The following is a 118,111-nucleotide window of genomic DNA, read 5'->3' on the forward strand; positions in this document are numbered from 1 at the left end:
AGATCATCTTAAATGCTGATTATTGCTATAAAGAAACCTAAAGGAAGTCCATGATCTTAGAATAAGACCATTCTCTGCAAACCTCCATGTATGTTATCCATCTGAAAAAATCCAAATGGGAGCTTCTGAATCATTTGTGATCCTGGCAACACCCCACTTTTCCCCCTAAAACTCACAGCCTTGCCATCAGTCCAGTCTCTAGGAATAATAAATTATCATACTCTTCATCACTATTTATGGCATTGGTCTCAATGACCAGCCAAGGCCTTCTAACATATTGCTCATTCCCAGTCATTAATCCCTATACTGTGTCATTCATCCCTTCTTAGCACCCCAAATTTTTCCATTGAGCCCTCTAGAAGTCAAGATAGGCAATTAGCAAAACCACACTTTCTTTTGTCTTCTTTACTCTTTTACCTACTTTGTCTAGCTGAAACCTGTTAGGCCATAAGGACCCTGCAGCCATCTCAAGTAATGGGAGTTTTTCCTCCCACAGCCTTCATATTACAGGGCCTAGGGGGTGGTAGATGTCTTTCTTGTAAATTATTGATGTTTCCAGAATACTTTCCTTCTCTCTTTTCTCCAAAATAGTTACCTTTGGATCTTACCATTAGCCTATAATACCCACTACCCATTCCTGAAGTTATGTTTACTTTACTCTCAACCCAATCCCAGTTCATTTCCCTTTAGTCCTTAAAATTTTTAACTCCTAAATTACTCTCACTCTGTATAATACTACTGTTCTTGGGGATATTAAGATCCACACTGAAGATTCTTTCAACACCCTGGCCTCTCACTTCTTGGTTTCCTCTCCTCCGGGGACACTTTCTCTCTTTGTTCCTAATCAAGCCTAAAGTCATTTTATATCTTCCATTACCATTACCATTAACCCCTACAGAATCTCAAATTTATATATCCCATCTTCCAATTTCTACATCATTTCTGCAATCCTAACTCAAATACCCTTCAACACCACTGAGATCTATAATCTGTAGATCCTACCACCATTTCATCGTCTAGGATTCCCTTTTCTCTCTTCTCAGGTGCTATGATTTGAATGGTTTCCCCCAAAAAACTCTTAATGCCTGTGAATGCAACCTTATTTGAATATAGGGGCTTTGCAGGTGTAATCAGGTTAAGATGAAGTCACTGGGGTCGCACCTAATTGGAAATGAGTAGTATCCCTATTAAAGGGAAATCTGGAAACAGAAGCAGAGAAGGTGGCCGTATGAAGACAGAGGTAGGGACTGGAAATATGGACCACAGGAAAGCCTGGTGCTGTAAGAAGTTGGAAGGGGCCGGAAGGAAACGCTAGACGTTTCAGGAACCTGACTCTGCCAACAACGTTGGTTTTAAATTTTGTCTAGTTTCTAGAACGGTGAGACAGTAAATTTCTATCGTTTTAAGACACCCAGTTAGTGGTACTTCGTTGTAGCAGTTCTATGAAATGAATACACCAGCTTAAATTATACAAAATCAAATTATAAAATCATGATAAAATAAAATTATTCCCTTGCATACACTCTGAGTTCTCATTTTTCTTTATTGTACTTGCATTAACAATAAAACATCATTAATTCCAATTTTCGGCCCTTTCCATGACTACGCCTGCTCAGTGAGACCTGGCTGGAGAAAAACACACAGCTATATTGATTGCGCTCACTTAAAACATGTGATTATTAACTGCAATTGAACTTTTGGCTGCTGAACAATAATGAAATTCTATTTTTTGATTACATTTATTCTTCCCTTCTTCCATAAAATTCCCTATTTTTTGTCCCTTAACACCTTCAATACATCTTCTCTAATCCTCTTAGCTACCTATTTCAATGATACAATATAAAACATCATTAGAAATTTTCCAAGCATAAAAAAAAAAGAGAGAGGTGAGCAGAGTAGCTCAAGTTCTAGAGTGTCTGCCCAGCAAGCATGAAGCCCTGAGTTCAAACCCCAGTACCGAAAAAAAAATTTTTTTTTCCAGGAAGAGGAGGAGAAACCTAAGCTAGGACACCCAGTCCCTCTCACTATGTGATGCTCTATACTACCTTGGGGCTCTGCAAAGAGTCGCTACCAATGATAAGAGTCTCACCAGCTGCTGCCACCTGAACTTGAACTTCCCAGTGTTCTGAACTGCCTTTGGAATTGACGTCACTCATCGGGAAATAGGATCCTCATAAGCCAATGCAAGAGGATTCAGTAACCACACAGAATCCCATGCTGTTTGTGTGTAGAGGTTTTTACCATTTCTCAAGCCCTGGCAACACAGAGTAAAGCCCTTCACCTCCACAGTTTCTTGGAATTCATAACACTCAAAGTCATGGACATGATCTCATTTTGACTCTGAATTTCATATGCCCCAGAAAAAGTGGTATCATCCCCACTGGTGGATGAGAAAAGAGGCTATTTTAAGTAGGACTTCCTTAGTATTATACAGAAGTGACAGGGCCAGCTTGTTATACTTAACTTCCAAGTGTAAACCCACTGTGCTACAGACATCACCTGTCCTTTGTGGAATGAAAGCTGGGAGGGGACTCATTGTTCCCACTTATGATCTAGGACACTCAGGACAAGAGACATCAAATCACCAGTCAAAATTCTTCAATAAATAAGACGTGATTCTTCTCAAAGAACTCCATTCCTATCATTTTGGTATTGTGCTTTGTGATTATTGTCTTACACTTACTACTTCTTCCAAGTCTAAAGTTACTTGTGTCACGGACAAGCTAAGAAGGAAGGGTGTGGCCCAGGAGAGGCTTCATAGAGAAAGGATTATTAGCTAGTCACTTTAAAACAGAACCACCTCAAGCCATACTGAGCAAGAGAAGTGTCACATGTTCTCTCTCATATGCAGATTGCAGTTAAAAAAAAAAAGACACTGGTATAAAATGGTGAGAACCAATGGGAGGAGAGATGGTTGAAATACTTCACTAGCATGTATGAAAATAATGAAACCTGTTACTAGAGAAAAGGTTAGATCAAAAAGAATTAACCTAGAAGGTAACACCCACACACAGGAAATCAATGTGAGTCAACTCCCTGTATAGCTATCCTTATCTCAACCAGCAAAAACCCTTGTTCCTTCCTATTATTGCTTATACTCTCTCTACAACAAAATTAGAAATAAGGGCAAAATAGTTTCTGCTGGGTATTGAGTGGGGGGGGGAGAGGGAGGGGGCGGAGTGGGTGGTAAGGGAGGGGGTGGGGGCAGGGGGGAGAAATGAACCAAGCCTTGTATGCACATATGAATAATAAAGGAAAAAAAAAATGAAACCTGTTAAAAATTATTTTTAAGTGGAGTGATAAGGATTAAAATAAGCACATTATATATGCTGGAAATATTATAATGAAATCCCTTTGTACAATTAATATACACTAATTTTTTTTTAAATCTCAGAGCTCCTTTTCTTTTTTTTTTTTAATTAATTAATTTATTTATGTGGTGCTGGGGTCTGAACTCAGGGCTTCACACTTGCTAGGCAAGCACTCTACACTTGAGCCACTCCACCAGCCCAATATACACTAATTTAAAGAAGGAGAAAAAAGCAGGATAAAAACTTGGCAAAGAAAAAAAGGAACCATTTCAGAAGGCTCAACCTGGAACCCAGTGCTAAGGCCTGTTGGTGTAGGATTCATGGAACTGCAGTGAGGAACCCCTGCGGGAAGGCTGGGGCCAGAAGGGGGGAGGAAGCTCACTGTTGATGAACATACAGTATAAGTCAGGCACTTGACCAGTGCCACCTCATTTAATCCTTCTGAGATACTAACTTACAGATGAAGAAACTAGGGCTGGGGTTGTAGCTAAGTGGTGAAGTCTGGCTTACCATGTTTGAAGCCCTGGGTTCCATTCCCAGAACCAAAAGTAATAAATAAAGATGGTGAGGGAAAAAAAAAAAAAGAAACTTTCCAGAAACTTTCATGACTGATTGTTTACCACTCAAGTTTTCCCCACTTTCACTACTGCACATAACTCTATAATGAACATCTTTGTGTAAAAAGATTCTATGTTGGATTAATTTCTTAGGACTTATTCCCCAAAGTAGAATAATTGAATCAAAGGATATTAATTTCCTAAGATAGGAATTGCTTTCCAAGAAGTTAGCAAATTAAGGCTGTAGACTTTATGATAGGGAGAGTATCCTGATTATCCAACTAGGCCCAATCTAATCATAGAAGCCTTAAAAGAAAGACTTTCTCTGGATAGCAGCAGGAGAGAGAACTCCATCACATGACTACATCAGCCCACCTGTCTACATTTGTCCTCATAGTCTGTCTTCTATGTGTGTTCCCAGCTAAAAGCCACCCTTTCAATCATGCACTATATACCATCCCCTCTCATCTACTCAAAAACACTATTCAAAAATTTCCTTGTTCTCCTCTATCATAAAATTTCTCCTCCCATTAGCTATTTCTCCTTAATTAAAAAAAATGAACCAATACTTCTTTAGTCCTCTCCATTCCTTTGAAAATTGACATTTATTCCAGCTGTCATGATAGCTCCAGTTTATGCTTAATTAATTTTTGGCTTAATTATTAATGGTGCCCTTTTCAAATGTGTTTCACTTTGGATTGTAAACTATGCTGTTAGTAAAGCTACTTGAAAGACCTATCTGTGCTCATTTTCTCTTGAGCCTCACTGCAAACAAGTGTTCCTTCACTATTTCATTGACACTACTATTTTCGGGTCATCAATTATGTCCTATTGTTAAATCCAATTGTCAATTATCATTCATCATCTTTTTGAGCTTTCATAGCATTTAACACAGCCAATCATTCCCTCCTTTTCAAGTTCTTCAGTTGGCTTTTGGGGCTACCATACTTCCCTGATTTTCTTCCTGTTATTGAAGAGGATATATGTGTTCCAGCAGGTAGGAAGGAAAAAAGAATACGTAGGATCATCCTCTCCCTTTAAGGAAACTTCCCGGGAAGTAGCATGTAACTCCAATGCTTGTGCATCTGGCCATCTTTGCTGCACAAGAAGCTTGAAATTTCATTACATATTATCATTATTCAAATACACACACACACACACACAAAATGGGGGACATGGTGGCTGAGTTTGATGGCTCCAGAACATAATCCTAGCTACTTAGGAAGCAGAGATCAGGAAGCCAGCCCCAGTAAAAAAAATTCCTGAGATCCCCATCTCAACCAATGGCTGGGGTGGTGGAATAAGCTTGTCATCCTAGCTACTTGGAGAAGCACAAATAAGGTAAAGAAGGTAGTCTAGGCCGACCTGGGCATAAAGTGAGACCGTATCTCAAATAAATAAATAACCAAAGCTAACAGGGCTGGTGGTATCCATCAACTGGTAGACTGACTACCTAGCAAGGGTGAGGTCCCGAGTTCAACCTCACCTCCAGTATTGCCAAAATAAATAAATAAAAAGCACACACATACATATTCCAGGCAACCAGCTATGGAAGATGGTGAGAAAGAATATTGGGACAAAAAGCACAGTAATTTTCAAGTTTTCTACTGGAATGTATTTTTTTTAAACATGAGAAAACAATCCTACTTTTAAAATATAATTAGATAATAGTGAAAGATGAGAAAGTTAAAGATTAACAAAAATACTCTAGTCTCAGATTGACAGATTACTCTTCAGCTTTTTCTTCAGTGAAATTTAGAATCCATTTCATTGTGTAATCAAATGTATTGACTCCAGTCAAATGTACTAGTAATATTTCTAGTAAACACGACAGCTATTTGCTACAGCACTGTATATATAACTGAGAGGTAAAATACTGAGGTCTCAAAAAACAAAATATACCACACTGAATTAAATATCTTTATCCTCACTAGTAATTATGGGAAATAAATTTAAAAAACAAAACAGGGAAATAAATTTAAGGAACAAAGCATAGTTACCATCAGCTTTTACAAAATATAATTGTTTCGGTTTTAGTGATGATGCTCACTACCGGTTGAGAGTACTTCTAAGAATACAAACTTTGTTAACCTTTTGGAAAGCAATTCTTTTGGAGATGGTGTCTCAAAAACTATTTGCCCAGGCTGGATTCAATCTGCAATCCTCCTGATCTCAGCCTCCCAACTATCCAGGAGTACAGGAATGAGTCACTGGTACCTGGCTTTACACAATAATTAAAATTGCATTTATAAAAAAAAATCACATAGAGAAGTGCTCATATGAGGAAAAAATATTCTATGACTGCATAAGTATAAATGCTCAGTATTTTGTGTAATTAGGAAACAAAATAATGAAAAGTAACATTAAAAAATACTTAGTACACTCAAAAGGTCTATTAAAAGGATGTTTTAGCCTTTGTGACTATGAAATGCACCCAGCTGAGGTGGAATTTTTTTTTTTGGCGTATTGGGAAGTTTGAAATAAGGGCCTAGTGCTTGGTAGGCAGACACTTTACCACTTAAGCCATGCCCCCCACCCTTTTATGATTTTTTTGGTAGGGTCTCACATTTTTGCCCAGGGCCATCCTGGATCACGATCCTCCCATCTAGCTGAGATTTCAGACATGCACCACCATGCACAGTTTATTGGTTGAGATGAGGTCTTTTTCTTGGGCTGGCCGCAAACCACAATCCGCCCAATCTCTGCCTCCCAAGTAGCTGGGGTTGTAAGTATGAGGCACTGAACCTGACCTTGTTCCAGAAGCTTTTGGGTGGGGTTGGAGTTTGAACTCAGGGCTTAGTGCTTGCAAAGCAGGCACTCCCAAAGCAGGTACTCTACCTCTTGGGCCACACTTCCAATCCATTTTTTCTTCTGGTTATTTTGGAGATGGGGGTCTTGTGAACTTTTTGCCCAGGCTGGTCTTGAACTGCAATTCTCCCAATCTCAGCCTCCCAAGCAGATAGGATTCCAGGCGTGAGTCACCCAGGAACTCCTAACCTACTGTACCGTGAAGTAAACTTGCGGTAATTTATTATGGCAGCAATAGGAAACTATAAAAAAGAGTGGAATGAAGGTGGACAGTTTAACAAATGGCTCCAGTGGACTGTGAAAAAGTAGTATCATATATTCTTTTTATGTCATAGACACAATACGCACAGCTTGGAAGAAACCTTAATAGTATTAAGGTTATTCCAAGGAAGGGCTTGAAAAGTCAGGACAGTTATCAAGGATACAGAGTCATTCTGTTATATAGTCATGTAGTAAAGGAGGGAGGAAGTTTACATCCATGCAAGGTCTGCTGGGACTCTGGGTGAAATTAAGAGTGGTAACTAAGGAATGGATGGCTACATATAAAGACTGAGCCAACCTGTGGCTCAGGTGTGTGTAGCTTTGTCTAGTGCCACCTCTTTCCCTGATCACAGTCCTCAGGGAGACTGGTTGGGATGAGGTAGAAGCTTACTTTCCTAGTGCTGGATGTAAGTAGCCCTGTAACTGGAATAACACAGGCAGTCTAGATTTACATCAGGTTAGATGATGGCCACTGCTTGTTGTTGTAAATACTTTTCTGGAACACAGCTATGTCCATTCATTCACATATTGTCTGTAGCTGAGTTCACTCTCTAATGGCAGAGTTGAGTAGCTGCAACAGAGACCACAAAAACACTTATTCTGACTCTTTGCAGAAAAACATTTGCTGGCTTCTTACTTAAAAAATGCTGAGCTTTAAGCACAATGAAGTAAACAAGATTTATACTGAGGCAAAAATATATCAACTGCAAATATACAGGAGAGCTCTGACTCGGGAATGTGCTTCAGTGAAAAAGTCTTGATGGTTACCGATCATATACTCGAGGACATACTTCAAACTACAAGTAATCCTACTTTCAGGTGACCCTGGAAGGAAAAGATGTCCACACCAGTAGTTGCAGTTCTGAAATTAACCACTCGTTATGTTCTCGTCTCCATCTGTGGTCTGCCTAGTACCTTCTAACCTGTGACTGCCACCACTTAATTTCAGACTTTAGCTTACATGTCACTTCTAAGAAGCTTTCATTGATTCCTCAAGGTTACATATACTTACCTCACTATAGCATTTAGCATACCATGTTGAAATAGCCTCTGTCTCCCCCATTAGATTGAATCCACATGGGCAGGAAGGGATTGCAGGAGTGGGGATTGAACCCAGGGCCTTACAAGTGCTCTACCACTTGAGCCATGCTCCCAACCCTTTTGTTTTTAATTTGTTTTCAAGATAGGGTTTTGCTAATTTTGCCTGACTGTCCTCAATCCTCCTGTCTCTGCCTCTTGAGTAGCTGGGATTACAGATGTGCACCACTACACTCAACTTACATAATAAGTTTTTAAAAATAGGCTTATTGGGTTAATGAATGAATACCAGTCCCATATATTCCTCATCAATCTGTCTGCATAGTGTACTGAAATGCACCTTCCATATTTTTCTGGTAGGCAGAGTACAAGTTTTAAGTGGGCATGCTCCTTTGTGTGACCATAAATTCTAACAATGGTGGTTTAGGCAGGAATGTGATACATTTAATCACAGTGAGATGTAAGGGAAAATACTCTTGAGGAATTCCTGGGAAGGAGTTTACTCAAAAAAATGTGTTAAGAAGACCAAGCGTCAAAAAAAAAAGTGTGGAGTAAAATGTCTTTTTCTCTCCTTTGCCTTTGCATGTGGCTATGTTCAAAGAGGTTTTGCTAGGAGCTGCTTGTAACCCTAAGGCTGATTATGAAGATAAAATCCTTTGCATTGAGGGTGGCAGAGATCAAAGATGGAATAACCTGGATCTTGATAATATCGAGGCGTCGGGAACCATCCCATCCCCAGGTGTACTGCTACCTTCTAGGTTAATTCTTTTTGATCTAACCTTTTCTCTAGTTCCTGGTCCCCTTTTGCTATTGGCCTCAGTTGCTTTTAAGGTATCTGCTTTAGTTTGTCTGCATTGAGGACAACAAATGCTAGCTAATTTTTTAGGTGTCTTACCTATCCTCACCCCTCCCTTGTGTGCTCTCGCTTTTATCATGTGCTCAAAGTCCAATCCCATTGTTGTGTTTGCCCTTGATCTAATGTCCGCATATGAGGGAGAACATATGATTTTTGGTCTTTTGGGCCAGGCTAACCTCACTCAGAATGATGTTCTCCAATTCCATCCATTTACCAGCGAAAGACAACATTTCATTCTTCTTCATGGCTGCATAAAATTCCATTGTGTATAGATACCACATTTTCTTGATCCATTCGTCAGTGGTGGGGCATCTTGGCTGTTTCCATAACTTGGCTATTGTGAATAGTGCCGCAATAAACATGGATGTGCAGGTGCCTCTGGAGTAACCTGTCACAGTCTTTTGGGTATATCCCCAAGAGTATTTACACGACTTTTGAAGCAATACTTATTGGGTTTTCCTTTGCTTATAGACAACGCATGCTATCAATGCATCTCAGGAGGGACACTGGCAAGCTGAGTGAATCTAAATGCCAAGTTAAGATGGGGGCTTTGTAAGCCACGTAAAACTGTGTCATGAAGGATTCAACAACAATATTAATAATGAATTCTTCCTGAAGACAAAAAACTGGGTGAGGGAAAATTATTAATGATACACATAAAACCTGTTAAGTAGTAACTGGGCCCCCAACAATATTATAAGAAAGGCTCACATACATGTGTATACAGTAGTTCTACAATATTTGTGCTAATGCTGAGAAACCTATCATTTTAAATAATGACATGCTTGGGTGTGGCATGTTTTCAGGTTGATACTACAAGAATGTTATAAATTCTAGAAATTTATAGAACGAAGACACACAAAAGTGGCTTGACTATCTCTCTTCAGAATGTTTCCCCTCCATTTTCTAATTTTTTGTATTGAAAATCTCTTGTTCATGTGCAAAGAATGGAGAGAGTAAAAATAATCCAGAGTGAAGAAAGCACCAAATATTATTATCATCCCTATGCCAACTATGCTAGGAAGAATTATAAAGTAGATATACTGAATTCAAACAAAACTTCCCCAACATTTCTGGCATAATAGATGGTCTCCAATACCATTGAGGGTCACTTTTCAAGTTAAAATTGAGTCACAACTGATTCCAATACACAACACGTGCACACACACACACACACAAAAACACATACACACACACCGGGAGATCATTTAACTGAATTACATGTGCTAATTTTTCACATTAAACTGAAGAATTTATCTATAAGCCTGTTTTTGCTTTAGGTTTTAAAACAAATGACGTAATCATCAGATGATTTTTTTTTTACTTTCTCAAGTGCCTCATTATTGGAATTTTGTTCAACACAACTCCTTGATTTGTTTACTATGATTATTTTTTTTAAAGCTCCTGCTCTTAAAACGTATCTATTTTAAGACAGGTGCCTGTAACCCTAGCTACTCAGGAGGCAGAGATAAGGAGGATCATGGTTTGAAGCCAGCCTGGGAATAATTCTAAAGATTCCATGTTAAAAAAAAAAAAATCACAGAAAAAACGGCTGGTGGAGTAGCTCAAGGTGTAGGCCCTGAGTTCAAACTCCAGTACAGCAAAATAAATGAATAAATAAATCTTAGTTGCACTAATTTTAAGTATTGTGAAGGATGGACTTTCATTACACCCCCACATGATTTCATTTCACCCATACCCTTCAGGGATTGTTTTCTGACAATTGTTTTTTTTTTTCTTTTTCTTTCTTCTTTTCTATACTGAAGATTGAATCCAGGACCTCATACATGCCAGGTAAGGACTCCACCACATCAGTCATGCCCCTAGCCCTTTTGTTTTTGAGATAGGGGCTTACTAACTTTACCTAGGCTGGCCTTGATCCTCCTGCCTCCTCTTCCCAAGTAGCAGGGATTGCAGTGTGTACCACTATGCTTTGCCAGATCTCTCCTTTTCTTATTTAAACCTTTATTCATGTGCCCATTTTTTGTCATACCAACCAAAACACTTGCTATTTCAAGACAGGTTAGTCACCTGACTGTACTCTCCTAGCTTCCATAATGCTCAAGTATTTCTAAACATAATCAATGAGGAGTCAAGTCAAGGACATGAGACATCTCACTAGCCATTCACAGTTTAGTTATAGTTTCTAGAACAAACTGACTTTTGATTAATGACATAAAACCTAGATTACTCTTCTTGGTCACTTTTTTCTACAACTAAAAATTTATCACACAGATTTTATAATATCTACAGAGCAAAAAAGAAGACATTAATCTGATTTCATATTTTTCAGCATTTTTCTCTTTGAAAAAGTTCAAAATCTCCGATGTGCTGAGACTATACAATGTTGGCCACGAATGTGCTACATTTCAATGTTTTAACATTTACGTGAATTCCTCTCCACTTTATTTCATCATTAGATTGCATCTAGTGGTTTATAAAAAGGATCATGCTTACATTTTTTGCATCATCACAACTTTTGCACCTCTCAAGACCATCTCAGGCATCAAAACAAAAATGCATCAAGTATTATAACTTAATGAAATTAGACTTTTTAAAACATTACTGCCTTAGTGGTTCTATACACTAGGTAATTCTAACTTTTGGTATTTAATGTATTCTAAAATGAAAATTAAAATACAGCTCAAACTTTACTTGGTATAGCACCTTAAGGAGCAAGCTAAAATGACACTGTTTGCACTATAAGGAATCAGGCACAACTGAAATCAACTGAGGAACGATCTCACAGCCCCTACTTGTTTGGTCATTTTTCCATTCTGTTTTAGCAAACCAGACAAGCAGATCTCAACAGTCACAACATCATATGTCACAAAAAACCCCAGATGACATTCTGGCACTGTAGCAGCACTATGAAGTGATAAACTTATGTTCTATTTAGTGACAAATCAACTGGAAGTTCACACATTCTGAATTCTGAACACAGTATGGCAAATATTCGCATGCTAACCCCTGCTCCTTTTCCCCTTTGGAGACAAAGAGTTTACCCTCTTTTAATAACTATACCAGCAAAAACACCTCTTTGCCTGTGTTTCATCTCCCTGAAGTCCAACTGAGGAAAAATCCAATACCTAAAAAACCTCCTTGATAGTTTATTCATTTATTTTAGTCTGTATATAATTTACCGAGCACCTACTATCTTCATACAATATATAAAGAATCAGAAATACAAAGTTTAATAATGAAAGTGACAAAAAACACAATTTCTGTCCTCATAGGGTTTACAATCCAGGCCTGGCATTATCAAGCATATATAAAACTATAAAAGCATTAGCACTAGATAGAGGTTTGTGGTCACACGAGTAGCTGGCCTTACTCTATTATCTCAGTTTGCCTGAGGAAATGATGAACAAGCTGAGATCTAAGCGACAACAGGAATTAACTAGGCAATGAAGAGGGACATCTATTCAAACTAGTGGAACAACATCAACATAAAGTCCTATGATGGACGAAGCACTGTAAGTTGCATTCCAGATACTAAAAGAAGGGCAGTGAGGATGGAGCAGAAAGGAAGTGAAACATGGTACAAAATAAGGCAAAGTTGTAATGACAGTAATAGCTAATGTTTATTGTTTCTTTAGGTGATAGGCCCAATGGTTTTAATCTTTTCATGCATTAACTTATTTAATAGTCAGAACTACTATACAGATAGTAGCAGTATACATGACATCACAGAAAGACCACCTACGAGGTAAATGCAGCAATGCAGGCAAAAATGCTGACAGCAGCTTAGACTAGGCAGTGGTGAGAAGTCAAGATTTGAGAGATGTTTACAGGGTGAAATGGACAGGACTTGGTGATGAAATGATGGTGAGAGAACCTAGAACTTATATTCACAGTTACCAGTTTGGGAATCAGAACTGAACGGTAGTGCCTTAATTAGACGAAATCAGTAGAAAACTGTTAAGTATAACTTTAAAAGTGACATGCACTGAGCAACAAAAATTAAAATACAAAAAAGGGTTCCTGGTTAAATTTTCCCACATATATTTGCCCGTAACCATACACAATCAATTCTTACAAAGCCAGTTCCATATGGTGGTACTCTGAGATTCTAGGATATGAGAAAATAAAAAATACATGTACCTTCAAAATGTTTTTGAAATACATGCAATGAATAAGCAAAGAAAATCTACATCAAAGCTCTACTGTCAGAACAGTGTGATATTGGCATAAAAAGTAGGCACAAAGACCAATGGAACAAAATAAATAGCCCAAAAATAAGGACATGCATTTATGATCAATTGATCTTTGACAAAGATACAATGGGGAAAAAAATGTCTCTGCAACAACTGGTGCTGGGAAAACTGGATATCCATATGCAGAAGAATGAAATAGAAGCTCATCACACTATATTAAAAAGAATCAACTCAAAATGGATAAACTACTTTAACATAAACCAGAAACTGTAAACATACTACAAGAAAACAGACAGGAAAAGCTGCATGACACTGTCGAAAAGATTTCTTTGATATAACCCGAAAAGCACAGGCAACACAAGCAAAATCAGCACAGCAAACAATCCAGAGAGCGAAGAGACAACCTAGAGAATGAGAAAATACACAAATGATAAAGGGTAACGATCCAAAATACCTAAGAAACTCAAACAATAATGAGAAAATAACCCAATTAAAGACAGGCAAAAGACCTAAATAAACAGCTCCTAAAAGGAAATGTTCAAATGGTTAATATTGGCATTTTAAAAAGTTTATTATCATTGATCACTAAAGGGATACAAATTTCCTTAATGAGTTATCACTTGACACCTGTCAGAATATTAAAAAGACAAAAAATAACAGGTGTTGGTGAGACTGTGGAGAAAAGGAAACCCTGTGTGCTGTTGGTAGAAATGTAAATTAGTACAGCTATTATGAAAAACAGTATGGAGGTCCCTCAAAAAATTAAAACTAGTGAACTACTTTCCAGCAGTCTTACTACTGGAAAGATATTTAAAGAATATGAAATCTGTACATTGAAGAGATAACTGCGATCCTGTGCCCACTACAGCAATACTCACAAATAGCCAACATATGGAATCACTTAAGTGTGCACTAATGAATAAAGGAGATGTGGAACATATACAGAACACAATACTGTTTGGCCTTTACAAAAAAAGGAAATCCTGGCCAGGTGTCAGTGGCTTGCATCTATAATCCTAGCTACTTAGGAGGCAGAGATCAGGAGGATCATGGTTTGAGGCCAGCCCAGGAAAACAGTTCACAAGACCACATCTCAAAAATACCCAACAGGAAAAAAAGGGCTGGTGGAATGGCTCAAGTGGTAGAATGCCTGCCTAGCAAGCATGAGGGGAGGCCCTGAGTTTAAACCCGAGTAGCACAAATATAAAAAGGAAATCCCATAATTCATCCAACATGGATGAACCTAGAGGGCCTTATGCCAATCAAATAAGCCAGGCACAGGGATACAAATGCTGCATGAGCTCACTTGTGAGTGCAAAAAGTTCTGCCCATAGGAACAGCGGGAAAAATGGCAGTTAGCGAAGGTTGTGTGGGGTCAGGAGTGGGAGCTGTTTGCAAAAGATAAGAAACTTCAGTTAGAAGGAACAAATTCAAGAGATTGGATGAATACAGTTAATAATAATATGCTATTTTTTATTTGAAAAGTGCCGAGAGAGTAGATTTGAAGTACTGTTACCACACACAAAAAGTACGTGAGGTAATATGTATGTTAGATAATTTTGATTTAGCCATTCCACAAAGTATACGTCTATCAAAACGTGTACACCATATCATTTTTACTTATGATTAAAAATAAACATAAATGCTTCCCCAAACAAAAATAAAAAGCAAAGCACAATTACCATTTCCACACACCAATCATTAGCATCTACTTGCTAGAAATTTAACCAAAAAATTCAAGATATGACAACTATTTTTCTAATTAATAGTCATTTTTAAAACCCTGATGAATTTATTATAGGTTTACTCCTGTATTTATCATCCTGCTAAATAGTTTGAGGTTAGCTTAATGAAGCAAAAATGGTCTATCTTTTAAGTAACTTGAATAATACATACAACAGTAGCACACACTAGCGAAAATATTATAGTCATCTTAAAAGGAAAACAGTTAAGACAGTAATTCTTTCCCTTCACCCAAAATCTATAAATGATTAAGTGAAAATAAAAGCCCAGGCTACTAATTGTGATTTTAGTCAACTCACTTTTTTTTCTGAGCCTTTTATGGTTTTTTCTTGCTTGTTTGGTTTTGGTTTTTTTCTTTCCCCCAACTTTCAACTGAATAATACCTACCTTGTATGGTTTGGATAATGTTTTTGGAGGTGCTTCATGAATTTTAAACCTCTACAAAAATAGTACCCCTTATTTTAAAAAATCCAACAAAACACAATAGAATACTCAGAATATTATCGTCTTTGCTGTTTATGATTTTCTTGGGAAGGCCAAATACATTTAAAAGGAATAGGAAACATTCAACTTCTACAATATTAAACAATTATATACCATAGAAAAATTTAAAGTTTATATAGCATAAGTTAATCCTGAGAAACACTGTCAGCTCAGAAGTTAATGTCCATCCCATTAATCCTTCTTTTTAATAATATAATAGAAACTGTTTCTATATATCTACAAATAAAAGGCTGTCTACTAAGGACCTAAGCTATACATTTTAAATCTTTAATTAGACCTCTGTATTTAACCTAAGGCTATTATACAATTTTAGATTAACATAGTTTAACATGATTTTTTAAATACTCTGAGGTAAAACATTAACAATTTGTTCTTAGCTATATCCTCAGTACCTGTATTTTTCAGTAATGTCAATTAAAATGGATGATACAGAAGGAAAAGAGTCAATACTTGTGTAAATGAAATACGGACTTTCCCCACGCACTCGATATAGGGGCAGCTATGGAAGTCATGCCAAACGAGCAAAGCACCATAACGTGTTGCCATGTGATTTAGAATTTTCAAGTATCTTAAAGAAAGAGTAGTACAGCTGTTCCACGTTCTATTTTGGAAATGTTTATGTTTAGGAATGTGAATTTCAAAACAGACACCTCTGTAATTCTATTAGAAATTTTTTTAAATCTTCAGAAGCCTCTGTTTCTTAAACACTTGTGCACTTTTATTTCAAAAGGCACAACTGAGTTTTCTCTCGTGATGTTTTCAAACCTTAATCCTACAAAATAGAATTCAAAATGTACCAATGACTCTTATTATAAACTATAAATATACGTATGTATATATTGTGATATGGTGTATGTATGTATATATATCACATACAGCTTTAGTCAAAACTAGCATTATAAATTCAGTATGTGCAAACACCCTTGTAAAATGATACAAGAATGGTATGAAATTGTTTTATGTGTGTGAAAAGCAAATTCTTCAAAAACATTCTTCTTAAAGAGGAAGGATAGAGAAATAATATAAATAGTATTAATTAAAATTTTTATAGTTACAAATGCTACCAAATTAAGTAGGATAGTTAAATTACTCTTTTACTTCTAGCAATAAATGTTTAAAGGAATGTACAGGCAATGTTTTTTAAGTTACTTGGTCATAAACTCTAATACTTGTGCTTTTATTTTTACATTTGTACCATCTTTTTGTTAAAAATTATACCTTCCACTTATTTAAAGTTTACCCGTCATTTAAAGTGATCTTTTTCACATATTCAAGTTACTTTATAAATTCATTAAGGTGAAGATTTCTCAAAGTTCATAAACTCATAAATCATACAATTTATTATTCTGATTGGACTTTTACAGTAATTAAATAATTATAGAGTTAATACATAATTTTAATAACATTTTAAGTATAATACTCATTTTATGTCAGCCCTAAAAGAATTTGAAAATTTGTAAATAATACTAAATTATTAACAAATAATGAGAAAAATATTCAGCAATCTGGATAAACACAACAGGTTTTCATATTCTTTTAAAAAAATGCTTATAATGAGATATCAAAATTAGGAAATGACATCTTCTTTTCATTAAGCATGTAATTATATTACAGTATATGCTGAAAGAGGGTTCAAAACCCCCAAACACAAAACAACCGAAAGCTGCCAATGCTCGTACCTAGTGCCTCTACAATGGCTTTGGAAGAGTCACCACTCCACCACATTCTATTTCATTTTATTTTCATGAAAAGGAAAGTCTTCCAGTAGTTGGAAACATCCACACCGCAAACATAATCTACCATTCCACAGCTGCAGACTGAGTTCGGATGGCCACACATGCTACTCATCTCTCATCTTCTTTATATGGTGAAGAAGGGCATCTTTTTCCGAGTGAGCCTCTGCAAGAGCTATTTTAGCTTTTGCCAGTTCCTGTTTAAGAGATTCATTCTCTTCCATGAGCTGAAACGACACATTTAGAAAATAAAAGAATTTAATCTCTTCCCTTCCAGAAAATATAGACTATTTTACATATCATCCACAGGTGTGATAGTTGAAATAATAAAAATATCCAACCTGGTTCTCACTAGCACTTGAGCTAAAAATCACCTTGACAAGTTATTTGGAAAACACTAATCATACAATTAAAAATGTTACATAAGTTCTGATCTACCAACTCAAAATACTAACTCTTTATTTCCAAATTGAAATAAAACTGTAAAACCTTAGGCCTCTCTGAGGCTTTGACGCTACTGACCTCCTTCCTCCTGAGCCTCTTCCCTTTTGTGCTATATGCCATAGCTCTTTCATGCTTATCTCTTTCAATCTATGTCCCTTTTCATCTTCTTAAGAACTCTTAAAAATTTCATATTCTATTAGGTTCCATACTTGGTTGTTTTCTCTTCATTTAAGTCACTCTCTTGGATGATGTCACTTCCTCCTGTGGCTCAACTTGATCACAGATAGCCTGACTAAGCACAAATCCCTCTCCTGAGTTCCAGACTCACATTCTGAACATATTCCAATAATCACTTTCTTATAGATGGGCCAATAGGTCTGCCCTCCTCTCTTTAAGACTTAATTAAGTATTTTGTCCTCTTAGAGCCATTCAAGTATGAGAATATGATGAAACTAAGGACTTTTGGCAATGACATAGACACATTAAAACACTTGCTTTTAATTTCAAAGAGTTCCCAGATTTTCATATTTTAGTCCAAGATTAACATTTTATGCCTTATAGATCAAATGAGGTAATTCCTTATACCTCCCCCAATCTGTAGTGTAACACTACAGTATGCTCTGACACTGATTGCAAACTGTCCTTCCCACTAGACTTACTGAGTTCTTCAATAGCAAGGGATAGTACACTGCTCAATTTTACATTGTCATGACAATAAATCCTTGACAAAGAGATAAATGAACTCATTCTGTAGTTCTATCATTGAAAAATAAAACTGAACATTTGTTTATATAATGGCAGAAAGTCAGAAGCAACTCGAATCTTATCAGATGCTAAGAGGGTCCAGAAATGATAACATCTACATCCACATCTGTAACACTCAGCATTAAAACAGGTATGAAGCAAATGTAGCAATATGAAAAAAATGTTTGTTAAGCAATATTACTCAAAAATACACTTGAATACTAATTTTCTAAACATGAAAAGATCCTGAGAGGAAAAATCACAAAAATACTGATAGTACTGCAGGACAGTGGGAAGGAATAAGTGTTTCCTTTATCTTGCTCAACGCCATACTGTAGCAACTAGCACAGTGTCTAGGCATAATAGCAGGTACTCAATATGTTTTATTTAAATAAGTAAACAAATAATATTTTAACTATAAGTATCTTAACATTTAATTATTTGAATTGATGAAATTAAATCTGAATCAGATTTTCCATCTGAATCAGATTTTCCATTACCTGTTCCCTAGTGAAATCAAATGGGTATTCAGGCCAAGTAACCACTGGGCTTGTCTGAGTGGCTTGAGTGACACTGTGTTGTTTCTTCAGATCACACTTTCCACTGGTCAGCAGCACTGAGTCACTTTTCATATTTTCTTTCATATCATTTCCAGTGTTAAACAGATGAGAATCTGATCAGACAAACAGAATGCTCATGTAACATTCCCAAATGTTTGACGAAACTTTACCAGTTTTATTGTGAAAAATTAATTTAAAATGAGCAAATATTAGTATAAGGACAGTATTCTGTGATAGAAAACATATTAATAAAATCAAAAGCTCATTCTTTGGAAAGACAAAAAAAACCTAACAATTCTTTAGTTTAACTAGCCAAGACAAAAAGAAATTACTAAAAGCAGAAATAAAAAAGGGAAATTACTATCAACCTTACAGAAATAAAAATGATTATAAAGAAATATCTTTATGCCAATAAATCTGATGACTTAGATGAAATAGATGCCTAAGGAAGATACAAACTACCCAAATAGATTCATGAAGACAATGTATATAGACATATAGCTGGCAAAGACATTTAATCACTTGAAAAAAACAAAGAGCCAGTGGCTGACGCCTACAATCCTAACGACTCAGGAGGCAGAGATCAGGAGGATTGTGGTTTAAAGCCAACCCCTGGCAAATAGTCTGCAAGACCCTATCTCAAAAAAACCCTTCACAGAAAAGGGCTGGTGGAGTGGCTCAAGGTGAAGGCCCTGAGTTCAACCCCAGTACAAAAAAAAAAAAAAAAAGCCCAGGCCCAGATGGCCTTACTTGTTTTAAACAATGCATTTGATAAAATCCAACATGCTTTCAAGATAAAAACACAAAAACTAGGGACAGAAGGGGACATTCTAGTCTGATCAAGGGGATCTATGAACATCCAAAGGCTAATATCATACTTAATGGTGAAAAGGACTGGTAACTTTTACCTTTGCCAAAATCAGAAACAACACAAATATGTCTGTTCTTATCAATTCAAACCATTCTAGAGGTTCTAGTCATGGCAACTGGGCAAAAAAAAAAAAAAGAGAGAGAATTAAAAGGCACTCAGATTGGGAAGGAAGGAAGGGAAGGGATAAAACTGTATTTATTCACAGATGACATGATCTTATACACAGAAAAAAATTAAGACTGGGTGCCAGTGGCTCATACCTTTAATACCAGTTACACAGGAAGCAGAGATCAGAAACATTGCTGTTTGAGGGCAGCCCAGGCAAAATGAAAGTGAGACCCAATCTCAAAAAATACCTGACATAAAAAAGGGCTGGTGGAGTGGCTCAGGTGTAGAGCTCCTGCCTAGTAAGTCTGGGGCCCTGCATTCAAAACCCCAGCACCATTAAAAAAACAAAAACAGGAAAAGAAAAAAAAATTAAGGAATCAAGTAAAAAAAAACTATTAGAACTAATAATGAGTTCAGGAAGGCTGGAGGATACAAAATGAATATGCAAAGACAAATTCTATGTCTATATATTTGTACTAAAGAATCTTAAAATGAAATTAAGAGAATTATTTAGTTTAAAATATCTTTTAAAGGAAAAGGCTTAGGCCCTGGGTTGGATCCCCAGAATCCTTAGGAATAAATTTAACAAAAGTGAGTGCAAGAAATACTCTGAAAATATTGCTGAAAAAAACTAAAGATGATTTTGATAGATGGAAAGATTCCCACATCCACACTCTGGAAGACATCATAGTGTTAAGTCTCCAACTGGTCTACAGTTTTAATGCTGTTTCAATCAGAATCAGAGCTGGTGTCTTTGTAGAAATTATTAAAATGATTCTAAAATTCACGTGGAATTGCAAGGGACCCAGAAGAGACAAAATAATCTTGAAAAAGTATGATCATGTTGATGACTCACATGCCCCAATTTCACTCCAAAGCAAGCTGGTAATCAAGATGGAGCAACAGGGTCTTAAGGATCTATAGATAAATGGGACAAAACTGAGAGTCCAGAAATAGACGTGTGTGTCTACAGTCTTTACCTAAACACCAAATAAAAAGATTAACTCAGATATATGATGTTGATTTAAAGAGGGAGATGTAAGAACTAATTTCCTTAAAAGATAACATAGGGTAGGCTGATATAGTGACTCATGCTTATAATTTCAGCTACTGAGTAGGCAGAGATCAAGATTGCAGTTCAAGGTCAGCTGCAGCAAAAGATTAGTGAGATCCCATCTCAACAAATAGGCCAGGTACGGTGGTTCATACCTATGTGTGGAGGCATAAGAGGATCATGTTCTGAGGCCAACCCAGGGCAAAAAGTGTGAGACCCTATCTGAAAACTAATTTAAAGGGGGTGGGGTGGGGGGGCCACTGGGGTGTGGTTCAAGGGCTTGGTTCAAGGGAAAGGCCCTGAGTTCAAACCCCAATACCACCAAGAAAGAAAACATAATGGTAAATCTTAATGATCACAGATTCAGCAATAAGATTCTTAGATAGCAAATCCAAAACAAAAAGGCCACAATAGAAAACAGATAAATTATATTAGATTTCATTAAAAATTTTAAAACTTTTATAATAGCTGGTGGCTCACACCTGTAATCCTAGCTATACTCAGGAAGTAGAGATTAGGAGGATCACGATTCAAAGCCAGCCCCAGGCAAATAGGTCTTGAGATCCTATCTCAAAAACACTCATCACAAAAAAAGGGCTATCAGCGTGGCTCAAGAAGAGCACCTGCCTAGCAAATGTGAGGCCATGAGTTCAAACCCCAATTCTGCCCCCCCACAAAAGTACATCCTTTGTGCTTCAAAGGATGCTATCAAAACAGTGGAAGCTCAGTAGTACACATCTGTAATTCCAACTACTTGATATGAGGCAGAAAGATGACAAGTTCAACACTCATCTTAAAAATTAAAAAATGGCACAACCACTTTGGAAAAATCTGGCAGTTTCTCAAATGGTTAAACACAAGTTACCACAGGACCCAGCAATTCCATTCCTAGGTACATACCAAAGAGGAATGAAAATGTATGTCCACAAAAATTTGTACAGTAATGATTATAGCTATATCACTTACAGCTCAAAAGCAAAATGTCTATCATAATAACTCAAAGGTTTAGGTCAATCAAGTGATGGATAAAATGTGCTATATCCATACAATGGAATATGAATTGGCCTTGGGAAGAAATAAAGTACTGATATATGCGATAACATGGATGAATCTTGAACATTCTGCTAAATGAAACAAGCCAGTCATAAGAGACCATATGTTGAATGATTCCACTTACGTGAAGTGAACAGAACAGACAAATAAGTTAGCAGCTGCAGGGGGCCTGGGAAGGAATGGAATGAGGCTTCTAATATGGGGATTTGGAGAGTAATAAAAATGTTCTGAAAGGGACTGTCATAATAGTCACATTATATGTGAGTATATTAAAAACCAGTTAATTGTATATATATTAATTGTGAATGCTATGTTATTGTATGTGAATTATATATAATCTAAAAGGCTTATTGAAAATAATTATATACAATAAGGCAGGGACTATATTTAGACATTTTTTTTTTCTTTTTGGGTTACATAGAACTCTTTAGGTCACAAGTGAACAGAGCTCAACTCAAGCTTGCTTTAAAAATGTATTTTGTTCTGTAACAGGAGCGCAAAGTGAAGCTGTAAGCTTTAGCGTGGTTGGATACTGGGATTCACTTGATGTCTTCAGGAGCAGCATTTCAAAGAACATAACCCTCTCTACTTCTCAGGTCTATCTTCTCTTTCCTGTGTGGTTCAGTCATAAGACAGCAAAGGTAGCCCCAGGTGACCCTGTACAAATGTGTTTTATAACCTGTGACTCTTCTCTCCCTTTCCCTCTCCTCCCTCTCTCCCTCTCCCTCTCTCTCTCTCTCTCTCTCTCTCTCTCTCTCTCTCTCTCTCTCTCTCACACACACACACACACACACACATACACGCAAAAAAAAACCCAAAAAACAACAGAATACTTTGAGTCGCAGTCAACTCCAACTCATGGAACACTTATCATGGCCCAAGAGCTGAAATCTTTTAATTGGCCAAGCTCAGTCCTATTCCCACTCTTGTGATAGGGTCATGCCATTGTATCATTGCTCCGTCTTTCTAATAACATGGAATGAGGGAATGAGGGAAGGGCAGCTTGCCAAATCAAATTATATCCAGTACACAAACAAGCAAAATCTGTACAAACACTTTTAAAGCTTTTGTTCATATTGTCAAATTATCTTCTGTGATGGTTCCATCATTTTCACTCCCTTTCTGTATCGGATCCTTGTCTCTAGCTACATGAATAAATGCCATCAAATTGAGTCTGGGTATGCGCTTGACTTATTTTAGTATAGCGGTACAAAGTCAGGAACCACTCATTATAGTATTGTCTTACATCAGTTATGTTTCTTGGTAATATAACTAGAAAAAAATTTAAAAAAAACATTATATTGGTTCAGAATAGCACATCATTCAACTTGGTAAAGACTCAAGAGAAGTCTGAGTAATATGTCATGGGAAAGCCAAGTTCTTCTCTACTCTTTCAACCTCAAAAGACAAAACAGCACTCCTCAAATAGTACTTGATTAATAGTTTATAATGTACTTTGTTTTTCAAAGTTTAAAAAGCAACGTCAGACACAGAATGCCAATTACAGATAAAAAACTGATTATAGCGGCTATAGCAAAGACAACAAAGGACCAGGGACCTACATCTCTCATGGGCTCCTAAAAACAAAAAACACTGGCTGAACAATTCTGAAATTCATTTTATGTCAAACACTGGGAGGTGGAGTGAGAAAAGGGAAGGAAAGAGAATGGAGGAAGAACGAAGAGGAAAAGAAGGACTGGGTTAGAGAAAGAGGACAAAAATGGAGAGTGAGAGAAAATGAGGGAAGAGAGGAAAAAGGGAAGTACGTGTAAAGGGAAATAAAGAGGTAAAAATGTGAAGGGAGATATTTAAATGACTTTAAAAAGGGAAGGCAGAAATAGGTAAGAAAAGGAAGAGGAAAGGAAGCAATAAAGGGGAGGGAATGGGGAAGCAGGGGAAGAATTTGGAAGGTTTGTTGGGAAGGTGGGAAGGGATAGAACCAGTAAAGGACAGGGGTGATGGAGTCTATTTTATTTGCTTTAAAACAACTTTTGTCAAGTTTTTAGGGACACAATTCTACCATTACAAACTTTGATAAACAAATCTATGCCCCTCATAGCTGAAATGTATAAAATCTTTACAGCAGCATAAAGTTTTTTCCCTAAGGCAGATTCTGTTACTTTTTGATCTTAAGCCTACCTAAACTTCAATTTCTTCATTTGTAAAAAGAAGTGATAAGAATATTTGCCTTAACTATCAAGAAGGTTTATAAGAATTAAATGTGCTAAAATTTAATGTAAAAGAATTTTATAAACTAGAACTCATTATTCAAATATTAATTCTTACAAGTAAATGGTAGGGGCCTGGCAAATTTTTTACAATAAACTTTAAGAGTTCTCTGTTTATTCAAACAGGATATTTCTACTTATTTTTATTCTCTGATCACAAAGATACTCTTTTAAGTTAATAGGTCTTATACCTTTAGTGATGAAAAAATCTTTATTCTCAGTGAGCATAAGGCAATGATTCTGAATGGATTTATCACACTTTTAAGTATGTAATAAATGTAAATATATTTCAATATAAATATACAGTGCACCTCTCCCTCAAAACTTTTCATTGAGAATCAAAGCCATAATGGTCCAAAGCTCCTTTTGGGTCTATGCCAGATCCTGGGTGTAGGGGGGATAAACTGTTCAGAGGCAGTGCACTGAAGTGGAAAAAAAAAATTAACAAGATGACTTTATATACACAAACATTTTGTGTCTTTTTTTCCTAAATGATTAAGTTACCTAATTAGTAATATTTCACTGGGGGAAGGAAATTGTAATGTACCTTTCTAATTTTCTGAAAAGTTATTTAAAGTTTCTTCTTACAGTCTTTACAGAAAACTGGTAATTTTTTTTTAAGACTTTCCAAAGAAGTGTGAAGTACAGAGATAAGCAGCAAAAAGGGCATAAAAGCACATATTCTTTAATTATGGACTTTTAATTACATTCATAGCAGCTGCAGGTATAGCCTAGAATTCACTAAATGGAAGAGGAATATTAGGTAAGCTCCATTCTAACCACCAACTAACACAACTAATTTTTGAAATAGCTACTGATGAGATTACTTTGAATGCTCATGCATGCTAAGTAAAACTTCCTTGGGTATGAGGGGGAGACAGGAATGATAGTATAGCTTGAAATTTCTTAAAGAACCATTTGAGAACCAGTGTCACTAGCTCACACCTGCAATCCTAGCTACCCAGTAAGCTGAAATTGGGAGGATCACAGTTCAAAGCCAGCCCTGCCTAGCCAAAAGTTCACGAGACCCTGTGTCAAGGGGGAAAAAATGGGCACAGTGGCATGTGCCTGTCATCCCAGCTACATGGGAAGCATAAATAGGATTGTGGTCCTGGCCGCCAGCAAAAAGCAAGAAACTACCTCAAAAATAACCAGGGCAAAAAGGGCTGGAGACATGGCTCAAACAGGAAAGTGCCTACCTAGCAAGCATGAAGCTGTGTTCAAAACCCAGAATGCCCTCCCAAAGAACCATGTGAGAAAGTTAGGCCAAGCAAATCATTCTGCAAATGTCCTTCTAAATTCTAAGAAGCAAATAAAATTACTGTTAAGTGTTTATCATACCTGACATATTGGTTTGCGCTGTATTTATGAGACATTAAAATCTAAATTACATATATGTAGCTCACTAAGCTATCTATGCATTACATTGTATACTTCATACATCAAGACCCTAGTGCAATTAATTTCTAAATCATAAGAAAAATAACATATCACTTAATGTGCTTCATGAATGACATTGTTTTTAGGAATACTGTGGGTTGAACTCCAGGCCTGAGCACACTAAGCCAGTGCTCTACGACTTGAGCCACACCTCCAGCCCTTTTTGCTTTTAGTTATTTTTCAAATAGGAGCTCTCATTTTTGCTCCAGAGCTAACCTGGGACTGTGATTCTCCTACCTATACCTCCCACCTAGGTGTGATTCTATTGAATGGGTACTACCAGTCTTGGCTTATTGGTTGAAATGGAGTCTTTGACTTTTCTCCAGCTTCCAAGTAGCTAACTCCAGGCATAAGCCAGTCATGATACCTGGTTCAAAATTTCTCTTTCTTTCCTTTTCTTTTAAGCTTACTTCTTTATGTTTAAGATCTGTTCTTTCCAGGGCCAATTAAAAACTATCTTAAATTATCTTGAATTTTGTATAATATTAACAATCTAAGTAATACGATTTGCTTTCTTTTATATCATTTAGCTTTGAAAGGTGTATCTGCAATTTACAAATATAAGAATTACCAGTGAAATTCTATGTTAAAGGAAAATCCAAATAGAATTCTCAAATATATATACAATTTTCATATATATACAAATATATATGCTTTCTACACAAGTGATTTACTTTTGCCTTTAGCTACTATATCAAATAGAGCTAACAACTGGTCAATTATGTGCTTGATTAACTGTACTGCACAATACAGATAAGAAAAACAGGAGGAAAATACTAGGGAAAACTTATTTTTAAGTTAGTTTTTATTCATCAAATTGATACTTAATACTGTATTTCTCTGTGTAAGTAACAGAATATTCTAAATTTATCTTTAACAAACAGTAAGTAGCAAGTCAGGTACAGTATATAGTGATGAGAAACACCAACAATGTTAGACCGGAAACCATTTTAGAGCAGGAAACACCAACCATTTTAGACCGGAAACACCAACAATGGTTAGAACGGAACCATTTTAGAGCAGGAAGTTTGTTGGAAACAACCAAATCTTATTCCCTTGCTAGTAATTCTCCAAGCATTACTCAAGTAATATATCAAAATTTGCCAAGTATAAATACTTTTATTTTCTGCCACACTTTTGTGTTAATGATAAACTTTATTGCACTGAAATTAAAGAAATGGCCTAACTCTGTTTTGGAATCTGTTGAAATTTTCTTTGAGACTTAATGAATAGAAATTTCATGGGTATTTGAAATTTCCTGTTTGTCAAATCTAAAGATATATATGTACACACACATGAAGCTGTTAAAACAGGTTATTCAATTTCCCAAATCAAATTGTCAAATTAAAGTTTATGGACTCTGAGAGGCATGTTAAAGTCTCTATGATTTTAACATCTCAGTATGATATGATTCTATTTCTTTGTCTTTCTGTTTATTTTTCTGGGACAAGGTCTTACTACGTAGCCCAGGCTGACCACAAACTTGTGATCCTCTTGCCTCAGCCTCCCAAGTGCTGGAACTGTAACTGTGTGCCACAAGGCCTGGCTTCCTATGAAGGTTTGCTTCATATTTTTTAAAGTTAAGATAAATTGCAAAGGGATATGACAGAGTGGTCTTTTATCAATATTTGGTAGTCTTTATAAATATGAAATTTATCTCTCCATTTTAAACTTTGTTTTTAATTCAATTTTACATATTTCCTTTTTGTTGGTATGTCTGTACATATTTTTTTATATCATCCTATTTTCGATGTTTCTATATTGTTTTGTTTGGAGGAAGTATCTTCTATGCAGCACATACCTAGAATATTTTTTTTTAACTCTTGGTGTCATCCTCTTTTAACAATAATTTAAACCATTCATATAGACTAAGATGACTTAATTCTTGTTACCAAATTTAGTATGCTCTATTCACCATGTTTTCTTCTAATTCCTTTTTTTTTTTCTTATCTTTGGTTGGACTGATTGAATAGTTTTGGTATATGTGGAGGGGCGGTTCCCATACCCTGCAGTCATCTAAGGTTAAGCATACAGCATTAACATATGTTATTTAAGATTATCCTGTTCTATCAAAGTCTACTGCTATGTTTCCTATCAGGCAGAAAAAAGAAACAAAAACTTAAGCATAATTTTACTTCCCTAAATCCCCTTTTTCCCCATGTAAATTCTACTGACATTATCTGGAATTTTAGTTGCACATTTAAAAAAAACTGTATTCTTATACATTAACAATTATTTAGACTAAAGTTTTATAAGTTTCTTCATTAATTTTATCTATCTACTAGTTTCTTAATTTTTTTTATTTTCATTCTTTCCATTTAAAAAAAAAACCTTCCTTTATGTTGTCTTTAAAATAGAAGTTCCATTTCAATTTTTTTTTAAAGATATAAGTATGGAATTTATTTAATTTGAAGATACAAAATTAATTGTTACATTAATTTCTATATGAGTTCAATATAAATTGTAATTACAACATTTACCAGAACAAGTATAAAATATTAGTATACTTGCATGCACATGTATTTCAGCAGCACACACATGCATGGTACATTCAATTTCAGTTTATATCCCCGCTTTGAAGATATCACTTAACCAATGTTATCAGTGGAAAAGTCTCATGCAAATGTACCTTTTGCTTCTAATTATAATAGTTTTCATAGGCTTTTAAGCATTTGTTTCACCTATCCATCATTTGGATAATTTTCTGTGTCTGAAGACTTTCACACTTTACCATTTTGTAGGAAAAGTTGCTTCCTTCAACAAACACTGGAAAATCCTAGTTACCCAATCTCCTAGATTCCCTACCATGAATGTGACCTAGTACTGCCAATTAGACTGTAATCAGCCTACATTTTCTTCAAATACCAGTGACAAGAGAAGGGAGGAAAGAGAAGTGAGCTCTTTTTCTTTCTGGAGGGAGCAACAGAGACAATAACTGCAAGATGAAGCTCTTGGTGTAAAAGTGAAATGGTGTTGGCTGCAGCAATCCCGTTAAGAGTGAATTTGTGACACAATCATGGCAGTATTAAGATCTGTAAAATCTACTATCCAGGACAAGCAGCAGTACCACCCATCAGGAAACCAGACTGTGGTTTAAGCCATGGATCCTTGGGGGCAACCCTCAAGCTTGGTTCCCCAGAACTCCCATGGTTCTAAAACTACACTTTCATATAATTCATCCATTGTAAGTATAATTCAGTGGATGTGAGAATGCTCACAGAAGGTGCAGCCATCACCACAATCAGTTAACATTTTCATTACCCTCAAAAATCTCCATACTGGGGCTGGGAGAGTGGCTCAAATGGTAGAGCACCTGTCTAACAAGTGTGAGGCCCTAAGTTCAAACCTCAGTACCACCAAAAAGAAAAAGAAGAAATTCCCACACGCACTAGCAGTCTCTCCATTTCTTCCCAATATCAGCCCCCCTCAGACATAGGAAACCACCAATTTACATTCTGTTTGCCTAGATTTGCCTATCCTGTACATAGTCTGTTATTTTTTTGTGATTGGCTTCTTTCAGTTAGCATAATGTTTTCAAAATTTACCGTGTTGTAAAATGTGTATCATTCTTTTTGTTGCTGAACAATGTTGTTGTACGGTGTGGGGAGTGGATTATGACAAGCCTACATTTTAAGAGAGATTAAGGAAAACATAGGACAGTGCGAGTCTAATGAAAGAGACTTTAAAGAACAGAAAAGAAGAAAGACTTTAGAAGTAAGGCCTTGAGGATTCTAAGATGGCGGCTAGAGGGAGGAAGCAGAAAGAGAGCCTCCTATAGTGAAATCTCAGAGAGATGCCGGAGACACACTTTGCAGACATAATCACTGAGAAAAGGCATAACTTTGACCCTTCCACACCTCTGGCCAGCACAGAGAATCTCCACTTCACGTTAAACGGAGAAACAAGGAGGACCCCCAGGCCGCCAGTCGCTGGCGCCCAGACAGCTTGGGAAGACGTGGACCAGGTGAGCTTCGCGGTACTGCAGTACTCTCACAGACAAGCCTGGGCCCGAGCAGCATAGCCCCCTGGACAGACCAACCTCCACCCGGGGAAAAAAGAGAAACTGAGTAATAAGCAATAAGAGCAATAAAGACATGCTGGAAAGAGGGTGAGGCACACTGAGCGCTGAAGATTGGGGGAAGGGAACCTTTCCCAGGACTGTAAATAAACAAGCCTGGCGGGCAGGAGAGGCTCTGGCAGGAGCGGGGGCGGGGCGCAGGCCCAGCAACCAGGAGCAGGAAAGCTGGTGAGAGTGGCAGAGGGAGGAAAACTCCACAGGAGAGGAGGGAAGACCCACCTCCCACATGAACTGTAAATAAACACGCAGGCCTGACAACGCAGGTGCAGTGTCACCTTTCCCAGTGCTTGGAAAGGGGAAAGCCTGTAGCAGAGGCTCCCACACAGGAGAACTCTGAACAAACAAAGCCTGCGGGGGCCAGGTGAGTGCTAAGCTCACCCCAGAGATCTGCATAAACAACTCCTCCAGCAACAGCAGGCTGACAGCAGTGGGCAGGCAAGCCACAGCTGCAGAGACCATTCTCAGAACTCTCTCCAGACTCTTTTTTTTCTTTGTCTCCCTACCTTTGATAAGATAAAAACTGAATTACATCTGCAAGCGGAAAAACTTACTGAAATTGTATTGCATTTGAACTTGGGACACTAGGTGGGTTTGTGTGTGTGTGTGTGTGTGTGTGTGTGTGTGTGTGAGTGTGTGTGTGTGTGTGTGTAGTTTTGTTCTACTTTATGCATCCCCTTTGATGAGACAACTACAGAACAACATCTGAGGCACCATCTCCAGGATTGGAGACTGAGACGGACACCCAAATTATTAAGACGGAAACTTCATTGCATTTGAACTTGGAGGGTTTTTTGTTTTTTTTTTTAATTTTCTATTTTCCACATTATTTTAATTCATTTTTAATATATAGATATTTCTTTCATTTACTTATTATTTTTATTCTTACCTTAATTTTTTTTTATTTTTGATTTTCAATCCTCTCTCTGTCTCACTAATGTCTGTTCAGTTTACTGTCAATTAGTACACTAATGCTCCCTGTTTATACCTTTGAAACTTTCTTGTCTGAAACCTTGTTCTGCTTTCTCCCTCTTGTCTGTGTATTTGTTTTCCCCTTTTCTTTAACTTCTTGCTTTCCATCTCAGCTCACCCTTCCATTCTAAATATTACCATTGTTATTATTACAAGCTAGAAAATACTTAATTGAACACAGTACAAGGACAGTAACAACACCAAAGACAATGACGGGAAGACAGAAAAAACAGGGAAACCAGTTGCCCCACAGCAAAAAATTAGTACAGGAACCAGAGGGGAATGAAGAAAACAGAAACTCAGATCCAGACTCCAACAAAATGAAGATAAACTATGCCAAAGGACCCAATGAAGCCCACAAGAATAATTTAAAAGAAGACATACTACAAGTACTCAATGAGAATTTGATAGAGATGATACTGGATAGGGTCAACCAAAATGTACAGGAGACACTCAAGAAATTCCAAGACAACAAAAATAGACAATTTGAAAAAGCAAAAGAAGAAATAAAGGAAACCACAGAAGCACTGTATAAACACCAAAGTGAGAGAACACGATGAATAAACGGATAAATGAACTCAGGACTAAAATAGACAACATTAAAGAGGAAAACAGTCAAGATATGGAAAACCTCAGAAAAAAGAACAAAACAGAACTGCAAAACAAAACAGAAGGCCAATCCAGCAGAATAGAACAAACAGAAGACAGAATCTCAGAACTTGAAGATGAAATGGTAATGAAAGGAAAAACCGAAGAACTATTAATTAAACAACTCAAGACCTGTGAAAAGAAAATGCAAGAACTCACTGACTCCATCAAAAGACTAAACTTGAGAATCATGGGCATCGAAGAAGAAGAAGAGGTGCAAGCGAAGGGAATGCGTAATATATTCAACAAAATAATAACGGAAAATTTCCCAAATCTAGAGAAAGATATTCCCATACAGATGCAAGAGGCCTCCAGGACACCAAACAGACCAGATCAAAATACAACTACTCCACGACACATCATCATTAAAACAACAAGTTCAGAAACTAAGGAAAGAATATTGAAGGCTGTAAGAGAGAAAAAACAAGTAACATACAAAGGTAAACCCATCAAAATCACAGGAGATTTCTCAACAGAAACATTAAAAGCAAGAAGAGCATGGGGTGAGATCTTCCAGGCATTGAATGAAAATAACTTCAACCCCAGGATACTCTACCCAGCAAAGCTATCATTCAAAATAGATGGAGCAATAAAAGTCATCCATGATAAGCAGAAACTAAAACAATATGTGACCACAAAGCCACCACTACAAAAGATTCTTCAAGGGATTCTGCACACAGAAAGTGAAACCCAACTTAACCATGAAAAGACAGGCAGCACCAAACCACAGGAAAAGAAAAAGCAAGACAGTAGAGAGTAACCTCAACTTAGGTACACACAAGCAAACCTTCAAACAACTAAGACAACTAAATGACAAGAATCACCACATACCTATCAGTACTAACACTTAATGTTAATGGACTTAATTCCCCCATCGAAAGATTGAGGAAGACTATAGAAAGTGGAGAGATCTCCCATGCTCATGGATTGGCAGAATCAACATAGTAAAAATGTCGATACTCCCTAAAGTAATCTACATGTTTAATGCAATTCCCATCAAAATTCCAATGACATTCATTAAAGAGACTGAAAAATCTACTGTTAAATTTATATGGAAACACAAGAGGCCATGAATAGCCAAGGCAATACTCAGTCAAAAGAACAGTGCAGGAGGTATCACAATACCTGACTTCAAACTATATTACAAAGCAATAACAATAAAAACAGCATGGTACTGGCACAAAAACAGACATGAAGACCAGTGGACTAGAGGACCCAGATATGAAGCCACACAACTATAAGCAACTTATCTTTGACAAAGGAGCTAAAAATATACAATGGAGAAATAGCAGCCTCTTCAACAAAAACTGCTGGGAAAACTGGTTAGCAGTCTGCAAAAAACTGAAACTAGATTCATGTATATTACCCTATACCAAGATTAACTCAAAATGGATCAAGGATCTTAATATCAGACCACAAACTCTAAAGCTGATATAGGAAAGAGTAGGAACTACTCTGGAGTTAGTAGGTATAGGTAAGAACTTTCTCAACGAAACCCCAGCAGCACAGCAACTAAGAGATAGCATAGATAAATGGGACCTCATAAAGCTAAAAAGCTTCTGTTCATCAAAAGAAATGGTCTCTAAACTGAAGAGAACACCCACAGAGTGGGAGAAAATATTTGCCAACTATACATCAGACAAAGGACTGATAACCAGAATATATAGGGAACTTAAAAAACTAAATTCTCCCAAAACTAATGAACCAATAAAGAAATAGGCAAGTGAACTAAACAGAACTTTCTCAAAAGAAGAAATTCAAATGGCCAAAAAACACAGGAAAAAATGCTTACCATCTCTAGCAATAAAGGAAATGCAAATTAAAACCACGCTAAGATTCCACCTCACCCCTGTTAGAATAGCCATCATCAGCAACACCACCACCAACAGGTGTTGGCGAGGATGCGGGGAAAAAGGAACCCTCTTACACTGTTGGTGGGAATGTAAACTAGTACAACCACTCTGGAAAAAAATTTGGAGGCTACTTAAAAAGCTAGACATTGATCTACCATTTGATCCAGCAATACCACTCTTGGGGATATACACAAAAGACTGTGACACAGGTTACTCCAGTGGCACCTGCACACCCATGTTTATTGCGGCACTATTCACAATAGCCAAGTTATGGAAACAGCCACGATGCCCCACCACTGACGAATGGATTAAGAAAATGTGGTATTTATACACAATGGAATTTTATGCAGCCATGAAGAAGAACGAAATGTTATCATTCACTGGCAAATGGATGGAATTGGAGAACATCATTCTGAGTGAGGTTAGCCTGGCCCAAAAGACCAAAAATCATCTCATTTGTGGACATTAGATCAAGGGTAAACACAACAAGGGGATTGGACTATGAGCACATGATAAAAGCGAGAGCACACAAGGGAGGGGTGAGGATAGGTAAGACACCTAAAAAATTAGCTAGCATCTGTTGCCCTTTACGCAGAGAAACTAAAGCAGATACCTTAAAAGCAACTGAGGCCAATAGGAAAAGGGGACCAGGAACTAGAAAAAAGGTTAGATCAAATGAATTAACCTAGAAGGTAACACCCATGCACAGGAAATCAATGTGAGTCAATGCCCTGTATAGCTATCCTTATCTCAACCAGCAAAACCCCTTGTTCCTTCCTATTATTGCTTATACTCTCTCTACAACAAAATTAGAAATAAGGGCAAAATAGTTTCTGCTGGGTGTTGAGGGGGTGGAGGGGGAGAGGGAGGGGGCGGAGTGGGTGATAAGGGAGGGGGTGGAGGCAGGGGGGAGAAATGACCCAAGCCTTGTATGCACATATGAATAATAAAAGAAAAAAAAAAAGAAGTAAGGCCTTAAAGAATAGAGAAGAAAAGAAGCAAAGTAAAAGAAGAGTTAATAGAGAAAAGAAGCAACGATGCTGTTGTGCGCCTCCATCCGAGCGCCCAGCACACCTGGCCCCAACTTCCTGCATGTCTGTCTTCTATCCTTTGTCCTTTCTGCATCTCCAGTCGCCCCCATTTAGGTCAGTAGGAACAGGAGCGTGAGAAAGCTCCTGACAGTATGGATATACCCATATTTTGTCTATCCATTCACTGCATAACAACATTTGGATTTTTCCACTTTTTGCCTATTATGAATATTGTTGCTATAAACATTCATGTTATAAATGCTTGTGTAAAGTTTTTATGTGGACACATTTTCATTTTTCTTGCGTACATACCTAGGAGTGGAATTGCTGAGTCATAGTTAACTCTGTTTAACTTTATGAGAAACTGCCAACCTACTTCTAAGGCATCTGTACCATTTTATAATCCCAACAACATATCAGGGTTCCAATTTCTCTACATTCTTGCCAATTATTATAGACATCCCAGTGGGTATGAAGTGGTATCTCATTGTAGCTTTGGCTCTCATTTCCCTAACTGCTAATGATGTCAAACATCTTTTCATGTGCTTATTGGCCATTTATATATCTTCTTTGGAGAAATATCTATTCAATTCCTTTGTCCAAAAAAAAAAAAAACTCCTTTGTCCATTTTAAAATTCAATTATCTTTTTACTAATAAGTAAGAATTCTTCATGTAGTCTAGATACCAGTTTATCAGACATGTAAATTGCAAGCATTTTCTCCCAACCTGTGGGTTGTCTTTTCATTCTCTTGACAGTATCATTCAAGGTACTAAAGCTTTATTTTAATGAAGTCCAATTTATCTTTTTTTTTTTTTTCGTTACTTGTGCTTTTGGTATGGTATCTGAGAAGGCTTTGCCTAACTCAAGATCAATATATATTTCTAGTTTTCTCTTAAAGAGTTTTATGGCTTTAGCTCTTACATTTAAATTTCTAATCCACTCAGAGTAAATTTTTATACACAATAAAATGAAAGGGTTCATTGTCATTCATGTGGATATCCAGTAGCTCCAGCACCATTTGAAGAAAAGGCCACCTCCCCACCCCATTGAATTATTTTGGCAGCCTTGTCAAACCGTAAAAGTAAGAGTTTATTTTTGAACTCTCAACTCCCTTCCATTCCAATAATCTTTTAACAAGCTCCTTTTCTACTCAATCAGCTAAAGAATATCTCTTGCTTATAATTATGAATGCTGACTGAAACTGTTTTCTTCAAATGTTTGAGAATTATTAGATATATGCTAATCAGTTTCCTGACTATGGATGGTGTTTCTATTTGCCACTGTCAACCCCTAGTAGCTGTGGGATTGGGGCGGGGGAGGGGCTTGAGCTACTGGGTAAAATACACCCAGTTTTAGCAACTGAGGATGGAACCATTCTCTTCTTAGATCTTAACAGCTGCAGAATTTATTCTCAGTCAATACATAAACACTACTGTAGTCTTTTAGTAGACAGGAGCACAGGTGAAGATCTCAAAAAGCAGGATATAGACACTATTGCTTCAGGGTTCTATTGTAATCTCATCATGCTGATGGGGAGATTTACCCTCTTTCTAATGAGGAAATGTGTTAGATAGTTCTTCTGAACTCTCTTGGCCCATTTCTTGCCTCTTACCAGGTAAGAAGGTATGACTTATATGATTAATTAGGTAAGGGGGAAGAGGGGGAATACCCATATAAGCATGGTTCAGTTTCTTCTCACTTTGGTAAATGCCTCATTTACCAGAATCAGGGTACATTCTGGTTCTGCTTTCTCTGTAACATTGACCTGTAGCTTTGAGACCTAAAACATGTGGAACAGAGAGCTGCGTGGGAAGTCTATCTTCTCACAAATCTAAGATATCTTCTCTACCTGAGTTTTTAACAGTAATGAAGCTGACATTTTGGTTTTTGTTGGTCTACCTCCAGTTGGTCCTATACTCTAAAGGGGATGACTTTATTTCTCAAAATGCTCCTACCTCAGCAATAGTCTTTTTTTTTTTTTCATGGGTTTATAGACACAAACTACTCTGGTTCTGCCTCTCTGATTTATTCTCTGGTTAAACTCTTAAGAATTTCTGCTTCTCCCCCCATGGTCCTTATTGTTCTTTTACAGTACTATTTATGACTTTGTTTTCCATTATTTAATGAGGTTTTTAAATAGGAGATGAAGTAGGTCAATAAGCCACTAAAATACTGAGGACCAGAACATCTAAATCTATGAACTCATGCTCTTTCTGCTACTTCACACTACCTTGTAAGATGTAAGTCCTTGTATTAAACACCGTAAAAATCTTCTTAGAGTAAAGACATAAGCATTAAAAAAGAACTAAATATCTAGCAATGTACCATAAGTAACTACTATATAGAAAGTACCATAAGAATTGTAAGAATTCACATCAAATTATAAAGAAGACTTCATTTAAAAGAAGAAGTTTTGGGGTGGGGTACAGCTAAGTAGTAGAGTACTTGCCTCACACAAGAAGCCCTGGATTCAATCCTCAGGACACATAAACAGGTAGGTAAGTAGAAAGGTAGGTAGAGCAAACTTGAGATAACTTTAGAAAGATGAATAAACTTTACATAGAGGATGAGCAATTCTAATAAGGAATAACACAGCAAAGAACACAGACATGGAAAACTGCAAGTTCCATTACAAGAACACTAGGCTGGGTGAGTATATTCAAAAAGACACTAGGAAATAAAGAATTCAAGTAAGAAGCATATCTAAGATCAAGAGCCATGTAAGACCACGAAAGCTTTTCTCATTTTCATTCAACACACATTTGCAGAACGGGTATGAAGTCAATTATAGATGAATTATTTCCGGGGTCTATAAGATGATACTTTATTACAATGTACTAAAAGTGTCCCTCCATCATCTACTACATATACACACACATATAAAATAAACAATGAGTGAAAAAAAATAATCAGCATGTAATTAATTTAACTACCAAATTAGAGGTAATTATTTTTTTATACATACCTCTGATATGAAAAGAGCCATCATCATTTCTCTCTACCACAAGATGATCAATGTGCAGAGTTACAGGAGTTGGTTCAAGGGATATTGTACTACTCCGAGGACTGTCATCCTATAGATAAGAGAAATATTTTTATATTCTGGTTAAAGTAGTGATGAAATTAAAATAATAATATTAAATAAGCATTACTTCAGTCAGTTCTATTTTTAATGATTTAGAAATATATTTATGTGTTTTAGTTGATATAGTAAGAAAACTATTTTATTTTGACTTTTTTTAATTTGTAAGGATTTTTGTATCATTTCCCATAAGGACCAATAAATTAATTATAATAAATGCTAACAGAATACTACACTGAATGTATATTCTTAAACATGAATCAAAGTCCAGGTAGGCAACATGAACATTTATAACATGAAAATATAAAATTATCTTTTAACATACTTTTAAATTTATTTTTGTGTTAGAAACTTGTATCTTCATTGGTATTACAGTTGCAACAGTTTCATCTTCCAAAAAATGCTGAATATTCATAAGAGAAGATGTAAGAAACTCAGTGCTGAAGTTTTCTATATGGCATTGCAGAAACCCATTTTTTTCTGCAAGCAAAGAGTGTATTATAGCACCAGGCCCACTTTCAAACCTCAGAGAAATCTCAGGAGAGGATTTGGAATGAATTACAGCTTTCTGATCAGAACCTAAGGAAAATAAACATTAAAAAATCATAATTACATAGCAATACAAAAAATGTCATTATTATTTGTCATTAAAAGGTTATAGTCACTTTGTATATTAAAGCAATAATAGATGAAACAGTCTTCAAGTTTACTCCCAATTTAAATGATATTCTATAGTACATATAAAATACCACACATACCACAATTCTACCTTTTTCCCTTGGCGGCTATCTGCTACAATAATGTTGACTTTTCTGTATTTTCTAACTTTTTTGGTAATAGGAAAATAGGTAATAGGATATAACTCATATAGTTAGAGTGTGTTCATGTGAGCATCTACTTGCTAATTTTAATACATGGATGACTGTGATGAAGAAACAGAAATGGCATTTAAAGTTATTCTTAAGCTATTTCTCAAGAAGCCTGAAGTTTTGCTTCTTCTTCATTAAACTGGCTACTTAAAATATTGGAAAAGTAAATAGAGAAGACCTCATTAAAACATCCCTATTAGAAGACAAACTAGCAAAGCATGGTGGCACATGTCTCTAATCCCAGCACTTGGGAGAAAGAGGCAGGAGGATCTCAAGTTCAAAGCCAGCCTGAGCTACATAGTAAGAGCCTATCTTAAAAAGAAAAAAAAGCAAAAAGACAAACCTAAATCTGAAATTACAGTGAAGAATATATATACACATATACATACTCCCTTCCCCATTATTCCTTCCTTTTCCTTTCTTTCTTTTCTTCTTATCTTCAAAAACCCAACTAAAATTAGCCGTGGTGGTGCACACCTGTAATTCCAATAGTTAGGAGGTTGGGGCAAGAAAATCACAAGTTTTGGAGAAGCAAAGCTGGCTCACTGAAGCCAGCAGTAGGACAGTAGGACCCTGTCTCAGGAAAAACAACAAAAATAACTGAGACAGTTAAAAGTAAGGTATTAGCACTGACTAGATAAAACACATACATAAGACATTTCAAAAATAATTCCTTAAATTAGAAACAAAATAATAGGAATGGGGGGGGCAATACTAGGGTTTGAATGCAGTTCCTCACTTAAGCCACACCCCAGCCCTGTTTGCTTTAGTTATTTTTTTCAGATGGGGCCTTGCTTTTGGCCTGGGGCCAGACTTGGACTATGAGCCTCCTATTTACAACCCCTACCCCATAGCTAGGATTACAGGCATGCATCACCCACGCCTGATCTCCTCCTCCTGAGTAACAAGGATTTAAGATGTGAGTCTCTGTCCCCAGCCTAGGATAGTATTAAATAACCTATAAATCAGACAAAAAAAAAATGCCATCTAGAAATAATCCAAGAATATACAATTTGAAAAGTGCTGGGGTTGGATATAGAACAAAGTCTAGCTTTTTTTCTTCAAAGACTAGTTTTGAAATTTTATTTTAAATTATTTTTTGTCCACTATGAAATTTTTCAATTTTAAACTTAGTTCCTTCCATTTTGCATGTTAATAGGATTTACACTTATTAATATAAAATTCCTGAAATTTTTTTAGTAGATACATGGTAAACTGAAAGGCCTAACATAGAAAAAAACCAAGAGCTAATTCTTTTCCTATGGTGTTGGCTTACACACAAATGGTATACTTATCTGCAGTTCCCAAGAAGGTGAGTGAAGTAAGAGCATATTTACTTGATACCTTGCAAGACTAAATTTATTTCAGCATATTTTCTATCAGACATAGAATTCTATGTCCATAACAAAGAAAAATATTACAATTTATTGACTTTTTAAATTTTTTTCACAATTGTCCTTGAACTCAAGTATACCAAAGACAGGACTATTGCTAAGCCGTATATAAAATATAAAATAAGTTTAAGTCATGTTATTTTGTGTGAAAAGTAGTTTAAAAGAAAAAAGATCTTACCAACTGGACGATTACAGAGGTAATGTCGAAGACTGATATTGCCTAACTGATCTGGTGTCACCTGGTTCACCTGAAGACAGATTTCTGTATCTTCTCCTCGGATTTCAATTTCCCCATTTATACCAATAATTTTAAACACCACTATTGACATCTATTAATGATTGCATAAATAATATTAGCATATCAAGTAATTCAACACAAAATTTTAGAAATAAAAGAAACAATCACTAGCCTCTAAAAATACAATTGTGATTATCAAATCAAAAATACGTTTATCACCTAGAGAACACAGTTGTTGCATTATACAGGTTGAGTATGCCTGATTAAAAAATCAGAAATCCAAAACTTTTTGAGTGACAACAGGATGCCACAAGTGGAAAATACCTCTCCATAAAACTATGTTTTGTGAACAAGATTACAGAAAATATTGAATGAAATGAACTTCAGGTTATGTGTACAAAGCTGGATATGAAATACGGATGAATTTTATATTCTGACATGGGTCCCATCCCCAAGATGTCTCATATATATGCAAATATTCTAAAATCCAAAAACAATCTGAAATCCAAAACACTTCTGATATTAGAATTTTGGATAAGAGATATTCAGTGCTTCTGCTTCTTTTCTGTTCAGTCAAGACAAAAATACTTTAGATAGCAAAGATTAATTATATGACATTTCCATGTAGAATGAATTTCCCTGGGTTAGGAGGGCTTAAAAGAGATAGTAGCATATTTCCTTTGTGGAAAGCCCTTCATTAGCTGAGTGTGATGGTACACACCTGTAATCTCAGCACACTGGGAGACTAAGGAGGAGGATCACAAGTTTAAAGACACCCTGGGCTACATGGAGAGACCATATCTCAAAAAAAAACAGTATCCGTCATTATTAGAACTAACTACCTCTCTTCATGACCATTGAACTTTTTAAAATTATATTTTTAAGTATACTCTTTCAAGTAACTAAAATATAGCTAAAAATAAAAGACAACAAAGAAAAAAGAGACCCTCTCCCTCTTCAATATCAATAAAACAAATTTACAAAAGTAAAACAGAAAAAAATACTTGATAAGCAAGTAGGAAGTATTTTCAAGAGTAGGAAAGGCATCTAGAGCACAATCTAGAATGTATTTTACATATTACTGTCTTAAAATGTGTACATATGAAAAATGAAACAAAGTTAATGCCTTTGTTTTCCACAGACTCCCTCTGCAATTACCAGGTCATCGTGACTTTCTTGAGCCCCCTCTGAGTTTGTACTGATAGCATCTGGAGATGTTTCACCACAATTCTGCAGATTTGCTGGGCTCTGGTAATTTGTAGTGGAGTTCTTTTTAATTCCTGAGATAATACAAAAAAAGTAGTAAATTAAAATCAGTTTTACACATGATCCAACAATGTTAGGCTTATCTATTCAAAATGGACTATCCCTTCAACTTATTCTCAAGCATAGCATTGTTAAAAACAAATAAGATAAAAAAAAAAGTTAATAGAAAGAAGTAAATCACTACTTTTTTGTGCAAAAGCAGGGATATTTGCCACAAGAACACTGTTTCTGAAGTACATTTGGATCACAGGGCAGACATCCAATTAAGGAAGGTTCTATAGCATAAAAGGAACAGGAAGCAACTAGAGTTATCTATAAATGTAGAATATTTTTCTTTCTTTGTTGTTTTTTGGCAGTACTGGAGTTTGAACTCAAGTCCTCACACTTGCTAGGCACATGCTCTACCTCTGCCTCCTGAGTAGTTAAAATTATAGGTGTGAGCTACCAGTGCTCAGCTGGAGAATAATTTTTGATGACCCCTATCAGTACCTCTTCTACATTTAACTGGTATGTTAGAAAGGGCACGGCTATGATTTAGGGTTAGATTAAGGATTTTTTGTTTATATATGATAATAATCTTTTCCCAAGTCTGAAGAGACAGTATAGCATTATAGGTTAAAAGCTTGGCTTGAGTCAGGCTAGCAGACAAATCTGCTTCTACTTCCTGGCTACATAACTCGGAACAAGGTAACTGATTTCTCTAAGCTTCTATTTCTGAATCTATAAAAAAGGGATTAATACTACCATGACTAGTTTGATAATTAAATAAAACAACATATTGTAAAACTTTCAGCAGTGACTACAGTATTTAATCAATGTTTGCAATTGTTACTGAATATCATCTACCATGTGAGGTATCTCCCACCAAATCAGAGTACATTACATAGGGATCTAGGATTTTTCTTCTGTCTTTTATGTGAAGTATAAATTTGGTTACGAATACTTCCTCGGGCCAGAAAGAACAGTCATATTCAGACTACCTGTTCAAATGCTAATTCCACTACTCGCTTGTGTGAGCTTGGGCAAGCTGCTCAACCTCTTTAGGCTTTGTTTTCCTCACCTTTAAAATGCATGTAATAATAGCCCTAACTCAAATTTATGTAAAGATTAAATAAAACACATAATGCTTTAGACAGTAATTGGTACAGTAAGTACCTACCAAGTATTAGCTTAGAACAAACAAAAAATAATAATCCAAGCTCTTTTTATAATAATGTGACTATAGGCAAATTACCTTTGGAATCTCAGTCTCCATACCTGTAAAATGAGGGTAAAAATAAAAACTTGTACCTCATAGGTATGATTTGAGGAAGTTTGGCATGTAGGCTCTCGTACCAGAATACTGGCATTTAAACAACTTACTAGCTGTGTTACCTTGGGTTAGATACTTAATTTCTGTGAAGATAAATAGTATATTACTGGCAAAACTGCTGAGGGATAAATGCATTTATACACACAAACACATACACAGAACAGTGCCAAGACACAAAAAATGTGTTAAATAAATGTTAACTACTATTATTATAGAGCTGTGGTTCAAATTAAATGAGGTCAACTACTCAAGCATTTGGCTAAAGTCTGAATGTGTCCTTTACAAAATTCATGTTGCCAATGTGACAGGATTAAGATAGGCCTTCAAGCACTGAGGGCCCCTCCCTCAAGATGGGATTAAGGACCTCATAAAAGCAGTTTCACTTAAGGTGTCTTGCCCTTTCTCCATCTGTCATGTGAGGACACAGCATTCCTCTCCTCTGGAGGCACCAGACAGCTAAACTGCTGGGGTCTTGATCTCAGACTTCCCCACATCCAGAACTGTGAAAAATAAATTTCCATTCTTAAAAATTACCCAATCTGTGGTACTCTGTGCTAACAACATAAAATGGACTAAGATAGCATCTGACAATAAATGTTAATTGCTATTACAGTACCAATATTAAAAATATGTATGCTCTTATTAGTATTTATTATCTCACCTAAGCTGTTTTCAATTGCACCAATAGCCTTAATTCCCTTCAAACAGAAAAAAATTCATGCTTGCCTCTAGTCTCCCATGTTTCTGTCTGTGGAACTATTCTTTGAGTATGGTATATGATTTTATTCTCGTTCACAAAGTCCCCAATGGCTTACCAATGGGAACACATTTAATACTTTCTAAATCTTTCACAATGGCCTTTAGAGGGATACTGGTTGCCTCCGAATGAAATGGGGTAATCATGTAGTTCCCTCACACACCATCATGAATGTGAAAGAACTCTGCTTTTGTAAATATAGAGCTCCAGTCTGGAAAAATTCCAGTCACAGGATCATACAGTTGACAATCCAACATGCAAATTAGGACCATCTAATCAAATTTCCAAATAGGAGACTCTGTAATAGAGGCTGATAGCCTTAATGTCAGCTGCTTTGAAGATTCCAAGATGGTGGCTAGAAGGAGGAAGCAGAAAGCATGCCTCCTAAAGTAAAATATTGGAGAGACGCTGGAGATACACCTTACAGGAAAAACCACTGAGAAGAGGCAAAACTTTGACTCCTCCACACCTCCAGCCTGCACATAGCATCTCCACTTCATGTTAAACAGAGAAACCAGGAGGGCCCCCAGGCCACTGCCAGATGCCAGCACCCAGACGGCTTGGGAAGATGTGGACCACAAGGTGAACTAAGCGGTACACAGCACTCCCACAGACAACCGTGGGCCAGATCAGCATAGCCCCCTGGCCAGACCAACCCCCACCCAGGGAAAAAAGAAAAAAAAACTGAATAATAAGTGGAGAAAATATTTGCCAGCTACACATGAGACAAAGGACTGATAACCAGAATATACAGGGAACTTAAAAAACTAAATTCTCCCAAAATTAATGAACAAATAAAGAAATGGGCAAGTGAACTAAACAGAACTTTCTCAAAAGAAGAAATTCAAATGGCCAAAAAACACAGGAAAAAATGCTCATCATCTCTAGCAATAAAGGAAATGCAAATTAAAACCACACTAAGATTCCACCTCACCCCGTTAGAATAGCCATCATTAGCAACACCACTAACAACAGGTGTTGGCGAGGATGCGGGGGAAAAAGGAACCCTCTTACACACTGTTGGTGGGAATGTAAACTAGTACAACTGCTCTGGAAAAAAATTTGGAGGCTACTTAAAAAGCTAGACATTGATCTATCATTTGATCCAGCAATCCCACTCTTGAGGATATACCCAAAAGAATGTGACACAGGTTACTCCAGAAGCACCTGCACACCCATGTTTATTGCGGCACTATTCACAATAGCCAAGTTATGGAAACAGCCAAGATGCCCCACCACCGACGAGTGGATTAAGAAAATGTGGTATTTATACACAATGGAATTTTATGCAGCTATGAAGAACGAAATGTTATAATTCGCTGATAAATGGATGGAACTGGAGAACATCATTCTGAGTGAGGTTAGCCTGGCCCAAAAGACCAAAAATTGTATGTTCTCCCTCATATGTGGACATTAGATCAAGGGCAAACACAACAAAGGGATTAGACTTTGAGCACATGATAAAGTGAGAGCACAAAAGGGAGGTATGGGGATAGGTAAGATACCTAAAAAACTAGATAGCATTTGTTGCCCTCAATGCAGAGAAACTAATGCAGATACTTTCAAGCAACTGAGGCCAATAGGAGAAGGGGACCAGGAACTAGAGATAAGGTTAGATCAAAAAGAATTAACCTAGAAGGTAACACACATGCACAGAAAATCAATGCGAGTCAACTCCCTGTATAGCTATCCTTATCTCAACTAGCAAAAACCCTTGGTCCTTCCTATTATTGCTTATACTCTCTCTTCAACAAAATTAGAGATAAGGGCAAAATAGTTTCTGCCAGGTAGTGAGGGGGAGGGGGGAGGGGGGAGGGGGGAGAAATGACCCAAACATTGTATACACATATGAATAAAAAAAAAAAAACAATAAAAAAATGTCTGCTGCTTTATGACTCAAATGACTGCATACAAATAATTGCTGGATGTCAGTTATAAAGAGACAGAAGTATCTGGATAAAAGAAGCAATAGAACAACCATTATGAAGTTAGGTACTCTAGGAGTATGTGTATGTATAAATACAGTAAGTCTCCTTTTTGGATGTAACTAACAATTATTGAATATAACTAAAAATGTTTAAATATCACATTTCTTGTGAGATTTGTTTATATATAATAAGAATTCCTAAACTGTATTGCTTTACCTTTTTCCAAAAATATATGACTATCACTTCCATCACTTTCTAACAACTGCTCTTCCAATATCATGCTGTCAAGTGATATGGTGTCCAACGAGATTTGTGAGGAACTTCTTTTCATGGTCTTATAAGAAACACAAAGTGGAGCCATGTTGGGTGGACAGTGTTCCTTAGGCTTTCCACTGTTAACAAACAAAATGGAAAATTACTACACATAAAGAACTTTATCTTAAAAACACTTGTGACAAAGTTAAAATATATACGTAACATCCACAAGTTTTTAAATTAATTTCAATTAATAAACTCAAAGGCTTCTCAAATTTGAAAAATCTACTCTATTAATAATGCCACATTTTGCCATGAGGTTTTCTGCCCCCAAACGAAATACACTCATGTGCACACACACCCAGAAAAACAAAGAAACCCCAAATTCCAATACACTGTTACCTTAAAGATGACTGAGATTTAAGTGTTCTAATTGTGGGTGCCTCTTCTTTACTAATTCCCAGGTTCTCAGAGAGTGAAGCTGCTTCTGGAAGCAAATCTTCAGCTTTGAAGATTGACTCTATAGTTTCACTGCCTTTATTAGTTAAACTATTGGAAAGTATGCTTTGATTACCATCATTACCAAATGATGGCATATTTGAGTCTTCTCTGTAGTTCAAAACACTGTTTGAATCTGTGTAAGGTAAGTCCTTTTTGTCACTTACTTCTAATCCATTTTCTCCTGAGCCACTCTTATAAACAAGTCCACTGCTTTCATCTTCACTTATTTTCCCTAAATGTTTATCTGATAAATAGTCCATAAAAGAAGTACCTTTTTGCAGATTTGTATCACTAGCTGATTTAAAAAGCAAAGGATCCTTTAAAGGGATGTGGCTAAGGTCAACACTCATAGATCTGTTGTCTGACATATGATTTATAGTTACACGTCTCATTGGATTTATACCACCAAACTGTTTTCTTTTTGAAGACAAAAGTTCTCCATTTTCTGTAGGCAAATAATCAGAAACCACTGGGCTCATGCTTTCAGAAACAGGAGATTTAAGAGTATTTGTGTGATCCACTGGATGTAGCAAAAGAGCCAGTTCTGCACTTCTAAGTAAAATTCCAATGCAAATGGATGTCTGACTAGCAGGACTTCCAGTCACAGCTTCCACATCTTTCCTTAAGTTATCTGAAAGCAGAATGAGAGACTCATGCAGGAAAAGCAGGAACAGATACTGGTAGTGATTAATCTGCATACTGACATGCTTATGAACATGAACCAGGACATGAATATCTGCATCTGATGAAGAGGAAAATCTTACAGATGTATCTGATGAAGAAGGTTTTTGACCACCATTTGTCAAGGGCTCAGACTCTGTACTATAGTACTCCTTCAAAAGCTTTTTCCGCTTCAGTCGGCCAGCCAGATCACTAGATTCACTTTGGGATGTATTTAGAGACACCTGATTACAAGTGTGGAGCTCTTTCTGTGACTCTGCATATCTTGTTGGTTGACAGATCCACACAGATAGGGGAAAAGAATCTACAAAACTTATTGGTCGTCCCTTTCCACTTTTCATCCCTTCATAATCTATCCAAAATTGAGAGAAGTGCACAGCCCAAACATCTGTGGCTGCTGAAGTTTTAAGTGTGTGTTTATTCAGTTTGGGAGTTATATTCCCTTTATAAACTTCATGCATTTTGGTATCTTGTTCGTGAGCATGTCTCTGGAAGATTGGATGTAGAAGATTAAAACTGCCACAAGATTTAGGGAAGCTAGTGTATGTTTTACTAAAAAAATCACAATCCTTGAAGTCTTGAAACGAAGCTTCCAGATCAGAATGTCGACAGTTTGGACAGTGCCTTGTATTTGTGGCAATCATCTCAGAGCTCTGAATAGAAATGGCGTGTGGCTGATCTTGATGACATTCAGATTTCATCTCAGAGGGAATGACAAACTAGAACGGAAAAAAATGAATCTTGGTCCAACTTACAAATTCATGTATCTTGAAGATAAAATAAGAATATGAATTAACTTAGAAATTCTTTTTCTTGACATTTTCTCTAAAAATAATTCTTTCCTTTCCAGATGTAAAGTACTAACTCTCTCCCTTTCAAATTCTTTTATAAATTGAGTAAAAAGGACTTAAATGATTATCACTAAAGAAGAGAACATTTTTTTTTTTTTTTTTTGCAGAACTGGGGTTTGAACCTAAGGGAGTGGGCTTGCCAGGCAGGTGCTCTACCTCTTGAACCATCTGACAGTCCTTTTTGTGTTAAGTATGCTTGATAAGGATTTCTCTTTTGTTGCCCATGCTGACCTTGAACTACCATCTTCCTGATTTCTGCCTCCCAAGAAGCTAGGATGATTAGGTGTAAGCTATTGATGCCCAGCTTTTCATTATTTTTCAAATAGAGTCTTGCTTTTTATGCCTAGCCAGGCTTGGACCATGATCCTTTTATTTATGTTTCCTGCATAGCTGGGATGACAGGTGTGCACACAGCACTCAGCTTTGTATTAGTTGAGATGGAAGTCTCATGGACATTTTGCAGGGCTGTCCTTGAACTGCAATTCCCTGGAACTTTGCCTCCCAAATAGGTAGAATTACAGTCTTGTGCCACCAAAGCAAAAGGGGCTGGGTGCATGGCTCAAGTGGTAGACTACTTGCCTAGCAAGCATAAAGTTCTGAGTTCAAACCCCAGTACCAGCAAAAAACAAAATATGAATTAATAATGTATACAGCATATATTTTATACACAATAAATTATAAAATAAAAAAATATATTTGAGCTAAAATATTTTTATTAAAATGTTCCCTGAGTACACAGAAAAAAATGCCAAGTCTGGAAAGACAATTTTTTGTTAGAATATTTTAAATCCAAATGTTTTGAGAGATGACTGGATAAATGAATAGATGTCATTAGAAACAGTTTTCTGGGAGAAAACTATTAAAAAAAATAAACTTAAGTTTATTTAAGTCAAACTAGTGAAATAATTTTCAAGGGATAATTAAATCTAGTCTTCAAAATGTTCCTAACAAAGAGCTCAAAGTGACTAGTTTTAATACTGCTTATGCTCATTCAGTCTTAAACAATTATAAATGTCATAAAACATGCCCTTTTATTTTGAACTTTAGATCTTTGAGAGGATCTTTAAAATATTTCTTCCATGCAACTGTTGAATATTATTTGCATCATTTCACAGAGATTAAAGGCACACAGTCTGCCAGCAACAGACCTAGGAACTCGAATTTTCATCCATCTCCAAGTCTTTATTTTATTTACTAAATGATACTATCTTTTTACTGAACAATACTACCTGTTTGTTCTTTAACATCTTCCCTTTAAAACTTAAATACAGATGGAATTCAGATTACCTACTACTTAGCTATAATAAAAAGCAACTTCCCATTACCTTGGATACTAATAGTGGAATGAATGTAAACAAATACAACTCATATAACTTAAAAGTTTTGTTATATAACTTACTTTTCTTAGAAGAAAATTTATTAGTTCTGAAATAGAAGCAAAATCACTAAAGATTTAAATTTTACTGCTGTAGCTTTCCTCCAAATGGATGGAAAAAGAATAATCATAAGAAATGTACAAACTGGGGAGAAAAGCAGTCTCTTAAAGCGTCTATAATTGAGGATAAAAATTGAATCTGAAATTTTAAAATCATGAAGATGATTTATATCTGAACATCCCTCTCATATCCTGGAAGTTATACTGCAATCAACTTTTCTTCCTTAAAAAAACGGTTTTGTTCTCACAGCCACTGATTTATATAATACCTTTAGCATTAAGCCATCAACTCGAATATCAACATGCTCATCAGATTTTGAATTGTCATTCAACTTGTACACAGCCATGAATTGGTTAAGACTCTGTTTTAAATCCAATAGAAATTGATTTAACCACAGAATGCTTCTTTCATCCACAGTAAACTGTAGTGCATTCAGCTGGCTATAGAGGTTGGGAGATGGAACTGTAGAGAAAAAATTTTAAAAACTGTTAATAAAGAAACAGTTCTAAATGTTCCCTGAGAACAGAAAAGATACTTGAGAAAGTTTTATTCTTTCTTAAAAACTTTTGAGATGTTATATTTAAAGTGATAAAGACATAAAACATTTTTCTATGCTTCATTAGCTAAAAAATACACTCAATCTAAAATTACACATATAAATAGGAAATACTATTTCTACCTTTTTCTAAGATTATATTTAAAAAAGCAAACCTCTAAACACAATACCTTCTTAGGGGAACATGACTTCAAATTTGTGGTCCTTGATTACCTATTTCTGTATGGATTTTACTATCTGCACCTGAATTGCATCCCATGAAACTGGCATGCTAGGCAGAACTCCTTGAGAGAGGGCACATGAATAGTTTTATTCCACACTTTAATCAAGGTTTAGAATACTGCTTTAGGGCTGATGGACTGGCTAAAGTGATAAAGCACCTGCCTAGCAAGCATGAGGCCCTGAGTTCAAACCCCATTTCTACCAAAAAAAGAACAGTGCCTTAAGTATATCTTGAATACTCAAACAAATACTCATTTTCGTAGCTCTCCCAAAGTAAATTAATATTTATAATTATTATACATCACTTCTGAAACTCACAAGTACTTCTATCATAAAAGCCATGTTAGTTTCAGAACAGTTCAAAGATTTTTATTCTAAAAACTCAGGCATGCTTACTTTTACCAAAGCTAAAAATAATGCATATCTAGAACTTTTAGATTGAATTAATGTAAGGAAAATAAATACAAGCAGGAAACCAACAGAGCAAGAATATTGTATTAATGTCCTGCATATATTTTCTTTTGCTTATTTTTCATTTACTCATTCCTTTAGCAAAGAATCATGAAAGTCAATTATATTCTGTGCATTGTGGTAAGGATAAAGAATATAAAAAAGAAAGCATGATCCCTTTTCTTAAAAAAAGATTCGGTTTATTACATGAGAAAGATATAAGACCAAAAAAGTTGTAACTCAATCCTATCAGAGATGTGTAACAGTGATGTTGAGATGCTTGTCTTTGTAACAGAAATGAAATAGGATGCTAAGGAAATTGCATCACTCTCTAGAAGAAAAGAAAGGATAGGGAATTTCAATATATACACCAAGTAAAGATAACAGCCACAGAGAAGCCTAGAAAGCAAATGAAACACTCAAGGATAGAGTAGAGAGAAAGAACTGAGAGTAGATTGGGGATTAAGAAAGGAAACCAGTATGCTTAGCACAAAATTTCCAATAAGGGTCTATTTATGAAATAGATTGTGTAGCTACTAAGAATATTTGTTTTGGTTTTTTTCTGAATGCTGGGATTGAACACAGGGCCTCAAGCATGCTAAGCAAGAAGTACTCTATCACTGAGTTGCACTCTCAGCCCCAAAGATACTTAAAATGAGCTTACAGAAACCATTTATAATATGCCCATATCATTAGCGGAAAGGAGCAGGATGCAAGATCAAACTGTAAAAGAAATACATGCATTAAAAACAGGACTAATAACACTACACTTATTGTTATGGGTAGATTGTGTCTCTCCTCCCAAATCCCTATGTTGAAGCCCTAATGCTGAGTACCTCTGAATGGGACTGTATTTGGAGACAAAGCCTTTGAAGAAGAAATTAAGGAAAGTAAGTTCATACAGGCCCTAGACCAACATGACTAGAGTCTTTGTAAGAAGAGATTAAAGTAGACCCACATAGAGCCAAGACCATGTGAAGACATAGGGAGAAGACCAAAACAACAAGCCAAAGAGAGAGGTCTCAGAAGAAACGGCTTTTGATTTATGACTTCAAGCATCCTGAAGTATAAGAAAATAAATTTCTGTTATTTAAGCCACATGATCTGTGACATTTGATATAGCAGTCATAAAAAACAAATACATTTATGTTATAACAGAAGTCTCTAGGTTGCAGACTTAGGGACAATTTTTATTTCTTGGCATTTTCCTCTTTTAAAAATATAAAATACATACATTATTTTCACAATAGTAAACAAAAAAAGTTAACATACTTTAAAAGTTAGACTGGTTAAAATTGTTTAAAACAGAGATCAAGTAATATGAGGATTGAAAATGTACTCTTTTACACTGGGGATTCACTATTACTATCTTCTCTATTTTTGCTTATGTCTGAAATTTTCTATAGTAAAATGTTAAATTCAAAATAGCTAAATGTAACTCAGAAATTCCACTACTGTGTATCTTGGGGGTGAGAGAGGCATGAGTGGGTAGGGTTTAAAAGGGTAAAATATAGTTTGGTAATTTTTGCAGAAAAAACATACAGAATAGAGAATGGGAATTATCATGTTAAAACTGCTAGATTTGAAGTTATGACTTCTAATCCTGGAAACTAGACTTTTTTGCTTGTTTTTGGTGGGACTGGGGTTTGAACTGAGGACTTTATGCTTGCAAAATAGGCACTCTACCGCTTAAGCCACACCTTCAGTCCATTTTCTCCAGTTATTTTAGAGATGGGGATCTCATAAACTATTTGCCAGGCTGGCCTCAAACTGCGATTCTCCTGATCTCAGCCTCCCAAGTAGCTAGGATTACTAGCTGGTGTGAGCCACCAGCACCTGGCGGGAAACTGGTCTTAACTTTGAAGAAAAATTAGTCAATGATGTATTTTATTTAAGGACAATAATTATTGGTTAGAGTGCAATGATAAGATTATGCAGTTGCAGACAAATGGCTATTGGGGAGACACTGTAAAACAAACGGAAAGAAACAATGAATAGAAGACTATGCTTGAGTTCCATTTGTGCCACTTCACTACCTGTAAGATGCAGAGAAAATGTCCCAACATATCTTAGTGCTCTCATCTTTTTAGCCAGAAAGGTGGCTGAGTGAAACAAATGAGAAATATACAAAAAATGTTGAAAAGTAGAAAGACTGAGGATTACATGCCAAAAGTCTGGCATAAACTAGAAATAAAGTGAAAAAAATAGATGTCCATTTCTAGAAAGTAATTTTCAGAATGCCTTACTCACTAAAGCTAAAAATATTGCATAAGCATCATAAATTCCTATATCAATAAATCAATATTAAGCAAACAAACATCTAAATATTTGGGGATTTCACTTTTAAAGAGAAGTCATAAGTTGTTTTTCCTCTAACAATATAAGCTATTTCATCTGAACACCTTCTCTCAACTATGATTCTCTTAGTTGAAAACAGAAAAAGAACCACACAAAGGCAAATTTTTAGCCTGAAGAACTCAGTTAAAATGAGGCACCAGCTTACAAATAAAAATTCATTAATTTGATGTTTATTTAAAAAGATAAGTGCCAAAAGTTACCCAAAATATCCTCCTGGGGATTTAAAAACAGCCCAAAAATTTCTCAAAAGTTAAAAAGACAATTTCAATTATTCACTTTTCAACAAAATAGAATTTCATATTGCTGACATAGAATGGAGTTTTAAAAAAGGTAAAAAAAATTTTTTAAAAAGGACCATATTCTACAAATAACCTAGTTATTTCTTCATTCTGTAATTCAATAAGGAGCTACTAAGCACAAAAATGAGTCAGACCTCAGGGAATAAATACCATGTAATCCTGCCAACAAGGGCGCCACAGCAGTTAGGGAAAAGGGCATATAAACAAATAATATGCACCAATATTATATTAAAGTTATGTACTATATACAACGATAACAAGAATAAAGAATAATGGGCTTTTACTTCTTTTTCCATACTTATAAAATCCAAAATCTTAACAAAAAAATATTCAAATAATGGACAAATTAATACCAAAGCAGTAAACTGTCTTACTTGGAAAATCCTTTCCATCTGGATAGTAATATTCTGTGAATTCTATATAGACAGCTGACATTTCTTGTGGAAGATACAGGGATTTTTTATTGCAGGAAATCATACTTTTGGGGGAAGAACGACATTGTTCTGCTGTGGAGACCTGAAGAAATAATTAAGTTTGCAGAAGTTATACTGAATCTAAAGCTCTTTCAAAAGAATTTATGTGACTTGGATATCACTTTCAAAATCTTCTAAAATTAATTCCAATAATTTGTCAATGGTAATTGACAATGAAAATTTTATTATATATTTAGCTTCACATTAAATTACCATAAAAAAAAATACCCACCAACTATTCGGAAAACTCTATAACCATTTTGGATTATAAAATCAACTTTATACATTATTCCTTGCAAACCTGAGTCTTAAAATAACAGGAAAATAAGAATAATGATATAGTATAGTAAATGGTAGATACAGAATGCAGATTGGAATTGTAATAAACATGTTATTCTGTTTTTTTTGTTTGTTTGTTTGTTTGAGACAGTTATATAGCCCAGGTTGGCCTGGAACTCACATTCCTCCTACCTCTGCTTCCTGAGTGCTAGGATTACCAGCAAGTACCACCATACTCAGCTGAACACATTATTTTATTTTCTACTACTTACTTTTGATTGTTCTGTTTTAGACTATTTGTGTATGTTTCTTTATTGTATTATCTCAGCCATTTGAGATAATGGGTGATTCCCTTCCTTCATTAATTGATGACTTTACTTAAATCTAAAAATTTAAAGTCCACTTTAAATAAGCTGCTTTATATAAAGAGAATGTAAAGGAAGAAGCAATGGCGCAGTGAGAAAATAATAAGGGTTTCTCAAAACTGGCAGTACTGACGTTTTGGGCCAGACAGTTCTTTATGAAGAGAGTGTCCTGTGCATTGCAGAACGTACAACAGCATCGCGGGACTTCACCCCCCAGATATCAGCAGCACCACTTTCAAGGGTGAGAACCAAAATGTGTCCCAGTTGAGAACCACTGAATTAAATGAAAACTTTTCAGGTAAAGCTACAGGCTTATCAAAATAAACCAGGACAACTTATAAATGATGATATGAACCCGAAATTTGCAATCTTCTTTTTAAAAACAGATCACAGTCAGGTATGGTACTGGTACTTGTAATACCAGTACTCAGAAGGCTAAGGCAGGAAGATCACAACTTCAAAGCCAGCCTAGACTATATGTATAATAAAATCCTGTCTCAAAAAAAAAAAAAGTCATATATTCTATTTTCTTGGTCCCAAGAACTGACATTAGACCATGTTGTGTGATTATAGTTTGCCCGCATAAACTAGGTAGTTGAAATGGGAGAGTTCTTATCCATAAAATCAGGTTCATAGTCTGGCCAATACTCAATAGGTCCACTAAAAGTGTTTCTTCCACACAGACTATTGTGTAGTAAGAAATCTGGTCTTCCAAGAGTTCTAGTCTTTGCTCCTGCAAGATAACTAGAAACTATAATTGCCTATTTATGGTAGACAATTGATAGTTTAAACTAATAAGATGACTCTGGTGGGGCTGGTCACACTTGATATTCTTATTTGTTTAGAGAGGGGTGAAGGCCTTGGGTCATCTGCTATCAATCCACAATAAGATTGAGTTCAATTACATAGATAATACTTTACGCATATTACTACACGTCTGCCCTGGGGGGCTGGAGACTGAACCCAGGGCTTCATGCATGGTATGCAAGCTGTCTATCACTGAGCTATATCCCCAGGCCTAAGATTCACATTTGGAACCCTTCCAGACTCTGCCCTATGCACTGTTTCCTATAGCTGGTTCTTATTTGTATTCTTTCCTTATAACAAAAGCAATTATGAGCATAACAGATTTCACTGAACTCTGTGAGTCTTTCAAATGAACTGTTGAACCTGAGGGTAGTTTTAGCAAACCCCCCAAAACTTGCAGTTTGGTGTCAGAAGTCTTAGACAGTGCTAGCAGCCTGAAATAATGTGCCCTTGTCTTCATAGTTTAGCTAATTCTGGGTAACCATATAAATAAACATTAATGAGCATATATTTTCTATTCCATCACATTAGATGGCCAAATTAAGTCATTTCACAAACTGGTCAAGATGTTTTCAAGTAAAATTGCAGAATTCATTATTAGAGTCACTCATATCAGATACTAAAAGTATTCTTGAAAAAACTTAATTAAAAAAAATAAAACATACCTGGTATATATTGAAATCTGCAAGTCTAATCACAACAGAACTAGACATTAGCTTAGCTTTTGATTGTTGAGATAATACTGAAGGTGTTCTAGAAGCGCCTTTCAGAGTGGAGTCCTTCTCTGTAGAAAGCAAAAACTCCTTTTATTACAAAATTATTACTTTTTTTTTTTTGGCAGAACTGAGGTTTGAACTCAGGGCTTTGCATTTGCTAGGCAGGCACTACCACTGGTGCCATGTCTCCAGCCCTTTTTGCTCTGTTTACTTGAGATAGGGTCTCATTTCTTGCCTAGGCCAGCCTGGACCACCAACCTCCTATTTTATGCTTCCTACCATCACTGGGATAACAGTCATGTACTACCATACCCAGCTTTTTTTCCATTGAGATGGGGTCTCACAAGCATTTTTTGCCCAGGTTGGCCTAGAATCACCATCGCCCTAATCCTAACCTCCTTCATAAGTCAGAACGACAGACAAGTAGCATCAGCTTACAAAATTCCTTTTTAATAGTCACTCTTTTATTATTAAAAAAGCTACCAGAAATATAGATGAACAGTAATTTCTCAAACAAGATAATACATGTAGAAATAGTTTATAAATTATAGTGATACAGAAATGTAGGTTTTGTGATTATTTATTTTTAAGCAGGAACCATATTTTTATTATATTTAAGTCACTCTCCTACAATGTTAAAAGTGAGATCTACCAGTCGCTTAAGAGTCTAAGCCAAAAACCAAAAATGAGGACTGTAAAATAGGTAGTGTCAGGGGGGTACCAGAGGGAGGGAGGAGGGTGAAGGAAGGAGATTAAGGTGATGGTAGATGGACTTCATATACCTATATGAAACAGAACTAAGAAACCTCTTGCAATTGTTTTAATTAGGGTGGGGAGGGAGCTGAGGGGGAGAGATGATGGGGGCAATGTGACTAATGTAGTATAAGTCTAATTGGAATTGTCACTGCAAGTCCCTCCCCACATAATGAATATATCCTAATAAAAAATTTATATATATATAAAAAAGAGTCTGAGCCAGGTGCATTGGCTCACACCTATAATCCTAGCTACTTGGGAGGTGGACATCAGGAGGATCTAAGTTCCAGGCCAGCCTGGGCAAAAAGTTTGCAAGATTCCATTTCAACCACTAAAAGTTGAGGCATGGCGGCATGCACCTGCCATCCCAGCTACACAGGAAGCATAAATAGGAGAACTGTAGTCAGGCCTGCTTGGGCATAAACACAAGACCCTATTTTAAAAATACCTAAAGCAAAAGAGGGTAAGGTATAGCTCAAGTGGTAGAACACCTGTCTAGCAAGTACAGGGCCCTGAGTTCAATCCCCAGTACCACCAAAAACAAAATTCTACCTGCGTGTTAGCTCTTATTGGTTATATTAATCTTAAAAACATTTTGATCTATAAGCTTAGGTTGGTCTGAGTAAAGGGTGCAAGATTTTTATACATTAATTAAAAATAATACTTATTTACTAAAAATATACTATGACCACACACACGCACGCACACGCACACACACACGCACACACTTAGTATCGGGGGAAGGCCATATGTTGTTAGGTAAAATACCTGTTTGTGTGTGCTGGGGAGAGGCATGTGTTGGGGATTTAGGAGGTGAACCTACATTATGATCCTTCACAGCCTGTTTAAGCATTTCAACGTTGCACTCAAATTCATGTAACAATTCATTGGCCCATCCATTTTTTGTTTTGGTTGCATCACTAAAATACATCCAATGATTACAACTATCTCCTGTAAAAGGAATAACAGATTATTTCACAGAAAATGCACAATTTCCATTTAGTCTGTTACAGCAGTGCTTTCAATGAAATTTACTTATTTTGCTCAAGGATGTCTTTTAATCTTCCAAAATATGTGGATACTTCACTTACTACTTCTCTAAAACAAGAGCATGACAAGGAACAGAGGACAACAGTGTTAAAAGCAAATAACCTGGAAGATTTTCCATCTACAGCCCTTGGTAGACTAGCACTCAAAGTTTCAATTCAAAGCCAAAGGATTGGTCCATCTTCACTGGATGCTCAATCATGTAGCAAGCTTCCACTGGACAAAATCTCAGAAAATACCATCAAAGATTTGTTGTAAAGTAATGATAATCTAATCCATAAAACTGATAAAAGTATGATCATTAAAACATTTAAGAAAATAACAGGGGGTGGGGGCAGGGGGGAGAAATGACCCAAGCTTTGTATGCACATATGAATAATAAAACAATAAAAAATAAATAAAAAATAAAAAAAACAGAATTTCTCAAAATGGACATTAGTCATAGAGAGATATATGCATGTTTGGGAAAAGAAAATATAAAATATGTAGCAATTAAGGAAAGTAATATGTACATTAAAAGATTTTTAAAAATAAAGTCTATATTGTGGTTGAAAGTCTTATCTTCCAAAATATGAATAATTTATATAATTACTTTCTTACAAAGCCCTTCAAAAGAAAAGCAAAACAAATAGTACAACTTTTAAATTCTGTCAGGTACTAACATAGAAATGATAATCATTGGTAGGCAGAAACATGAATATAAAAATTTCATTGGTTTCTGAAAGTCTTGGAAAATGCATTATAATTTTTTTGGTTGTTTTATGTTTTTGTAAATAAGAAAACAATGTAGCATAGCTATGTTCTAAAGCTAAATTGCTTAATTTGGGTATAAATAATATTTTTTGTTTTTATTATTTGAGAAAAAAGAACCTATCAATACTTCAAGATTAAAGTAACTATTAAATGTAACTTGGATGAAATTTAGAAAATATGAAACTGAAAATGTAAAATTCAAAACATTGATTATTAAATTAATAAAACACTGACTGCTTTGTCACAACCAACAAAACAGCACAAATATATGTCAGCTTTTTAGATGTTTTAAATCCATTATTTAGAAAATTGGTGATTTCAGGGTTTTCTTTTGTGTGTGTGTGTGTGTGTGTGTGTGTGTGTGTGTGTGTGATGATGGGAATGGAACCCATGTGTCTAAAACATGCTAGGCAAGTATTCTACCATTCTATTCCAAGCCAAGAATTGTCAATTTCTAACAATTCTAGTTTCTAACAATCCACGTGAATCTCAATATAAAATGTATGAGTATTTTCTAAGGCAATCCTATTTTCTCGGTAAAATACTACCAAGAGAAAAATAGTGAAGATATCTTGATGTCTTTTCTCTTTAGTAAATTAGATTAAAACAAAAAGATTTTTTTAAAAAAATGTAAATGATAAATTGTAAAAATAAAAATGTAATTTTAAGGCAAGATTTACATATTTACATATTTTACATACCTGCTTTATGATAAGGATAATAATCTATGGTCAGCTGTGTAAAAGACAGTTGCATAGCACCTCCAGTAATACGTCTGTTTGATTCTGGAAAAAGAAAAAGATGGAATTGAGGAAAAAAAAAAAGAGAAAGAAATATTAAGCAAGTATCAAAAACAGTTTGCCATAAAATATATTTAGCATAATCAGGAGTACAAGTAGTAGTAATCTGCCTCTCTTTTGTACTGGATAATATATTAAGGAATTTAGGAAATGCAGTTCAATCTATTAAGTATTCACTGAGTCTCTATCATTTGGTAGGTACTGGACTAAAAGATGATTCAAGAACAGTATCTAAGCCTTTTAAGAATTTATAGATGACAGTACCAGAACTTTTGTACTTGTAAGCCCTAACCATATTGTTTTTCATTTCATTTTTGCAACAACTCATAAGATAAGTGTTTTTATTACATTCATTTTCTAGATAAGAAATTGAGGTTCAAAGAGCAACATTGGAAAACTAGTGAAGTTCAGAAGTGGGATTTGAACCTAGAAAATCTTAAACCTCTTCACTATAAATATCATCCTGCCTCTCACTAAAGCGGAAATTGAGTGTAAATCAGATCAGGTATGTTGTCTAAATTCACACGGGAATAGTATGACCAAAAGTAGATCACAATTGGGTGCTGTTGGCTCATGCTTATAATCATCCTAACTCCTCGGAAGGCAAACATCAGGAGTATCGTGGTTCCAAGCCAACCCGGGCAAATAGTTCATAAGATCCTATCTCAAAAATACCCAGCACAAAACAGGGCTGGTGAAGTGGTAGAGTGCCAACCTATCAAGTGTGAGTCCCTGAGTTCAAATACCAGCTCCATTAAAATAAATAACACCAAGTGAAAAGAAAAAGTAGGTAAGTTGGTATAACTCCAACATAAAAATCAAATTTTAAAACACCATGAGCAATTCAACTGCCTGTATTAATCTGTTAACTCTTAACTTGTCTCAATTAGAATTTTCAGTATAGATCCATAATCCACTGGAGCTAAATGTTTTGAAATTCAGAGTTTTTAGATTTTATGAAATTAATGTGGGGTGTACACTGTATATTATGTAACACTCTGATCACTTAATAATATTAAAAAAAACTAATTCTGCAGCAAAGCTTACAATATTTACAATAAGTGGATTAAATGAAGATAATAAATAACAATGTCTTGGTCAGGTCAGATTTTGCCACCAAATGACCTTTTGCAAACTGACGAAAACACATTTTAGAGCCTTCTGGATTGCAGAATAGCAGAAGTGACTACAGACCTGTAAAATGAGGCGATATTTTGGTGGCATGGACCCTTAAAATCATTCAGCTTATCCTATGAGGGAATGACAAAGTCTAAGGAATGCAAAAGAGCTTTGCTTAGAACTTAACTTTAACACCTCATTTTGTTACTTTGGGTTGTTTCAACTTTTTTGGCTTTTCCTTCTAAATCACTAAATCAGAAGATGATAACTATAAGCCAAATGACACAAAGGTTGGCAAAGGAAATGACAACAAATGTCTCTACGAAACAGCCAGGACTTGATATTCAGTTTCTCAGCTTTAACAAGTTCAAACAACAGTTTTCATGGATACAGATTCTGATTCAAGTCTGAGGTACACAGGTCAAATATCTCTATTTTCACAAGATCTTCAGCTTAAGTCTAATGTTCACCAAGTTTGAGAAACACTGTCTTTGAGATGAGCCTACCTGCTGAACTTCCCCAGCACTACGGGGCCAGGGACACTGTATGACAAAGAAATAGAAATGCCCAGCATCTAGGTTAGAGAACCACAGATTTTCAAAGTGACCAAGTACAGCTTCCTGTTTACCCTGTTAGCTCAGCCTTTTAAATAAGGATGAATAAGAGGAACAATAGCCAAAAGAAAAATGTTTCAAACTAAAATTTAGCTTCCTACTCAAATTTTGGGAGGAAAGGGGCAAGGGGGTACAAAATGTTAAAGAGCCATTGCAGGTGTATTTGCATGCACACCGGTCCAGAAACAGGCAGATCAGTCACAATGCAGAAAACCCAAGTGTAAATAATTAGGGAGTATGAGCTAAAATTTAATTTATGAGCAATTTCAAAATTATGAAGAAGTTTATTCAAAGTCAGGAATCCAAGATATTTTATTCAGTAGTCATCTATTCAATCTTTGATTTTTAAAACCTAATTTTACCCTTAGCATTAGTAACTAACAGTTTATTAAGCTTAAGTACTAACTACTAAAGTCAAATTAAATTTTATATCAATATAATTCTTCAAATTATACCTTTCATTTATGTATCCATATGAATGATAAAATTATGAAAAATTATCTCAGGTACAAACTACATAACATATATAACAAATAATCCAGTTTTATACTCAATCCTAGAAAGGCCAAAGTAGTTTGAAATAAGCAGATTTCAGTACCTTTTTCTTTCGCATGAATATCATCACATATGTGTAAATCTAAATGGGAAATCACTAAGTGATGGGAGGTTTCTTTCACATCAAAGTCACTGAAGAGTTTCACAATGGCATCGTTCAGATCAGGAGCATTTGATGCTTGGGGTGTCTTCACTTGCTGGGCCGATGGGGTCACTGTAGAGCTCTAGAAAGATTCAAAACTGCATTATCACTGCCAAGTTATATTGTGGAAATGTCACAAACGAGCCTAAATATTTTCAGTCATAAAGTCATGAAGAATACATACAGTATATTTTCTTTTCTATCAATAGCTCAGTTCCCCTAAAATAGTTTCTGAATTATATAAGAATAAACTAAAACTTTAAAACTATATAATTTGAATATGAACTAAAACTTTAAAACTATGTAATCTGAATATATGAATAGAATACTGCAATATAATAGCTATGTTCACATATTTATAGCTCCATAAAAAACACAGTTATTAACTACTAAGAGCAACTCAGCTGAATGTTAGCTCTAAATATTAAGAAGAAAGTAAGCCCTGAATACAACTACTACATATCTGGCAGGAAAAAAAAAAAAATCACATCTTTGTAGAAGGCTTTGGGATTTTATTTAGTACTCTCAGTACTCTGATACCTCTCAAGAGATCTGAGTATGTCCTTTGAACTTGGAAAGCTGAAGAAACCAGAAAGTAGAAGAGATAATTAGATTTTAAGTTCAAATAGTTTTCTTCCTAAAGAAAAAAGGCACGGAATACTGTTAAAAAGTAAAGACATATATGAACCTCTAATAACCTAAAATGACTATAGATGACATATACGTAAGATATACTATGAGATGATGTCTGTAAGTATACTGTGAAATAATCTGACACATAAGCCACAGAACTGTACATGAAATTTTGATAATAATTATCAAAAATGAAGACCAAATTTTCCATTTGAAAAACTAACTCTCAAATTTAGAACAATTAATAAAATATATTTATGGAAAATCAAAGTATATATATTTTGTACATATATTTTTGTACATATTATAGCTTTTGAGAACTATGACAATACTATAAAGGTATTGCAAAGTAGATTTAATTGAGACTCAATTAAAATGGCTGGTAATTAAAGAAGTGGAAAAATGAGGGTTGGGGTGTATGGCTCAAGAGGTAGAGTGGCTGCCTAGCAAATATAATGCCCTGAGTTCAAACCCCACTACTGAAGGTGGGGAGGAAGGGGAAGGAAGAAGAAACTGCCATTATTGCCATGAAACTTTAAATTCTAGGGACTTTTAAGCAAAATTTTTGAGTTGTTAAAATAAGCTGATTCCAACTGAAAAATCATCTTATGTTTTTCCAATCTACTTTAAATCCCTAACAGGCTAGTATTAATAAGTCTGTGAGAATACTAGTACTGTAGTAGTCCCCCTTTAACCTCTGGGGTGGGGAACATTCCAAGATATCCAATGGATGTTTGAAACTCTAAAAGTACTGAATACAATATATACCATATACAAGCACTGGAACATCACAACAGTCCTTTTTTTTTTTTTCTTTCACAACAGTCTGATATCCTAGCCAGCCATGAAGCAGCTAGCAGAAGCATACTGCAAACACTGTGGATACACTAGAAAAAGAGGTAATTGATGCCTTGGGCAGGACAGGGAGACATTTCATCACCTTACTTGCAAAGGTACACAATTTAAATCTTTTAAATTGTTTATTTCTGGAATTTTCCACTTAATATTTTCAGACAATTACTAGTATTGTGGGGGCCCCACGGGGTCTCACTTTGTAGGTTTTCTTAGAGGATTTGAAGATGTCTCACTGGATAAATATTACATATTGGCAGAATGATACAAGAACAACTATCAACTCTATCTACTTACTTGTTTTTATGGCTTAAGCTCTGGAACACATTGTTTACATAAAGAGATAGAGTGGAAAGGAATTTTGTTTTAGCAATGTGACTCAATTCTTTAAACTTTCGAGTTACATGCTAGGACTCACAATGTAATCTATCATATAAAATTATTTCTAACAGGGAGGTATTTGTGGGAGGGGGAGGATAAATGAAGGAGATGAAGGTGAGGGAATATGGTTGATGAGTTTCATACATATACGAAATAAAATAACAAAATCTCTTATAATTGCTTTAAGTGGGGCAGGGTGGGGGTTGCAGGGGAGAGATGGTGGGTGCCATATAACCAATATACCATGTACAGCTGTAACAGGGTCCACAAAAGGAAAAAAACTTTTTGCACAGCCAGCTTGTCTGCTGGCTAGTTTACTGTTTGTTGATTAAACTAACTTTCTTTCCCTCTTCGTCTAATTGCTGGAGAATCCAGTAATGGAAATCGACTTCCTTTGCTCTTCAATTAGGCCGAGTAGCTCTCTACCCCTTATCTCTCTCTGAACACCAGAGCAGTAAACCTGCCAGCCAAGACATAGAGCTTCAGAGAAGTGGCACTGGACACTTACAGAATCAAGACCAGTGGTGGTGGTAAACATGCATCTGGTCACATAGTCAAGCTGAGCCCTGAACTCCCCTTTAAAAGGTAGATGTTTTCTCTCAGAAGTGGGATGACAGTGTTTAGAGAGCTTGACTCTCCCTGACATCCTCCTCATCTGATGAATAATAAGCCTTATTTCCTTTTCCTCAAAACCCTAATTTCATTATTTGTATATTGTGAATTGGCATCAAGACCAGGCAACAGGTTTGTAGAAACCAGGCTATTGGGAATTGGCACAATAAATTGCGCCTGTTCAATGAATATATGCTAATAAAAATTAAACAAACTATTTCTAGCAAGCCAAAAGCTGAAATTTATTAGATCCTCCTTTAAATGTGTTTAAAAAATGAAGAAACAGAAATCACTTGACTTGTTACTTTGTCATTAGTTATTAATTTCCAACATGAACTCCAGTATTTCAAATTGCCTATGTGTCTTGTTCTCAGAAGTATTTTTTCTTCCTGGACAAACCCATCATAGACTCAGGATGAGTAAGAAAAATGCCTTTCATTGGTAAAGTAAGATAAGAGCAATTATGGAAAAGGAATATGCTTACAACAAGCATATTCTCAGGCAGATCAAGTTTAAGAAAAAGCACAATGGTGGAAGGTGTAGAACTCAATTTCCTTATAATATAAAACTAAAAAACTTGGAAAGTTGTAATACATCCCCAGGGGTATGTGTACCTCACCCCTAAAAACACTGCTCTGGTAACACCAATCTCCTTATCTTTATTAGAAAATCCAATGTTCTTTAACATAATACACTTGTGGATTCTATTTTCTCTTCTGAAATACCTTTCCTTCATGCTTGCCTATGAAGTATTCCTCTTTTTTTTTAAGACATAATCACATTATCTTCTTCGTTAAACCTCTCCAAATTTGGCTGTTAATTAAAACTCCTCTGTACTTCTATAGCTCCTACACCTCACCTTCCTTTACTTCTTCACCCTGACATTTATGTTCAATTACAGTATGTTTCATATTTCACTCCCCCATTACATTCTAAGGTCCAGCAGGGTGAGAAGATACTTATTTTTATATTACAAAGTGTACCTCTGCACCTTGTGACAGCAGGTATGCAGTAAACAATGCCAATTAGGTAGTCATCAAAAGCCTAAAATGTATGCCATTCTCCTGCATCAAGACAGACCACCAAAAAGCTATCTCCTTAAGAAGGATTATTCTGCTTCCAAAAATATTGCTTCATAGAAGTATGGTTTTACAATATTTTCTAAGTTTTTATTAGGGGTCAATATAAAATCCACTTGTACTTTTGACAAAATGATCAAAGACACTACTCACTGGCGGTTTCCATGTCCCTTCTACTAAGATCTTCATAAATTAGCACTCAGAATGTAATATTGGGAAAAAGAAGAAAATTTTTTTCTCTTTAGACAAATCAGGAATGTTCTTGATTATAAGAAAGGGATGATTAAATAGCTCCTCATGCTTTCCACACTTTTTGCCTTTGCCACCAGAAAACTCTTAACAGTTTTGTTTTCAACTTCAGCAACTCCCTACAGTTTTAATTCTCTGTGCTATTAAGCCTCACACACCCTCTCTCATCTATAATTACCCAGGTTTTATTCCCATTTTCCTTTACTTTAGAAGTTTTAAGATTGTATTTTTTATTTTCCTAAATCCAGGAATTTAACATCAGATATTTTTATGTCATCAATATCTCTAGTGCTTTATACAGAGCTTCAAGCAAAAGCACTAGACACAGATTAGTATGCTTAATATTTCTGTGCAAATATACATATCTATGTATATCTACATAGATATTCTATGTAAATAAAGTTATAGTAGTAAGATACTTAGGAAAAGAAGATTCTTAGTCTCAGTCTTACAATCAATTTCATATAAAGAAAACACAAACTAACCACTCTAATTTTGAAAAGTATTTAATGTGAAGTCTTTTTTGTGTTAACTTGTATCATACCTGTGTAGGTTCGGGAGCCATACTCTTCCTTTGTTCTGTTGATTTTTCTATTGCTTCACTAAGAGATTTCGCATACTGTACCATAGCCTTCAATTGGGAATCCGTTAAAACCCACAATAAATCATCCAATATTAGAACTAATTTTGTTGCTATGACATTGCAGTCCTTCAACTGTCAGAAAAAAATGATTTATAAAATTAAACTCAGAATAAAACTTATAATATACTTTTATTTTTAAAAGTTCAGTTTTTTAATAGAATTAAATATGCATACTTCTTTCATTTAGCAAACATTTATTGAGTTCCTATAATACAGACCATCTCTTAGTGATAGAGATAAGAGTATTAACAAAATATTGACAAATTCCTATATTTCAACAAGTACAAATACCATAGTACTTATAATTTTGCATTTATAGATGACAAATGATATAATCACCTGTTAATTAAAAGGGGAATTAAAATTAATCAAAAACTAAAATGCTCTTTTATCCACATTGTATATTTCAGAGTACCTATGTTAAGCACTATACTCTGAGAAAAAATATTTTTGATTTAACATGATATAGTTATTTGTGCCCAGAGATACAAAAAATATTGTTCAGTCTTTAAATGAGACATGATTTAATAAAAGTCATCACTCTTCATTAAATTCCATCTCTAACCATAGTGGGCTCTCAAGCTCCAATATCTTAAAGTACTATTTTCCTTATTTATCTAGGTTACCAGCTACATTTTAATAACTTACTAAAAGTAAGAGTTTTGGTTACCAATAATGAAGGTGTTGCTGGTTATCTATTCCCAAGCAAGATTCACAATAGGAAAAATAAAATTACTTTTCTTCTTTTTTTGTGCAAAGGATCAAACCCAGGATCTTACACACACTAAGCACTCTAGCATCAAGCTACACTTCCAGCTCAAGAAATGAAATGTATTATAAGACAGTAAATGTTCAAATAGTATTTGGAGACCGAAAAATGTATCTAATTCATAAAGAATAAAAATCTTTGAACACACAAGTATTTGAAAGAGGAATGTTATAATCACACTTGCTTTCTACAAATCCTGCTTGAGACACTTTACTTTCCTTTACTTGGTGCTGTTTTAATAAACTACTTATTATTCTATGCCAATATTTCACCTAAAAAGTTGGTTAAAATTTCCTACCAATTCTAACAATTAACAAATGGGTCAAAAAGGTAATCCAGTTGACTTACTCTTCTTTTAAGTGTGACTCTGATTTTTGACTGATTAGTTATTAATCGAACAGGAGCACACATAATTTCAAGATGTGAACTTTGGGTAGCATCTGCCTCTATTCGAATCATCTGCCAATTCATTTCTTTAAATGTCAAAACCTAAGGAGAACACAAATTAGCTTCACATACTCACACAATGCAAAATGAGAAAAATGTAGATTTATAAAAAACAAAAAATGTACCTTTCAACTAATTTTTGTGATATTCTAGAAATATTCATCATGCTGCTTTTATTTTTAAAACTGTATGCTTCCATCAAATTCAGTAACATATTTTTGTAATTATATTCATCATTTCTAAAATTGTTAATACATTTTTTCTAAGATATTTAACATAAAGTACAAAAACCACTTGAAACATGACCAAAAAGCCTTGAATAATATATTTTGTAAAATTAAAATTCATTTAAGTAGTGAAAATTAAGATAGGGACCATTAATTCTACAAAGTGAAAGATTTATTACATTAAACATTAAAATATACACATTTTATAAATAAATGGTTAAGAATAATACAAAGAAAAACATATTTAAAAGGCAAGAAAAGGAAAGCTAGTAGTATGTGAATATGGAGAAACCTAAGATTTTATTCATTCATTCATTTCCTGGGAATCAAAACCAGGGCCTTGCACATGCTAAGCAAGTGGTTTACCACTGAGCCATATTTTAAATGTCTTTGTCTTATTTATCACTGACTAAAACATTTAAAAAAAAAAAATCTTTACCTCTCCTCTCTGTGGATCTTGAATCCTAGTAAATCTTAAATCTCCATGTTCCCAGTTTGCATTTACACTATAGATCCTTAGCTGAGAAAGTTCAAAGGATGCATTGAAGGCTTTTGCTCCAATTCTGATGACAATAGAATTTACAGAAACAGTAATTCCCTCAACTACTTTTTCAGCAAAGCCGTATTCACTGGAAAAACAAGCAAACAAAATATAATGCACTAAAGCCAAAAAAATCAATCATTAAAAGAAAAAGTTATTTGTTAATATTCTCATGCAAGCATGCAAGTACACATATAAACTGCCTTAATATTAGTTAGAAGAACAAATTTGATTTTTGTTAAAACAATAATCTAAACTGGTTACATGTAAATTATAAAAATGTTCTCCTCAAGCTGGGCTTGGTGGCATCTAATGCCAGCATTTGGGAGGCTGAGGCAGGAGGACCAGCAAGGGCTACATAGTGAGAACCTGTATCAAAAGAAAAAACATCTCAAAATGTAAAAGATTTTAAAAACTGGAGTTACTCTCTATATTACTTTACTAACATCAATATCCACAACTGTTAACTCTCAAAAAGCCTCAGTCAGTTAGCATCTATAAAGTAGACAGGAGAGCTAAATTTGTAACAAAAAAGCGACAGAATATAATGCCAGAATTTAAGAATAAGATCAGAAAAAAACTTCATATTCTCCAATTTGATAAATATTTATACTATGTAAATGATGCTGGGACATTAAAAAAAAATTAGTTGTAGCCTTATAGGGCTTATAAGTTACTTGGGGGAAAAAGGAAACCACATATCCTAATAACTAACACAAGGCAATCTGTAATCAAGAGCTTTAACAAAAGGAATCAGCAGAATACTTAGGAGAAGAAGAAACTGCTTTTAACTAAGGAGAAACACATTTTTTCCACAGAAAGAAATGCAAAGGAAGGAAACCTGGTAACACAGGAAAGCATGAGCAAAGTCTCATTTCAAGAATGAGTAGTATGACTATGACTGGAACACAGACTATCAACACAGTCTTGGAAGGAGTGGTTTACCCAACTGGCCACCACTTCCATTACCATCAACACACCCATAATGTACATATTCATGTCTTCAACCCAGACCTCTTGCTGGGACTTCACACTATGAAATTCAAATGCTCACCAGATAGCACCACCTGGTAGCCTAGTACATTTCCAATTCAACACTTCTAAAAGTGAACCCATTCTCCACATCCTTCCCCATCCCACCATTCTTCTTGACTTCCTATTTTAATTAATGGTAAATTACTTAAACTTTCTAAGTCTCAGATAACTCAGTATTTTTCCTCTACAAAATGAATTTTTGGGGGGTACTGGGGTTTGAATTCAGGACCTCATGCTTGCTAGGCAGACACTTTCAGCAATTGGGCCACTCCATCAGCCCTTGAAGTGAACTTTTTTTTTAAGACAAGGTCTCACTATGTTATCTACACTGTTCTCAAACTCATGGGCTCAAGTGATTCTCCTACCTCAGCCTTCTGAATAGCTGGGACTACAGGTGTACACCAGGTATACAGGTAAATACAGGTGTATACCTGGTATACAGGTGTATATCAAGCCCAGCTTGATGGCTCATCTTTTAAATCAGGTAATACTTCATAGATAATATATGGATTATATGAAATAATGCATAGCCAAACATACTGTCTCTTAACTAATGTTGAATACTTTATACTCATTATTTATAGTATTACTAATAGTAGTAAATTATTATTAAACTATTAAAAGTCTATGAACCTTAGTTTCCTCATTTGTAAAATAAAAATAATTACTGACTCAATTTCACTATAAAATAGGATAGTAAATCACTCTGGATGTAGAAACCAAGAGCAATTAACTCACTGGCATCCTAGAGGAGACCTGCTTTGTTCCTCAGGGAAGATCCTTAACTAGAAAACTTCTTAGTTAGAAAGACCATTTCTATAATGATTACGCTGGAGCATCCTTTAGAATAATCCAACAGTTTGCTTTTTTTTTTTTTTTTTGAGTGCTAGAGATTGAATCCAGGGACTTTTGGATGCTAAGCATGTGCCCTACCACTGAGGTGTACTCTCAACCTGCATTCTAACATTTAAAACTATATAGAGAGGGCAAGAAGCATGGATCAAGTGGTAGAGAGTTTGCCTCACAAGTGTAAGACCCTGAGTTGAAACCATAGTACCACTAAAAAAAAAAAAAGTACACAGAACTAGAACAGATGGGTCTGAGAGTTAGCTCAGGGCTAGAAAGCATACCTAGCATGCATGAGGCCCTAGGCTTAATCCCCCTCTATAGACAAATAAACATTATAGGTGAAGATTGAATCAATGACTAAATTCTCCATTTTTTAGGTTATGTAGTTCAACACAAATTAGAAAGGTAAAATTTGTTTACAAATGGTTCTCTTCTCTCTTTTTGAGACAAGGCCTTGCTTTGTAGACCAGGCTGCACTTGAATTTACAATCTGCCTGACTCAGTCTCCCAAATGCTAGGATTATAAGTATGTACCACCATGCCATGTTCAGACAGATCTCTTCTGAGTTGATTAATCCTTATGGAGATGGCTATCTCTGCAGGAAGTGACAAAATCAATTTTCTGAATTTACCAAGTTTACTAGACCATTAATCTATGCAACATTATCATCCCACGCCCCTCCACCCAGCAGGAAAGACAAACCTGTTACTTAGTAATTTCTCTATGTTAATCTCTCAGCTAGAAACAAAATCAGAGCGATCAGTACTTTTATGAGTTGCGTGACTATAAAGAATTGTTAAAAATACATATTCATATTTTTGACATTCACTACAGATGTACTGAATCACAATTTCAAGAAGCTTGAAAGACTGTAGATTTAATAAGCACCTCAAATGATTCTTACAATTGGGCAAGTGTGTTAAATATTGGAATAGATTAACCATGATGCCAAATGTCGAAGTAAAAGGATTACCACCATGGTTACAAAGCCAGAATAATAAAGTTTATTGATAGCATAAAAACAGGAATTAGGAAGCACACTCTCAAGTACACTAAGCACACATGGAAAAAAATGGTTCATTTAATTAAAATAAGTCTTTCATTTAATTAAATTTCTTTCTCATTTAATTCTGCAACATTTAATTGAAGTCTTGTTTTAATACTGATTTTTCTTTTCCCCTTTCACATTTCTGCTTTTTTCCTCCAATTCTTTCTGACTCCAGCCAATCTAAAGACCAACAATTCTGTCAACCTGAATTCATAATCTGAACTTTAAAATTTCAAATTGGTGGATGGGATGCAAAATACAAAGAAATTAATATGAAAGGCCTTTTCCCAGTCCTCATTACCCAATGTCAAATACAAACTATACATATGATAAATGTGGCTTCCAGTCAGCTCTTAGTGGAATGGGTCAACGTCAGATACTCATGTGAAAAGTTATTCACCAGTCTGTAGGTATTATCATAGAACGCACTAACATAAATGTGATTTGACCTTAATGGAAGTGAAGGAGTGTAGGACAGTGATTGTGTATACACATGACCACATTCACCCTCAAGAATAATTTTATCAATGGCTTTATACAGCACCTAGAACACTGTAAATATCATAACTTGAGGAGGCACTGGTCACATTAAAATCTATGTGAGCATTTTATATAATTCCAAAAATAATGCAGAAATCTTGCCTTATAGAAATGATGTACAGTACAAGATACAAATTTATTTTTATTTTTTATTCATTTGCAGTACTGAAGATCAAACTCAGGACCTAGACAAATATTCTATTGCTAAACTACATTCCTAGCCCAATCCAAACTTATTGAATGCAAAATAAACATGTAATTTTTTTTAAACAACCATTTCTCTTTTTTCTGGGGTAGGGTAAAGGGGGCATTGCTATACTGATGTTTGACCTCAAGTCGTCATATTTGCTTGGCAGGTGCTCTACCACTTGAGGCACACCTCCAGTCCTTTTTGTTCTGATTATTTTGGAGATAACAGAAATACACCACCATGCTCAGGTTTTGGTTGGGGCGGGGCGGGGGGGGGGGGTAATCTCATGAACTTTTTTCCATGAGCCGATCTCAAACTGGATCCTCCAGATTTCAGTCTCCCATAGATAGGATTGTGGGTTGAGCCACCAACACCCGGCTTAAAGAGCCACTTTTAAAGAACTACTTTAACTTATCAAGGTTTAATGAAATGGTCCTAGTGGTTCAACCTTCTCAGTATCTGAATTTAATCTATCAAAATCCAATCTGTGAAAAGTATGACCATCTTATATTTAATGAACTTTAGAATACACCCAAAGATCTATCATTTATTAAGGCATCATTTAATGTTTAACAATCATAAAAGTTTTACTGATTCATAAAAAATTATATGCAAAGAAAATACAAGAGTGCCCCTTATCTGAGGAAGACATTTTCCAAGACCCACAAGAGGATGCACAAAGCCAGACAGTACTGAACTCCATATACTGTATTTTTCCTATATATGTATACTTATGATTAAGTTCAAGTCATAAATTAGGCACAATGAGAGATTAAAAATAAGTAATAATAAAAGAACAATTGTAACAATATACCATAAGTTATGCAAATGTGATCTTTCAAAATATCTTAATGTACTGTACACACCTTCTTGTGATGTGAGATGATACAAAGCCATGTGACAAGATGAAGTGAGGCAAATGACTTAGTGTTACACTACAATCTAAAGATTACTTGATCATAGCACTATGATTCCTTAAAGGTCCAGCTAACACAGACAGCTACTAAGTGACTAACAGGTGGGTAGCCTATACAGCATGGATAAAAGAACGATTTGCATCCCAAGCTGGATGGTTCAAAATTTTATGCTACTCATAATGGCATGGAATTTAAAAATTATGAATTATTTATTTCTAGAATTTTCCATCTAATATTTTTGGATTGTGGTTGACCATGGGTAACTGAAGCCACAGAAAGTAAAACCATAGATAAGGGAAAACTACAATCTTCAGAAATTAAGGGATTACCTCATTTATAGAATGCCTAAATTCTTCTTCCATTTTCTTTTTTTTGGTACTGAGGTTTGAACTCAGGGCCTATACCCTGAGCCACTCCACCAGCTCTTTTTTGTGAAGGGTTTTTTCAAGATAGAGTCTCACAAACTATTTGCCAGGGCTGGCTTCCAACCATAATCCTCCTGATCTCTGCCTCCTGAGTAGCTAGGATTACAAGCATGAACCATCAGCAACCAGCTCTTCTTCCATTTTCTGCTGTGGCTCTGCCCTTGGTTAATCATACTACTTAAAAGTATGAAAATCATGAAGAATAAAAGAAGCTAAAATTCACCTACTTCTGCAATATATATAACTAAATCTATAAAATGTCTGATGGGAAGATGATTGAAATAGAAGCTATATGAGGTAAAAAGATTTTAATTTCTTTATATCCTGTTACTGTCATAACTGGAACTGACTATAGAAAAGAACACCTTAGGCAGACCACAGATTAAAGGACATACCTTACCTTTGTCCTGAGGCAGTTGCGATTGGTGATGGGCCATTAGGAGCTCGTGGTTCTTCACATGTACTCATTTCCATTATTACTTTATCTAGAGACTAATAAAAAGTCAAACATGTAAATAATTAGCTACTTCACTTTATGTATATTACAGAAACATTAAGACTATTTTCTCTTTCATTTATTTAGGAACAAAGTTCTAAAAATGCCAAAAAGGAAAGCAAAGACTTCAGTCCTATCTCAAGGCATTTATTATCTGGTAGAGGAGTTGTGCATGCATACTCTGAGTATGGGAGAAAAAATTCAGAAGTAGCAACTAGCTGATGTGATCATCATATTTTATGAAGTCTCTAATCCTATTAATTGGTAAATTATATATTAGCAAATAGGACTGAACCATACCTAAAAAACTCAACTGAAACCTGAGATTAAGACCTAAAATTATTATTTTAATTAAGAAAACTAGGAAATAAGGAAGAAATGTGAAAAAATAAACATCTCATAATGGAAAAAGTTCTTTCTCAGGGTATTTTTTTCTTGAAGATCTAATGTCCTTAGCAATAATCCCTACCATAATTCCAGTCATTCTTCATTCTCTTATTTTATATCCAGCATTTACTATTATCTCAAATTATTTTATTTGTCCAGTCTTCTTTATTAAAACATAAGTTCCCTCAGAATAAAGAGCAGGTGCTCAGAAAATATCTGTGGAATGGGCTGTGGATACAGCTCAGCTTAGTATGCTCAAGGCCCACGGACTTCAAAAAAATTATGTAATTAATCAAGAAATGATAGAATGACCAATTTTATTTAATTTTCCTTAAAAAGCAAAGCATATTAAAGCATGTATTACTGAATTTACCAAAGCAGTAAAAGCAAAAGCACAGAAAAAAAAGCACTGGATCAAATGTTATTAAAAGAAGAATTCTATAGTATGTCAAAAAAGAACTAAATGACCCAATAAAACAGACCAACTAAGAACACCAAATTCTAGACCTGAAAAGCTTTAAATATTCTCTCATTTTGAAGGTCAAACTTCTTGGGGTGGAGGTGTAGCTCAAATGATAGAACACCGCCTAGCAAGTGTGAAGACCTGAATTCAAATGCCAGTACCAAAAAAGAAAAAGAGAGCTTACACTTCTTTACATAAGAAAATAGCAAAATGACATAATGAAACCCACTAAAAACTGTTTAAGGGGGGGAGGGCATGAAAGGGGGTTCAGAAAAAATATTAGAGGGAATAAATTTGATCAAAGTACATTATATGCATACATGGAAATATCACAATGAAAGTCCTTTGCACAATTAATTTACACTAATAAATTTTTTTAAATAAAATAAAGTTCAGCCAACCTTCAGTGGCTCATACCTGTAATTCTAGCTACTTGGGAGGCTGACTGGGAAGATCACGGTTTGAGGCCAGCCTACGTATAGTACGAGATGCCTCATCTCCAAAACAACCAGAGCAAAACAGCCTGGAGGTGTAGTTCCAGTGGCAGAGAGCCTGCTTTGTAAGCGTGAAGCCCTGAGTTCAAGCCCCAGTCCCAAAAAACAAAAACAAAAATAAACTAAGTCCAATCAAAATAAAAGGAAAACTAATGGGTGGGAAATAATTCAGGAAATCGTTTTCATGAAAACAAAAGATTAAAATTTATAAATGCCTGTTTTTGAGGTAGTTTCAGAACTCACCAAACAGATAGGATGTGTTTTCAGTTTTGTCCATGGGATCTATAAATAGAAATATTGCTTTAAAGTGAATTATTAAAAAACAGTGTAAAACATTATCAACACAGATGTTCTTTTTATGTATCGATAGACACTAACCTGTAACAGACGGCTTTTCTCTCAGAATACAAAATAAACTGATTAGCTTTTTCGTAATTTTGAAATTACATTATCTATTTCATATAAGAAAATATTACTAGCTATATTTGCTTAGTCAGCTTTTTAAATAAGACCTTCAAGTTATTTTAGCTATCTGTTTTTCTTAGTCCTTAAGACATATTTTAACTTCATAAGTTAAAGTTAAGAATTCTTAGGAAAGCATGGTCACTATTCTGCTCATGAAAATTTGTTTAATCCTGGAATTCTGACCAATATTTCTACAGCCATTCAAAACAAATACAAAGGCCATTAATGTAAAATATAGGCAATATCAAATAAATAATGTTCAAACACACCTTGCACTATTTGAGTTTATGGAAGACAGACCATAATTAAAGGTGACCACCAAAGGAAACAGTATCCACTTCCATAATCTTTCCTTATAAAACTAACTTAATTTTATGAAAAAAAAAATCAACATTTGGTATTTCTACTATGCAAATTCTCAATCTAAGCCTGGTCTTTAAGAGCAAGAAGTGATACAAGTCAGCACATGACTACAATCAAAAATAAGAACAAAGGGATGGTGATAATAGCAAATCAAAAACTTTAAAAATTTCCCAAAATGAAGAAGAAACAAATGAAAAGAGATAAAATTCCAAATAAAACCATAACATATATGTAAGAAATACAGTTGTTATATATGTCTTCATTTAAGATACAGTACTTACTCACTACAAATTTAAATTGTCCCATTTGACAATAAATCCTATGGAAGAAAACGCTGCATAAATATGCCAAGTTGCAGCAATTATTTTATTACAGGTGATTTTACTTAAAATATAATGAAATTAAGTTTTAAACAAAATCAAAATTTATAAATAATATATTAATGTAAGACTTCAATAACATTCATAAGGTACACAGTCACAATTGTTTATACAAAGACATTTTTTTCTAAATTGTGTTAATTAAATGCTTTTTTATAGAGTTATCTAACAGAAAGTATGTATTTCAAAGGACAAAGGTAAAATAAAAAATGAGTACAGAAACGACCCTCCACAGACATAAAAGTCTTACCCTAATGGATGCTTTATTACAAAAAACTTTGTTAATAGCAAGCCACGTGGGCAAATCCAACATATTCTGGAGCACCTCTTCATCCAGCTCCAAATTCTTCAGTTCACCTTCTCCTTTCAGGGTACTTAGATTTATCTTGTCAGGAGATAAATTTTTGGTAAATCTGAAAGACAATATATGCTACACTTATTTTAGTGTTGGTTACTATACCCCCAAGTCATCCCTGCAAATAAACAGAGCACAAAATCATTGTGATAGGCTCCACTTAAATTCATCTGCAATGTCTTTTACTATTGTTTTGGTCTCTCATATACGTAACATAGTTCTCTTACACAAAGCCTAAATTTTGGTGACACAGATACGGTCATACTCCCATAAACAATCAGCTGATTCTTACTGCCCTTTACACTACATTAGTATTTTAGTGAGTATATACTACTGTTTCTCAGGCACTATGCAAGACAGTGGAAGGGCTTTCACCCTTCTCTGCCATTTTGTGCACTTCACTACAGACTGCACAGAAAGGGACAGATAGACCTATGCTATCAACCAAACTGCAATGAAGATAAGGGAACAAAGGACATTTTAGGAGAAGCAGTCATCCATCATTCCAAGAATGACGGTCAAAGGACATCAGTATTCCTTTAGAATCATCTGAAACATACATCTTGTTCTAATGTTCTCTGAGAAAGGAGATTATGCAACTCTATTTAGCAGCTGATTGTAGTGCTCTCTATAAAACATCAATTATTTAAAAACCTGTACAAATACCATTATTCCAAATATCTATAGAATTAACTATGGTAGTAAAGGTAATGAAAAAGTGCTTTAAAAAGTGCCAAAATCACAAAGGAAAACTAGACTTTGAACTCTTAAGATTCTCTGTATTTGCTTAAAAATCAAAGCCCTTTGAAACTTTAAAGCAAACAATTGGAAACAGTAACAGTCAACATTATAGTGAACATTTAGGTTAACACTGTATGTGCCAGGCTTTTTTGCATTGCTATAGCATCTGATTCCCAAGATAACTTGTTAGGATCAATACTAATTTTATCCCCACTTTTCAATGAGAAAACATAACAAGAAACTTATTATTTACCCAATCCCACAACTAATAATAGTAATACTAATAATAAAATGTAAATTCACTTTGAAATACTTTCAGGTATATTATGAATCCTCAAAAACACCTCCAAAATGAAAAATTGCTAACTTTGTCAAGCAAGTACTTTTCAAAAGTAAAACTGACAAAACTAACTATTGATTAACAAAAGTATTTTTGCTTTTTTTAAGTATTAAAGTAACTAAATGCACTGGGTCATTTACATGCCCTCCACGTCAACAAGAATACCAATCAATACATACACATGCTTCCCTAGTGACTCCAAACCACAATTTCTTGAGGAAGATTCTATCTGAATTCACATCTTCTCACAGAATGTCAACTAGAAATAAAAGGTTCACTTTTAACCACTATTTGCCAACAACGCTAAGTTATGTTATACTTCCCATTGTGCTTGATTCTATACCATGGTATGGATGTTTTGCTAGGTTACCATTCCTAAACATAGATAATCTTTTATTTTATCTACAATCTATTTTATAATCTACATTTTACCTGACACTTCCCCGAGGCAGAATATTAGGGGTAGAACAAAGCATTCAATGAGTACATATTGAGTATTCATTTCAGATGCATACATTGGAAAACGGTACACTTAAGGTTCCTGTCTTTGTGGAGTTTTCAGTTTAATTAGTCAGACAGAAATCAAATAGCATGACTAAGAGAGAATATCGCAGGGTCCTAATGCAGATTTCTTTGTGAGAGTTTTGAGCTGCTATTTATAGGATGAGAAGTAGTTAAACTAGGAAGAGAAAGAGGCAGGGAAAGTTGTTAAACTAAGAAGAGAAGGGAACAGAGAAAGAAAGTATTCCAAGAGAAATAAAATGCATGAAAGTTCTAAGACACAAGTGAACATGGTATAAACAGAACTGAAAAAAGATCAGCATCTGCAACGCAGCAAGAAGTCCAGGACATGGTGGCTCAAGTCTGTAATCCGAGCAACCCACGAGGTTGAGATTAGGAGGGACACAGTTTGATGCCAGCTAGGGCAAAAAGTTAACAAGACCCCATCACAAATAAGCAGGGCATGATGGTGTACACCTGTGATCCCAGCTATGAGGAAGGCATAGGTAGGAAAACTGCAGTCCAAAGAACTGCAAGAGCCTATCTGAAAAATAACTAAAGCAAGTGGCTCAAGGCCCTGGGTTAAAAAACAAAACAACAACAACAACAAAAGACTACCTTCATCATAGAGATTAACAGAATAGGAGCAAAGAATAAAAGAAAAAACTCAGATTCTGATAACTATGGAAGAAATACAGCAAAATAAGATAAGAAGTGTAACTGGAGGAGGTCATCATCTTGGTAAGGTTTGACAGGAAGTCTAAGAAAAGACATTCAGGAAAGCCCTGAAGGAAGTGAAGGAGCTAGGCAGGCAAATATCTGGAGGAAGCATTCTCTAGGAAGAGAAACAGCAAGTACAAAAATGACATGGCGCAGCCCAGGCAAGAGAGAGAGAGAGAGAGAGAGAGAGAGAGAGAGAAATGAGACCTCATCTCAAAAATATCCAACACAAAAAAGAGCTGGCCGAGTGCTCAAGTGGTAGAGTGCCTACCTAGCAAGCATGAGGTCCTGAGTTCAAACCGAATTTAAAAAAAAAGGACATGGGTCTGAAGGAGGCCAATGTGGCTGGAGAAAATGAAGAGGGGATTTGTTTCTTTCTTTCTTTCTTTGAGACAGGGTCTCCATATGTAGTCCATGCTGTCCTTGAATTCATGATCTTCTTCATCCTTCCAAGAGCAGTGATTACAGGGATGAACCACCACACCAGGCTGGAACTTTCACTTTTAAAAAATCACTCTATTGTGAATATATGAAAAGAGGGCATGGACAGAAGCAGAGAATCCAGAGAAGAAGCTACTGCAATATCCAGGTGAGAGGTACTGCCTTGGGCCAAAATGGAATAGGAGGTGATAAGGGAATAGTCTAGATATATTCCAAAGGTAAAGCCAAGAGGATTTGATTACATAGACTAAAGTCAAGGACGACAATGAGATCTGTGATCTGAGTAGTTAAATGGTTGAGTGTCGTTCACTGAGGTAAACACAACAAAGAGACAAGTAAGTTTGGAATTAAGGGTCTGGATTTAGGCTTTGAATAGTTCAATTAAGAGATGCTTATTCGAGGGTTGGGTGTGTAGCTCAGTGGTAGAGCCTCTGCCTAACATGCACAAGGTCTTGGTGTCTCCCCCCAAGAGATGCCTACTGCACATCCAAGAAGAGATGCCAACTAGATAGTAGTGAGGTCTTGGCTGCAGATATACTTGGTAATCAATGTTACAGATGGCAGTTATAGTCATGAGATAGATGAGATCACTGAAGGATTAAAAACACAGAAAAATGAAATGGCTGGCTCAAGGTTTGTGGTCAGGGACTACTAAGAGGTCAAAGAAATATAAAGAAACAAAGGAGATTAAGAAGGAAAGATCAGTAAGATAGGAGAGAAACCAGATTTTGGGGTTTTTTGTTTTTGTTTTTGATAAGAAAAAATTCAGCATGCTTGAACACTGATGACAATGATGTAGCAAAAAAGAAAACTATTGAAGGTACAAGATAGGCACCCAATTTGCTGGGAGCAAAACTGTTGAGTAGAAGAGAGGAGATACAGTACACAAGACCACGATTAAGATTCAGAAGACATATATGGATAATGCATCCCTAGTAAAAGGGAAAGCAGGCAGATGGCCATAGATGCAGGTAGATACAAGTTTGTGGAAGTGCTCTTCTGGCTGCAGTTTTCTCAGTGAACAATGAGGTACAGTTATCAACTAAGAGAAAAGAGTGGAGAGAGAGAAGAATGTGTGAAACTGTCAGGTAGGGGAGTAGAAGAGTAATAGAATGGAATAATTAGGACTATGGGGTAGAAGCTGGGCATAGTGGCTCATGCCTGTAATTCTAACTGCTCAGCAAGGGGGAGGCAGGAAGATCACAAGCTCTAAGCCAGTCTGGGTAAAGTTGGTAACGCATCTAAAAAACAAACAAAAAGTGGGGTTCAGAGTATGGTAGAGCACTTCCCTAGCAAGCAAAAAGCCCTAAGTTTAATTTCCAATATGGCAAAAAGTAAAAAGGATAACAGGGGAGTACACTTAGGACTTACTTAAAAGTAATGGCAATGAATTTAAGATGAAATCAGTTATTATGTGTTTTCCTCCAGAATAATAAGTCTATTTTGCCAGTCATGATTTATGAGCAAGTACAAACAGTCAAGAATTATATAACAGAATGGTTATAATGATGGACCATGGAATATGTGGTCAAGCAAGGGATAAAGAGTAGCTAAAGAAAGGCACATGAGCCAGGTGGAGTGTGCGAAGCTTAAAGCTGAGTAATAAAAGGGGTGATAATAGCAAGAATGGTATCTTGCTAGGGATCTATTGGAATTGTTGAATCTGGGAACGTAACAGACAGATGAGTATCCCATCCCCCACGGAGAGCACTATGAGCCCTGCACCCTGAGGAGTTATAAATCTGCATTCTGCACCGAGAAGGGGATACATGGTCTCATTAATCTGCTACAGGGCTGATAAACAGAATGTTCTCAAGGAAGTTTCCCCCATAAGGAAACCGACAGCTCATCAAAGAGGACCTGCACGCACGAATCCATGGCCAATGGGAAAACCCACCTAACCCTGAATTAAAGCATCCACAAAAAGCTCCAGCCTTCACCTAAGCAGGGAGCCACCAGTTTCCAGGCTCCACTGTACTGCTCTAGCTGTAGCCTTTCCTTTTTCTCTAATAAATTCTACTTTGTGTACCAGCCTTGTCTCATGAGTCAATCAGCTGCCTCACAGTTCTCTGGCCTGTGAAGGCAAGAACCCTCAACACTGACCCACAACATTTCAGACTGGCACGTAACATTTCTGGCAACCACACGAAGGGACAACTCTCCTGGACCAAATTTGTTATGAATGAGTGCCAAACCAGCACTTTTGCCTAAGGTGCAGCCATGAGCCTCCGGCACCCTGCTGGATATTCCTCCTGGGGTAAACCCCCTGCTGAGGACTGGTCAAAAGCAGACTTCCCTGTGTCACTCCCCTTGTTTCTGTCTCTGTTTCTGTCTTCCTGAGGGACCTTCCCCGTCATAGTATCGAACCAACAGCTAGCCAACTTTGGCCTAATCGCGATTCCAGCTCTCAGGGTGCTTTCTGCTCCCTCCCTGTGAGCCGAGCCCGAGCCTGGAGTTTATTCAGGTACACCTTATGCTGTGTTGGAGTAGAACTGTTTGGTTTTGGCACCTGGCAATCTTTATCTTCTCCCACCTAAGAGTGGAGATTTTGTGCGGCTGACGGTATTCTAGTACCACTTAGTGGGAATGACCTGAAAACACACCTAATTGTTGGGAACCAAAAGCCACAGTCTGACAAGGTCACTGTGGCTTAGCAGTATTCCAACAAGGTCGGAATCTGCAGGTGCACCATGCCTCTATCACGGTGGGAAGGAATGCCAAATGGTTTCCCTTGACTAAAAAGAAGTTCATACTTAGTCAAGGACACTGGCAGTAAGAATGAAGGGTGGAAAACACAGAAAGGTTGTAACTAGGTCAGAGTGTTTTTGATGCCTAAATCTCTTCCTCTTTTGTATAAAGCTGGCTGAGAAAAATAAAATTTTGCCAGTTGGTCATCAGCCTGCTGGCTTTCTCAATATGTGTCTTGTCTTGTTCATTCCTGAGCCCTTTCAGGTAAAGGACTTCTGCAATCCTGGCACCTAATGGTTAATCCCTCATGCATGTCTCCTGACTCTTGGCTCTGTTCCCCCTCCCCCACCTAGGATGTCAGGTTGCCACTTCTGTCCCCTCTAGAAGCAGCAGACATACTTTTACTCACATGCTTCCTCCCCGGTCCTGCCTCCTTCTGCTTTATCTGTCTGCCTTCCACTCCCTATGCTTACTGGGACCCTGGCCTCCCATGGGAATTCATATCATGGTATCTTATGACTTTCTCAGTTACTCCCATACCTAGTTTGTCACGCCCCTTGGTCAGCACCAGCTTTAAATTGGCTGTGGAGGCAAAGGCGCCTCACAAAACTGCAGCTAGGGGGCAGACCCAGTGGGGATGAGGACTGACACGGGCCTCCGTGCTACATGCGTGCCCAAACCCCATCTTGCCCAAGCATAGCCCCCACCGCAGCTAAGACAATCCATAGGAAGATCCCAGCTGGTATCCAGAGCCACCGCTGCCGCCAGCTGTGTGCCTGCCACCACTCCCCCAAAAAAGAGATGAGAAGGAAAATAAAAGTGCACATGTGTGCAGGAGGAGGAGCAGCAGGTGGCAGGGGCAGACCTGGCAGGGTTGAGGACCAACATGGGCCTCCTGCCACAACACACGCCCTAACCCCATGCCCACAAGGGGAGGAGGAAAAAGCACATGCACACACGTGGACGCCAACTCATCCCACCAGACTCCCTGGGCACAGCAGTGACACCCACCACAGTTAAAACAATCCATAAAAAAGGCCCAGTGTGCATCCAAAACTGCAGGCCATACACAGCAGCAACTGTGATGCACTGCCACTCCCCCAAAAAAGGTAAGAGGAAAAAGAAATGATGCAGGCATGTGTACACGGGAGGAGGAACAACGGGCCACAGGGTGGGCCTGGACAGAAACAATTGCTTGTCCAGGGCATGGGGGAGGGAGGTGGCACCAGCCCCACTTTGCACCAGAGCCTGACAGACCCAGCCCTTGGAGCCAATTCTTATCTCAAAGTTATGGTCCCAAAAAGCACTAATGTAACCTTCCAGACACAGCCCCTAAAATGGGCATAGACTTCTCATTTGAAACTTCTCACACTTTCGGCCTCAACATACAAAGTTTCCTCCAAATATTGACACATCATCCCTTTGTGGCACTGTGATTTCCCTGGGAATCCAAGTACCCTTCTCTAACTTTACAGGCACTTCTCCAGGTGATGCATCCCTTTGTTAAAGAGGCTGCCTGCTTTTGGTAATATAAGGCTAAAAGGCAGGATCCTAGATGTTTTTCACTGCCTAGGAAAGGGTGGCTGCAGTCCTACCACTCACTACATTTCCTTCGGTTCTGGCCACAGACAGCAGAAGGAAATCTTGAGATAGGGATGCCTGCTCTCATCAGGTCAATCCCCAGTTGGGATGCCAACAAAAGAGGAATTCTTCTAGATGGGACCTGACCCCTCCAGTCTTCCCTCTCGGTACCCAAGTGGTCTCTGCTGGCTTGTCTACTGATCCTAATAATCTCAAAAAAAAAAAAAAAAAAGCCCTTCTCATCTTTCTTTGTACTGAGGCCTGGACCCAATATTTCATGAATGACCAAGAGAGGTGGCCTTCAGAGGGCTCCTTAAATTATAATACCATACTCCAATTAGACTTTTTCTGTAAAAGGGTGGAAAAGTGAACTGAGGTCTCCTATATATAGCTCTTCTTTTACCTCCAGGACCACCCAGAATGGCTCCATAATTGCTATGTAGATACTCAAACACTGGCTGTTCATTGTAAACCACAGGATAAACATGGGGAAGGAGGACAAGAAAAGCCTCTTACCAATGACAAGGCCCCTGTCCCTACTTCTCCCTCTACTGCTCCACTCTGCCCCACCTTCTGAGCCACAATATTCTGGACCTCCTAATGGATGTTTCCCCCTTCAACAGGCAGTGGTGGGAAGAGGGCGAGTCTATGTCCCCTTCCAGTTATCAGATCTAAGGGAGATTAAAAAGGATCCGGGTAGCTATACTGATGCCCCAGACCGATACATCCAGGCCTTTATTTCTGTGATCCAAACCTTTGAATTGGCATGGAAGGATATCATGCTTCTCCTGGACCAGACTCTTTCCTCAGAAAAGCAATGAGTCCTGGCCCAGTCTAATCAGGATGAGTCACCTGACAGATCCACATTGTGATCAAAATGATGAGGGGGATGAATGACATTGATGCCACTTCATCCATCTGATAGTGGAAGGGCTAAAAAGGGCCAAAGTTAAACCTCTAAACTATTCCCAGGTGACTGTGTAAGGCCCTGATGAAAACCCCCTTACCTTTCTACAGTGCCTTAAGGAGGCTATCCAAAAGCATACCACAGTGGACCCAGAGTCACAGGTGGGACAGGTTCTCCTCAAAGATAAATTTCTAACTCAGTCAGCCCCAGATATCCATAAAAAACTCCAAAAGTCTGTGACTGAAGGGAAAAGCCATTAGTCCAACTAATGCAACTAGCCATGTCTGTGTACTGTAACTGGGATGTTGCTAAAAAGAGAAAAAGTATTAAAAAAAAACCCATGACCTCATTGCAGCTCTCAGGGAGCGCTCTACTGGATGGGGGCCCACATCCCTAGCTTGCTACCATTGTGGACAGGAGGGGCACTTCCACAAGGAATGCCCAAAAGGGGAATGGCCTGGGACACAGTGCTGGTCCCCACCAGGACCTTACCCTATCTGCAAAGGTAACCACTGGAGGTCAAAGTGCCCCTGTCTCCAGTTGGAAGGTGGGGTGCCACCTCCTATGGATTGATGGGTCCTGGGGCCTCCTGTCTAGGCTCCATTTCTTAGCATCAATGTTGAGGAGCCTCAGATAACTATAATAGTAAAGAAGTGAAAGATCATCTTCCTCCTAGACTATGCAGCCTGTTTCTCTGTCTTACCATTCTCTCCTGGACCACAGTCCAAGAACAAGGTTATCATTCAGGGCATATTTGGCCAGCCCCTAGCACACTATTTTACTCAGCCTCTGGCCTGCTCTTGGGGACACCTCCACTTCTGCCACTCTTTTCTCATAATCCCTGAGACTCCAGTGCCCCTGCTGGATGGGATTTACCATCTCAACTAAAGGCTCAAATTCTACTCCCCCCAGGGGACTATCTCTGTTGCTCCTTTATTCAGGAACAAGAAGATCCCACAATGTGGACTGATGGAATGACTATAGGGTGAACAAAAATGGCTCTCCTGATTCAAATAAGACTCAAAGATCCCTCACATTTCCCCCATCAAGAGCAGTATCTCCTAAAGCCTAAAGAGCAACAGGGCATATTGCCTATTATTAACTCCCTAAAACAATAGGGACTTCTAGTGGAATGCTCAAGCCCTTATAACAATCCTATCCTTGCTGTCCAAAAAAGGACAAGATAATAAAAACTTGTTCAAGATCTTTGGCTCATTAATAAAGCAGTTATTCCCCTCCACCCAACTGTTCCCAATGCCTATACTCTATTGGCTCAAAAACCCTCAAAAGTCCAACATTACTCTAAACTAGACTTAAAGACACTTTCTTTTACATTCCTCGACATCCTGACAGTCAGCCTCTGTTTGCCTTTAAAGATCCCACTAACACCTCACAACAGGGAGCTAGCCAATTCATGGTCCTTCTGGAACAACATATGGAGCTGGGCCCCTTGGGCACTACCTCTGGCTTGCCCCCTTTTTATGCTCCTTCTAATACTCCTATTTGGGCCTTGTATAATAAATGCTCTCTCCAGATTCATATCTCAACAGGTCCAATGGATCAAATTCCAGCTCTTAGTCAAGGACTACTCAACTCTGCCTATGCATGAGCCCTCCGTCCAGTTCTATCGGGGGTCTCTGGAGACTCCACGGGTCAACCCCTGAGACAAGTACCACCACCCTTACCAGCATGAAGCAGGTGGAGGAATCATTACCCTTCTCCCCAACAGCAGTTGGGTATATGTCTCAGAGGGGGGGACTGGTTGGGTCTGGGAACCTAACAGACAGATGAGTGAGTGTCCCATCCCCCATGGAGAGCACTATGAGCCCTGCACCCTGAGGAGTTATAAATCTCCATTCCTGCACCCCAAGGAAGAGATACATGGTGTCATAAATCTGCTACAGGGCTGATAAACAGAACGCTCTCAAGGTTTTTCCCCCATAAGGGGCAAACAGTCCAGCTCATGGAAGAGAGCCCACACCACAAATCCATGGCCAATGGAAAAAACCCACCTAACCCTTACCCTAACCCAGAGTTAAAGCATCCATTAAAAGCCCCAGTCTTTACCCGAGCCACCAGTTTCTGGGCTCTGCTGCACTGCTCTAGCTGTAGCCTTTCCCTTCTCTCTAATAAATCCTACTTTGTGTACCAGCCTTGTCTCACGAGTCAATCAGCTGCCTCATGAGCCAGTTCTATGGCCTGTGAAAGCAAGAACCCTCAACAATGGCCCACAACATTTTAGACTGGCACATAACAGTGAACTCAAAGAACTGAGAACTAAAAATGGTCCAAGTTCACAGAAACTGAAATCACCAATCATTATGACAGGTATATTACATTCCCCATTAAGAATTTAGCACTTTCTCTCAATAACGATGGGAAATTGACAAATAGTTACATGAGGGAGGAAATTTGCTTGTTTTATAAACCTATGTCGTTAGCTCATCCTTTCAGACAGCTTTGCCAAACTGAAAACACCAGATTCTGAAAAATACCACTCCTTTTTACATCTCTGCCATTGTGAAGTCCTTGGAATGCCAATGCCTAGACCTTTCTCCACCAAGCAAACTCCAACTTCTCCTTTAAGGCCCAGTGTTGCACTTTGGATACTGTGTTCTCTAAAGGTCCATATAGGTAAAGGTCTGGTCCCCAAGGTGATAGAATTGAGGTGTGGTGGACATTTTAAAAGGTGGAGAGTGGTAGAGAACCTGCTTTAATCTCACCAAAAGAATTCTTTTAATAAATAAATAAATAACAGGTGGAGTCTAGTAGGAGTGTAAAAGAACTTACAGGCTGCTTTTTGTTAAACAGCACAGATTCTTTACTAGGGCTTACAAGATGCCCTGAGGATACCTGCCTTCATTTTGCATGTCTCCTTTGTGTCAAAAACTTTGGGTGAGACCCTGTTCACTCTGCACAAAGGCATACAAATTAATCATTTAAGGAGTGATGGTCTAAAGACTGGTAATACCAAGTTGATTAGCCTGAAATTTACCCACACTGTCTCTAGCTCCTTTAAGATTGAAGGCACTAAGAGTAACTACCTTCAAGTTTTGAAAGGACATTCAACTGCCAACTTTTATAACTTTCTAATCCAGAATTCCTAGAACAGCACCTAGAAGTCTCTAGTTATTGCTCTTAAATCTGTAGTCACTTGGATTCCAGGAATAGCAGAGCCGATCACCCCAAGATGAGACTACCCCCCAAAGAATGGGAGCAATTACTCCATGAGGGTAACTGAGGCAGGCTAAAATTAGGGAAAGTTTGGGACTCATAAGAAAAATATTACATCTCGGATTAACCATGCTTTGGCTCAGGGACCACCCTAACCTGGCCTGGAAACCACCCATGCCTCTCCCCACTCATTGATTATTGGATGGGAATCACCTGGTTCTTCCCTGCCCATAGATTAGCATAAGTTTTAAAAGTACCTGAGAAACAGAAGCAAGCTCTCTTGGCCTGCAGACTCCACCTGCACCCAGTACGCTCCCTCTTTTATTTCCCTTCCCCAACTTTTAATAAACTCCCTTTACACCCATGTGTCCTGCCATGGATTTTTCCACGTGGGACACAAGGAATTTAGAAGTCTTTGATCACAGACTGCAACAGCTCCATTAACACAATAACCACATGGGACCCAGAATGCCCCAAGCCATGACCACAATGATGATAACTTCTCCAGAACCCTGCAAAACCAGAAGTGAGATAATGACTAAGTAGACCACAGTTTGACCAAGACTGCATAATAATGCAAATCTCTCACCCTTCTGCCCGAATTCTTCCTTGTTTTGTATGTCTTTCTAATATGGTCATATTGATTAGATTCCTTTCTGCCTTTCCATCATTACTTTTCCATTTAATTTGTTGCGTGAGTGACCAGATCAAAAGTCAGGCTTCTGCCCTAGTGTTAGTAGCTCATTTGATCTCCAGCAGTTAGGGATGGGGGGCCATAAAGAAGCAATTAAAGTCAGCAAGTATGTTACCAGAAAAATAGTACTAATACCTTGGTTCTTGCATCCAGCAGGAAAAAAATTCAAGACACAAAGATTATAATAGTAAAGTTTATTAGAAAAGAAATACAGGCTGAGAACAGATCACCTTAAGGAAAAGGACAAGGATAGGCTTTATGGTTGAAATGTTTATTGAAGTTTTAGCTTTGGGTTTACTTGGCCCCTGGGATGCTTTCCTGGGTTGGGGTCATCATTGTCTTATTAAATAAAAGAAAGATTCACGCGTATAAACTCTCAGTGCCAGACCTAGCTGATTTTAAAATGCAAATTGCTCTTAAATAAAAAGTGGATTAAGCTTTGAGTAGCTAACTTCAAAGCAGCCCAGGACAGGGAAAGAGATAAAAAGTCAGTTAAAATATAAAGACAAAAGACTGCCAGGGTGAAGGGAAGAAAAAGCAGGCAAAGATCCTAAAAGGAAGTAATGGGGGCCCACCTATCAAAAAGCTGTATCCAGAGACTTGCAAAGTCTGCCCCAAAAGTGTGCCAGAAACTTTTATAAACACAGCTGCCATGGCTCAAGCATTAGGAGCTTCTGCCTCTCTTTACTTCAATAAAACTACTTTTCCACTTGCCACTCATTGTCTAGGCTTGTCATTCTTCTCCTGACCCTGGACAAGAACCCCATGAACTCAAAACCAGTCTCACTAGGACTCTAATAACAAGAGGTTCTTTTGTTTTGGGGATTATGAACTCTGGCGTGTCTCCCTCTCCCTCCATGTTGCCCTCTTTCTCTCTTACTCCTGGCTCAATAGATACTCATTTGCTCACCTGTTCAAACTCAAAGAATGGACTCAATGACAGGAAGTACAGCAAAAGCAAGACTTTAATAGAGGTCTGGCAAAGATTGAGTGGGTAGTCATACCCAAAACGGTTACAAGTATTTTATTATCCCCTAGTGGACAGGTCCCCCCCCACAAATTCTTCAATTCTCACAGGCTGAGTATGAGTCCTACGGGGTGTTCAATCTTCCCAAATGTCACCTAAGTTTTATTATTTCCAAATATGCCTCTATTGGTGTTGGCCAAATTTTAGAAGCAGACTTTAGTTGCCTCCACCTTCCTTTGCTTTTTGGGGCAGGGAGGCTGCCTTCTGATGCTGCTTTCATACATAGTTTTTGCCCATTTCCTCATTTTCTCAGGGTTTACCCCTCCCAGTTTAAGTTCCCTTGTCAACCGGCCCCTCCCTAACATCCTGTTTGTGACTCCCCAGGTGCATAAGCTTTGTTCAAAGCAACCATGTAAGCAAGTTATTAGTAATTTTCCATTCAGGGTTAACAGTTTTGCCTTGAAAATGGACCACCACTGACTTTATCTCCAACAATATGTACTCCCATTGAGATAGGTTAAAATTAGGGAAAGTTCAGGACTCACAGAAAAATGTTACATCTTAGATTAACCATGCTTTGACTCAGGAACTGCCCTCACCTGGATGGGAACTGTCCAGGCCCCTCCCCACTCATTACTGGGTAGGAATCACCTGGTTCCCACCTTCCCATAGGTTATTGGAGGTTATAAAAGTACCAAAAGAGCAGAAACAATATCTCAGCCTCCAGATTCCACCTGGGCCATATCATGCTCTCCTTTGTATTTTCCTTTCCTGACTTTTAGTAACTCCATTTACACCCACGAGTCTTGTGATGGATTCTTTCCACAGGACACAAAGAATTTGGAAGTCTTCTGATACTGTGATCAGAACTGCACCAGCGCTATTAACACCATCACTGCCATCTGCCATTCACCATGAGGTGATGCAGCCAAGGATCAGTCCTGGGCTGTTTGGACTTTGAGCATTCAAAACTAAGAGCAAAATAAACCTACTTAAGTAACCTCTGTCAGGTACTCTGCTACAGGGATAGAAAGTTGACTAATATATCCAGCTCAAATGAAACTGTTCTAGGACATGTTCCTTGGCTTCCCCAGGTAGAGACAGTCATTCCCTTCTATGTATTTCCAAGTCATTTTGCCTTATAACCAAAGAAACTTTATCAGACATTCATATTTGTCAAGTACTGCAGCAAAGAACTTTATTGTCTTTATCTCAGTTTATACTAATAACTCTATGAAGTACATATAATTGTTTTCATTTTAAAAGAGAAGAAACTGAGGCACTAAGATATTAAATAACTTACTCATAGACACACAAGCGTGTTAGAGCCAGGAACTGATTTCTGAGCCAATGGCCTTAACTTTTATTATACAAAATTACCCTCCTAGAAGGTAATTTGAATACCCAAAAGTATTTAAAGGTAACAGCTCTGGGCAGGGCAAGGTGGTTCCTAATCCCAGCTACTCTGGCAATGGAGAAAGGACTGAATTATGAACACAGAGGGTAAGAGGCCAGGGTCCCAAAGGCCCCTTTAAAGGCATGCTCCCCATTAAAGGCATGCTCCCCATTAAAGGCATGCTCCCCATAACCTAACTTCCACTAGGCCTTTCCTACTAAAGGCATTTAGTGTTGCCACTTCTCAATGGCACCACTGGCTTGGGACAAAGCCTTTAACATATGGCTCTTTGGGTGATATTTTGCCAATTATACAAAGAAATGCCTCTAGTGTCTAATGATATTCAAGGTACAAAAGATATGCCATGTTTTCAATTATGTAAAAAAAATTGCAATACAAAACCCCAAGTATCAAGAGCAACTACTTCGAGTCATGAGAATTTTAGACATTTCTCCACCTTCATACTTCTCTATATGTTTAAGTGTTCTGTGAGGAGTACGTATCACTTTTGTAAAGAAAAAAGTTCAACAGAAATTCAAAAGAGAAGCTTGTACAGAAGTGAAAGATGGAAATGAGGGAAAATATTTGTATGTAATTCACAACAAATTATACATTCAATTTAGCTCATACTGAAGGGTCAGATTCTGGAAAAAACAAAACAAAACAAATAAAACAACAACAAAAAACCCATGGGCCTTAAAATCAGATATAAACAGGTTTAAATTCCAATTTAGGCACATATTGTCTGTATTACCTCTCTGATCCTCACTTAGCTCATCTGTAAAATGGAGAGTTACCAACCTAAATGATTATAGTAAGGAGTAAAAATGGATAATATATAAAGCACCTTGTACTAACCAGATATCCAATTAAGAATTCTTTCTCTCTCCTTGCCACCTTTCCACTTAAATTATGAATTCATTCATTATGTTTGAATTGGAGCAAGATCTAAAGTTCATGCTTATCCAAGTAGGACTTTAAAATTGCTTTGAACAATTCAGCTTATCTTGTGAACATATTAATACTGTCCATCTATTAAAATATTTTAAATAGAAGGCTAAAGATATATGAATATCATATCCACAACAATAAGAAAGCTGGTTTCTTATACTATGTACATAGTGTATATACCAAGTTACATATTTTCCATTATTTATATGCTTGGCTTTAATTTCATATATTTCAGTTAAACAGAAATGCTTCCCAATCACTTATTATGCTCCATGAAAATGGATTTTCATTTGTGTCAGACTGACAGAGGAAAAACAGACATTCACTAAGCGTATCCTAAGTACAAATGGAAGAACACTCACAAAAGAGCATTTAAGCATGGAAGAACTGTGTGTTAACTTATGCTTTTTCCAAATGTTGCTGAAGGCTCTTAAGCTTAAATTTCCATTTAAGTCCCCACATAAGAGTATTAACCCTCAGAAATATTATAATTGAGAAGGGTTTTAGTAATGGGCTTCACTCTAAATAGAATAAATTGTAATCTGAAATTGGATAAATGATTTCAGCCCACTAAAGAATCAGTAATTATCTATAGAAGTATATAAACATTTTAAAGCTAAACTTAAAAAAACAATAAATCTACCTCAATGAGTTAAACTCTCAGTGAATGACTATTTGGCAGAAATAGAGGGAGGGGAAGAATGGAAGCATGAAAAACAGGTATATTAGTAAGAACTCAAAATGATGATAAATGAGAAAGCTGACCAACTTACATATTTCAAAGTCATAAGAAAGTCATAAAATGGCAAGAACGCTAATGTTTCATTATTATTGTCGTTTTTTTGTATTGCTTAGGATGGAACCCAGGGCATTGTGCATGCAGGCTAAAGCTCTACCAGTGAACTACAGACCTAGCCCCAGTTCAAATAATTATTTTTTAAAACTCAAAACAGACTAATGTTCCATTACTTTTTACAACACTATGGCATGCAAAGAGGGTTGTTTTAAAAGTACACATTGTGGAATGTATTTCTAACATTAGTAGCAGATGAAATAAATTTTAATGTGAATGTACACATTTCATTAACTTTATCACATTTTTAACAACGTAATAACTTTTAAAAGTACTTAAAAACAAGGTAACAGTCCTCTATTTTATCCAAAATCTTCCTTAATTACACCTACTACATGAAATCAAATTTAGTTTTGTTTTTAGTATTAGCAACAAAATTAAGCTAAATTCAGCAATAAAATTTACAGGCAAATGAATCTGATTTAAATTATATAATTAACAATTATTATAATCTAAATTATATGCAAAGCAATGTGTTTAGTAAAAATTTAGAGTAAAACATAGAAGGAAGGTTCATATAATCAAAGATTTATCATTTTCTTGAGAGCACAGCATAAATGCATGAAAAATAAAGAATTCTAGCTCTGTGACAGGTAAAGTGCCACTTAAACTTCTTAACATATGCCTCAGTTTCCTCCCCTAGCAAGTGCAAGTCCTTGAATTCAAATCCCAGTACCTAAAAAAAAAAAAAAAAAACAGGCTAAACAAGAATATGAACACCTCAGTGATATTATATTGCAAGTCATCTTGATTATCTAAAAAATGGTTTTGGCTGGATAAAAATTTAATTGTACAATAGAATATAACTTGGAAAGGTATAAATTTTATATATCTGATTTTCTCAAATTATAGTTAGAAATTATCATTCCTATGCTACAATATTTCATGTTATAGCATGCAAAAGCACATTTTAAAGGAGAATTTAACATACATGTTAAATTGTTTAATTTTAAAAAATTTAAGTAAATCTGCAGTTCTTGAATGAGCTTCAAGGAGTCCACAATGTTTTACCAAATTTTCAAAGAGGGATTTTGGACAGCAAGGCAAATAACCAATGCCTTAAAGAAAAATGATTAGTTTTACCCATCCAGAAAAATAAATGGTTTCAACATTATGATTTGGCTTAATGTTGTTATAATTTAATTATTTAACTTGCTATTAATAAACAAATACATCTTGGGTATACCCAAGCTACCAGTGACTCACACTTATCTGGGAAGCACTGTGAACACAGGGGCAAGGTATACATTAAGACACTTTTTAACAAATTTCCTTGATTACAGGTAATTGACTCAGAAATTGGCAAGACACTAGGCTGTTCAGTCATATTCTTTCCTACAGAAATATGCTAATATACTACCTCAGGATAAAACTGACCAATTAATAAACAGAGTATAACTGAGGAAGAAACACAGATTCACAATTTAGAACTAAAGGATACCAAACAGATTCTTCATCATTTTTTCTATTCTCCCCAGTTGGAAACAATTGAAAGAGCTAGTATCTCAAGATTGTGTGCCCTTAACAAGAATTAAATTCTCCTTAAGGGGCTAGGGATGTAGTTCAGTGGTAGAGCTCTTGCCTAACATGAGGTCCTGGGTTCAATTCTCAGCAGTGTAAAAAAGAAAAAAATTACATATGAACAGATGTTACACAAGTCAGTATCTTTATGTAAGCAAATTAACAGCTTCTGCTTAACTATTTTCAACAGTATTTCTACAGGGGGAAAATACCTTAAAACCACATTTTAAAGTCAATGAAAGAATGTTTTTGGAAAGACTTTCCCAAATCTGGTTGACTGCCAAATTCTTTGGCTAGGAACATTATTATTCTGCAACTAATTACATCCTTTCATAGTCCACAGACTTCATCGTGCAGCCATCAGATCCCTCCACTGAAGACTAAGAAACAGATGAGGCTTTTCTACCAAAGCCTCCATTTCCTCATTCTCTCCTTTACCTTACACCATCCCTTTCATCCTAATTGCACCTCCTCTTCTCTGCACTCTCCTCACAGGACTAGCTGCTTTCTTGCCCTATTCTATGGCTCATTTTCTGCAGGTTCAAAAATGAGTTAAAAGATTTTTGAAACTTTTGACATGACCTAGGAAAGAAAGAAACTTTATAATTTAATAAATACACACACATGAAAGAAAAATTTCACTAAGCAATAGTTTATTACAGTCTGATATGTTCTATTTCAGTCTTTTAAAATAGTGACCAAAACCTACTAAACTCATTTCACAAATCAAACTATGACCTACAGTTTAAAATAATACAGTTGTCCCTTGGTATGCCACATGGGATTGGTTCTCATGACTCCCACTTAGGATACAAAGTGGCATAATATTTGCACAAAATCTACAGGCATGAGCCTGTACATCTTCCCCTATACTTTAAATCATCTTTAGATTACTTAAATACCTAATACAATGTAAATACTATGTAAACAGTTGTTAGACTGTATTGTTAAGGAATAATTATAAGAAAAAAATATTTGAGCATGTTCAATATAGATACAACTACCTTTTTAAAAATGTTCAGGGTTGGAGGTGCTCAAGTGGTAGAGCACCTCCTTATCAAGTGTGAGGCCCAAGTTCAAACCCCAGTACCACAAAATAAAATTAAATAAATAAATAAAACAGACAAAAGATTTAAACCAACCCTGGAACCAAAAACAACATACAGATGGCAAATAAATACATGAAAAGATGAACAACACCATTAGTGATTAGGGAACAGTAACTAAAAAGGCTAATTAAAATATAAAAGGTTAACTGCATTGAGTATTGATGAAGATATGGAGCAAGAAGAACTTTCACATACTTGCTCATGAGAATGAGCTATTTATTTACTCAAAAGTGGCTGGCAGAGGGGCTCAAGCAGTAAGAGCACCTGCCTAGCAAGCGTGAGGCCCTGAGTTCAAACTCCAGGGCAGCCAAAAAAAAAAAAAAAAGGTTAATTGCAAAATAATTGTGCTAAGCAGAAATCAGAAAAAAATGACTCATTTATCTAAGATTCAAATTAATGTTATAAAATACAAAGTAATCCAAGTGAAATAGAAGACCAGTAGTCTTCTATGTAATGAAGTTCTATCTTAAGAATTCTTTGGGCTAAAAAAAATTTGTTACAAAAAATTTTTTTTAAGTTTGAACAGAAGCCATCAAAAGATTTTGGTAAAAAATTAAGTAAGATTAGCATTTCTGAAGCATCTCTCTGGTAACAGTCCCAAAGACAGAATACAGAGGTATGAAACCAGCAGGAAATGAGAACATTTAGTTGCAATAATTGACACAAGAAATGATAAATCTAGCTGGTAGACTGGTTCAAATGGTAGAGTGCCTGCCTAGGAAGCATGAGGCCCTGAGGTCAAATCCTATTACTGCCAAAAAAGAAGAAATGATAAATCTGGATAGTGACAACAGAGATATTCAATCTATGCCAAGTAGTCTGCCAAGCTCTAGGCTTAGGATAAGAGCATAAATTCAAGAGTTACTGGAATTAAAAAAAAATCATGACTGATTAAAATGAGAAGGTAAAGAAAAAGGGATTAAACTTGGTGGGTGACTTGAAAAAACGCATAGACAGCTGTGGTATAAATTTAGAATACAACCATAATACATAACCTTCAATAAGATAAGCACCAATCAGGCCAAAAAATGTATGTTAAGGAGATGCAATCTAGAAGCAGCAAAGGATTATGGTTGTAAATATACTTCACTAGCAACAGTCCTAGAGGATATGCTAGATGTGTATACAAAATCAGAACCGTTCTTAAATGCCACTATAAATAACATAAAACCTTAACTATCAATATACTAAAATTTCTACCTGATGTTAAAGCTTGGCATAGTTCCTTTGGCAATTGTGGTTGAGATCTAAATTCCCAAATGATAGCATGGAATCAAGGCAGAGAAAAATGGAAAACAATGTTTGGGTCATCATATCTATACAATTGCTGGCTAGTATATGGCAATACATTTATGAATGGTTCCATTTCTCCAGGGCCAAATGTTAATGGATTATACAATTTCCCTCCTGGTCACTTTTTTTTGGAGACTGGATCTTACTATGTTGTCCAGGCTGACCTTAAACTCCTGGACTGAAATGATCCTTTTGTCTTAGCCTCCCAACTACCTGGAACTACAGATATGTACCAGGCATATTTAAAAATTTAAAAGGGACACAGAAGGGAAGAAGAACAGAATGGTAGGAAGCCTGCAAAACTCTGCAAAAAAACTGAATTCCATTTGTACTTGTATTGTGAGTCCTTACTTCAATTTCCTTGATAAAGATTGCAAATAATATTAAACACACAAAATAAACTCTTCAGTCACTCGATGATAAATGAGATCAAAACATTCTCATGATGAAAAGAGCATTTGATCTATATTAATGGGTAAGGATTCATAGTATTTACTATTTCCAAATAGCTGGCTATAAATTATAAAATTCCCTTGCAACATCAGAAAGAGCTGGTCACAACTTTAAATGTGTTGCCAAACCTTATCTGTTACAAAAGACATTCTAAGAGAGGAATTACATGAACTTGTAGCTACCTAGGAAAGAAATTGAAATTGGTATCTGACTACAACCATAAGAATAGCCTCAAAGTATCCTTATGTGGGGCATAATAAATCCTTGTGTTTACAGAAAGAAAAAAAATGGGGAATAGAAGTATTACCTGAGGGCAGGAAATTCAGACAAAAGGTCCCTATTCCAGGGTTGCCAGGGTTTCTTAGACTCTTCTGGTACTCATTTAGGTGGTTAAGCAATTCACAGCACACCAATCTCCACCATAACCAGCAGGGAACGCTGCAGGGAATGGGTACACAAGGGATGCAGAAGGGAGCAAGTGTAAGGGAAGGAAGAGGAAAGGAATGATATGATAAAAATATTTAGCTGTGGTGCACTTAAAAATATATTACACTGGATTAACGAAAGACAAACACTGCTTAAATTTTAGGATAAATCAACCATTTAGGATTTTCTTTATTCTCTCTATCATTGATACTATACTACTGCATTACTTTCATATCTTTTAAAAAGAATTTTCTATTAAAATGTTGACTGACAGAAATGAGATAGCTATATTATCTAAGTTATATAAAGGCTCAACTATATAACTTAACATTAAATGAAATCAGTCAAGACAAGTATTCTGCAAAACAAGCAACCTGCAAATTATCAAATTAGTTTAACTTCCAAAAGCTTCAATTAAAACTAAAATCTTTACTTCACAAAGAATATTGAGGGATAAAATTACTTATCAAAACTAATCCAAAAACCAAAAAATGATCCAGACTATATCTATATACTCAAAATGCATTAGAGAACTATAGTATTGTCCAGAAAATTTTTTCATTTAAATTCTCTGGATATGAGCCAACTTTTTAAATCTGCCAAAAACATTCAGGGCAACCAATTTATGACCTATGCAATCTATGAAAATCTAAGCAGTATGAAATTTCCCCAGTTAAATAAGTTTTTGAATAATTTCCACATACCGCAATTTCTGTGGTAGATACTAAAAAAACAATGACAGACAAGACAAGCACAGTCACTGCCCTTGTAACTTAAAGTGCATTAGGGTGATCCTGCCCTTTAATAAAGAAAAAAATAAAACCAGGATATACTTTAAAACCTAAAGAAGATCTTAAAAATGAATATAGCTTGTTAGAACTGCCCACTGGAAAAGGTGCTAGTAGAATGAAGCCTGACATGGCCTGTTATAGATATAGACAATCTGGTTGTAGGAATTAAGACAACAAAAGACAGGTGGAGAATAAAAAGAAGAAAAGCACAGTATTGGAAAATAAAATCCCAAGCATTGGATTACCTAAAAAGTTATATTTAACTTTTGTGGATAATTGCCTTAAATAATTAGTTTGTATGCATGCCCAAATTTAAAAACTGATTTAATAAGCATTTTATATTTTCAAGCTGTCACTTACATGCTTTTATTTCATTCTTTGCTTTTTTTTTTTTTGCAGTGCTGGGGTATGAACTCAGGGCCTACACCTACACCTTGAGCCACTCCACCAGCCCTTTTGTGATGGATTTTTTCAAGGTAGGGTCTCACGAACTGTTTGTCCAGGCTGGCTTCAAACCTCGATCCTCCTGATCTCTGCCTCCTGAGAAACTAGGATTATAGGCGTGAGCCACCAGCAGCCGGCTGATTTCATGATTTCTATACAAGCTAATCTAACACTTAAACTATCTTTGTCTACCAGTCCCTCCTGTTAAATTGTATGTACTTTGCTTTGACTCTCTCAGAAGACATATTCTACCATGAATTCTTTTTACTCACCTATCTACCAGACTATTTCCATAAAACATTCCAGCATTTCATTTACTTTTATCTCACATCTTATAGAACTTGCTAAGGCCAGATGTGGAGCATGCTTATAATCCCAGCACTTGGAGGAATCTCAAATTCAAGAGTTGGAGGTTACCCTGGGCAATACAGCTAGACTCTGTCTTAAATAAATAAATAAAAGAAACAAAACAAAACAAAAACCTGGCCAATCAATCAAAACCTGGGGGTAACTGAATAATCATTATTTGTTAAATATCAGGTAAGGTTTACTTTTATGATTGCCCCATTTATAGTATTTCTCAGGTATATATAAAGTTGCATCACAGCAGAAGTAAATATTTGGGACAGAAACTCAATTTAGTATCTTGAAGTATTGTTTACCAAGTTTTTAAAAATCACAATTTTCTGGTATCACTAAATTTATTCCTAATTATATTAACTAACAGTAAATTACACATAAGTCATTTACAAACAGACTATAGTGGAAGCAAACAACACTTGATGCTATACTAGCAGTGGCAAAAAGAAACCAAAACTCCTTCTTCTTCTTCTTCTTTTTTTCTTTTTGACAATACAAGTCCATCTCTGTTGAAAATTGTAGTAAAATACATGACTCTTAATATGATACATATGCTTTTAAGAATTTTAAATCTGAGGGTTGGTGGTATGGCTCAAGTGGTAAAGCACCTGAGTTCAAATCCCAGTACTGAAAAAAAAAAAAAGAATTTCAAATCTGAGTTCATCTACTCTTCAGACTGCACGAAAGTTAAAATAATATGACTTTACACCTAACTGAACTGGCTGGCTCAGGATGGATGGTCCTTTCCTTGGTATTGAATTGTAAATTCAATGTACAGGAGAGGAAAGCCTTAACACTAAAAGACACAGATGACTTAAGGTTTAAATAAGTACCAGAAGAATACTGTGAAAACACATATTTTAAAATCATTAAAAAAGAAAGGAAGAAGGTGGGCACCACTGGCTTACGCCTGCGATCCTAGCTAGTCAGGAGACAGAGATCAGAGGATGGGGTTCAAAGCCAGCCAGGGCAAATAATTCATGAGGCCCTATCTCGAAAATACTCAACACAAAAAAGTGCTGAAGCTGTGGCTAAGTGGGAGAGCACCTGCCTAGTAAGTGTGAGTCCCTGAGTTCAAATCCCACTACCACCAAAAATAATAACAATAATAAAAAGGAAGAGAGGAAAAGAAAGAGAAAGCAAGAAACCGTTTCCTATTCAGTCACAACTCATGACTCCCCTAGGGGCCTCCCCTGCAAGTGCCATCATCACAGCAACCCTGTGCAAGCAAGAAACAACTGATGCCAGATTTGGCCCAGTCTACCTGCCACACAAGGGTCCACAGGCAGAGCATCCTGCTAAGGGAGACAAGTAGCACACCAACCTAGGAGCACACTACCTTCCTGAAGTGCATTGGGATTCCCTAGACAGAGTTATGGCTCCTCTAAAAGATCCCTTTAATAGTATTTTTAGGTAGAAAAAAAAGTATATACATATAAAAGTCAAACTAAGTCTTAAAAGAATAGGCTAATATAGATTCAAAATATATGTTAACAGCACTGGTGTGGACTTCCAAATTCTTTGTATCCCACCAGAAAGAATTCATGGCAGGACACATGAGTATAAAAGGAGTTTATTAAAAGTTAGGGAAGAGAAATACAAAAGGAAGCATGGTGGGGCCAAGGCGGAAGCCGAAAGCCGAGAATAGCGTAGTTCTGCTCCTCAGGTGCTTTTAAAACCTATGATAACCTATGGGACGGAGATAACCAGGTGATTCTTATTCAATAATCAATGAGTGGGGAGAGGCATGGGTGGTTCCCGAGGCAAATCATGGTTAATCTAAGATACAGTAGTTTTTCTTTTTTTTTCTATTAGTTCCAAACTTTCACTACTTTAGCCTGCCTCATGAATACACCATGTTCATCTTGGCTGGGAGGCATCTCAAAATAAGTATCAAATGCCTAAAAAACTCAAACAAATAACAATTATTATATCCTGAATCATACTGGCTTTAGTTCTCAATTTTGTTTTAATAACTTTGTGTGATATAACTTATTTTTCACTCATGAAAACAATCCAGGTCTTACAACTTACAAGCAAACTGAGCTCCCGTCACTGATACCCACTGTTAAGTACGAATGCGTGAGAAAATTAAATTACTCGTCATAAACCATATAATATGCAGAATTTTAAGCATAGATAATTGACAAGAAATCAACTTATTAAAGAAGTGTTTAAATTGGAAACTTCAGTAATAATGTACAGTATAATATTGCCAAAGAAAAATCATGTAAAAAGAATGGAGATCTGCGTACCAGTGGCTCACCACTATGATCAGAGCTACTTGGGAGGGAGAGATCAAAAGGATCTCGGTTCAAGGTCAGCCCTGGCAAATAGTTCATGAGATGCCCCCCCTCCCCCCCCACCCCTGCTCTGAAAAAAAGGGCTGGCAGAGTGGGTCTCATGTGAGACTGCCTGCCTAGCAAGCATGAGGGCCTGAGTTCAAATCCCAATACCACTGCCAAAAAAAAGGAATGGAGAAGTTATGTTCCCCAACACCTAAGTCAACACCATGTCCCCTAACTTCAAGGATTGCAGAATCTCAGGATTGTAATAAAACAGGCTCCTAAAGGGAACAGCAGGATGGTGAAACAACATAAAAGAATAATAAGGAGAAGTGCTGAAAATTCACTAAAAGAGAAACTGTTAGGTGGGGATAACAACCTGAACAAGCATGATGGAAAAATCAAGTGAAGGGCTGGAGGTGTGTATGGCTCTAGTGGTAGAGCACCTGCCTAGCCAGTTCAGGGCCCTGAGGTTCAAACCCCAGTACAGCAGGAAAAAAAGAAAATGATACTACATCAGTGACTTCTCCACTCAATACTACCTATCAGACCTTGAAAAAGTGATAAATCTTACTATTTTCTTTCCTTCACTGAACAGATCCCTTCAGTTTTTTGATTCTAGGATGATAGTATTACATCTACTAAACCAAGCATCCAACTCCCTTTTAAAACTTGAAGTTTTAAAATCAATCTCCTAAAAGTTAACATAAGAATCAATATCCAGTTCTAACTAGAAATTAATATGAGACACCAGCTGTATTTCAGATACTTCTATACAGTACTCCTAATAGCAAAGCACCTCCCAAAAATTCAACTAACAACTCACTTTGTAGTAATTATCTACTGTATAAACCAAAAGATAACCACAAAAAAAAAAAAACCCACTTTCATTATTGTTGTCAAGTAAAACAAGTAAATTAGATTACAAATGAAAAGGGAGGGCATCTCCATTCAGATATCTAAAACTCATCCAAATTAACATAACCAAAACCAAACTCCTGATCTTCTCCCATAGGCCTGCTCCTCCTACAGTCTTCTCCAATTGCATTAAAGACAATTTCACCTTGTCAGCTGCATGTTAAAAACTTTGAAGACATCCATTACTGGTCCCTTTTCTCCCAATCCACATCTTATTTGTCAGTCAATTCTGGCTTCACCTTCAAAGTACATCTAAAAACTGACTATCTCAACAATTTTACTACATTTACCTTGGTGATCTCTCTCTCTCTCTCTTCTGAAGAGTTAACAATCTCTTCATTTCCTTATTGTTTTTGCTCTTTTCCTTCTCCTGCTAGAGAGATCCATGGCTGAAAGCCTGCCATGCCAGCGGCTTCCAAACTCATTCCAGGGTAAACGTCAAAGTCATTACAAGATCCCACGTGATCTGGCCATTGTTTTTGCAGTGCCAGAATCAAACCCAGGGCCTCAAGCATAATACTTGAGCATCCTACACCACTCAGCTCACCTGTGTTGCCAACCCTGTGTTTTTGCTTTGTATTCTTTTCCCTCTATTCCACTCTTCACTTCACCTCTACTAGAGGCCATGATATATTTCAAAAATGACAAACAAGCTCTCACCTCTGGACTCTTTGCTTTTTTTCCCATTACTTCTTTCAGGTCTCTTCTCAAAGAGAAGAGTTTGGCCTTCTCTATTAAGCCTTTAGGATTACCAGATTTAAACATAACTGCAAACTCTATTTCTACCTTTGTGTTCTTCCTATCCCCTTTCCTTCTGTTACTTTTATCAGTAGCACAACACAAACTGATATACTATGTATTTTACTTATTTTCTTACAAATTATTATCCTCCTCAGATTAAAATGTAAACACCATGAGCACAGAGATTTTTGTCTATATTGTAGCACTATGGAACAGTATTTGGTATGAAGCAGGCACTCAATAATTTGTTAACTAGTATACTTTGACAACTTGTCAAAATACACATTGGGAATGATGTAAAATTGAATATTGTCAATGTCCAGTCACTTTACCATTCTGGCACAAAATTCCAATCTCCATAATGAATATTTCGAACATTTTACAATCTTCTCAGGTCACTCACTCTTTCTAATTGTCCCTTCACCTCAGTTTCTGGAACAAGTCACGTTGAGAGCTTCAAGTAATTTCTCCTTCTTGTATCCTTGAATCCAGTCTCTTTTCAAGTCTGGTTCTCCAACCACACAGTAACAGGTAAGTTCTGCAGGGCATCAGTAGCTTCCCAAAAGTATTTGTAGACTAAATTTCCACTCCAGATAGTGCTCCTAAACCCTAGACTTCAAAAATCAGACTCTAGGAATAAAATTCAATTTCTTTAACATAGCAAATGAGGCCTGTGGAAATCTAATTTAGTTCAGTGCTTATTACTGACATTGAGTGGAACAGCAACTTTGACTCAAAATAATTCTCCCCATAATGGTATCTTTGCCATTGCTAATTGATCCATGGGTAACTACAACTGAACCAAGCAGATTCTCTCAGGAATTCGAAACTTGACAGGAAAGATCAGAGCCTTACCATTGTGAGACTTGGGTCAGCACCCTAAAGTTGTGGTTCTCTACCCTGAGTAGTTTTGTCCCTCTGGGCACATCTGGTAATGTCTGGAAGCATGAAAAATCCTACAATTCACAGAATTATCTCGCCCAAGATATAAATAGTACTGAGGTTGAGAAACCCTGCTCTGAGAGGAGTATACAGAAACTCTTCTAATGAGATTTAAAGAGCTGCCTGGATCCTGTCCTTCTCTTAAATTTGCTGTTCAGATATTCCTGATTCTGTGACCCACTCTATAACTTCCTATTGCATTTCGCTTTTTACTTAAATAGAGGGTTCTATTGTTCGCAAACAAAACAACCTTAACTAGCAAAGTGCCCTACCTCAATCATTTGATTCACATCTGTATACTTTAAATCAGTTTCTCAACCTCAAAGTCAAATACTTTTATTTTTATTTTAGGGGACTGTGCTGTGCTTTACAGGATGTATACAGTAATACTACCTCCTCCCCCCAAAGTGTGATAACAATCAAAAATGTCTCTGAACATTGCCAAATGTCCCCTGAAGAGGAAAAGTGCTCTTGATGACCACTGCTTTAAACCAAAGATTCTACCCTGTTGTGATTGTAAACCAGCCTGGTCAACGCCCAATCCCCAGGAAACCTGTGTATATCATATTATGACCTGAGGCTAAGGGAGTGAACATTCCCTACCCCTTTTCAGGTCCTGGCTTAATTAAATTTATCATCTCTGCAAGTGTACCTGTTCACGAGTGTACATGTGGAGACATATGCACACAGAGAAACCAGATAATAAGGTCTTCAGCTGAAAGGTAGCTCCTGCTCTCATTTCCTTTCTTACATTTGTTAATATTATTTTTTTTTTTTTTTAGAACTTTCTATTCCCTTGTGAAAAAAAAGATTCTCCTGTAAACACCTTCAACACATACCTAGTGCTGCTCTAGTTTGAAGGATCTGGGTAATTTCTCCTTTAAAGGCTTTTCCTGTTTCACTTCTCTTTCACAACATAACTCCTCTAACTTTCTCTCCCTGTCACCACACTCTGTCCTCCAGTCAGAGTAGTCAAGTACATAAACTTTTCATTTCATTAACAAGAGATTCTTGGAACGCAAACTGAACAATAATTAGGCAAGGAACATACGCACAGATTTAAACTTCTCAAATAGTTCAGCACTGTTAATCTCCTGAGAACAGAAATTCCTCATTCATATTTTTCCATTACACCAGCTTTTCAAGTCTTCATATCCAACAAGGCTAGTTTTAATCTTGAGGTTTCACTATACTTCAATCTTAAGGTTCAGAGTGAATATTCTTTTTTTTTCCTACTGGTTCCTACAGTCTTCTTCCTTACTGGAAAACTTCCAACATAAGAGCTAGATTATTTTCCTAGTCTTCCTTTCTGAGATACCAAGGGTACCATATTATTTAGTGATCCAACAAATGTTATTGAATGCCTACTTTTATGCCAACCTCAAGAGAAAAATTTCTGCCTTCATGGCGGTTACATTCATTCAAGTGGAGAGTGGCAAATAAATATGTATTATGACAGATGAATATGAGTGCTAAGGAGAAAAATAAAGGAACAGGAGAAATGGGAACTCACAATTTTAAACTGTGTGATCTGGAATAGCCTCCTTTGAAAAAGTGCCACGGGTCACTAGGCGCTGGAGGCTCATGCCTGTAATCCTAGCTACTTGGGAGGAAGAGATCAGGAGGATCGTGGTTCAAAAATAGTCTGGGCAAATAGTTGGTGAAACCCTATCCTATCTCAAAAAAAACCAACTCAAAACAGGGCTGGCAGAGTGGCTCACGTGGTAGAGCACCTACCTAGCAAGCGTGAGGCCCTGAGTTCAAACCCCAGCACTACCCAAAAAAAAAAAAAAAGAAAGAAAAGAAAAAGTGCCATGGGGGTGCATAAACAAGCTACATAAGCTATATAATAATGAAACTTGCTAAAAACTGTCAAAAAGGAGAAAGAAATTAAGAAAAAGTAATGTGGATGCGGTAAATTTCATTAAAGTACATTATATGCACATATGTAAATATTACAATGAAACCCCTTTGTGCTAACAATTTTTTAAAAATGAAAGAAATGTGCTTGAGTATTTCCTGTTAAGTTATATTAAACTGTACTTCAGACCACTAGATCAATAGAAAGACATCTTCATGACACTGGATAATCTATACAAGTCAACCTGACCCAAATAATTTCAAAAGTTCATTTGTATTGAAGCAACTGTAATTTATCACATCTGCCTTGTTTCATTGTAGAAATAACCACAAATGGTTATTTATGAATAGCCATTTTCTTAGGAAGGTGACAGCAATAGCACTAAGATCAATACACTAACCAAAAACACAAATTTGATACTCTTTAATACTAAAGTACCCTGTAGTATCCTTAGTCACCTAAGGGTATTTTGAAGTGGGTGTGGTGGTAAATACCTGTGATCCAAGCTACTCAGGAAGCAGAGGCAGGAAGATCTTGAGTTCAAGGCCAGCTGGGTGAGACCCCAATCTCAAAAACAGAATACAGGACTGGGACATGGTAGAGCTTTTGTCTAGCGTGGTCCAGGCCCCGAATTTGATGACCAGTAACCACTCTAACAAAAAAAGTCCTCACTTCTATTTACCACACAGCGATAAGAAACCACACAGATTAAAAAGTAATCCTAAAGACTTAATTCTGAATAAGTGAATGTTGTCTATCTGATGAAGTAAGCCAGTACACTTTTGTTCTTAATTTTTAAGAGTCCTTCCCAAATGGACTTCTACAAGAAAAATTTAAACAGTAATGCCCCAAAGCACTTATTGATTGAATTAAATTTTCTTGTAGTATTAACTGTGCCCCATCATCTTTGCAGAAATGACAAAAATGGGCATTCAAATCATTTTGTATGTCTGAATCTTCTCATTAAATTGGATATGAGAAAGAGTAAAGGGTACCTGACATGAGTCAGATTTTACCGAATAAATAAAAAATAGAGATAAAACGCCTTCCAAAATAAGATTGCTCAGTATTGAGCTACAAGTACAATTTTAAAAGAAACTTCCCAGCTGGCACAGGTCTCTAATGCAGCACTGGGGAGGCTGAGGCAGGAGGACTGAGAGTTCCAGGCCAGTCTGGGCTACATATTGATGGCTTACAGAGAGTGACCCTGTCTCAAAAATAAACTTTCCAATTAATGATATTATTAAGAAATGTATATTCAAGCATGGAAATGTGGCTCAAGTGGTATAGTGCCTCCATAGTAAGTGTAAAGTCCTAAGTTCAAACCCTAGTACTGAAAAAAAAATGTATATTCATAAGCATTGCTATAATTTGCTACTTTATATATACATCTTATTCATAAATACATACATATATATATACCTTATTCTATAAGTCAAGAAAATAACTGCTGAATCACAGCATTGTTTTTGTTCAACAGATCACTTGTGATATAAAACAAGCTTCAAAGATTATATTTACTAGACGAGTCTGTCATCACACTGGAGGAATCTCTTCCTAAAATCAGTTAAAAGTAATCATTAGCTTACAAATAACAGAGAAGGTAAAGGGATTTACAAGAGCTTTGAATTCCCTGCTATCAACTTGGAACAAGACTCGACGTTTAGCCTGCGTCTTGAAACAAATGTGGAGAAGCCAAGAGCAGTAACAAACTGCCAGTTTACTGAGTCATGTTTCTGACTAAAACTGTGTTATGAAATGGAAAGAATGACACGGTTTGAGTTTAATCATCACAGATGTTAACTCCCTGAACTTAAGGGTCTCGGATGCAAAAAAAAAAAAAAAAAAAAAAAGCAAACAACTCTTTAGTAAGAATGATGTGGGATTCAAATGACTCCAGGAAGAACTTGCCAAGGCTGAGAACTCTCTGGCTATTTACCTAAAACAAATCCTAACTGTGCAAACAGGCGCACCCTCCAATGCATCGGGGCGGGAACGCCAGGTTGAGGGACATGAGAACAATCTCAAGGTTAACGTGTCACCGGGAAGACAGCCTCAGCCCCAAGAGTCCACACACTGCACGCCCGACGCCCCGGGTTAACGGAACCGCTGTGCTGAGAACCGGGCGCGCACCGAGCCCTAGTTCGCGTCCCCATCACAGTCACTGTGGGCACCTGGGCGATTGCAGGTCACATCCAGCCTCCGCTCAGGGCCGGCCTTCCCCTCCCTCCACCCCCGGACGCCGCGTTGGGGACGCCCCCAGACCGCCGCTCCCCCGTGGCCCCCGGCGCTTGTCCACGGGCCGGCCGGGGGCCAGCCGCGCCGGGCCGACTCAGGAGGCCAGCTCCGGGCGCGCAAGCCACCGGGACCCGGTGTCGCGACCTCTGCCCCCGCATGCTGCCGGTCCCCGCCACCTCCAGTGGCGGCGAGGGCAAAGGCCAACGAGCACCCACGTCCGAGGCGCTCACTGACCTGGAGAGGTGTTTCAGGATCTGTTTCTTGATGATCCCGGCCATGGTGCCGAGGAGGGAGGCGCCGCTCTCTCGCTGTTCCTCACGGCCTCTTCTCTGTCCGGGCTAACCGGGCCAGAGGAGAGGCGCCTGAGTGCTCACTCGCGGGAGACACTCGAGGCCCCGGCTGAGACCACAGCCGTCGCCGAGAACACGGAGCATGACGCTCAGGCCACTGCTGCCGCCGCCAGCGCCATCTTGGCTGCAGCGTCACCTAAGAGACCGGGGGAGGGAGGGGGTGGGGAAAGCTGGAGGCGGGGCCAGCGCGGGGCGGGCGGGGCCAGCGCTGGCGTTGGCGTTTGTGGCCACGCCCCCCTCCCCTCAGACTTGAGCCTGAGTCCTCTGCTACCCTGAGGCTTTAAGGTCCTTTTGACTCCCAATTCTAGAATCTGTTTGGGCTTTAATCATCCCTCACCTCTCGGTCTTTTATTTTTTTTTTTGGTAGTTATGGTAATTTGAGGGTTGTTTTCAACTGTGTTGGATGGGGGTACATTGTGGCATTTACAAATGTTCTTATATGAAATATATCATACTTGAATTCTCTCCCTCCATCATTCTCCTTTATCCCCCCCAACCCCCTCTCCCTTGGTCTTGTTTCTGCTTCCATCAGTGAGTTTCCCTTCCATCTCCTACTTCTCTTTTTCATTTCTTTGTAACTTACCAGCTCCACAAATTTTTCTTTTGACTTACTTATTCATATACCTCCCTCAGTTTCTTTGCTTTTGCTAAAATCTTCTTCTTTCCCTTAGCTAAATGCTATAATATATTTCTTCCCCTGGTTATTCCACTCCTAAAGGAAGCAAAAGTTGACAATGTGTAATTCTAGTCCTGGTTCTACAATTTTCTAGGCATGTTAACCTGGAGAGAATTTCTTTACTTTTAGCCTCACTTTGATCATCTATAAAATAAAGTTAGTATCCATAGGAGAAGATGCCTCAGCTGGCACCCAAGTAGTGTTTAAGGGGAGTAATGACAGAGATGAGGCTCCGATTTGGAAGAGAGAGGCACTTTCAAAGCAGAAAGTTAAAAAGGTGTGGGAAACAACAGGCTTTTCAGAGAAATAACAAGTCCCTTACCAAAATAACAAAATGCAGCTGCACAATGTGGGTGCCACTACCCCAAGGCCAGGACTGGTTGGGCAAACTTCCAAGGCCAGGACAAGCTACCCAGAACTTTCTGGAATGTCCAGTTCAATAAGGAGAGGGGCAGATAGGTGGTTGGATTTAATGAGAAGTTGACTAGGTGCTAAACAAGGTGCTAAACAATCACTAATGTAGTTTCAAGGTAGAATAGTTGGACCTATGCCAAGCAGAACCCTTTATCACCTCATAGAATTCAGCTATACTACAGCTTAGCTCTTTCACTTGTCCTACCCCTCTGGGTGCTTTGCAGTCCTTTCAGTAAACTTTATGCTTGCTTAACTCTTAACTCCAGGTTCAGTGGCGTCTTCAATTATCCACATCACCAGGACACAAACTCAGGATCAACAATCCAGTATCAGTAGGTACTGTTGCTTTGGGCAATATTCTGGTCATTAATTGCAGAAGCAGTTTTTAGAAAGCTTGTAACTGATCAAAACATTTAATTAGAAGATAGACAGTGCAGGGACTGGAGAAGTGATTCAAATGGTAGAGTGACTGCTTAGTAATTTGAAGGCCCTGAGTTCAAACCCCAGTACTACACAAGAAAAAAAAATTCTTAGAAGATAGACAATGCAGCCACAACCACATATTAAGTAGGAAACCCTCCTGATTTTGGGGGGAAAGGGGTGGGAAGCTGGGGTTTGAACTCAGGACTTCACACTTGCAAAGCAGGCCACACCTCCAAACCATTTTTTTCTGGTTATTTTGGAGAATTTGCCTAGTTTAGCCTCAAACCTTGATTCTCCTTATGTCAGCCTCCCAAGTAGCTAGGATTACAGGCATGAAGCACCTGGCTCCCTCCTGATTTCTTGTGAAAAGCATGATGTTCCATGGTCAAGTTATCCAGCAGGTTACCAAAGACAGTTTACCATATTCATTTATATATTGTGTATGGAGGAAAGCAATCTGAGATTTGAATAAAAAGTAATCAAGTTAGAAACTGCACAGCTAAAATTGAACTGCTTGGGAGCTATAAACCACAAAAACAAGTCATGAATTTGCCTGTTACATGGAAAGGACTCTGACTTCAAGCTGGTGTACCAGTCGTGTGTCTTGTGCTGTAGAACCTTCCCAGAGAAGGTGGACCAGGACTAGCCATGCATTTCTCAGACCTTGTCCTCAAGTGTGATAACATTCCTTAACCTGGCCCAACCTGTTTCTTCAGCTGACTTACCGCTTCTTATCTTAAAAATAATTGTAGGTAGAAATCAGTTGTACTTGCAGCATACACGTTTGATTCGGATAATTTATGGGGTGCAGTAAAAGTTCTTAGACTAGTTAAACCTCCTGCTTCAACCCAATGGCAAAGTAGTGAGATATGCAAATACAGAACAACAGCAGAGAGCACAATGAAGTAAAACTGGCCTGAAGGCCCAAGTCAACCTCTGAGCCCAGTGCAAACCAAACAGACTGGTCTACCTCATATGAGTTTGTGGAGATCCAGGATGCCGGAGGGATCTACTTACCTCTGTGCATCTTTCTGCCTCAGGCCTCTTAGGAGTCATAAGAGCCTTGCAAATAGAACCTCTCGGCCTACATTAGAAGTGTTTTTAGTGCACACACACTCATAGTGCATGCTTATACAGTTAAAAGATAGGAGAAAGAGACAGATGAAATTAATCTATAGCACCTTTAGTTCTTGTTTGTTTTCATCTAGTTTATTTTACAAGATCAGCTTATTTACTCTCATTTGAACCACTTTCACTTTAAAAATATATCTCCACTGCCAGGTGCTGGTCGCTCATGGCTCATGCCTATAATCCTAGCTACTGGGGAGGTAAAGATCAGGAAGATCATGGTACAAAGCCAGCCAGGGCAAATAATTCATAAGACCCTATTTTGAAAATAACACACATGTACGCACACACATACACACAGTACTGGTAGAGTGGCTCAAGTGGTAGAGTACCTGTCTAGCAAGTGTGAGGCCTCTGAGTTCAAACTCCCTAATACAAAATAAAAACAATGAAGAAAAATAAACTCCCAAGTACTTCCAAATAAATAAAAATAAAAATATATATCTGAAAGGACACTTGTATGCAGTTTTATCTTATGGTCAATTGAGAGATGTGTTTGTTAGATATGTACACATAAACCCAAATGGCAAATATAAATTGGTTGCAGTAAAAGTAAGTGGATAGTGGTGAATGTCTGTATCCCAGCTATCCCTGAAGCTGAGGCAGGAGGATTGTAAAGTCCAGGCCAACCTGGGTAACTTAGTGAGACCCTGTCTCCCCCCAAAAAAAAAAATTGGAAAGCTGGGGATGTAGCTGATGGTAGAGTGTACAGTGTAAGGCCCTGGATTCGATACTGCAAAAACAACAGCAACAAAAAAAAAAAGAAGCTGAACAAAGTTTTATTATGTTGGTGTGCTTAAATATTAATATATTAATAAGTACTTTTTCATCAGCTTTTAATAAAATTATAGACAAATATATGTATTTTCAATATACCTTCAGATAACTGATTTCAAATTCATATGGATATATGGTAGAAAAGAATTTTTTGGGGGTAGGGGTAATGTGAGAAACAGTGTAGCTATGTAGCCCAGGCTGATATGCTGGGATTCCAGGTGTGTTCCACCATGTCCAGCCTGGAAAAGATTGTTTACAAAATAAGCTGTAAAGTTGTAAAACTACAACTGAGATATAAAAACCATAGAATAAAATACTAGTTGACTAGGTTGTGGTGTCTAAAGAAATAATTATGTAAATGTTATTTGAAATTTTCTGTGGACAGAAAGGAAGTTGTTGAAATAGGAAAAACTACTGCAATTCTGCACCTCCATGCCATACAGAATGAAACCAACATTTTTCAAAGGGGAAAATGACCACAGAGTGATGTCTAAAAGAGGAAAAGAAATTACACTACCTCCTGAGGAAGATGTATGGTGGGGTTTTTTTTGGGTGGGGGCTAGTTTATGCATAATTCAACAACTTGACCCTTTTCAGAGAATGGAAAGTATATGGAATGGGAACAAATTTGGTTGCTCAAGCCTGTAGTCCCATACACACAGGAGGCTGAGGCAGGCGGATCTTTGAGCCAAGAAGTCCAGAAACAACCTGGCAACACACTGAAACTCTGTCTCAAAAAAAACAAAAAAAGCCTGGAAAAAAAAAGGATAATGTGTGAGTTGGCTATCACTCACTTGCACATTTAATCAGGTACTATAAACCAGCCACTGTTCAAGTATCTGGTATTGCCAAGCAAAACCCCATTCCTGCCATCAAAGGGTCAACAGCCTGAAGGTAGATTCACAATGTTAAGACCTTGAGCTCTGTCATTTGACTCTAGCTGAGCAATTGTTGGCTCAGCTACTTCGTAGCTGTGTAAACTTGGGCAAGTCCACCTCAGTTTCTTATCTGTTGAAGATAATATTAGCAGTATCTAATCTTTTGAAGACCAAATAAGATTATGCATTGTTTAACCAAGTGGCTAGTATATAGTAAACTAATAAACTATTGTATACCACTATTCATTATTATTAAAAACAACAGCAAAATGCTATAAGAGCGTAGAAGAGGGAGTGGTTCATTCAGAGACACATTTGCGGTAGAGGTATTATTTCAAAAATGATAATAAAATACTTAATTTGTTAAAAAAAAAAAGACTTGTAGCTCTACAGATCTTTTAGCTATATATCATAGCTAAAATCATTGAACCTCTCTAAGCCTGGTGGTATTATATGTTTTCATGAGGTTATTATGAAGATTAACCAACCTAATAAAGCTAAGAGTACCTGGTCCAACAGGATGGTAGCTGTTATTATTAATTTATTTGGCAGAAAATAGTGTTTCAAGTAGATAGAGCACAACTATGAAAGAGGACAGAGTGTGAAAGCTCATGTAATGGTAGATGGAATAATTTTGTAATTAGAATAACATGAATTTCTATTCAAAATAATAAAAGTCAGGAACTCCACACATTAATAACTATAATATCTTTTCATTGTGAAAATACATGGTAATAATTTCATTTTACTCTACAAGGACTGACAGAATATGTAATACCACAAAACCAGCGTAAAATCTGTTGTGCTTTCAAATCAATTTATATCTTCTTGGCTGTGGTGGATCCAGAGAATGATCTCTGCTAACTTAACTGCAGTAAGTGTGGGCAAAACAACAACAAAAGGGCCCCTCCAGGAGGGCTTCAGTGGATGAACATTCCATTCCTTTACCCAAACAGCATCCCCAGTTTATAAGGGTGTGTGGGAATTGTCAGGCTAATGGGGAGTCTCTTTTACCCAGTCATTGATTTTCAAGAGAGTCAACCCAAGGCCCTGCATCTGGTGTCTCAGGGTGAGGTACCCTATTTCCTTAAAGTCTCCTTGATGGCCTTTGGCTATAGGGGGTGGGCACCCAAAAAGAACTTCAAAAGGGAAGAGACCTATCCGTTTGGTGGGACTAGATCTAGTCTTAAGCAAGTCTATGGGCAGTAATTGATCCCATTGTAGGTGGATCTCTTGGCATAGTTTTTTCAATTGCAATTTTATATGTTCATATGTCAATTTTAATGTTCATATGTTTTTCTTTCCCTGAACTCTGGGGGCAAGTAGGCCATGTGCAGCTTTTAAATTATTCCTAATCCCTTAGCCACCAACTGTACCAACTTAGGCATAAAGGCCAGCCCATTGTTCGACCCAATAGACACCCATCCTAAGAAGGTGTATACAAATACCAGCAAATATTTACATCCTCTGGCCTGTGGCATCTCAGTAAAGTCCACAATCAGGACTTGAAAAGGAGTTTCTCCAACCCTTTGCACTTAGGGTTATTTTTGGGGCACAGACTGTACCTCTCACATGTGCTGGAGAGCTTGGGACATAAAATGTTGGGCCAAGGTGGTCTCGAGAGTTGTTTGCCCTGAGTGAGTTCCTACATAGAACTGCTTGACAAATGTTGTAGCTAGTGACTCTGGGATTGCAATATGGCCACTGGAGGTATGTTCTGAGCCAGTCCACCATTAGGTCAATGGGAAGGCCCCCTATCTTCATTTGGACCATAGGCCCCTGGGGGCACGGTAGATTGGAGACTGGTCCATCCTAGTCCTCAAAAGTGGCCAGCCCAATGATATCTTCCTCCCAGGGGCTGCTTCTCCCTGAACAGGCCGATACTTTCTTTTAACAACTCAGCCTCTGTCTTTGGTGTGGGGGGCCTTCTGGGGTCCCTCATCCACTTGGGACATTTATTTTTCCAGTGTCCTTTCTGATGACAGTAGGCACACTGGCCTCATCTTAGTTCCTCTCTACGGTGAAGCTGTTCCAGGGGTGCTGAACACCATCCTCAGGGATTGCCTCTTCCTCTGCCATGGCCTGTATGCCAGGGCCCACCCGATTGCCTGGCTAGAGCCTCAGCAAGGAGGTCCACCTTCCTTTTTATCTTTCTATCAGCCTCCCTTTGGCCTCCTGATTTCAACTGACAAGGACTTTTGTGGCCACCTCTAGAAGCTGGCTGGCGTTCATACCAGAAAACCCCCAAGCTTTTGTAATTTTTGCCTTCTGTTCCCCTGGGCCTGGCTGACAAATGCTGCATTAATCATCCTCTGGGTTGAAAGAGGTGTACAGGTGGAAGTACTTGCATAGCCGCTCATCAAACTGGCTGTGGCCATCATCTGGGCCTTGGAGGACTTCTGTTGTTTTATTCACATTTATGGCCTTTTTCCCCCTCCTTCCTTCACGCCTCCTGATAATGCCTCCCAATACCGTTTATGCCACTGGTAATCTCGGTCACCATTAGGGTCCCAGTGGGGGTCCTCCTCAGGAAACTAGCCCTGAGTGTAGGCTTGAGCATTTAGAGTGCCCTCAGGGGCATGATCTTCCATCCACTTCAGAGACACCAAGGTCATATGGTGTCACTCCTCAGTATTAGATAAAGTCAGAATAAGCTGTCAGCCGTCTGCCCAGGTGCGCTTATGAGTTTGGATGACGGACTGTATTAGATCAGTCAGAGCCTGAGGCTTTTCTGTGAAAGAGGGGGTATGGTGTTTCCAATTAAGGAGGTCTGTGGTGGTGAAGGGCTGGTAATGCCTGCCTTCCTCCTTGTATCTGACCATGCTGGTCATAATGTATTTGGCCCTAGACCTCACTCAGGGTCATCTGCAGGGCGGTGGGTCCCAGAAGAGAGGCTAGGTCGGTAGTGGGGCTGTTCAAATATTCCTGGTTAAACCTAGAGGCCAGTCTCACAGGGAGCTGTGGAGTGAGGACTGGTGGGTTTGGAGTGAGCATGAGGTTCATGGGGCCTGAGGAAGATGGGGTGGTTGCAGTTTCCAGGACTCCTGGCCTCAGCCTTGTAGGCATATTTGCTGCTGGGGCTTCCCTGTCTGATGCTGCTTCCCCTTCCAAAGGTGGAGGTGAACAGGTAGATGGCAGTGGCAAAGGTGGGTATAGTGGCACATAAGGGGGTGGGGTCCCCTCGGGGTCTCACACTAATATGGGTTTCTCTGGCTTTTTACATTTTTCCCTGCACTTGGAAGCTGCTGCCACCCCGGCTACTACGGCCCTACATGTCTCCTCTAGGTGAAGCTTTCGCCACATGGGCCAACTGAGGACTGCATTCTGCCAGCAATCAATATAAGGAACCATCTGGGTGTCCAGGCTCCCCTACAGCCACTTCAAAACTCTATTGACTATAACCTTATCTAATGACCCCTTCAAGGGTCATCCTACACCAAATCAGGCCAGTCTATTTCACAGAAGGTCCTAAGATTGTCAGGAGTCAGCTTGATTCCATAACCTCCATTAAGTCCCTTGTAAGCATGTACCCCAGGGAGCGGGTGTTCTTACTCTGACCTCCCCCCATTCCTCCTGTTACCAAATGTCAAGACAGAGACAGAGACAGAAGGGATGAGGGTTGTGGAGAGGAGGTAAGGAGTCCTCCTCTCCGGCACACAGGAGAAAACAACACCACTTGCTTGTCCACCTCTGGCCACTCCCCTCACAGGGATTTGGGTGTCTCTTGGCTGTAGTGAGTCTGTATAAGCCCCAGAGCAGAGGCCCGAGTTCAGCTGGACCCATGGATTGGGACTCTGCATTCACTTCGCAGCTGGGCTGCATCTCAGGCTCACACTTCCACACACTCTCACACAGCACAGTACTTCCACCCTGCTCCCTGAACCTGAGAGACATGGTTTCACCCCAAAAGGTGGTTACTAGGGTGTCTCTGTTGGGAGTTAATCATTCTCCAATTCTGCCTCCTGAGGTAGGCCTGAATTTGAACCCCAGTTCTTACCAATCTGTCAAAGTGAGGTTCCCAAGTTGGCTCCTGAGCCTTTCCAGGTTCCTTTGTGTGACTGAAACTTGCTTCCCCAGTTTGCTGGGAGAGAGGCTCCCTGTCCCCAGATCAACAGGTCTGGTGATGCCTGGCAGGGGTGGCCTCCTGTTGGGCTGGGGATGTTGAGCCAGTGACAAGGAGGTGAAAATACTGCTCTGAATCCCAGATGCCTGTCCCAGAAATGTTGTAGGACAGCTCAGACAGAGAGACAGTGCACCAAAGCTTTCAGGAAGTAAGTTTATTAAGCAAGCTGGCAGCAACTCAGCAGGCTTGAGTCCAAAGGCTGAGCCCCAAGAACAAAGGAGTCTTCTTTATGTACAATTTAGAGCAGGTTACAGACTGCGGGGGTTAGGGGGGTGGAATACAGATTGTCCCATACATAGTCACATGTTATTTCATTGGCCGCTTTAACCTCTGGAGCAAGGTGACTTTTTCTGGTCTCCAGGTAACATTCCCCAACTCTAGTTTTTCTTTGTTTCACTGTAGCGCTCATTATCTCCTTCCCCCTTCCTGCCTTCCTGCCACACTGTTTTGACACTCTTAAAATTATATGTTGCCAAAATATACATATATTTGAAAGGTAACAAATTACATGATTGAAATTATTTGTGTTAAAACCTGGGGAGTTGGGGGCGGGGGAGAAATGAACCAAGCCTTGTATGCACATATGAATAATAAAAGAAAAATGAAAAAAAAAAACCTGGGGAGTGCATGGTATGAAGGTGAAGAGAATCAGAGCTTTTATTGAACAGTCTGTGGTAGAACTGGTGCAGCCAGCTCAGAAGAACCAACCGTAGGCATCTCTTCCCAGCTTTGGATTGGTTGGTGACGTCAGTGTGGTTTGCAATCAGCCATGATGGTAGGATTTATACCCAAAAAACTGATAAATGCTACAAACCAGGGCTTATATTCCTGTAGAGATCTAGTTATTAAACAGTTACCAGCATAATTCCATAATATGGGTTGGAGGGAGGTGAGAATGTAAATGAAATACATGGACATTATTTCATAGACAATAGTAAGCTGTAAATATTTCTATGATGGTGAAATGGGGAGGATAATTATATTTCTGATTTAGAAATATATTTATTCATTTACTTATTGGGAATGAGATTTGAACTCAGGGCCTCGCACTTACGAGCAGTCACTCTACCACTTGAGTCACATCTCCAGTCCATTTTACTTGGTTATTTTGGAGATGGGGGTGGGGTCTCGAGAACTATTTGCTTGGCTGGCTTTGAATAGCAATCCTCCCAATCTCACCCTTCCAAGTACCTAAGATTACAAGTGTGAGCTACCGGCACCCAGTTTAGAAAAAATACTTATTGATAATTACGCTGTCAGTACAGAGGATGGAGAAAAGAGTGAGGCAGGAAGGGTATTGAGAAGGTGGAGGTATTATTTCAAGCAAGAGATAAGGCAGTATCAGTAGAGATGGAAGATCAATGATAGATTCCAGAGACTTAGTCAAGGAGAGGAGTTGAAGGTAATTGGGCCTTCTGTCTTGGAGCACTGGATGGATATTAGGGAATAATAATAATTGAGATAAATAATACAGGTGGAGAGCCAGGTGCCAGTGGCTTACCCCTATAATTCTAGCTACTAAGGAGGCAGAGATCAAGAGGATAGAGATTCAAAGCCAGCCCAGGAAAATAATTCACAAGACCCTATCTTGAAAAAAACACATCACAAAAAAGGGCTGGTGGAGTAGCTCAAGGTTAGGCCCTGAGTTCAAACTCCAGTACCACCAAAAAATATAATACAGGTGGAACAAGCAATTGAGGAGATAATATTTAGTGTTAAATTTATTGCCTCTAAGGCTTTCTCAGAATTTATGGGTGGAAATTTTTTATAAGATTACATTTAACAGTGGAAATTCTTGTTTAGGATTCATTCATATTTAATGATGGCTAAAGTCAAGAACAAGAATAATCTTGATCAAGGAGTATGTAAATGGTAAGGAAAGCCAAAGAAGCTTAAATGAGAAAGGGATGGTAAATAGAAGGAGAGACAGGATTGAAAAAGCATTATCTTTTTTTTTTTACTTTTTAAAAAATTATTCATTTATTCACACGTGCATACATTGTTTGGGTCACTTCTCCCCCCACCCTCCTCCCCTCCTCTCCTATCTTCTCCCTCCTCCCCTCAGTTCCAGGCAGGTCCTGTTCTGCCTTTATTCTAATTTTATTGAAGAAAAGACACAAGCCTAGTAAGGAAGACAAAGCGTTTTTGCTAGTTGGGTTGAGGATAGCTATACAGAAATATTCCTAGCATTGCTTTTGTGTACACATGTGTTATGACCCTGTTAATTCATCTC

The 118,111-nt window shown here is 37.2% G+C and overlaps 1 protein-coding gene across 3 annotated transcripts; it reads right to left on the bottom strand.

Moving 5' to 3' along the window:
- Nucleotides 1-14,948: 14,948 nt before the first annotated feature.
- Bltp3b (bridge-like lipid transfer protein family member 3B) lies at nt 14,949-107,601 on the bottom strand. 3 transcript variants are annotated; one of them, XM_074084200.1, is made up of 22 exons: nt 107,344-107,601; nt 96,411-96,541; nt 75,669-75,831; nt 74,454-74,492; nt 72,771-72,862; nt 67,264-67,453; nt 66,499-66,639; nt 65,283-65,453; nt 60,834-61,014; nt 58,404-58,487; nt 56,671-56,853; nt 55,096-55,214; nt 52,881-53,022; nt 48,890-49,083; nt 45,555-47,053; nt 45,114-45,289; nt 40,793-40,914; nt 39,575-39,725; nt 37,459-37,712; nt 37,017-37,125; nt 18,657-18,829; nt 14,949-17,195 (listed from the first exon to the last, which is right to left on the bottom strand). In XM_074084200.1, the coding sequence occupies exons 3-22, from the start codon at nt 75,729-75,731 to the stop codon at nt 17,076-17,078; spliced, it is 4,203 nt and encodes a 1,400-aa protein (XP_073940301.1). In that variant the 5' UTR covers nt 75,732-75,831; nt 96,411-96,541; nt 107,344-107,601; the 3' UTR covers nt 14,949-17,075. The 3 variants fall into 3 exon arrangements, with proteins under 3 accessions (XP_073940301.1, XP_073940300.1, XP_073940302.1); XM_074084199.1 differs by lacking the exon at nt 96,411-96,541; XM_074084201.1 differs by lacking the exons at nt 67,264-67,453; nt 75,669-75,831; nt 96,411-96,541; nt 107,344-107,601 and having other exon boundaries at nt 74,454-74,493.
- Nucleotides 107,602-118,111: the final 10,510 nt, after the last annotated feature.

This window comes from Castor canadensis, chromosome 8 (assembly GCF_047511655.1).
Source record: "Castor canadensis chromosome 8, mCasCan1.hap1v2, whole genome shotgun sequence".
Classification (NCBI taxonomy): Eukaryota; Metazoa; Chordata; class Mammalia; order Rodentia; family Castoridae; genus Castor; species Castor canadensis.

Excerpts from the sequence above, each read along its gene's own strand:
- Bltp3b (XM_074084199.1), bottom strand. The coding sequence starts at position 107,387 with ATGGCCGGGATCATCAAGAAACAGATCCTGAAACACCTCTCCAG. Across the intron at positions 75,832-107,343 it reads ATCCTGAAACACCTCTCCAG|ATTTACCAAAAATTTATCTC; the intron begins GTCAGTGAGCGC and ends ATTGTCTTTCAG. Across the intron at positions 37,126-37,458 it reads ACACAAAAATAAATTTAAAA|GATGACAGTCCTCGGAGTAG; the intron begins GTATGTTAAAAG and ends TCTTATCTATAG.